Source organism: Pristiophorus japonicus, chromosome 4 (assembly GCF_044704955.1).
Source record: "Pristiophorus japonicus isolate sPriJap1 chromosome 4, sPriJap1.hap1, whole genome shotgun sequence".
NCBI classification, from domain to species: Eukaryota; Metazoa; Chordata; class Chondrichthyes; family Pristiophoridae; genus Pristiophorus; species Pristiophorus japonicus.
The window spans coordinates 25713571-25857749 of record NC_091980.1 but is presented as its reverse complement, the minus strand read 5'-3'; the positions used below and the strand labels follow the sequence as shown (position 1 = coordinate 25857749).

Here is a 144179-nt window from a genome sequence, read left to right as displayed (position 1 = left end):
CTGCCTTTAGTCCCATTATCTTCCTGAGTACCACCACCTCAGTGATTGTGATTGTGTTAAGTTCCTCCTCCCCTACAGCCCCTTGACTATCCACTGTTGGAATATTGTTAGAGTTCTTTACCGTAAAGACTGATACAAAATATTTGTTCAGAGTTTCTGCCATCTCCATGTTCCCCATTACGAATTCCCCAGTCTCGTCCTCTAAGGGACCAACATTTACTTTAGCTACTCTTTTCCTTTATACATATCTATAAAATCTCTTGCTATAAGTTTTTATATTTTGTGCTAGTTTACTTTCAAAGTCTATCTTCCCTTAATCATTTTTTAGTTATTCTTTGTTGGTTTTAAAAGCTTCCCAGTCTTCTCTCCTCCCACTAGTTTTGGCCACATTGTATGGCCTAGTTTTTAATTGGATACCGCCCTTTATTTCTTCAGTAAGCCACGGATGGCTATTTTTTCTCTTACACCCTTTCCTCCTCACTGGAATATATTTTTCTTGAGAGTTGTGAAATAACTCCTTAAAAGTACACCACTGTTCATCAACCGTCCTACACTTTAATCTATTTCCCAGTCCACTTTACCCAACTCTGCCCTCATACCTTTATAGTCTCCTTAATTTAAGATTAGTAAGCGAGTTAGAGATCCAAATTTCTCACCCTCCATCTGAATTTCAAATTCAATCATGCTATGATCTCTCATTCCAAGGGGATCCTTTATTAGGAGATTGTTTACATCACAAAAAAATTTGTCCGATTGTGTCTGTACCAGCATTTTCCGAGAACAACTCAAAAACCAATCCCACTGCCCCACTCACTCTCATAGCCCTAAATCTTACCCTGCTTCAAATATTTATCCACAATTCCCTTAAATATGCATTTGTCTCCACCTCAAACATATCTGTAGCATTTATTTAGTGCCTTCCGCAACCTCTGGACATCCCAGAGCACATTACAATAAAGTAAATACCCTGTGATCCATAACTAACAAAATAAATACCCATAGCCCTCTTTGTTCCAGTGGAAATAGGTCCTGTTTTGCTCTTCATCCCAACAGTTTTCCATTGCTGGCATCATCCTGGTGAATCTATTTTGTGTGCTATCTACAGCTTTTATATCCTTTCTATAATGGGTGCTTCTAACCACATACAGTTCTCGCAGAGTAGCACTGGGGTAAGTGTAAACCACAAGGTGATAGGAAGGGACAATATGTATGAAGATAAAGGGGCTGCAGGAGGGGTCAAAACTAAAAATCATGGTTTAAAAACTAGTATTAAACCACTCTACCGAAACGCACGCAGCATTCGAAATAAAGTAAATGAGTTGACGGCACAAATCATGACAAAATGGGTATGATTTGGTGGCCATTACAGAAACATGGTTGCAGGGTGACCAAGACTGGGAATTAAACATACAGGGGTATCTGACACTTCGAAAAGATAGACAAGAAGGGAAAGGAGGTGGGGTAGCTCTGTTAATAAAGGATGATATCAGGGCAGTTGTGAGAGACGATATTGGCTCTCATGAACAAAATGTTGAATCATTGTGGGTGGAGATTAGAGATAGTAAGGGGAAAAAGTCACTGGTGGGCGTAGTTTATAGGCCCCCAAATAATAACTTCACGGTGGGGCGGGCAATAATCAAGGGAATAATGGAGGCATGTGAAAAAGGAACGGCAGTAATCATGGGGGATTTTAACCTACATATCGATTGGTCAAATCAAATCGCATGGGGTAGCCTGGAGGAGGAATTCATAGAATGCATACGGGATTGTTTCTTAGAACAGCATGTTACAGAACCTACAAGGGAGCAAGCTATCTTAGATCTGGTCCTGTGTAATGAGACAGGAATAATAAAAGATCTCCTAGTAAAAGATCCTTTTGGAATGAGTGATCACAGTATGGTTAAATTTGTAATACAGATTGAGGGTGAGGAAGTAGTGTCTCAAGCGAGTGTACTATGCTTAAACAAAGGGGACTACAGTGGGATGAGGGCAGAGTTGGCTAAAGTAGACTGGAAACACAGACTAAATGGTGGCACAATTGAGGAACAGTGGAGGACTTTTAAGGAGCTCTTTCATAGTGCACAACAAAAATATATTCCAGTGAAAAAGAAGGGCGGTAAGAGAAGGGATAACCAGCCGTGGATAACCAAGGAAATAAAGGAGAGTATCAAATTAAAAACCAAAGCGTATAAGGTGGCCAAGGTTAGTGGGAAAATAGAAGATTGGGAGAATTTTAAACGACAGCAAAGAATGAATAAGAAAGCAATAAAGAAAGGAAAGATAGATTACAAAAGTAAACTTGCGCAAAACATAAAAACAGATAGTAAAAGCTTTTACAGATATATAAAACGGAAAAGAGTGACTAAAGTAAATGTTGGTCCCTTAGAAGATGAGAAGGGGGATTTAATAATGGGAAATGTGGAAATGGCTGAGACCTTAAACAATTATTTTGCTTCGGTCTTCACAGTGGAAGACACAAAAGCCATGCCAAAAATTGCTGGTCACAGGAATGTGGGAAGGGAGGACCTTGAGACAATCACTATCACTAGGGGGGTAGTGCTGGACAGGCTAATGGGGCTCAAGGTAAACAAGTCCCCTGGTCCTGATGAAATGCATCCCAGGGTATTAAAAGAGATGGCGGAAGTTATAGCAAATGCATTCGTTATAATTTACCAAAATTCTCTGGACTCTGGGGAGGTACCAGCGGATTGGAAAGCAGCTAATGTAACGCCTCTGTTTAAAAAAGGGGGCAGACAAAAGGCAGGTAACTATAGGCCAGTTAGTTTAACATCTGTAGTGGGGAAAATGCTTGAAACGATCATTAAGGAAGAAATAGCGGGACATCTAGATAGGAATAATGCAGACGCAACATGGATTCATGAAGGGGAAATCATGTTTAACTAATTTACTGGAATTCTTTGAGGATATAACAAGCACGGTGGATAGAGGTGTACCGATGGATGTGGTGTATTTAGATTTCCAAAAGGCATTCGATAAGGTGCCACACAAAAGGTTGCTGCAGAAGATAAAGGTACGCGGAGTCAGAGGAAATGTATTAGCATGGATAGAGAATGGGCTGGCTAACAGGGAAGGCAGAGAGTTGTGATAAATGGGTCCTTTTCGGGTTGGAAATCGATGGTTAGTGGTGTGCCACAGGGATCGGTGCTGGGACCACAACTGTTTACAATATACATAGATGACCTGGAAGAGGGGACAGAGTGTAGTGTAACAAAATTTGCAGATGACACAAAGATTAGTGGGAAAGCGGGTTGTGTAGAGGACACAGAGAGGCTGCAAAGAGATTTAGATAGGTTAAGCGAATGGGCTAAGGTTTGGCAGATGGAATACAATGTTGGAAAGTGTGAGGTCATCCACCTTGGGAAAAAAAACAGTAAAAGGGAATATTATTTGAATGGGGAGAAATTACAACATACTGCGGTGCAGAGGAACCTGGGGGTCCTTGTGCATGAATCCCAAAAAGTTAGTTTGCAGGTGCAGCAGGTAATCAGGAAGGCGAATGGAATGTTGGCCTTCATTGCAAGAGGGATGGAGTACAAAAGCAGGGAGGTCCTGCTGCAACTGTATAGGGTATTGGTGAGGCCGCACCTGGAGTACTGCGTGCAGTTTTGGTCACCTTACTTAAGGAAGGATATACTAGCTTTGGAGGGGGTACAGAGACGATTCACTAGGCTGATTCCGGAAGTGAGGGAGTTACCTTATGATGATAGATTGAGTAGACTGGGTCTTTACTCGTTGGAGTTCAGAAGGATGAGAGGTGATCTTATAGAAACATTTAAAATAATGAAAGGGATAGACAAGATAGAGGCAGAGAGGTTGTTTCCACTGGTCGGAGAGACTAGAACTAGGGGGCACAGCCTCAAAATACGGGGGAGCCAATTTAATACTGAGTTGAGAAGGAATTTCTTCTCACAGAGGGTTGTGAATCTGTGGAATTCTCTGCCCAAGAAAGCAGTTGAGGCTAGCTCATTGAATGTATTCAAGTCACAGATAGATAGATTTTTAACCAATAAGGGAATTAAGGGTTACGGGGAGCGGGCGGGTAAGTGGAGCTGAGTCCATGGCCAGGTCAGCCATGATCTTGTTGAATGGCGGAGCAGGCTCGAGTGCTAGATGGCCTACTCCTGTTCCTAATTCTTATGTTCTTATGTTCTTCTGCACAACTCATCAACTTAGTGAAGGGTTTAGGACCTTTTCCAAAGAGTTAGAAGGTTGTGGGACTTCATTGCTGATTGTGGGATCTTCCCATGTGTAAAATGGCCACCATGTTCACCTACATAACAGTCGCTGCACTGTAAAGTATTGCCAGAAACGAGACTCCCAAAGCAAGCGCTCTATTCGGAACTCCTTCACAGCAAACGAGCCAAAGTGAGGCAGAGGAAACATTACAAGGACACCCTCAAAGCCTCCCTGATAAAGTGCACCATCCCCACTGACACCTGGACTTTCCTGGCCAAAGACCACGCTAAGTAGAGGAATGGCATCCGGGAGGGCGCTGAGCACCTCGAGTCGAGTACTTAAGGAAGTAGCCCTTGAATGGATGCATTGGTGATCATTTTCCAACAGTCTATCGACTCTGGATCAGTTACTATGGACCGGAGGGTAGCTAATGTAACACCACTTTTTAAGAAAGGAGGGAGAGAGAAAACGGGTAATTATAGACCGGTCAACGTGACATTAGTAGTGGGAAAAATGTTGGAATCAATTATTAAAGATGAAATAGCAGCGCATTTGGAAAGCAGTGACAGGATCGGTCAAAGTCAGCATGGATTTATGAAAAGGAAATCATGCTTGACAAATCTTCTAGAATTTTTTGAGGATGTAGAGTGGACAAGGGGGAACCAGCGGATGTGGTGTATTTGGACTTTCAAAAGGATTTTGACAAGGTCCCACAAGAGATTGGTGTGCAAAATTAAAGCACATGGCATTGGGGATAATGTACTGACGTGGATAGAGAACTGGTTTGTAGACAGGAAGCAGAGAGTCGGGATAAACAGGTCCTTTTCAGAATGGCAGACAGTGACTAGTGGGGTGCCGCAGGGCTCAGTTCTCGGACCCCAGCTATTTACAAGATAAATGAATGATTTGGATGAAGGAATTGAGTGTAATGTCTCCAACTTTGCAGATGACACTAAGCTGGGTAGCGCTGTGAGCTGTGAGGAGGACGCTAATACACTGCAGGGTGACTTGGACAGGTTAGGTGAGTGGGCAAACGCAATGCAGATGCAGTATAATGTGGCAAAATTGGTGGCAAAAACACGAATGCAGAATATTATCTGAATAGCGGCAGATTAGGAAAAGGGGAGGTGCAACGAGACCTGGGTGTCATGGTACATCAGTCATTGAAAGTTGGCATGCAGGTACAGCAGGCAATGAAGAAGGCAAATGGTATGTTGGCCTTCATAGCTAGAGGATTTGAGTATAGAAGTAGGAATGTCTTACAGCAATTGTACAGGGCCTTAGTGAGGCCTCACCTGGAATATTGTGTTCAGTTTTAGTCTCCTAACCTTCGGAAGGACGTTCTTGCTATTGAGGGAATGTAGCGAAGGTTCACCAGACTGATTCACGGGATGGCAGGACTGACGTATGAGGAGAGACTAGATCGACTGGGCCTTTATTCACTGGAGTTTAGAAGGATGAGAGAGGATCTCATAGAAACATATAAAATTCTGATGGGACTGGATAGGTTAGATGTAGGAAGAATGTTCCTGATGTTGGAGAAGTCCAGAACCAGGATAAGGGGTAGGCCATTTAGGACTGAGATGAGGAGAAACTTCTTCACTCAGAGAGTTGTTAACCTGTGGAATTCCCTACCGCTGAGAGTTGTTGATGCCAGTTCATTGGATATATTCAAGAGGGAGTTAGATATGGCCCTTACAACTCAAGTGTTCAAGTGGTATGGAGAGAAAGCAGGAAAGGGGAACTGAGGTGAACGATCAGTCATGATCTTATTGAATGGTGGTGCAGGCTTGAAGGGCCGAATGGCCTACTCCTGCATCTAATTTCTATGTTTCTATGTTTCTGTGTGTCATCGCCGAGAGCATGCAGAAACCAAGCACTGGTAGCATAAAGAGCGTGCTGCAAACCTATCCCGCCCACCCTTTCCCTCAGTGACTATCTGTCCCACGTGTTACAGGGACTGTGGTTCTCGTATTGGACTGTTCACCCACCTAAGGACTCATTTTAAGAATGGAAGCAAGCCTTCCTCAATTCCGAGGAACTGCCTATGATGATGATGATGATGAATATATTGTATGTGAGAGATGTGATAAGTTGCTACATAAACATTACCCTATCTTTCTTACAGAATTTTCCATTTAAAAACAAATGAAATGCATCTTGAAGTCCCAATCCAGCTTTAATATTTAATATTCCAGATTAGCCAAATTTGCAGATGATACCAAACTAGAAGCAGGAGTGGAATCGGAGGAGGCTGCTCAGAAATTATAGATTTAGTTGGACAAAATGTATATGTGGACAGAATAGTGACAGATGAAACTCAATGCTGACAATTGTAAAGTGTTGCTGATAATTAGAGAGATGGGTGGCACACGTATGCCATGAAATAGCTAAGGAAGAGGTGAAGAGAATCGTAGTGGACTCGATCCTCAACATTTTAAACAAGCAGCAATCAACAAGGCCAACAGTTGCTTTTACAACAATAGCCAAAACGGTAAAATATAAGTTAGAGGAAGTCTTGGTCACACTGATCAGTGCTCCAGTCACCAAGAAACAAAGCAGATGTTCAGCCACTCAGAGCAGTGCAGCGAAGTCACGAGGCTGGTTTCTTGTGTCAGAGTTATTAGGAACAAGTGGACAAAATAGGGCTTTACAGCTCTGATAAGAAAGATCTAGCAAGTGATCTTAAAAAGGAATATCAGATGTTTATGAGGACAGCAATCAGAGGGACAAACTGTGTTTGATTTTCCCCTTCCCGAATCAGCCGGCACAGAAGTTAGTTGCAACACCCCGATTCCCAACACAGCTGGGATCAGTGAAAAGAGGAAAGACAGAGACCACAATCTTCCACACATACTCCAGAAACTGAGGTTTCAACTCACACAATTGGCAGTGTGATTTCATAAGCACATACGAAATAGGAGCAGGAGTAGTCCATTTGTCCCTTTGAGCCTGCTCCACCATTCAGTAAGATCATGGCTGATCTTTTACCTCAACTCCACTTTTCTGACCTTTCCCCATATCCTTTGATTCCCTTAGTGTCCAAAAATCTAGAGAATACAAATATTCACAACCCTTTGAGTGATTAAATTTCTCTTCATCTCGGTCCTAAATGGCCGACTCTTTATTCTGAGACTGTGATCACTGGTTCTGGAATCCCCAGCCAGGGAAACCATTTTTTCCAGATATCTCATTCTATAAACTCTGGGGAATATAGAATCTCAATCTTTGCTCATAGAACAATACCCTCATCTCAGGAATCATTCTAGTGAACCATTGTGCAATCCCTTTAAAGCAATTAGATCCTTCCTTTGGTAAGGAGACCGAAACTGTTCACAATACTCCAGGTGTGGTCTCACCAAGGCCCGATATAATTGCAGTAAGACCTTATTTACTCTTCTACTCCAATCCCTTTGTAAGAAAGACTACATACTATTGCTTTCCTAATTGCTAACTTGACTTGCATGTTATCTTTCAGCATTGCTCACGCCCTTACACTATTCAGAACAGCTTTTAGTTTTGGCTCATTGTGAATTCGATCGTTTACACATGGTGAATCTGATAGAAAAAGTGACTTACTGTGTGCCAAAGCAAACTGAAGCAGGAAAACACGGAAACTTAACATCAAACCAATGGACATGTTTCTCCGATGAATACCGCATGCTGAGTTTCTTGGTTCGTTGGTCTGTTACACAAGAAGAGGTGATGGTAAACATTTCCTCAATTTGTTTCTGAGAGCAAACGTAACATTTCTTTACAGTTAATCAATGACTGTTTTATGAGAAATCTATTAGAAGTGAATGATCGCCAGAGCAAAACAACTCGGAGCAGTCCGGCTCCTTGCTCGCACCCACCTCAATCTTACAACTGAAAATAAAACAATTTGAGGTGGGAGGGAAAGCGAATGAATAACAGAAAGTGCATTTGTAAAGGATATTTGACAAAGTTATTTCTCTCTCTCTCTCTGGCCACCTGAGCTTGGTGTCGGAGAGCAGTTGGCATCTGTTGAACTATATACTCGCCTAAGGTGTTTGACAGGAACAGTTATATAGTAGTGATGTTACTGGACTCGTAATCCAGCATTCAAATCCCAACATGGCATCCGGACAATTTCACTTCAATTAATTAAATAAATCTGGAATAAAAAGCGAAACAGTAATGAGCTAATCAGCTAGTATCGTAAAAATGTATTTGGTTCACTAATGTCCTAGGGAAGGAAATCTGCCTTCCTTACACCGTCTGGCCTGTATGTGATTACAGATCCACAGCAATGTGGTCGACTCTGAACAGGCCTCTGAAATGGCCTAGCAAGCCACTCAGCTGTACCAAACCGGCAGCTCATCATCACCTTCTCCAGGGCAATTAGGGAAGTGCAATAAATGCTGGGCTTTCCAGCGACGCACACATCCCATGGATGAATAAAAAAAATCAGCACCTTCTGGAGAGGAGGAAGAAAATTGTGAGGTGGGTGAGGTTTGTATATATTCTCAGCTACAACAACAAAATTGCATTTCTTTAGCAGCTTCAACATAATAAAATGCCACAGGAGCATTATCACAGATAAAATGACATTCTGAGGCTTTTTCTGTCGCATATTGAATCGATTTATTGAATAGCACAAGTTCATACCAGCATTTACAGTTTCTTTGACCAAATTTCCAACCTTTTAGTAAATGCGCAAAATTAAATCAGCCAAACACAGCAGGAAGGCTGACATAACCACTTTGTAATACAAAATGTAACTGTACAGTATTTACAAGAAAACAAATTTATGCAGTGTACACTGGTATTGAAAGTGTGTAAATATTTTACTACAAATTCAACTTCATTACATTTAAAGTTAAGAAAAATTATGAGGAGTTATATTATAAATGATATTTGTGTGCATAGGCTTTACAAATAATAAAAAAGACAATATATATATAGCATACATAGCATGTTTTTACATATTTGACTCACACTTGAACTAGATCATCCATCATTTACAAGGGTATAAACTTTCGACTGGGAAAGTTAGTGCGCAGACACTTTGGTGCAAGTTATTTTTACACAGATGCTGACCTGTATGCACACACAGGAATGTAATGTAAATGCATTAAGCATACATCAGTGAACTTCACCAATGGTGTCTCTGCTCTCGAGGGTGATCTATAAGCACCTCTATCAGTCACCCCAGGTGTAAATGTTGAGTAAACTGTCTGCAAGTGTAAAATGTGGAGCTGAGCCCATGATCAGATCAGCCATGATATTAAATAGTGGAGCAGGCTCGAGGGGCCAAATGGCCTACTCCTGCTCCTATTTCTTATGTTGTTATGTAGATAAAAACTACCCCATGTCCTTGTTAATAAGTCCAAGCTTTACCACAAAGGGGCCAGTTTTGCTCCATTTGATATTTGTGGCCAGGTTGTACTCCCAAGTATAAACGACGTGTTAACCATTTCACTGCAGGTCGGGAAGGCGGCAAAGCTCGGGAGTAGTTACAGATATATTTCTCCTGGCTGGGGAATCTAGAACACGGGGTCACAGTCTCAGAATAAGGGCTTGGCCATTTAGGACTGAGATGAGAGACATTTCTTCTCTCAGAGGGTTGTGAATCTTAGGAATTCTCTACCCAGAGAACCGTGGATACTCAGTCACTGAGTATTTTCAAGACTCAGATCAGTAGATTTTTGGGAACTAAGGGAATCAAGGGATATGGGGATAGTGCGGGAAGGTGTTGAGGTGAAAGATCAGCCATGATCTTGTTGAAGGACGGAGCAGGCTCAAAGGCCATACCGGCCGACTCCTGCTCCTATTCCTTATGTTCTTATGGAGGGGGCAATCTCTCGTGGCCCTGCACCACTGCCAGGGGCCTCGGACGATACAGGAAGCAGCTTATCGTAGAATCACGGGTGCATTTGCCTGGCATTTTCCCACTGTCAATGCCAATGGAGGAAAAGGTCGCAGTTGGTACACCCGCGATATTCTGCCAGACCGAGCCAGCGGTACAAGATCACCGACTCATACAGCACCAAAGGAGGCTATTCAACCCATCGCACCTGTGCCAGCTCTTTGAAAGAACATTCCAATTAGTCCCGCTACCCCCGCTCTTTCCCCATATCCCTGCAAACTTTCACCTGAACTTTGTGAGAAACAGACGACTCTTAAAACGTCTCTTCAGTAAAGTGCACAGACATACGGGTCACTGGTGAGACTGTCTTCTTGATACTTCCTCTCTTGCTCAGTTGCGGGGGAGGCAGAAGACAACAGATACCCTTGCCGAGAAAGGAAGTGCACAGTAAGCCTTGGTACTGGTGCCACCAATAATCTCAAGGTCATTGAAGCCGGTGTTGCCAGCCCCGATGGTTGTAACATCTGCCTGAAAGTGTAGCTATGTGAATGTTAGCTGACAATAGGGTCATGCTCGGCTGTTATACCTCCCTCCCCCCCAAGAATAAATAGCCTGTCGATGTTCACTGTGTATCTCACACATGAGTAGTCACTTGAGTGAGGGTCCAGTGGGCTACCAGCACCAAGGAACGGTACCCCAGCAAGAGTCAGTGCCTCAGGAGAAGAGGCAGACATTTTGAATTGCATTCTTGCTGTAGAGGCCATGATATCTGAGTCTACATGTTCATGGCAACTTTAGTGAGACTGCCAGCTAACAATGTAAATCGAGCTGTTTTTATATTGGTTGGTATTCCCTTGAATAGAGACAATTGAGGGGTGATTGGATCGAGGTGTTTAAAATGTTAAAATTATTTGATAGGGTAGATAGGGGATAAATATTTCCTCTGGTGGGGGAAATCTAGAACAAGGGGACAGAATTTTAAAATTTGAGCTAAGCCATTCAGGAGCGAAATGAGGAAGCACTTTTCAAACACAAAGGGTCGTGAGATATCTGGAATTCTTTTCCCCAAAATTGGAGCTTTCAAGACTGAGGTTGATAGATTGTTGTTAGCTAAGGGTATCTAGGGATTAGGAGGTAACGTGTGTAAATGGAGTTGAGGTGCCGATCAGCCATGATCTAATTGGATGGTGCAGCAGGCTGGAGGGGCTGAATGGCCTACTCCTGTTCCTAATGGGTTTTGTGCTATGCCAGTGCCATCAGCTTCCAACAGTTCGGGTGCAGTCATGGTAACCCCAAAGTAAAGTTGTCAGATTTCCCAAGGCAGACCACTAGAAAGATCTAGTTAAAAAACCTCGGGCATGAAGTTCCCCAGAGCTGTTCCCGCTCCGCCGCCATAACTTTGCCAAAAGTGCACCAGAACCCTTTCCATTCAGTCTACGTCCTTTAGTAAGTATCATGCCTCAAAACTAGCGACAGCATTCGAGTGAGGTCTCACTCAGGGGTACAAATAAAAGCAGTTTCTGTTTAATATTAGAACAGCTTTCCCACAACACAGTCACCCACTTCTCCTCTCGCTCGAGCTGATGGATGAAATAAGGAAACAAGAGAATCCGTTTTTACTCTCTTCAACAGTAGCTTGAAACCAGGGGAATGGAAATGTCATGCTTGTTCAAACATTTTATAGATTTAGATTATGGAATAAAGTATAAATAATGACCAGAACATATGTGGTCTACTGAGATTTGAGATGTGGCCTGGATAAAAGAACAATTAATGCGTTACGTACTGCCGGTTAACGTTCGATTAACCGAGCTGAAGAAAGATGCAGGTTTCATCTGCGCCAAACTAAAAGCGATATTAGAATTTGCCAAAGTCTTATTGAGACTTGATCCTTCTCTGAATGTCAGTACTCAGTTCCAGCAGGTGTTCCTTTCACAAACTGCTGAGGTTACAAGTGAGATCTGTTGACGTGTGTCACTATAATTAGCTCGAGTTTCTTGGTAGCATTGCATTGACCACTGACACTTCCTCATACAACAGGATCATGGTTAACATTGGAATCCTTCTCCTGCTCCCCCACCAACAACTCAGACTGGCTGAGCAGGGCCATGCTATCTATTGTGTATGTAGGCACCTTTTGTAATCACTCCACGAGGCAAGGTATGGTATTTAAATTGTGTAGACAGTAGTCCTTTATTTGCAGCTCCTCGAGTGAGGACACCAAGCTGTGAGCTTCCTTTTTTACTGGGTTATCTGCAGTGTGCAGGTAACCCTTAGGTCTCCAGCAGCCTCTTGTGTACAGGTAAGGTGTGTACAGTGTAACGTACATTCAATGATCCCGACATCATATAACAAAACAAGCATGCATACATAACAACACTCCCCCCTAAACATCTTTCAAGTCCTTATTGTAATGACCTGGGGAGGTGATCAGTATTGGGCTGTGGGAGGTTGTGGTGAGGTTTGTGTGGGTGCCAGGTGTGATCCCTGTACTTGAGGCTAGCCTCATACATTTCCCCTCGCTCCCTCACCCACTGACCATGTGGGTGTCACTGTTGTGGGATCCCTCAGTGGGTAGCCATTGCACCAGTGGGTAGGGTGCATAATCTGTGATGTGGGTAATTGTGTGGTGGTGGGCAGGGCCAAAAGACTGTGTGGGCTCCTTGTACTCCAATTGGGATGAGAGTCTGGTCATCCCAGGGTTTGCCAGGAAAGCTGGAGGGTATTGGCCTATCGCTCCTGGTTTTGGCCCTGGTGGCTAGGGTGAGTAGGGCTGATCTGGGGCAGGTTGCCAGTGGTGAATACTGTGCACCCCATTGACCACTGTCCCTGTAGTGGGTCTGCTCCCACTGGGTGTGTGTGTGTCCTTCCTGGGGCATCACACATGTTCCAAGGTCCAGGCGACAGTGTCTGGAAGCCAGTTGGACCTGGAGGTCTCCCACGGGGGGGCTTCCTCTGTCATTTGCATGGTCCCTGTAGAACCCAGTGTCCTTTAACAGTGTCCTCCTACCTGTATACATGACACCATGGCTCTGATCATACATAGCCGCGTCTACATTATTGACTGCCTTTACATTGTTAATAACAGCATTTGCATCACTTTTTTGTATCATGGTCTCACCAGACATGGTTACATTAGGCATTTCAAATTCTCTGTCATAATCATCACACATAACAAGCTTGTTCTTAACCTTACTTACACAAGTATTCATTTCATTTTTCACATTAGTTACACCAACATCACAATTCATGGTTACATTATCATACTTGCAACCTTTAAACATAGAAACATAGAAACATAGAAAATAGGTGCAGGAGTAGGCCATTCGGCCCTTCGAGCCTGCACCACCATTCAATATGATCATGGCTGATCATGCAACTTCAGTACCCCTTTCTTGCTTTCTTTCCATACCACTTGATCCCTTTAGCAATAAGGGCCATATCAAACTCTCATTTGAATATATCTAATGAACTGGCCTCAACAACTTTCTGCAGAAGAGAATTTCAAAGGTTAACAACTCTCTGAGTGAAGAAGTGGTCCTCATCTCGGTCCTAAATGACTTACCCCTTATCCTTAGACTGTCACCCCTGGTTCTGGACTTCCCCATCATCGGGAACATTCTTCCGCCTCTAATCTGTCCAATCCCGTCAGAATTTTGTATGTTTCTATGAGATCCCCTCTCATTCTTCTAAACTCCAATGAATACAAGCCCAGTCGATCCAGTCTCTCCTCATATGTCAGTCCTGCCATCCCGGGAATCAGTCTGGTGAACCTTCGCTGCACTCCCTCAATAGCAAGAGTGTCCTTCCTCAGATTAGGAGACCAAAACTGAACACAATATTCCTGGTGTGGCCTCACCAAGGCCCTGTACAACTGCAGTAAGACCTCCCTGCTCCGAAACTCAAATCCCCTAGCTATGAAGGCCAACATTCCATTTCCTTCTTTACTGCCTGCTGTACCTGCTCCCCAACTTTCAAAGACTGATGTATCATGACACCTGAAGGGTGCAAAATTCACGGAGAACCCCACCAGTTTTTGGGTTCATTCGAAAGGAAATTTAATTTGGGACTATCTACCGGGAAGTTTGAGATCCCAAAGTGCTTATGGAAGAAATTACGAACTTTAATCGAATTTTGAACTTTTAAAAGACAAATTCAAGTCTGTGGGCAGACCTAAAGTACTAAAGAAGCCCACTTGATTATTGGAACTGTTTGGGTGTTGAGACTAAGTTAACTTGTCTGGAGGAATGGACATTGGAAACCCCTTCTCCACAAGAGACATTTGCATTACAACAATAACTCAGAGATGGCCAGCCATCAAACCAAACTGAGAAAAGCCATCTTCAACATGAATAAGAACAAAGGGCCCACTATAGCCTGTATGCGAAAAACTAAGCACAAAAGGCCATTGCGATTACCAAGCTAATAATTCCATCAGGAAATAGATTTAGAAATGCAACCCACCCAAGACATATTAACTTTTAATGAGCCCACCAAAATATTACAAAGAAAATTCAAGCCCGCCAAATTTAAACAAAGATATCTGGACTGATTTAGTGCGAAGATTCGATCAGCTCAAATCATATAACTGACCCCTGTTTTTAACAGAGGTTGGTTGCTAGGTAGCTACAAGGTTGCTACTACCTCAGGGGAGACTGGATGCCATACTACACTAGGTGCTATACTGCGAGTATGCTATCAAGACAGGGAGAGAAACCAACGCAACAGTTGTAAACTAACTTTTCCCGCCTCGAAGTCCGGAAGTCCTGAAGGAAGGAAGAACATCACTAGCGTGGCAGCAACCGACCAAAGCCAACGTGGTACCAACAAAAAACCATCGCGATCGACCAAACTCGAAACAAAATTCCAACAGGAAGAAACCAAAGAATCGAAAGTTTCCACTCGACAATCTAAGGCCTGACTACCAACAGGTGAAAACATTACTTGAAGAGACTTTCAACCTATTTCTAATGAAGGAAACTGGGAACTTGCCCCATTGATCCAAAACGCACCTTACCTCATTAGCGGACTCAACCCAACTGAAGATTGTGCAGTAAGAAGTCCTCTCCGACATTCGGGGTATGGCAAGAAGAACCTATAGAATACATCGAACCCAGAAATCGTGAACTACCGCTAACTGACCAGAATGGATTGATAAGCATAGTCCCTGCCTTCTCTGGAGTCTAACCTAGCTAGGATTAGGTATTGGGAGGTGGGAGGTGTAATTTTTACTGTAAACCCCCTTTGAATGTGTAATGTATTGTTCTTTATTAGAGTGATTATAAGTCTTACATTGTATTTTCTTGTCTGTAATAAAGTCAAAGTTCTTTTACACCAAACCAGTTGTCCTTCGCACTTTATCACATCTCTCAAATAAATCCAGAGTCTAGAACCCAAGGGAGTGGGAGTGATTCGAACCGCTCAAGTAGATCAGAGGTGAACCTGACCCCTGGGACCACCCCCTTACAAAATGGCGACTGCAGCAGGACTCTGGTACAACGGGTGGGATGTTGAGAGTGCTGGTTTGGGGCAAAGAACCAAGATGGAAGAGAGGATTTCCTCCTATGTGTATAAGAAGGTCAATGTCACTAAAGAATGGGTGCTTGGTTTATTGCGCGTTGAGCGTCCAGCTGATGCTGCGGCCCAGTGGACAGCATGCAAGGATTACAAAGAAGCAGTAGAGAAGGCAATTTGGTTGGTCTGTCTACAGCGCAGGTCCAACTCCTAGATAAAACTAATGAGACACTACAGGCAGAGTTACGGGAATGCGCAGAGAACTATCAGGAAAGGGTTATGGCAGAAGAAAGGTTATGGGGAAAACTCCGTAAGCTAAAACAGGAAAGGACCCAGATAATGGAAAAAGTCAGGACTATTTTCAATATCAGGTTACCGAGATGAAAAATAATGAAAAGTCACTGAGGGAGGAAAGCACTCGCCTCACCCTACAAGTAAAAGAGCTCCAGGAAAAATTAAAAGATGTGCAGGCAGCGAATAAAGTAGCTAGCACTAATGGGTTTTGTGATATATTCACAGAGCACAGCACACAAAGCTTCCTAACATGGCAGGCTGCTCTTCTGGAAAACTCCGGAAGGTGCCTGTTCTTTTTAATCATTACTCTGCAGTTGCAGTACACAATACGTCCATATCCACAGTGTGGAGCTACAAACATTATAAGCTTACAGACATTACACTTCTCCCTCCTTAATGAAGAAGCCATCATAACAAACATCATACATAACTTTCATGTTTATACATAACACAGGATATAAACTTATTTTTTTTCTATATTTACAAATTTAACTTTCCCACTTGTTTTCTGTTTTGACGAGGATACCGTCGCTCTCGAATAGAACCTTCCAAACATGGTCTCGAATCTAAACTCATTCGAGGCTCATCCAGAGGAACATTTTCCTCCATGGAATTTCCTTGATTTTCATTGGAACTCACTCTAACCTCAGGCTCTTTGTTTTCCTTACTCGAACTCAGACTTTCATTCTAATTCTCTCCTGGATTTGTTTCCAGTACATTGGATTTAGGATTTGCAAATGGTATATCAAAACTATCCGATGAGTGAGAAATAATTGAATCATTCCCACCTTCAACTCCTTCTATGTCTGTAGGTAAAATATGATCAATATGAACAAACCTAACCTGTCCATTATCAAACATCTTTACCAAATATGTGCGAGGACCACATATCTTCACCACTCTTCCTGGTAACCACTTTAACCATTATGGTGATGGTTCTTCACTCTGGTTTAATTTCACACTTCTCTCTTTTACTCTACCTTTATCACGATTCTCTTTCTGTCTTAATTGTGTCTCTTCCACAGACTGTGCCAAATTTGGCTTTAACAACGAGAATCTAGTTCGTGGCTGTCGTTTGAGAAACAACTCTGCTGGTGTTCTACCAGTAGTTGTATGAGGAGTATTTCGATATGTAATTAAAAAATTAGCCAATTTGTGATCCAATGACAATTGTCGTTTCCTTGGATTAGGATCTAACATTTGTTTTATGAGGGTACGTTTTATAATTTGTACAGAGCACTCTGCTGCACCATTTGAAGCAGGAAGGTATGGTGGAACCTTGGTATGTTTCACACCATTTTTGCTCATGAATTGTGCAAATTCTTCTGAACAAAATTGTGGTCCATTATCCGAAACAATTTCTTCAGGGAGGTGAAATGCAGAAAATAATTTTCGTAAAATGTCCAATGTTTTACTTGTTTTCTTCCACATTGGAAACACCTCAACACATTTCGAAGGCTATCAATCGCAATGAACAATTGTTGTCCTTCTAACTCAGCAAAATCAATATGTAGCCTTTGCCACACCCTGGGAGGACATTTCCATGGCTGTAATGGTACTGGTGGTGGTTGCTTGCTTGATGATTGACATGTCGTACACGGACTCACGATGTACTCTATATCTTTATCAAAACCTGGCCACCATAAATAACTGCGTGCAAAACTCTTGGTCAAGCACATTCCCAGGTGTTGGTCATGGAGGTCTCCTAATAATTTGGACCTGAATTTATTGGTATTACCATTTTTGCACCCCACATGATGCAATCTTTATTGACTGATAATTCCTTCCTATGAATGAAGAATGGATGTGTATCTTTGTCTGTTACCTGGTTTGGCCATCCATTTGCAATACACTCATACATCTTTGACGTCACTGGGTCATGTTTGGTTGCTCTACCAATCTCTTCAGCTGTGACTGGCAGTTCATCAATGTATGAAAAATAAAACACTTCTTCCCTATCAGGTGTAACTTGTGATGGGGAAGGCAATCTGGACATTGCATCAGCATTACTGTGATCAGCTGATCGTCTGTATTCAATATCATATGTACATGCTGACAAAATCAAAGCCCATCTCTGCATTTGGGCTGCAGCTAAGGTTGGAACTGGGGACTTTGGATGGAGGATTGCTGTTAGGGGCTTATGGTCCATAACGATGGTAAACTTACGACCATACAAGTATTTGTGAAACTTCTTGACCCCAAAAATTATTGGCAAAGCTTCCCTTTCAATTTGCGCATAATTACTCTCACCAGTACTGAGAGTGCGTGATGCAAAAGCAATTGGTCTCTCCTCCCCACTTCATAATACATGAGAGATTACTGCCCCAACTCCATACGGAGAGGTATCACATGCGAGCTTAATCTCCTTAGATATGTCATAGTGAACTAAGATGCTGCTCTCTACCAATTTGCTTTTATAGCCCTTGAATGCTGTATTGCATCCTTTTGACCACTTCCAATGGACCTGTTTTTTCAAAAGTTCATTCAGTGGATGTAATACTGTAGCCAAATTTGGCAGGAACGTCCCATAATAGTTCAAAAGACCCAAGAATGAATGAAGTTCAGTGACATTCCTGGGAGTGGGTGCATTTCTAATTGCATCCAATTTTTCCATGGCTGGATGTAAACCATCTTTGTCTACTCTGTACCCTAAGTACTCCACTGAGTTTTCAAATAACTCACACTTATGAGCAGACACTCGTACTCTGTGTTTCTCTAGCCGTTTGAGGACTTCATTCAAAATGTTATGATGAATTTGCTTATTTGGTGCTGAAATTAATTTCATCCAAATAACATATTACCCCTTCAATACCTTGCAAAATCTGGTTCATCACCCTTGGAATATGGCAGGGGTGGAAGACACTCCAAATGGTAGCCTATTAAATTGATATATGCCTAGATGAGTATTTATAGTCAAACATGACTTGGACTCCTCATCTAGTTCAAGCTGTAAGTACGCATTCGTAAGATCCAGTTTTGAGAAGATCTGACCACCTGTCAGTGTTGTGAATAAATCTTCTATATTCGGCAATGTATTGGGGACATTACCCTCTAGAACCTGGTTTACGGTTACCTTATAATCACCACACAATCTTACCTTATCATCGGACTTAGGTACAAGAACAAGGGGTTTAGCCCAATTACATCGATCTATCTTACAAATAATGTTCTCAGTCTCTCGTCTTTTGAGTTCTTGCTCAACTTTCTCCTTGAATGCATATGGTATGGACCGTGGCTTGTAGTAAACCAATCTAGCGTCCTTCTGTACCCTGACACTCGCCTTGAAGCCTTGGATCGGACTGCCCCTTTCACAGAACACCTTCGGATACTTCTTGATAATCTCATCTGTTGATGAAAATCTCGCTTTCATACAGAAAATCTTACTCCAATCCAGCTTCAGTGAGCTCAACCAATATCTTCCTAGTAAGGCCGGATTGTCTCCTTTCACTACTGTTAGAGGCATGTTCTGAAATTGATCTTTATATTTCACCGGTACGGTGATACGACCTACCACAGGAAGTTTCTCTCCCGAGTAACCTCGCAGCTCTATCTTGGATTTCTCCAGTTGAAAATCACGCAATTTGTCGAGATACAGCGACTCCGATACGACACTCACAGATGCACCCGTGTCAATTTCCATTGGTATCTTGAATCCCGCAACATCTGCGTGGATTTCGATGCTTTCCGAATCGCTGTCCATTAATCTCATGCTCCTGATGACGTGTAACTCTAACATCTCCTCGTCCTGTTGTTGTTCTTCCGTGCTATGTAGTCTCTTGGGATTTCTACTCATAGCTTTGAAAGCTGGACTCATAGCTTTAAAAACTGGTTTACCCTTCAGTCGGCATGCCTTCGCAAGATGCCCAGTCTTTCTGCAGAAGAAACACTCTGCTTTCACGTATGGACAACTTTGAGCAATGTGTTGTCCCAGGCACCTATAGCACGACTTCGACGCTCTGTTAGAATTTCTAGTTTCTGTGACTTTCGGCCCCCACCGTCTTTTACTTTGAACCTGCAGGTGATTTACCTCAGTTGACTGACGATCGTAATTATTATTTAATTCTCGGGAATATTGTTCGGCCATGCTCAGCGACCTCGCTGTCTGACAAGAAATCTCAAAAGTCAAATCAATATGTAGTCACACACCCCGAAGAATTCCCTACCCCATACACGATTTGTTCGGACAGCATGTTCACATGCAATTCGTGTACGGAGTACCTGGCTATCTGGTCCCGCCGCGGATACACATCCGCAGACGCGAGACCCCTGGCGATTAAGCCGCTACTGGAAAAGATCATAAAAGCCATAGGGGAGGAAGGGAATATCTACATACATAAGGTGAAGGCACATTCCACCACTAAACCCCATAGCGAGGAAAACCAGCAGGCTGACATGTTGGCCAAGCAAGATGCCCACACGGGCAAGCTCTGGGATCCATACAACCCAGGACCCATCGCAGCAGTTAGGGGCAGGATGGGGACAGCAGGGAAGGCAGGGATAGCTTTGCCCCCGGACCTAAAAATGGTTCAGACCCAAGACCCCGTCCTCAAAACTGTCCTGAACATGCTAGCTAAAGGGGAAAGGATAGATGGCCCGTAAGACACCACAGCAATTGCCATTAAAGAAGGCATGCTATTCACGGGGGAGCAATGGGTAGTACCGCAACAACACCGGAGAGAATTCCTCCAGCTGGCCCACGAGGGTCCAGGAGCAGGCCACCCCGGACCTGAGACCACTTGGCAATGAGTGGAACAGGCAGGGTGGTGGCCGGGACTCAGGGAAGACGTCCGCGAGTTCTGCACTAGCTGTCTAGTGTGCGCGGCCAACAACGCCGACCCCCGGAAAAGAAAGATGTCCATGGGACATATCAGGAGGGTAGAGGGACCCAGGCAGTCGATCCAAATCGATTACATCGGGCCTCGACCCACTGCCCAGGGAGGCTACAAGTACTGCCTAGTGTTGGTGGATGTGTTCACCAAATGGAAGGAAGCCTTCCCATGCCGAACAGCCACGGCCCTGGGAACAGCTAGGATCCTGGTAAGGGAGGTATTCTCTCGATGGGGACGACCACAATACGTGGAGTCTGACCAAGGGAGTCACTTCACCGGGCAGGTGATGCAGGAGACCTTTAAGGTGCTCGGCATCAAAGGGAAATGGCATGTTGCCCACAACCCGCAGTCATCCGGGCCTGTGGAGCGTTTAAACCACACTATCAAAGAAAGGCTGTGCAAAGAGACAGGGGACTCACCCAAAGGGTGGGTTGAGGTCCTACCACCGGTCCTCATGAGGATCTGGGTCAGCCAGTCAAAGAGCACAGGGTACTCCCCATACGAGCTCATGACCAGCAGAGCCATGCGAACCCCCACCCATGTGTTAGCCCCGGTGCTCATGGAAGGTCAGCTTAGCGAAGCGAACCAGGACAGCTTTGTCAGGAATCTGTTTGAACACCTTAAACAGATTCACTGGCAGACTGCTAACAACATGGGAAAACAGCATCGGAGCAACCGACTGCTGCTAGAACCCCGCAAGCACCACGAGTGGGAGATAGGGGACCAGGTCATAGTAAGGAACTACTTTAGAGTAGGGGTCTTTGAGGCACTGTACATGGGACCGTACCACATTGTCGACAAGGCAAGCCCCATGGTCTATGCCATAAAATTGCCTCATCGGACAAAGTGGTTCAACATAAATCAGTGCAAACTTTCCAACCCAGGGGCAGCAGCTAAACGCAAGGGAGAGCTGAAAACTGTAAACTGCACTAAAGACAGGGACTCCCATCCAGCAGCCCCCGACTGTGGAAATCCCACAGGGGACGTGGCAGACCCACAGACTGCACCTAGAGGGGTGGTGAACTGTGTTACAGGAGGAGCTGTCCCCCCAATCATTTGGGACTCGGACGCAGCTCCAGCAACCTGAGCCTTAAGAAGGACTTCCCGCACACCACGGCCAAAGACACCGTGGTCACCAGTGCTCCAATTTGAATGGTTCAGCCCCGGGAAAGAGACCAGCCGCAAAAGGGTGCCTAAGATCAGAGACCAGCCCATGAGCAGGGACACCCAGCCGGTAGCCTCGGGCAACGAGGTACCCCCAGAAGAGATAGCGGTGGACGAGCCACCAAGTGAGAGTCCCCAGCCCGTAGCCCTCAATCAGGCAGAACTCTCAGGGGAAGAAACGGACCAGGAACAACCCCCAGGGGAAGAAACGAACCATGCAGCCACCTTCAAAGGAGCGGTGTGTTGCAGCATCGGAGGGGATGTTCCCCCGATAGTGTGGGACTCAAACCCACCTCCGGTCAGGACACTCCGAGTCCGGCGGTACAGGCTGACCTATTACCCACCTCGCTGGATACCCAGTGGAAAAGGAAGAAAGAAAGAAGGCAGGAATTAACCTGGCCACCCGGAGAAGGGAGGCAGATGTACATGTATAGTATGATATGAATTTAAGTATGTCTCGTGAGTAATTTAGAGTAGTGTAAGATTATCCGTGTAATGATAAGTATGTATGTATTACTAACTGGGGTAAGGAAAATAATCTACCTGTGCACTGATTAAAAGAGGCATAGGCCGGGCAATACCCGGGAGTAAGAAGAATCTACCAGTATAACTATTAAGGGAAACACCGATGAGATAACAAACAAAATGGCTGTGAGATAAAAGTTAGAAGCAGACATCAGTTCACAAGGAACTGAATAAGACAGCCAGTCGATTAACGACTATACGATGTCTGAAAGGAAGATAGCCCAATTTGGAACTCGGTCATCTTTGTCAAGCCAGAGAGCTTTCTCAGGGCTAGACCATCTGTTTTATGTGCCCCTACAGGAAAGAGGACAACATGAGAAGGATCCTGTTCCTGCTCACCCTGATAAGGATGAGCAGCAGCGACCGAGGAGACGTGGAAGAATCCCTCATTTACGGATGTTCAGGAGAAAGAGCACCGATCATAACCGCCGGGGGAGGCACCCCAGGCGTGGAAGAACTCGCCGTTTATGCTCACGAGAGAAGATGGCCAGGGTGGTTGGGATCTAATTCTACCCGCTACTCCAGCCAGGAAGGTTTTACCTACCTGAGGCATCAGTTCAAGTGGCCCAGGAACGGATTTTCCCCATTCCTGAACCCTCCACTGTCCACCTCACTGTGAAGGAAAACATTACAAACCTGCAGGAGGTTGTACATTTTGGGTATGCAATTCCCCCTCTACCCGAACATCTTCCCGCTCTGCTAAAAGCTGTAATTATCTCACAAAAACACTTCTACACTCCAGAACAGAAACCAATTGAGATAGAGAAAAAGATTCTCGAGATCACCATTCCGCCTTGGTGGGACCTTTTCAGAAATATAGAAGTCCCAGTTTGGATCCGAATCGCTTCCCACACTTTAGTTATCTGTCAACTCGCAATTATTTTTTGCTTATGGTGTCTCACTTGCCGAGTGAAACGCAGAGGCCGTCAGTTCAGGCACCAAAGGGTGCTGTACGGTCCTTGGCCGAACTTGGGAATCGCGCAGGGAGGGGTGCCACCATACTACCATGTTTAATTTTTTATTTGACTTTACCTGCTATAAACCGCAAAATAGCGAGTGTTGTGTTATTAAAATGTGTTTGACTATGGACCTTTATGTTACTTGAGAATGTGTTTGACGATGAGCTTTTATTTTACTTTACTTAAGGTTGTGTTTGACTGTATACCGTTATTTTACTGTGAAACCCGAGTAAAGGAGGGCATCATATCCCCTCTATGCCGTAACCGAATTTAAGTGATTGTATTCGCCTGTATATTGTATTGCATTTCAACGGAGGATGCACGTTAACATTTAGCTAGTTTAAATGCGGGGAAGGTTGACTCTCGGGATCAGGAATTTTGCTTACCTTGTTTGACACTCAAGAGTGTGGAGTGTCAACAGGGGGGACTGAAGGGTGCAAAATTCACGGAGAAGCCCCCCCCCCCGCCAGTGTTTGGGCTCATTCGAAAGGAAATTTAATTTGGGACTATCTGCCGGGAAGTTTGAAATCCCAAAGTGCTTATGGAAGAAACTACAAACTTTAATCGAATTTTGGACTTTTAAAAGACAAATTCAAGTCTGTGGGCGGTCCTAAAGAACTAAAGAAGCCCATTTGATTATTGGAACTGTCTGCGTGTTGAGACTAAGTTGACTTATCTGGAGGAATGGACATTTGAAAACTCTTCTCCACAAGAGACATTTACGTTGCAACAAAAGCAGAGATGGCCAGTCATCAAACCAAACTGAGAAAAGCCATCTTCAACATGAATAAGAATAAAGGGCCCACTATAGCCTGTATGCAAAAAACTAAGCACAAAAGGACATTGTGATTACCAAGCTAATGTTCCATGAGGAAATAGATTTAGAAATGCAACCCATCCAAGACAAATTAACTTTTTACAATTCCGCCAAAATATTACAAAGAAAAGTCAAGCCTGCCAAATTTAAACAAAGAATTCTGAACTGATTTGGTGCGAAGATTAGAACAGCTCAAACTGTATAACTTGCCCCTGTCTTTAACAGAGGTTGGTTGTTAGTAAGCTACAAGGTTGCTACTACCTCAGGAGACACTGAATGCCATACTACACCAGGTGCTATACTGCGACTATGCCATCAAGACAGGGAGAGAAACCAACACGACAGTTGTAAACTAACTTTTCCAGCCTCGAAGTCCTGAAGTCCTGAAGTCCTGAAGGAAGGAAGAACATCACCATCGCAGCAGCAACCAATCACAGCCAACGTGGTACCAATGAAAAACCACTGCGATCGACCAAACTCGAAACAAAACTCCAACAGGAAGAAACCGAAGAATCAGAAGTTTCCACTTGAAGAATTGAAAGGCCTGACTACCAACAGGTGAAAACATTACTGAAAGAGACTTTCAACCTATTTCTAACGAAGGAAACTGGGTACTTACCCCATAAATCCAAAACGCACCTTACCGCATCAGCGGACTCAACCCAACTGAAGATTGCACAGTAAGAAGTCTTCTCTGATGTTCGGGGAATGGCAAGCAGAACCTACAGAATTCAATGAATCCTGAAATTGCGAACTATCGCTAACTGACCAGAAAGGATTGGTAAGCATAGTCCCTGCCTGCCCTGGAGTCTAACCTAGCTAGGATAGGTATTGGGAGGTGGGAGGTGTAATTTTTACTGGAACCCCCTTTGAATGTTTAATGTATTGTTCATTATTAGAGTGATTATAAGTCTGACATTGTATTTTGTTGTCTGTAATAAAGTCAAAGTTCTTTTGCACCAAACCAGTTGTCCTTTGCACTTTATCACATCTCCCAAATAGATCCAGAGTCTAGACCCCAAGGGAGTGGGAGCGATTCGAACCGCTCAAGTAGGTCAGAGGTGAACCTGACCCCCGGAAACAGCCCCTTATACACCCAGGTCTCGTTGCACCCCGTCGTTTCCTAATCTGCCACCATTCAGATAATATTCTGCCTTCGTGTTTTTGCCCCCAAAATGGATAACCTCAAATTTATCCACATTATACTGCATCTGCCATGCATTTGCCCACTCACCTAACCTACCCAAGTCACCCTGCAGCCTCTTGACGTCCTCCTCACAGCTCACACCACCACCCAGTTTAGTGCCATCTGCAAACGTGGAGATATTACACTCAATTCCTTCATCTAAATCATTAATATATATTGTAAAGAGCTGGGGTCCCAGCACTGAGCCCTGCGGAACTCCATGAGTCACTGCCTGCCATTCTGAAAAGGACCCGTTTATCCTGACTCTCTGCTTCCTGTCTGTCAACCAGTTCTCTATCCATGTCAGTACATTACCCCCAATATCATGCGCTTTGATTTTGCACACCAATCTCTTGTGCGGGACCTTGTCAAAAGCCTTTTGAAAGTCCAAATACACCACATCCACTGGTTCTCCCTTGTCCACTCTACTAGTTAAATCCTCAAAAAATTCCAGAAGATTCATCAAGCATGATTTCCCTTTCAATAATTCATGCTGACTTGGACCGATCCTGTCACTGCTTTCCAAAACTTGGACCGATCCTGTCACTGCTTTAATTGATGTAATTGGGATTATGGAGACATGGCTCCAGGGTGACCAAGGCTGGGAACTCAACATCCAGAGGTATTCAATATTCAGGAAGGATAGACAGAAAGGAAAAGTAGGTGGGTAGCATTGCTGGTTAAAGAGGAGATTAACATAATAGTAAGGACGGACATTAGCTTAGATGATGTGGAATCTGTATGGGTAGAGGTGTGGAACACCAAAGGGCAGAAAAAGCTAGTGGGAGTTGTGTACAGACTACCAAACAGTAGTAGTGAGGTTGGGGATGGAATCAAACAGGAAATTAGTGATGCGTACAATAAAGTTACAGCAGTTAACATGGATGACTTTAATCTACATAAAGATTGGGCTAACCAAACTGGTAGCAATACGGTGGAGGACGATTTCCTGGAGTGAATAAGGGATGGTTTTCGAGACGAATATGTCAAGGAACCAGCTAGAGAGCAGGCCATCCTAGACTGGGTCTTGTGTAATGAGAGAAGATTAATTGGCAATTTGTTGTACGAGGCCCCTTGGGGAAGAGTGACCATAATATGGTAGAACTCTTCATTAAGATGGAGAGTGACATAGTTAATTCAGAGACTAGGGTTCTGAACTTAAAGAAAGGTAACTTTGATGGTATGAGACGTGAATTGGCTGGATAGACTGGCAAATGATACTTAAAGGTTGACATTTAAAGATCGCATGGAGGAACTTCAACAATTGTACATCCCTGTCTGGCATAAAAATAAAATGGGGAAGGTGGATAAACCGTGTCTAACAAGGGAAATTAGGGATAGTGTTAAATCCAAAGAAGAGGCATATAAATTGGCCAGAAAAAGCAACAAACCTGAGGACTGGGAGAAATTTTGAATTCAGCAGAGGAGAATAAAGGGTTTAATTAGAAGGGGGAAATAGAGTATGAGAATAAGCTTGCAGGGAACATAAAAACTGACCGCAAAAGCTTCCATCGGTATTTGAAGAGAAAACGATTAGTGAAGACAAATGTAGGTCCCTTGCAGTCAGAATCAGGTGAATTTATAATGGGGAACAAAGAAATGGCAGACCAATTGAACAAATACTTTGGTTCTGTCTTCACTGAGGAAGACACAAATAACCTTCCGGAAATGCTAGGGGACCGAGGGTCTAGCGAGAAGGAGGAACTGAAGGAAATCCATTGTAGTCAGGAAATTGTGTTAGGGAAAGTGATTGGATTGAAGGCTGATAAATCCCCAGGGCCTGATAGTCTGCATCCCAGAGTACTTAAGGAAGTGGCCCGAGAAATAGTGGATGCATTGGTGGTCATGCTCCAACATTCTGTAGACTCTGGATCAGTTCCTATGGATTGGAGGGTAGCTAATGTAACCCCACTTTTTAAAAAAGGAGGGAGAGAGAAAACAGGCAATTATAGACCGGTTAGCCTGACATCGGTAGTGGGGAAAATGGTGGAATCAATTATTAAAGACGGAATAGCAGCGCATTTGGAAAGCAGAAAGTGACAGGATCGGTCCAAGTCAGCATGGATTTACGAAAGGGTTGAAAAATCTTCTCGAATTTTTTGAGAATGTAACTAGTAGAGTGGACAAGGGAGAACGAGTGGATGTGGTGCATTTGGACTTTCAAAAGGCTTTTGACAAGGTCCCACACAAGAGATTATTGTGCAAAATTAAAGCACATGGTACTGAGGGTAATGTATTGATATGGATCGAGAATTGGTTGGCAGACAGGAAGCAAAGAGTAGGAATAAACGGGTTATTTTCAGAATGGCAGGCAGTGACTAGTGGGGTACCGCAAGGTTCAGTGCTGGGCCCTCAGCTATTTACAATATACATTAATGATTTGGACGAAGGAATTGAATGTAATATCTCCAATTTTGCAGGTGATACTAAGCTGGGTGGCAGTGTGAGCTGTGAGGAGGATGCTAAGAGGCTGCAGGGTGATTTGGACAGGTTAGGTGAGTGGGCAAATGCATGGCAGGTGCAGTATAATGTGGATAAATGTGAGGTTATCCACTTTGGTGGGAAAAATGGGAGGCAGAATATTATCTGAATGGTGACAGATTAGGAAAAGAGGAGGTGCAATGAGACCTGGGTGTCATGGTACATCAGTCATTGAAGTTTGGCATGCAGGTACAGCAGGTGGTGAAGAAGGCAAATGGCATGTTGGCCTTCATAGCAAGAGGAATTGAGTATAGGAACAGGGAGGTCTTACTGCAGTTGTACAGGGCGTTGGTGAGGCCACACCTTGAATATTGTGTATAGTTTTGGTCTCCTCATCTGAGGAAAGACATTCTTGCTATTGAGGGAGTGCAGCGAAGGTTCACCAGGGATTCCCGGGATGGCAGGACTGACATATGAAGAAAGACTGGATCGACTATGCTTATATTCACTGGAATTTAGAAGAATGAGAGGGGATCTCATGGAAACATAAAATTCTGATGAGATTGGACAGGTTAAATTCAGGAAGAATGTTACCGTTGTTGGGGAAGTCTAGAACCAGGGGTCACAGTCTAACAATAAGGGGTAAGCCATTTAGGCCCAAGATGAGGCAAAACTTCTTCACTCAGAGAATTGTGAACCTGTGGAATTCTCCACCACAGAAAGTTGTTGAAGCCAATTCGTTAGATATATTCAAAGGGGAGTTAGATGTGGTCCTTACGGCTAAAGGGATCAAAGGGTATGGAGAGAAAGCAGGAATGGGGTACTGAAGTTACATGATCAGCCATGATCATATTGAATGGTGGTGCAGGCTTGAAGGGCGATTTGGCCTAATCATGCACCTATTTTCTATGTTTCTAAATTTCTATGTCTCAAATTGTTGAATTTCATATATTCAGTTTAGAATTTATTTCCAGTAAGACGTACACAGGTTCCCCTTTTTCCTGTACAATCCACATTTCTTTTAAGGCTTGCAATGAAACCTCTTCACTGGGCTGAGCCTGTAATTAGCTTCAAAACAGAATGTCTACCTGCCAGTATCGATCAATGGTATCAGGTCACCAACTTCTTCTCAGAAAGCAATATCAATTCACATGAAACAAATAGAATTCAATAAATGTTCTGTCAAGTGCAAACTACTGAGTAAAACAAACTAGAGCAATATTTGTCAACATTCAAACAGCATCCAGAACACAGGACTTCCACTGAGAACCCCTCAGTGATCCCCAGTAAGTGGACTGCACCTTACTAGGCTCCTCCTTCTTTGGCTAATCTTCCCATTTACTGTGCGAGTAAACACATCGTGAAAAATGAATGGCCTCTCACCATCTCCCACAAATGAACTCCATCTCCCCAAACTGTGACCCAGCCCAAGCTACTCACATCCTTCTACTCCATGGGGCAAATTCTCAGAGGCCTTACCAGAAACTGACTCTTATGCTCGGGTCTGGCCTCAATGTAATGCTCCCCTCATTCTATAGTTAGCAGCCTCTCCTGGTTTCCTTCCATTGCAGACCACCTGTCACCATGAACTGTCTCCACTAGGAAGTCACAATGCTTAATCACAGAGCGTTTCATCTGACCAGTCAATCCTTCTCCCAGATCAGCCATCAAGAGATGCAATTCAATAAGGGTGACTTATTTGTGTTTTTTATTCCCCTCTCTTCTCTCCAATGGAACATTTCTCTATCTCCTGCCACTCAATCTGGGGGCTTGGCTAGAAGCAGGCAAAGCTCAGCCACCTGAGGCTCAACAAATGGAGTGAAGGGCAGCCCTGACACTCGTAAGTTCAAGCCGGGAGTCAAGTCTCCAGCGCGTAGATCTAATAAAGCCATCACAATTCAATAAATGTGGATGTAAAACATTGTGAATTAGTCTTGGATAGGAGAGCAAAGCAGGCATTACACATTGACAGCCCCTTTTACAAGGAACCATTTTCTTAACCATTGACTTCAATGTAAAAGACCAATCGGGCAAAGTGTGAAACGGGCTGTCGATGGGCTATTGCCCGGTATCACACAAGTCAAATTTATACCCCGGTGGATTTAAATGTTCAGTGAAAGCAGGTTGGACTGCAGAAACCAAACTGGCACTTAACACACAGAGAAGATGTTGTTAGATCTCTTAATTCTCAATGAGATGCAAATTCCGGTCGTAGATTTAACGTAACTTTATTCCAGCAGCAGCAACAGAACCTTGGCAGGGTTCCAGCTCTTTGTTCTGAAGCACATGGCTTAAAATTGCTGTACTTATACCCAGATTAATTTACAATTGCGAGCTCGCCCCCTTGACCTCATTGGCTCAATTGGTGTGTTGTTAGCCGATAATTGGCTCCCTGCCCAAAGTCCTGAAATGTCAAGCGTGAATGGTAGCTCAATGCAATGTGCTAGCTCTCACATAGGCAGGGGTCTGTGACTAGGGTCTATATTTTCTCAACTTTGCAGCCTGCTTGAATTCTCTATCAGATGTGATTGCACGAGAGAGTCCAGAGGAGATTTACGAGGATGTTGCTGGACTGGAGAATTTTAGCTATGAGGAAAGATTGGGGTTGTTTGCTTTGGAGCAGAGGAGGCTGAGGGGAGACCCAATTGAAGTATATTAAATTATGAGGGGCCTAGATAGAGTGGATATGAAGGACCTATTTCCCTTAGCAGATGGGGTCAATAACCAGGGGGCATAGATTTAAAGTAAGTGGTAGAAGGATTAGCGAGGATTTGAGGAGATTTTTTTACCCAAAATGTGGTGGGGGTCTGGAACTCATTGCCTGAAAGGGTGGAAGAGGCAGAAACCCTCATAACATTTAAAAAATATATGGATGTGAACTTAAAGTGCTCTTCTCAATCTTTCTTGCCACCATGCTCCACCCCACAGTCAACAAGCTCCCCACTGGAATGAAACTAAACTACAGAACCAGTGGGAACCTGTTCAACCTGCGCCGTCTCCAGGCCAGATCCAAGACCACCCCAACCTGTGTCTTCGAACTACATTACGCGGACGATGCCTGCGCCTCACACATACAGAGGCCGCACTCCAGGACATAGTCGACGTATTTACTGAGGCGTACAAAAGCATGTGCCTTACGCTAAACATCCGTAAGACAAAGGTCCTCCATCAGCCTGTCCTCACCGCACAGCACTACCCCCCAGTCATCAAGAACCACGGCACGGCCCTGGACACCGTGGACCACTTCCCATTTCTGGGGAGCCTCCTGTCAACAAGAGCAGGTATCGACGACGAGATCCAACACCGCCTCCAGTGCGCCAGTGCAGCCTTCGGCCGCCTGAGGAAAAGAGTGTTTGAAAACCAGGCCCTCCAAACTGCCACCAAGCTCATGGTCTACAGGGCTGTAGTAATACCTGCCCTCCTGTATGGCTCAGAGACATGGACCATGTACAGCAGACACCTCAAGTTGCTGAAGAAATATCGGCAAAAATGTCTCCGCAAGATCCTTCAAATCCCCTGGGAGGACAGGCGCACCAACATCAGCATCCTCACTCAGGCTAACATCCCCAGCATTGAAGCACTGACCACACTCGATCAGCTCCGTTGGGCAGTCCACAAAGTTCACATGCCAGACACGAGACTCCCAAAGCAAGTACTCTACTCGGAGCTCCTTCATGACAAACGAGCCAAAGGTGGGCAGCGGAAATGCTACAAAGACACCCTCCAAGATTCCCTGATAAAGTTCAACATCCCCACTGACACCTGGGAGTCCCTGGCCCAAGACCGCCTTAAGTGGAGGAGTGCATCCGAGAGGGTGCTGAGCACCTCGAGTCTCAACACCGAGAGCATACAGAAAGCGCAGACAGCGGAAAGAGTGTGTGGCGAACCAGTCCCACCCACCCCTTCCCTCAACGCCTATCTGTCCCATCTGTGACAGAGTCTGTGGCTCTCGTATTGGACTGTTCAGCCACCAAAGAACTCACTTCAGGAGTGGAAGCTTCCTCGATTCCGAGGGTCTGCCTATGATGATGACGAACCTACAAGGCTAGGGACCAAGAGCTGGAAAGTGGGATTATGCTGGATAGCTCTTTGTCGGCCGTGGTGGCAACAAAAATGTACAACTAGTGTATTCAGGAAGAATAATTTTCCCCGGTGTTACTCTTCGCAGCCTTAGCGGATTTTTGGGTGGCAATCGGGCACTGATGGGCTTTGAGGAAATTCTAGCCCTCAACATTTAATACGTGGCTGAAAGAGTGGTGCGAGAGGCAGGAGTTTCACTTTATGGAGCACCAGCACCAGTACTGGGGAAAGAGGAAGCTGTTCCATTGGGACAGGCTCCACTTAAACTGGGCTGGGATCAGTGTTCTGGCAAATTGCATAACCAGGGCGGTAGATAGGGCTTTAAACTAATGAAGGGGAAGGTGGGAGGATTCAGGAAAGGGTAAAGTCAAAAGCAGTAGGAGAAATGTCAAGATTGCAGAGCAGAGTAACGATTTGACTAAAAATAAGCAGACTGGGTCAGGGTGGGACAGGGATCTTAACAAACTTAATAAAGCAATAACGACTAAAGTGACTTCATGGAAGATAGAAACAAAGTTAAAGCTAAAGGCACTATATCTGAATGTGTGAATGGTGAGGCCACCTCCTGCGTGGCACCAGAACCTCCTCCTGCTCCTTCTCCTCTTGCTTAGTGATGATACCCAGCTCTACCTCACCACCACTTCTCTCGACCCCTCCACTGTCTCTAAATTGTCAGACTGCTTGTCTGACATCCAGTTCTGGATGAACAAAACTTTTCTCCAATTGAATATTGGGAAGACCGAAGCCATTGTTTTCACTCCCTGCCACAAACGCTGTTCCCTAGCCACTGACTCCATCCCTCTCCCTATCTTCTATCTGAGGCTGAACCAGATTGTTAACAATGTTGGTGTCATATTTGACCCTGCAATGAGCTTTTGACCACATATCCGCAGCATAACTAACACTGTCTGTTTCCACCTCAGTAACCTCGCCCATCTCCATCCTTGCCTCAGCTCCTCCGCTGCTAAAGCCCACATCAATGCCTTTGTTACTTCTAGACTTTACTATTGCAACGCACTCCTGGCTGGTCTCTCACATTCTACCCTACATAAACTAGAGGTGATCAAAAACTCAGCTGCCCGTATCCTAACTCGCACCAGGTCCCGCTCATCCATTACCCTCCTACATTGGTTTCCAGTTAAGCAATGCCTCGATTTCAAGATTCTCATCCTCATGTTGAAATCCCTCCATGGTCTCACCCCTCTCTACCTCTGTAATCTCCTCCAGCCCCACAACCCCCCGAGATGTCTGCGTTCCTCTAATTCTGCCCTCCTGAGCATCCCTGATTGCAATCACTCAACCATTGGTGGCCGTGCCTTCTGTTACCTAGGCCCCAAGCTCTGGAACTCCCTGACTAAATCTCTCTGGCTCCCGACCTCTCTTTCTTCTTTAAAGTTTAACACTTTGACCAAGGTCCTGTGCTAATTTCTACTTTCACGGCTCGGTGGCAAATTTTTATTGCATAATACTCCAGTGAAGCGGCTTGGGACACTTCACTACTTTAAAAGCGTTATATAAATACAAGTTGTTGTTGTTGTTGTTGTTGTTGTTGCTCCTCTTCCTCAGTTGCTATGGCTACGTTGTCAGGCAATGCTGTGCCCTCATGATTGCCATGTTGTGAAACATGCAGCAGACGACGACAAATATTTGTAAGTAATTGGGCTACACCCATTGGGCTCAATTTTCCCCGGTCATTTGCGCGTTTTTTGGTGTGCACAGTTTGTTCTGGCGTATTTATTTTTTTCAAACTTTCCCCCTGCGATCTGCGCTGGCGTAACTGACGAAGTTACTATTTTTCGAGGCCAGTTCTTTTTGACGTTCCCTCATGTCTGCGCCGTTTTTTTTAATTGTTCTCAGTTTGGCCAACATTTTTTCTCTTAGGTCGGCGTATCTGGCAAATCCGGAAAAAACTTCTGGTGAGTTAAGAAAACCAGCGCTCATTCACAAATCTGCGCTAAAAGATGCCATTGTTTTTAAATTGAAGATTTTGGAGGGAGTCAAGGACTCTGTCAAAATCGCTAGTAAAGGTCAACTTTTTTTTACCTGTCAACGTAAAAGTGTAAATTTGTTGGATTTCAGAAGTTTTCTCATTTGTTTAATCACTCACACACCACCAGCGAACATCTTGAAGAAGACCTGGAGAGTTGTAGGTTTGGCGGGCAGAATTCGCCTCACGCCCAAACACAGCGGCTCAGGGTTCGGCTACAAAACAAGCCGTGGTGTGATGGGGGTGGGGAGAGAGAGAGAACGAAGTGCCGATCGGAAGGCTTGGAGCCCGGGGAGGAAGAGGGAGAAACATAGAAACATAGAAAATAGGTGCAGGAGTAGACCATTCAGCCCTTCGAGCCTGCACCGCCATTCAATAAGATCATGGCTGATCATTCCTTCAGTACCCCTTTCCTGTTTTTTCTCCATACCCCTTGATTCCCTTAGCTGTAAGGGCCATATCTAACTCCCTCTTAAATATATCCAATGAACTAGCATCAACAACTCTCTGCGGCAGGGAATTCCACAGGTTAACAATTCTCTGAGTGAAGAAGTTTCTCCTCATCACAGTCTTAAGTGGCCTACCCCTTATCCGAAGGCTATGTCCCCTGGTTCTGGACTTCCCCAACATCGGGAACATTCTTCCCACATCTAACCTGTCCAGACCTGTCAGAGACTTATACGTTTCTATGAAATCCCCTCTCATCCTTCTAAACTCCAGTGAATAAAGGCCCAGTTGATTCAGTCCCTCCTCATATGACAGTGCAGCCATCACTGGAATTAGTCTGATGAACCTTCGCTGCAATCCCTCAATAGCAGGAACGTCCTTCCTAAGATTACGAGACCAAAATTGAACACAATATTCCAGGTGAGGCCTCACCAAGGTCCTGTACAATTGCAGTAAGACCTCTCTGCTCCTATACACAAATCCCCTAGCTATGAAGGCCAACATACCATTTGCCTTCTTCACCGGCTGCTGTACCTGCGTGCCCACTTTCAGTGACTGATGAACCATGACACCCAGATCTCGTTGCACCTCCCCTTTTCCTAATCTGCCGCCATTCAGATAATATTCTGCCTTTGTGTTTTTGCCCCCAAAATGGATAAACTCACATTTATCCACATTATACTGCATCTGCAATGCATTTGCCCACTCACCTAACCTATCCAAGTAACCCTGCAGCCTCTTCGCGTCCCCCTCACAGCTCACACCGCCACCCAGTTTAGTGTCATCTGCAAACTTGGAGACATTACACTCAATTCCTTCATCTAAATCGTTACTAAATATTGCAAAGAGCTGGGGTCCCAGCACTGAGCCCTGCGGCACTCCACTAGTCACTGCCTGCCATTCTGAAAAGGACCCGTTTATCCTGACTCTCTGCTTCCTGTCTGCCAACCAGTTCCCTATCCATGTCAGTACATTACCCGCAATACCGTGGTTTGCACACCAATCTCTTGTGCGGGACCTTGTCAAAAGCCTATTGAAAGTTCAGATATACCACATCCACTGATTCTCCCTTGTCCACTCTGCTAGTTACATCCTCAAAAAATTGCAGAAGATTCGTCAAGCATGATTTCCCTTTCATAAATCCATGCTGACTTGGACCGATCCTGTCACCGCTTTCCAAATGTGCTGCTATTTCATCCTTAATGATTGATTGCAACATTTTCCCCACTACTGATGTCAGGTTAACCGGTCTATAATTACCCATTTTCTCTCTTCCTCCTTTTTTAAAAAGGGAGAGAGAGAAGTCATAAACAATTAGTAAAGGCTGGTGGGGGCAGGTGGAGGGTCCGGGGCGGGGTAGAGGAGAGAGAGAGAGAGAGGTGCCGATCGGAACGCTTGGAGCCCGGCGAGTGGGAGGGAGAGAGAGAAGTCACAAGACTCACAAGGAGTGGGGGGGGCGGGGGGGGTGCGGCTGGGGGAGAGAGGAGAAGTCACAAGACCTTTAAGTGTGGTTCATCCGTAGAGACCTGGAGAGATACAACTGCGAACCTGTGCTGCCTGCTTTCCTGCCGTTTTGAACTTCTTTCAAAGGTTAAATTTAAGTCAGCGACAACTTTCCACATGGACATGTTTACTGTTTGGAGTTGTCAGTTTTAATGTAAAACTTACTTTATTTTACAATAACTTAACTTTAATAAAATTATTCTTGTATTAAACTTTACTTTAAGGTCACTCTTTAAATCACTTAAAAACTTTAAGATCACTTATAAGCTTGTAAATTTACATAACTTACAAAAACTTAGTTTGAGAACAGTTACAACAGTAACAATAATAACAACCACAGCAGCAGCAAAGAAAGGCTGCACCATCTCTCATCCCCCTTATTCTAAGACAGCCCGCTGCGCTTGGTCTTGAACACTCCACCACCCAGCCCACAGTGTTTCTGGGCTTGATACCAAGCTTATTCTTTCTAACATCTCGGGTACTGAGGACCTCTTGAGGGTGGGGGGCATCAGCGTCAGGCGGCAAGTTGGAGGACCCAGGTGGCAAGTTGGAGGGCCCGGCCTTGGGCTCTTCAGAGGCTGGTGTGGGGATTGGAGTGGGAGTGGCAGTTGATTCTGTCAATGGGTGCGGGGTCTGGGCGTGTTCCTTTATTGCAGCAGCTAACTCCAACATGCCGTCCCTCATGCACCCTGACAGTGTCTCAATGGCTGCAACATTCCCTCTCTCATGGCCAGTGATGTGTTTAGCACTACCTCTGACATTCCCTCCCTCATGGCCACTATTCCCTCACTGATGATCCCGGATATCATTCCCATTTCTCGTGAGAGTGTTGTTACTTCTCCTGACAATCCAGCTACCTCATCACTCACCCCAGTGATGGTGCAATGGAGTGATCACGTAAGGTCAATGCTCTCGACACTCAATGACATTATCTGAATCATATCTGTTAGATCCTGCATCTCAGGAGAGCGTGGTCGAGCTCTCCTTCCCCTTCTCCCCATGGGTGTGGCTCGCACCACACCACTGGAACCCACAAGCTCGGAAAGTGGGGCCCTGGGTGTGCCTTGCTGACCCCACCACTGGGACCCGCAACCCCGGAAGGTGGGGCCCTGGGTGTGCCTCGCTGACCCCACCACTGGGACCCGCAACCCTGGAAGGTGTGAAACCATGGAATGTCACACCAACACTCAAACCACTAGTTATGGAAGGCGCTATCAACTCCATGAGTGGCACCTCCTCCAAAGTCAGTACAACAGTGGGAGCTTGATCCAGCTCCATCCCCTCACCCTCACCCCCATGGATGGATTGGAAGATGTTCTCCTCTTCTGGCTCGTCCCCGTCTGAATCTTCTTCTGCATCGTCAGGGTTGGCCTCAAATTCTGCAAAATATAACAGAACAGTCAAATGCTTAGCAGCAGAAGAGGGGGTAGGATGCATGGCATGAGTAGGTTCATACATTGCCGGCCAGGCAGCAGGTTAATTTGAAGGGCCACGATGAATTTGCAGGACTTACCCTCTCCCTCAAGTGTGGGCCCAGCTTGTGCTGTACTGATTGCTTTTTTCCAGGCAGGAACCATCAAAGCAGCGACCCTCTCTTCCAAGGGTGTCAGTGGGTGCAGATTTACCGGGCTTCCTCCTGTTCAAGTTCTTTCCCTTTTGCTGTGTGCCATTTTCCTCTGCAAAGATGAAAATGAGAGGGTGTCTTTCTTTTTTTTGTCATTCTCTGCTGGCTTTTAAAATTTACCCAATGCTCTGGCCTCCCACTAGTCTTGGCCACATTGTATGCCTTTGTTTTCAATTTGATACTCTCCCTTATTTCCATCGTTAGCCGTGGATGGTTATCCCTTCTCTTACAGTCTTTCCTTCTCATTGGGATATATTTTTGTTGCAGTCTTGTGCCTAGTGCAGAACCCTTCCGATCGGCACGTCCCTCCCCGGGCTCAGTGCAGAACCCTTCCGATCGGCACGTCCCTCCCCGGGCTCAGTGCAGAACCCTTCCGATCGGCACGTCCCTCCCCGGGCTCAGTGCAGAAGCCTTCCGATCGGCACGTCCCTCCTCGGGCTCAGTGCAGAACCCTTCCGATCGGCACATCCCTCCCCGGGCTCAGTGCAGAACCCTTCCGATCGGCACATCCCTCCCCGGGCTCAGTGCAGAACCCTTCCGATCGGCACATCCCTCCCCGGGCTCAGTGCAGAACCCTTCCGATCGGCACGTCCCTCCCCGGGCTCAGTGCAGAACCCTTCCGATCGGCACGTCCCTCCTCGGGCTCAGTGCAGAAGCCTTCCGATCGCCACCTCCCTCCCCCCACCCCGGGCTTGTTTTCCAGCCAAACTCCGAGCCCCTGTGTACGGGTGCGGGGCCGATTCTGACGGCTGACGCTGTGACCCTCCAGCCCTGCTTGAAGACGTTCGGTGGTGATGTGTGAGTAAAAAAAATGAAAACTTCAGAAATCCAAGAAACTTCCATGCACTTCGTTGAAAGGTGAAAAAAGTTATACTTTATTATGGATATTTAAAGTGTTCTTGTCTCCCTCCAAAAACTTTGATGAAAAAAGATGTCTTCTTTCAGCGCTGATTTCTCAATGTGCGCTGCTTTCTCTTAACTCACCAGAACGTTTTTCGGGAGTGGCCAGGTACGCCGACATAGGATTAAAATTTTGGGGGCAACCTGTGAAAAATGATGAAAACTGGCGCAGACATGAGGGAACGTCATATGACGGCAAAAAAACCTAACCTAGAATAATCGTAACTGAAGCAGTTACGCTGGCACAGATTCCAGAGGGAGACTTTGAATTGAATACTTACCCAGAAAAAACGGCGCACGCCAGAAAAACGGCACAAATGACCCTGGAAAATTGAGCCCAAGATAACCAGATTCAGAAGGACTTAAATCTTATGGGCACAAATCTATAAGACACTGAGTAGAAACCTTTCTACACTTCTGTGCACAGCTTTGGTCAGCCAATTACAGGAAGGATATTATTGTATTTGGAAGATTACAGAGATGAGCAACAATGATGATTCTGGTGATCAGGAATGTAATTTATCTGGAGAAGTTAAGGAAGTCACACCAGGAGGTTGTCAGTTTTTGTGGCTGAGTCAGTTTTTACCAGCCTGCTAGAATAACATGTCCACAGACATGATGGCACTGACCTGGATTTTGGGAACAGACTCTCATCAGAAGTAGCAAACATTCTTGCAGCATTGATGAGAAAGTTTGATTTTACAGCAACCCAAGCCTTGAATGGACCAGAACTTTGAATCTTTCTCATTCCCCTTTGCAATCTTTCTTGTCTTTCTATATTATTCATATTGTTCTTTTAATGCTTCTCTGAGCTTTTCTCTCTTGTTCCTCCGAAGGTACAAATTTGCCATCTGACTCATTCAACCACTTACCCACATCCTCAATGTGTGAATTCAAGACAAAAATACATTGTAACTGACGAAAAGCTGACCAACAGCTTCAAAGAAAATTTGTCACACTACCAGAAAGACCGACAACTTCCAAACCATCCTGATAAAATGATATCCTTTGAGTGTGACAAAGGCAAACTATCCTTCCTTGTCCTTCTTGACTTGTCTGCGGCCGTTGATATGGTTGGCCACTCCATCCTTCTCCAACGCCTCTCCACCGTTGTCCAGCTGGGCGGGACTACCCTCGGCTGGCTCCATTCTTATCGATCTAATCGTAGCCAGAGAATCAGCTGCAACAACTTCTCCTCCTGCTCCCGCAGCGTTACCTCTTGTGCCCCCAGGGCTGCCGACCGGCTGGCAATCTGGTCTATTTTGGCAGAAGACCCGCCTCCAAACCCGCCCTCTCAGCGCTGGCAAAATTACGGCAATAAAACTCCACCATTAGACCCAAGTTAAGTCTGGGTAATGGTTTAATGGTGGAATTTCATTATATCATCTCCAGTGCAACATGAGGAAATTGCTCAGTGACCCGGAATCCACGACACGCGCCAATATGTGCATCAATGCTGTCAATCATTTTCACCCATGGATATGAGCCTGATTCCAAGAGTCATCATTCCAAGTATTTAAGTATCTGTGTTGATCACATTATGGCATTTGTTTTTGTTGAAAAGAATTTGTAGCATTACCAAATATAATGAATAACACAGAGCATGCATGAAGTTGATTTATAATTTGGAGTGTTTAATGCACAGGGACTGATAAATGGCCGTCTAAGATGGAAGTCACACTGGTAACCAAGGAAAAAAATAATGATAAGAAAGATTTGTATTATATAGCGCCTTTCTCATCCATAGGACGTCCCAGGGCACTTTACAGCCAATGAAGCACTGTTGAAGTGTAGTCATCATTGTAATGTAGGAAATGCAGCAACCTATTTGTGCACAGCAAACTCCCACAAACAGCAATTTGATAATGAGCAGGTGATCTGTTTTAGTGACATTGAATGAGGGATAAATATTGGCCAAGGCACCAAGGCCCTGTTCTTTTTGAAATACTGCAACAGGATTTCCTACATCCACCTGAGAGAGCAGACGGGACCTCGGTTTAAAGTCTCATCCAAAAATCAGAACCTCCCACAGTGCAGCACACCCTCAATACTACATGGTAATATCAAATTTCATTTTTGTTATCAAACCTTTGAGGTGGGGTTTGAACCAATAACCCTATAACTCAGAGTCAATAGTTCTACCAACTGAGCCACGGCTGACACAAAGATAACAAGAGCAGTAGGTGTATCACTGAGAGAATTAATTAAATGCTAGTGGCTATTGAGGGACGAATTTACCCAAATTGACCCAGTCGGTGACAGAAAATCTCAAGCTTAAGCGATATGTTGCACAGTTGAATCATCATTGTTGGTTATTACACTTCTGAGATATTAATTAAGTGGGCAACAAAATGACATGTAAAATCCGATTTATTTTTTATAAAATAGCTGATTTTTTTTACATAGCATCTGCAGAAGTTGTGCAAGGATTGTTGAAGCAATATTAAGAGAATCATTTCTATTGCAAGTTATCATTCATAAGTTATTTTCATGTTTGAAAAGCGTGATGCAATGATTGTGTTAAATCAGCAGATTCATAAGATGAAAGCGACATATCTGTTCTTGGGTAAAAATATAAATTATCAAAAATGTTATGTTCCACATATCAAACTCCAAGGTCTTCCTCTCTGTCCTGTGCAGCTCATTTATATTCAGCTTGTGCTATTTGTGCGTAGATGACAGATGAATCATCTTCCTTTGAAGGACCCAGGTTCTGCAAGAGAGAAATTAGCCATTTTTAGTAATGTGATCTATTATTGCAACTCTTTACATCAGATAACAACTTTACAAATTTGTTGCAGATATTAATATTGCAGGTTGCGTGATTTCACCAATAGGATTGGATATACTTACAGTATCTGAAGATTGTTTATTGCACTGCACACTATGTCTGGACCCTGTGATAACTGCAAACATCACAATTAAAGGATAACATTGATGGATTGCATTAACAATAAAACCTGACTGATGGTAAATAAATGTCCTCAACTTACTGCATCTCACTGAGTACAGCCAATGATCAGCAAGACATTGATTGACAGTGAATCCAGTTGTCCTCTGTATGACTCAGATCCACACTGAGCCCTGCATTTACACAGTGAGCCACAGGGATGGTCATACATGAACAAAGCTCCTTACACTACTCTGCAGAGTTTGAGAGTTGCATTGGTTCTGCAGCATCAGAAAGCAAAGAATGGGACTATCAGATTTGATTTTTGTGGTCAAATCTTTGAGACGGGATTTGACCACAACAACCCTGTAACTCAGATTAGATATTTTCAAGAGGGAGTTAGCTATGGCCCTGACAGCTAAAGGGATCAAGGATTATGGAGAGAAAGCAGGAAAGGGATACTGAGGTGATTGATCAGCCATGATCTTATTGAATGGTGGTGTAGGCTCAAAGGGCTGAATGGCCTACTCCTGCACCTATTTTCTATGTTTACAACACAGCAAAAGGCCATTTGGCCCATTGCAGCTCGGCTGTTGCTCGCTGTTCCCCTGCAACTCCCTGTTCTAATCCCATTTCCTGCCTTTTCCACTGATCTTTCATAATCCCCATTTACAATTTATGCTATATTAGATGTGGGGCTTGATTTTCCTGGTCCCTCCTTGCCCGGGTGCTGCACAGGTGGAGCAGACACAAAGTGGGATCTGCCTGTCCAGGCCTCAGAGTGTCTTAATCTGTTAGCCAGATCATCAGCCTGGTCTGACTGAACTACTGTTACAGGCCCAGGTCCTAGAAGACCCGTCCCCTGGGAAACAGACAGAATACAAACCACATCTCAAACCATGGGATGGGCCACAGGTCACGGGGCTTTCTGGCTGTTGACCATCAGTCACAAGGCTTAGTTCTGCCTTCCATAATGTCTGGGAGATTGCATGACCCACTGCTAGTTCATTCAGATGCTGCTGGAAGTGCATGTTCTTCAGATGAAACAACTGTTACAATAAAGTGGCTAACTATCACATCAACTTATTTTCTAGAAAATGTTCCAATTGGAAAGTTTGCAATATCACCAATAGTTACCATGCTTTTTTGTCTGTGAAGGTGAATTTACTGGTTTTAAGGATCTTACACCATCTTACAAGATTTTATATGTTTGTTCTCAGGATGTGGATGACCCTGATCAGAGTCACAGTTATTGCCCATCCCTCGTTGCCCTAAGAAAGCCGTGAACATTCTTGAACCAACTGTATACTTCAGAGAACAGTAAGCATTAACTACATAGTGTGGATTAGAGACCCATTTAAGCCACAAAGCTGGTGACATTCCCTGAGGGGCATTAGTAAACCCAATTACCTAAATTTCCTTGGTACTAGCTGAGAAATTATGAAAATTATTGGATTCAATTTCACAACATACCATGGTAGGATTGGAACTCATGACTTTCCGGTTTTTAGTCCAGCAACATAGTTACCACAATAATGTGTCTGACTGTTGTTACTTTAATATTTGTTGTTTCTAGTTCTGTAATCTCAAATCAGTTCCTACTAGGAACAGACCTACAGCACAATATTTTCTCGAATTCAAAATTATTGGCAATTTCACTCAGAGAGGGCACAAGTTGGATATGAGTGGCAAATGGAAAAATGGCCCACTGGGGCATCAGTGGGTGATCGTCTGAGGTTGGCGATGGGGACTTCGACAGGACAGAATATGAGGATCTTTACCTTCGGAGTGCCCGAGGCTGACATTAGTTGCCTAAATGTAATAAGTTTTATTATCTACCTCTAAAATTCCTTGACTTGAAGAATGCAAAATGAAAAACAGAAATCTTTTTTAGATTTCACTACCTGGTGATTTTTTCTGAAAAACAATAGATCCGTACTGAATATCTTCTCTTTCATTGTCTGCAGAGAATAAGATAGAAATAAAGAATTTGCATCTATGCATATCATGCCTGAACATATCCCAAAGCAAGCAATGAATTACTTTGAAAGTGGAAGTACTGTTATCAGGTAAACAAACACCGTTCAAGGTCCCAAAAGCAGGAATTGAGATAACAACCAGTTAATCTCTTGTGGTGGTGTTGGTTAAGGGAAGAATTTTTGTCAGCACAACTTCCTGCTCTCCTTCAAATGTTACGATGATATTTTTAACATGCACCGAAACATGCCTGAACTGAAAGACAACACTTTTGAAAATGCAGTGCTCTCCGTGAAGTGTCATTCTAGAGTATATGCTCAAGCCTGAAATGGGATTTGAACCCACAACTTTCTGTCTCCGAGTGCTGCCCATTTGACTCATAAATTGGAGAATCAACACTGTAGATCTGTTGGTGCAGATTTACTAAACAATGTAAGTTAAAAATATTGCTTGCGACTCATTATATCTTTTTCAACATTACTCTTTATTCTAATTTCTCCCACCTCTACTGACTCTCACTGGGCTCTGGTTCCACAAGCACTGACAGCCCTCCAGTATATAACTCAAATGCTCATTCTTCATGTGTGAGCCTGGATGTGAAGTGTTGGGAAGCTATAGGATAATGTGGAGTCTCAAAGCCAAACGTGATCCACATTGTTAAAGATTGTTAAAATATCTCAGAATTTATCATTACATATCTGAAGAGCTCCTCGAACCAACATTTTAACTCAATGAAATCTGACAGTTTCTATGTTAACAATACCTACACAGAGAGAGCCACATAATATGATTCATCTACTTACCGTCTTCATTTGCCTTTCTATTGACAGTTGCATATTCAGCAAAACGACTTGTCTCAGGCACCGGCATCTCGTTATCTCCTGGAAAATATATCTTTCTGATTAAGATATTGGCATGGTCGGATTTTCAGAAAGCTGTATCAGGAATTTGTACAAAAACTGCTCCATTGCTAATGAGATATATTGGAATGATCAGGAAAGTGGGATATGTCCTTCAGAGAAAACATCACTGTCTAAAAAGGATATCCATGATATACTGAATATCTGGCATTGTTGTCATGAGTAGGTTTAGGAAAACTAGTGTATTTGTGACATGTGTTGGAGGAATCTAATGGTGGTAGGGTAAAATATCAGGAAATGTATGAGCACTCTTTTAGAGGTGAAGTATTAAGGACTCAAAATGCAGCTATTAATCACACTGTGAATTGGGATCCACAGCAAACTATAACAGGATAAGTGAGATTTAAATGAGCACAGCCTATTGATGTGTGCTGTATTTTATTAATGTTAATGGTTTGAAAGTCTCCAAATGAAGATCAAAATATGTTAAAATTTGCTACATTGGCTCCTGGTTAAGTAATGCATTCATTTTACAATTCTCCTCCTTGTTTCCAATCCCTACATGACCTTGCCCCTCCCTATTTCTGTAATCCCCATAAGCCCTACAACCCTCCGGATCTCTGTGCTCCTCCAATTCTGGGAACTTGAGCATCCCGATTTTAATCACTCTACCATTGGTGGCCAAGCCTTCAGCTGCCAAGGCCTTAAACCCCATAATTCCCTCTCTAATCATCTGCCTCTCTTTCCTTCTTCAAGATGCTCCTTAAGACCTTCCTTTTTGATCAAGCTTTTTGTCATCTACCCTACCTTATGTCACTCGGTTTCAAATTTTGATTGATAACTTTCCTGTGGGGCGTCTGGGGACATTTCACTCCATCAAAAGCGCTATATAAATACATGTTGTTGTTGTAAAATGTCATGATTATGAAATATGATAATAATGGAAATCACAACATGACATAAAATAATTTTGAACGACATTGTAGAAGGTTTCAGTTGCTCTCAATGAATGAGTTTCTACAGGTTTTTGGGTGGGTAACTGTGACTAGTCTCACCAGCAGTAATCTTACTCTGGGTGTTGTTTAGAAAGAGCTGATAATTGTGATCTTTGAGTCATCTGTGTCCCACAGCATCCTAGGATCTAAGCTTAAGAAAGTACACAAATAAAACAAGTCTGTAATGAAGACCTAACAGTTAAAATGGGAAGTGATTATGATAATAAATTGAACTTGCATTCTACAGGATACTTGGATGTAACAGAATAAAACACATTTCTGTGTTTGAGTGTCTTTTAAGTGTAACTGAAATTTACAAAGGGGAATTCATAATTGCCATGAACAAATGGAACACAGCACTTGTAAAACTCCGACTATGTTATTGGTGTTTAAATGTTACCTTGCATTTGCTGCATTTCATTAGCATTTGAATAAAGGTGAGATGCATCTTCTATATTTTCTCCTGGTTGTAGAGGTTTTTGTCTTTGATTTCCCACACCTGTTCATACAGAAATCACCAATAAAATGCATTCAGCTTTCCTTATAAATTTCAGGCATTCTAATAAACAAACTCCATTTTAAAATGGTTCATGAGCACAGTTTTTTATGCATGACAGACATTGTGACAAGATATCATTGATATCTCTGTCGACGCTGATACAAACTTGGTGATACATTGCAGTCCAACGGCATGGGCACGACGGGCCGAATGGCCTTCTTCCATGCTGTAACTGTTGTGTTCTTACACACTACTATAAATTCACACGAGGCACATTCTGCAGACAAAGTCACTCTGTGACCTAACCTTTATTCACAGGACCAAGAAGTTATGAAGGTGGGTGGAGCTTCCCCTTTTATACCTGAAAGACCAGGCTAGGAGTGTCTCCCACAAGTTCACCCCCTGTGGTCAAGGTGTGCATTTCTTAGGTGTATACAGTGTACAGTTTTGTTACATCAAGGTTACAGTTACATGAAGGTTGCATACATGACATCACCTCCCCCCCAATGTCTTTGGGTCAAAGATTGAGTCTCTCGTGGAGCGCCGCAATTGGGGCTCTGGTTGTTGAGCCTTGGCATGCGTCTTTGTCACCTGTGGTGATTCCGGCTCATCCAGGCTGGTCGCAGGGACTGTGCATGCTGCTGAAGGTTCTTGTTGCTCGTTCACTGGCGGTGGTGTGGGCAGCATCTCATGATTTTCCTCAGGTTCCTCAGTGTCCATGCTAAATCTTTTTTTTACTTGGTCCAGATGCTTGCGGCATATCTGTCCATTGTTAAGTCTGACCATTATGACCCTATTCCCCTCTTTACCAATTACAGCACCCTCAAGCCACTTGTGCCCCAAAGCGTGATTAAGAACAAATACAGGGTCCTCGATTTCTATACATCTCCCCTGAGTTACGGTCATGGCACTCATTTTGGGACTGGCGCTTGCCCTTAATAATGTCTGACAGGACTGAGTGAATGAGGGACAGCCGAGTTTTAAGTGTGCGTTTCATGAGTAGTTCTGCGGCGGGACTCCCGTGAGCGAATGCGGTCGGGACCTGTAGGCCAGCAGGAGGCATGATAGACGGTATTGAAGGGAGGGTCTTTGAATCCGGAGCATGCCTTGTTTTATGATTTGGATCGCACATTCCAGCTGGCCATTGGAAGCTGGCTTGAACGGTGCTGTCCTGACATGTTTGATGCCATTACCCGACATGAACTCCCAGAATTCATAGCTAGTGAAGCACGGGCTGTTGTTGCTAACCAGGATGTCCGGCAAGCCATGGGTCACAAAGACTGCATGCAGACTCTCCACAGTGGTGGATGTTGTGCATGAATTCAATATGATGCATTCGATCCATTTCGAGTACGCATCAATAACAATGAGGGACATTTTCCCCATGAACGGGCCCGCGTAGTCTACGTGAATACGTGACCATGGCTTGATGGACCAGGGTCACGGGCTGAGTGGGGCATCCCTGGGGGCATTGCCCAGCTGGGCACACGTCGTGCCCCTGCGAACACAGTGTTCCAGGTCTGCACCAATTCCCGGCCACCATACATGTGACCGGGTAATGCCTGAGTGCTCGCTGTAGAGTTCCCTGATGAATGCTTCCCTTCCCTTCTGGGGCATGACTACCCGGCTGCCCCATAGTAGGCAGTCGGTTTGGATGGAGAGTTCATCCATCCGTCTGTGAAACGGTCTGACCTCTTCAGGGCATGCTCCGTGTGCGGGCGCCCAATCCCCAGTCAGGACACAGTTCTTAATCAAGGATAGGAGGGGATCTTTGTTTGTCCATGTTTTGATCTGGTGGGCTGTGATGAGTAGCCTGCGCTGTCGAAAGCATCGACAGCCATGACCATCTCAACGCTTTACTCCGCTGCCCCCTTAGTGGTGACCAGTGGAAGCCTGCTGAGCGTGTCAGCGCAGTTTTCGGTACCTGGCCGGTGCCGTATGGTGTAGTCACATGCAGCCAGCGTGAGAGCCCATCGCTGTATGCGAGCTGACGCATTGGCATTGACTGTTGGACAGCAAGGATGTTAATGGCTTGTGGTCCATTTCTAACTTGAACCTTCTGACAAAAAGGTAGTGGTGCATCTTTTTCACCCCGTAGACACATGCGAATGCTTCCTTTTCAACCATCCCATCCTCATCGCCAAATGTTGTGTCCTTACACACTACTATAAATTCACACGAGGCACATTCTGCAGACAAAGTCACTCTGTGAGCTAACCTTTATTCACAGGACCAAGAAGTGATGAAGGTAGGTGGCGCTTCCCCTTTTATACCTGAAAGACCAGGCTAGGAGTGTCTCCCACAAGTTCACCCCCTGTGGTCAAGGTGTGCATTTCTTAGGTGTATACAGTGTACAGTGTTGTTACATGAAGGTTACAGTTACATGAAGGTTACATACATGACAGTAACCAGTCTATGATTCTATGAAATGATTCACTTGTTGTTGAAGGTTGTGGTTTCAAGCCCCACTCCAGGACCTGAGCACACAATCTCGGCTGATACTTCGGTGCAATACTGAGGGAGCGCTGCATTGTCAGAGGTGAATGGGATATTAAACCCAGACTCTATCTGCCTGTTCAGTTGGGTGTCAAAGATCAAAGCTCACAGAGTTCTTCCAGTGTCCTGGCCAAAATGTCTGCATCAACCAACAGACTAAGTGACCAAGAAACAGACTAAGTGATCATTCACCTCATTTGCTATAGCAGATTCTTCATTAGATCAATTTGATTGCTATGTTTGCCTCAATAACAACAGCAACTGCACTTCAAAAGCAATGTATTGTCTGTGAAGTATTATAGGACATCTTGATGACCTTAACGTGTCTTTCTGCACTAGTAATCTGAAGGCTTGGACTAGTAATCCAGCGAACACAACTTCAAATCCCACCATGGCAATTTAAGAATTTGAATTTAGTTTAAAAATGAATACTGGAAATAAAAAGATGCTCTCAATAAAAATGACCATAAAGCTAACGGATTGTCATAAAAAGCATTAGCACAGTTTTTTATCTGTATGACAGACATTGTGACAAGATATCATTGATATTTCTATCGACGCTAGTTAAAAACTGGTTTACTGATGTCCTTCAGGGAAGGAAACATGCCATCCTTCCCCAGTCGGGCCTGTGTAACTCCAGACCCCACAGACTTGGTTGACTCTCAACAACCCTCTGAAGTGTCCTAGCAACTGGGGATGGGCAGTAAATGCCCGGGATCTCCACATCCTGAGAATTATTATTTTTAAATATGATGCTATATAAATGGAAGCTCACATTTTCCTTTACTTCATGTGTGATAAGATGTTGTATTTTCCTTCCCCGATTATAGGAGTACAGTTCCATGGGCAGTAACAGACTGTTGCTCCCTCTGTGGGCATGGACGATGTGCATCGTTGGATCACTCTTCTGTGGACAACAGCACAGCTGAGGCTAATTGTTTTCTCATCAAATATTATCATCGACACACATCCACCAATCAGAAGCACTTCTCTTCCCGAGGAGGGCAGGAGATGGGAGGAGACCACTCTGGTGATGCACCCACAGCTTGACATTGCAGAAAACATGTTTCAAAGACAATTGTCAATATTAGAGTAAAAACCGTTCCAGACCAACAGCGTTTATAAACATCATCCTTCACATGTAATTTTTTTTCTGAAAGTGCTTTCTGTTGGTTCCATGGAGGAGATCAGCCCTTCAATACCTGACATAGGAACAGCTGGACTAAAAAAGAACAAACTCCATTCAGATCACCTTCTACCATTCTGGGAGTCAGATGATCCAGCAATGATGGAGTTGTTCAATAATCACAGGAATCAATCTCTATCAATTAGTCTACAACAGACCCAGATATGAGGTGCGGGGAACCCCTGTAGTTGAGAGCTGTGTGAGCCACATTCCCAAGATTAACTGTCCCTCCCAAGGACACTACACTTACCACATGTTATATCCCAAATTACTTATATATTACACCCGGAAATGATATTTTCTGAAAGGTATCTATTTAATTTGCATCTGAATGAATCAACACTATCTGTTTCCACTATCCCTCAAGGAAACCTGTTTACCTAAGGAACCAGGCTTCATGTGGGCATCTCGAGAGTCAAGGTTGGTCGGGGGAATCACAGTTGTGCCCAATCCTCTTCACAACAAATTTACATAGAATCATAGAACCATAGAAATTTACAGCATGGACAGAGGCCACTTCAGTCCATCATGTCAGTGCCAGCCAACAAGAGGCTATCCAGCCAATCCCACTTTCCAACTCTAGGTCTGTAGCCCTGCAGTTTACAGCACTTCAAGTGCACATCCAAGTATTTTTTAAATGTGGTAAGGGTTTCTGCCTCAACCACCCTTTCAGGCAATGAGTTGCAGACTCCCATAATCCTCTGGGTGAAGAAATCCCCCTCAAATCACCTCTACATCTTCTACCAAAGACTTTAAATTTATGCCCCCTGCTTGTTGACCTTCTGCAAAGGGAAATAGGCCCTTTCTGTCCATTATTTCTAGGCCCCTCAGACTGACGTCTCCCCTCAGCCTCCTCTGTTCCAAGGTAAACAAACTCAGCCTATCCAATCTGTCCTCATAGCTAAGATTCTCCACTCCAAGCAACATCCTCGTAAATCTCCTCTGCATCCTCTCCAGTGCAATCACATCCTTCCTGTAATGCGGAGACCAGAATTACATGCAGTACTCTAGCTGTGGCCTAACTAGTGTTTTATACAGTTCAAGCATAACCCCCCTGTTCTTGTATTCTATGCCTCGACTAATAAAGGCAAGCATTCCAGAAGCCTTCTTAACCACCTTACCTACGTGGCCTGTTATCTTAAGGGATCTGTGGACATGCACTCCAAGGTCTCTTTGTTCCTTTGCACAACTCAGTGTCCTACCATTTAATGTGCATTCCCCTTCCTTGTTAGCCCTCCCCAAATGCATGACCTCACACTTCTCCTGATTGAATTATATTTGCCACTGTTCTGCCCACCTGACCAGTTGATTGATATCTTCCTGCAGTCTGCAGCTTTCTTCTTCATTATCAACCACACAGCTGATTTTAGTATCATCTGCAACTTCTTAAACATACCCCCAACATTCAAATCTAGATCATTGATGTATACCACAAAAAGCAAGGGACCTAGTACTAAGCCTTGTGTAATCCCACAGTAAACAGCCTTCACAAAAACACCTATCAACTATTGCCCTCTGCTTGCTGCCTTTGAGCCAAATTTGGATCCAACTTGCCACTTTGCCCTGGATCCCATGAGCTTTTACTTTTGTGATCTATTGCCATACGGGACCTTATCAAAAGCCTTTCTAAAATCCATATACACTACACCAAATGCACTATCCTCATTAGTCTTCCTTGTTACCTCTTCAAAAAATTCAAACTAGTGAGCCAGACACGACTTCCCTAAACAAATCCCTGCTGACTGTCCTTGATGAATCCGTGGCTTTCTAAATGAAGATTTATCCTGTCCTTCAGAATTTTTTCCAATAATTTTCCCACCACCGGGGTTAGGCCGACTGGCCTGCAATTACTCGGCCTATCACTTTCTCCCTTCTTAAACAAAGTCCTCCAGTCCTCTGGCACCACACCTGAAGCCAGAGAGGATTGGAAAATGATGGTCAAATAGCCTCGCTATTTCCTCTTTTGCTTTGCTTAACAGCCTGGGATACATTTCATCCTGGCCTGTCGACTTATCTAAGGATGTCTCAAAACCAATGACATACTTTTTAAATATCAGCACTCTCGTAAAGTAAGAAATGCAGCAAAGCTGCTAAACCCCTTTACACCACCTCTCTCACTATGTTTATTTCATGTAATATTTCACACTCCTCCTCCCTGATAGCAGTGTTTGCATCTCCCCTCTCTTTTGTGAAAACAAACGCAGACATATTTACTAATTTTCCAGCACAGGTTACAAGATAATAAGCAAGGATCGGAACTGCTTCCATCAATACCTCAGGGTTTGGACAAGACTTGAGTACAAAATCTAGGCTGACACTCCAGTGTCGTATTAAGGGAATGCTGCACTGTTGGAGGTACCATCGATTGAATGATATGTTAAATCGAAGCCCCTCCTGCCCTCTTAGATGGACGTAAAAGGTCCCATGGCACCATTTGCAAAAGAGCAGGGCAGTACTTCTGGTACACTGGCCAATATTTATTGCTTAATCAATACTTTGTTTTTTGCAGGAGCTTGATGTGTGTAAATTGGTTGCCGCCTTTCCTACTTTACGACAGTGCTGATATTTAAAAAGTACGTCATGGGCTTTGAGACATCCTTAGATAAGGAATAATAAGGGGAAAAAGTTGCTGATGGGCATAGTCTATAGGCTCCCTAACAGTAGCTGCACTGTTGGATGGAGTATAAATCAAGAAATAATGGAGGCTTGTAAAAAAGGAACGGCAATAATCATAAGAACATAAGAACATAAGAATTAGGAACAGGAGTAGGCCATCTAGCCGCTCGAGCCTGCTCTGCCATTCAACAAGATCATGGCTGACCTGGCTGTGGACTCAGCTCCACTTACCCGCCCGCTCCCCATAACCGTTAATTCCCTTATTGGTTAAAAATCTATCTATCTGTGAATTGAATACATTCAATGAGCTAGCCTCAACTGCTTCCTTGGGCAGAGAATTCCACAGATTCACAACCCTCTGGGAGAAGAAATTCCTTCTCAACTCGGTTTTAAATTGGCTCCCCCATATTTTGAGGCTGTGCCCCCTAGTTCTAGTCTCCCCGACCAGTGGAAACAACCTCTCTGCCTCTATCTTGTTTATCCCTTTCATTATTTTAAATGTTTCGATAAGATCAACCCTCATCCTTCTGAACTCCAATGAGTAAAGACCCAGTCTACTCAATCTATCATCATAAGGTAATCCCCTCATCTCCGGAATCAGCCTAGTGAATCGTCTCTGTACCCCCTTCAAATCTAGTATATCCTTCCTTAAGTAAGGTGACCAAAACTGCACGCAGTACTCCAGGTGTGGCCTCACCAATACCCTGTACAGTTGCAGCAGTACCTCCCTGCTTTTGTACTCCATCCCTCTCGCAATGAAGGCCAACATTCCATTCGCCTTCTTGATTACCTGCTGCACCTGCAAACTAACTTTTTGGGATTCATGCACAAGGACCCCCAGGTCCCTCTGCACCGCAGCATATTGTAATTTCTCCCCATTCAAATAATATTCCCTTTTACTGTTTTTTTTCCCAAGGTGGATGACCTCACATTTTCCGACATTGTATTCAATCTGCCAAACCTCAGCCCATTCGCTTAACCTATCTAAATCTCTTTGCAACCCCTCTATGTCCTCTACACAACCCGCTTTCCCACTAATCTTTGTGTCCTCTGCAAATTTTGTTACACTATACTCTGTCCCCTCTTCCAGGTCATCTATGTATATTGTAACAGTTGTGGTCCCAGCACCGATCCCTGTGGCACACCACTAACCACTGATTTCCAACCCGAAAAGGACCCATTTATCCCGACTCTCTGCTTTCTGTTTGCCAGCCAATTCTCGATCCATGCTAATACATTTCCTCTGACTCCGCAAAGCTTTATCTTCTGGTTGATGTTAACCTTCATATTGATTGGACAAAGCAAATTGGCCAGCGTAGCCTTGAGGAAGAGTTCATAGAGTGTATCCGGGATAGTTTACTTCAACAGTACTTTGCGGAACCAACCAGGGAGCAGGCTATCTTGGATCTGTACTATGTAATGAGACAAGATTAATAAATTATATCCAATAAAGGATCCTCTAGGAATGAGTGACCATAACATGGTTGAGTTTCAAATTCAGCTGGAGGGTGAGAAAGTTGGATCTCTAACCAGTGTCCTAAGCTTAAATAAAGGAGACTACGAAGGTATGAAGGCAGAGTTGGCTAAGGTGAACTGGGATAACAGAGTAAAGAGTGGTACGGTTGATGAGCAGTGGCAGATATTTAAGGAGATATTTCATAACTCTCAACAAAAATATATCCCAGTGTGAAGGAAAGACTGCAAGAGAAGGGATAACCATCCTTGGCTAATTAAGGAAATAAGGGATGGTATCAAATTGAAAACAAGGGCATACAATTTGGCCAAGACTAGTGGGAGGCCAGAAGATTGGGAAAATTTTAAAAGCCAGCAAAGAATGACAAAATAAATAATAAAGAGAGGGAAGATAGGTTAAGGAAGTAAACTAGCACAAAATATAAAAAACAGAGTCAGAGTTTCTACAGATACATAAAAAGGAAGAGTGGCTAAAGTAAATGTTTGTCCCCTAGAAGATGAGACTGGGGAATTAATATTGGAGAATAGGTAAATGGCTCAGACTTGAAACAAATATTTTGTATCGGTCTTCACAGTACAAGACACTAAAAATATCCCACTAGGGAATAATCAAGGGGCTATAGGGAGGGAAGAACTTAATACAATCACTATCACTAAAGAAGTCGTACTCAGTAAAATAATGGGACTAAAAGCAGACAAGTCCCCTGGATCTGATGGCCTGCATCCTAAAGTCCTAAAAGAAGTGGCTGCAGAGATAGTGGATACATTGGTTGTAATCTACCAAAATTCCCTGGATTCTGCAGAGGCCCCAGTGGATTGGAAAACTGCAAATATAATGCCCGTATTTAAAAAAGTAGGCAGACAGAAAGCAGGAAACTATAGAGCAGTTAGTCTAACATCTTCATTGGGAAAATGCTGGAGTCCATTATTAAGGAAACAGTAGCAGGACATTTAGAAAAATATAATTCAATCAAGCTGAGTCAGCGTGGTTTTATTAAAGGGAAATCATGTTTGACAAATTTGCTGAAATTCTTTAGGGATGTAATGAGCAGGGTGAATAAGGGGGAACCAGTGGATGTGGTGTATTTGGATTTTCGGAAGGCATTCAATAAGGTGCCACATAAAAGGTTACTGCACAAGATAAAAGTTCACGGGGTTGGGGGTAATATGTCAGCATGGATTGAGGATTGGCTAACTAACAGAAAACAGAGAGTCGGGATAAATGGATCATTTTCCGGTTGTCAAACTGTATCTAATGGTGTGCTGCAGGGATCGGTGTTTGGGCCTCAACTATTTACAATCTGTATTAATGACTTGGATGAAGGGACTGAATGTAATGTAGCCAAGTTTGCTGATGAAACAAAGATGTGTGGAAAAGCAATTTGTGAGGAGGCCACAAACAATCTGCAAAGGGATATGGACAGGCTAAGTGAGTGGGAAAAAATTTGGAGGATGGAGTATAAGGTAGGAAAATATGAGATTATCCACTTTGGCAGAAAAAATAGAAAAACAGATTATAATTTAAATGGAGATACATTGCAAAGCACTGCAGTACAGAGAGACCTTGGGGTCTTGTACATGTGGCACAAAAAGTTAGTTTACAGGTACAGCAAGTAATCAGGAAGGCAAATGGAGTATTTGCCTTTATTGCAAGGGGGATTGAGTATAAAAGCAGAGAGGTCCTGCTACAATTGTACGGAGTATTGGTGAGTCCACACCTCGAGTACTGCGTGCTGTTTTGATCTCCATATTTAAGGAAGGATATACTTGCATTGGAGGCCGTTCAGAGAAGGTTTACTAGGTTGATTCCGGAGATGAGGGGGTTGACTTATGAAGATAGGTTGAGTAGGTTGGGTCTATACTCATTGGTGTTCAGAAGAATGAGAGGTGATCGCATTGAAACTTATAAGATAATGACAAGTTGGATGCAGAGAGGATATTTCCACATAGGGGAAACTAAAACTTGGTGGCATAGTCTCAGAATAAGGGGCCGCCCATTTAAAACTGATTTGAGGAGGAATTTCTTCTCTCAGAGGGTTATAAATCTGTGGAATTCTCTGCCCCACAGAGCTGTGGAGGCTGGGTCATTGAATATATTTAAGGCAGAGATAGACATATTTTTGAGCGATAATGGAATAAAGGGCTTTGCAGAGCGGGCAGGGAAGTGGAACTGAGTCCATGTTCAGATCAACCATGTTCCTATTAAATGGAGGAGCAGGCTCGAGGGGCCAGGTGGCCTACTCCTGCTCCTAGTTGTTATGTTCTTAGGTCATGAAAGGTGCTTCATAAATGCAAGTCTTTCTTTTTGTACAGCTCAGACAACACAATGAACACACTGAGTCACTGGGTAGATAAAATAATGGCCCGGATTTTGCAGTCAGCGGTGAAGAAATGGCACTCGCAATCCACCTCGAAACTTCTGCCCAGAGAGCTTTTGCGGCGGTGGAGCACAGACTGCCTCCTTTCCAAAGCCAGTTTGAAATCAGCGCCCTCTACTGGGGATCTGAGGTGTCTGTGAGGAGGGAAAGCAGCAGGGGGGGGTTGATCAACCAATCAGATTGAAGAACCCTCATCGACAGCAGAGTAGGAAGTAAAATAAATAAATATAATTTACATTTACATCATTGTACAGAAAGCAAAATAAAGATTGGGACATCCACGTGGGATGAAGGGAGAAACTTGAATAGAAAAACGCAAAAAATGTAAAAAGTATTTTAATTTAAAAATAAATCTGCAACATTAATTTTATTCTCAGGTATGGCACTCTATATTTGTAAAATTGTTTTTTCGGCACCAGAAAGTTTGTTCAGCAATAATTATGACATGCTACGCTATGTTAAAACTCAGTTCATCTGATTAAATAAGGTTGGGGGGAAATTCGGGTAATTTCCGCCTCCCATTGGTGCCCCAGCAGAGGGGCGGGGTGGGGGGCTGCTAGCGGGGCACAAGCGACTTTTTACCCAGACGCCCTGTTCCCTAATGGTCCAGGGATGCACCCGTTACCCACCCGCAGAGACGGCAGCTTGGCATTCCCCTTTAATGATGGAGAGCTCCCTATCTATGCAGCACCACTACATGTCACACCACGTAGCACTGCGACCTTCGCGGAGTCCTTCCGACCCGCTCGTGCCCCATAGCGCAAGTGGAGTGCGATATTTTGCTCTTGGGGGCGGTAACCAAATATAGGTCGTGGGTCACGACTTCTGCGCCTGGCGCAGGAATTCCCACCTCGAGGCTGTTACTGCCCCAGCGGTACGCAATTTCGGCCCATTAATCTTTTCATCAGTCTTCAGTGCGATACTATTGGGTAATTAGCATACGTTCATGCCACGACAGTGACCTTTGTGCAAAGTCCACCGGCGAAGACTGCAACAGCGCACCCTGTGGAGGAGCAGGGTATCTCTGACAGCAACTTTGGATTTCCGTGTTTAACTGTGCATGTGTGGACACCAGAAGTTGCAGTCAGTTTTAACCAGCAATAATGGCGAGCATTGACAGCCTCACCTTTATTAGTGCAGCAAAATCAGGGCCATTAACATTTGTACACAAAGATTTTTAAAACTACAGAAGTCATCTTCATCATCGGCGTTCCCTCGAACGAGGATGACTTGCTTCCACACCAAAAGGGATGAGTTCGCAGATGTTTCAATGAAGGTCCCAATATTCCAGTCCTGAACTCCAGGGGTGGAAGATGTCTGTGAATGAATTTTTTTAACGTGTGATGACTGTTGCACATCAGCCACCACACGAGCTTGACAGAGCTAAGCCTGTATCCAGTGCCATGGGTTAACCAGGACGACTGGAGTCCAGCTCTGCTGCACGGACTTAGTGCAGACACATATCGCAGTGTGGGTGGATCTATGCTGCCGCTGGCCCCTCGGCTCTTCTGGGCCCCATACCCCCATTTGCCGCACCTCTGCACCAAACACTTGCCGTACCTCCGCCACGATCACGATCAGAAGAAGTGGTCATTCAGGGAATCAAGTTACCTCCATTCAATGCTCTATGTACAGGTTGTACTCCCTTGAAAATTCTCAAATTTATTTTGCCTCCCTCTCTCGAGCTCAAGATCAATAACCACAGGTAAATTTCTAAGGAAAGAGAACTGAAATACCTTCAAGGCAATCTGGGGAAAAACTCTACGACATAATCAACATTATTCAACTCAACATCTTACATTTCAAGGTTAGAAACATAGAAACATAAAGACATAGAAAATAGGTGCAGGAGTAGGCCATTCGGCCCTTCTAGCCTGCACCGCCATTCAATGAGTTCATGGCTGAACATGCAACTTCATTACCCTATTCCTGCTTTCTCGCCATACCCCTTGATCCCCCTAGTAGTAAGGACTTCATCTAACTCCTTTTTCAATATATTTAGTGAATTGGCCTCAACAACTTTCTGTGGTAGAGAATTCCACAGGTTCACCACTCTCTGGGTGAAGAAGTTTCTCCTCATCTTGGTCCTAAATGGCTTACCCCTTATCCTCAGACTGTGACCCCTGGTTCTGGACTTCCCCAACATTGGGAACATTCTTCCTGCATCAAACCTGTCTGAACCCATCAGAATTTTAAACGTTTCTATGAGGTCCCCTCTCATTCTTCTGAACTCCAGTGAATACAAGCCCAGTAGATCCAATCTTTCTTGATAGGTCAGTCCCGCCATCCCAGGAATCAGTCTGGTGAACCTTCGCTGCACTCCCGCAATAGCAAGAATGTCCTTCCTCAAATTAGGAGACCAAAACTGTACACAATACTCCAGGTGTAGCCTCACCAAGGCCCTGTACAACTGTAGCAACACCTCCCTGCCCCTGTACTCAAATCCCCTCGCTATGAAGGCCAACATGCCATTTGCTTTCTTAACCGCCTGCTGTACCTGCATGCCAACCTTCAATGACTGACGTATCATGACACCCAGGTCTCATTGCACCTCCCCTTTTCCTAATCTGTCACCATTCAGATAATAGTCTGTCTCTCTGTTTTTACCACCAAAGTGGATAATCTCACATTTATCCTCATTATACTTCATCTGCCATACATTTGCCCACTCACCTAACCTATCCAAGTCACTCTGCAGCCTCATAGCATCCTCCTCGCAGCTCACACTGCCATCCAACTTAGTGTCATCCGCAAAATTGGAGATACTACATTTAATCCCCTCGTCTAAATTATTAATGTATAATGTAAACAGCTGGGGCCCCAGCACAGAACCTTGCGGTACCCCACTACTCACTGCCTGCCATTCTGAAAAGTACCCATTTACTCCTACTCTTTGCTTCCTGTCTGACAACCAGTTCTCAATCCATGTCAGCACACTACCCCCAATCCCATGTGCTTTAACTTTGCACATTAATCTCTTGTGTGGGACCTTGTCGAAAACCTTCTGAAAGTCCAAATATACCATATCAACTGGTTCTCCCTTGTCCACTCTACTGGAAACATCCTCAAAAAATTCCAGAAGATTTGTCAAGCATGACTTCCCTTTCACAAATCCATGCTGACTTGGACCTATCATGTCACCTCTTTCCAAATGCGCTGCTATGACATCCTTAATAATTGATTCCATCATTTTACCCACTACTGAGGTCAGGCTGACCGGTCTATAATTCCCTGTTTTCTCTCTCCCTCCTTTTTTAAAAAGTGGGGTTACATTGGCTACCCTCCACTCCATCGGAACTGATCCAGAGTCTATGGAATGTTGGAAAATGACTGTCAATGCATCCTCTATTTCCAAGGCCACCTCCTTTCGTACTCTAGGATGCAGTCCATCAGGCCCTGGGGATTTATCGGCCTTCAATCCCATCAATTTTCCCAACACAATTTCCCGACTAATAAGGATTTCCCTCAGTTCCTCCTCCTTACTAGACCCTCTGACCCCTTTTATATCCGGAAGTTTGTTTGTGTCCTCCTTAGTGAATACCGAACCAAAGTACTTGTTCAATTGGTCTACCATTTCTTTGTTCCCCGTTATGACTTCCCCTGATTCTGACTGCAGGGGACCTACGTTTGTCTTTACTAACTTTTTCTCTTTACATATCTATAGAAACTTTTGCAATCCGTCTTAATGTTCCCTGCAAGCTTCTTCTCGTACTCCATTTTCCCTGCCCTAATCAAACCCTTTGCTCTCCTCTGCTGAGTTCTAAATTTCTCCCAGTCCCTGGGTTCGCTGCTATTTCTGGCCAATTTGTATGCCACTTCCTTGGCTTTAATACCATCCCTGATTTCCCTTGATAGCCACGGTTGAGCCACCTTCCCTTTTTTATTTTTACGCCAGACAGGAATGTACAATTGTTGTAATTCATCCATGCGGTCTCTAAATGTCTGCCATTGCCCATCCACAGTCAACCCCTTCAGTATCATTCGCCAATCTATCCTAGCCAATTCACGCCTCATACCTTCAAAGTTACCCTTCTTTAAGTTCTGGACCATTGTCTCTGAATTTACTGTTTCATTCTCCATCCTAATCCAGAATTCCACCATATTATGGTCACTCTTCCCCAAGGGGCCTCATACAACGAGATTGCTAATTAATCCTCTCTCATTACACAACACCCAGTCTAAGATGGCCTCCCCCCTAGTTGGTTCCTCAACATATTGGTCGAGAAAACCATCCCTTATGCACTCCAGGAAATGCTCCTCCACTGTATTGCTTCCAGTTTGGTTAGCCCAATCTATGTGCATATTAAAGTCACCCATTATAACTGCTGCACCTTTATTGCATGCACCCCTAATTTCTTGTTGGATGCCCTCCCCAACATCACTACTACTGTTTGGAGGTCTGTACACAACTCCCACTAACGTTTTTTGCCCTTTGGTGTTCTGCAGCTCTACCCATATGGATTCCACATCATCCAAGCTAATGTCCTTCCTAACTATTGCATTAATCTCCTCTTTAACCAGCAATGCTACCCCACCTCCTTTTCCTTTTATTCTATCCTTCCTGAAATTTGAATACCCCTGGATGTTGAGTTCCCAGTCCTGATCATCCTGGAGTCATGTCTCCATAATCCCGATCACATCATATTTGTTAACATCTATTTGCACAGTTAATTCATCCACCTTATTACGGATACTCCTTGCATTAAGACACAGATCCTTCAGGCTTGTTTTTTTAACACCCTTTGTCCTTTTAGAATTTTGCTGTACAGTGACCCTTTTTGTTCTTTGCCTTGGGTTTCTCTGCCCTCCACTTTTCCTCATCTCTTTTCTGTCTTTTGCTTTTGTCTCTTTTTTGTTTCCCTCTGTTAGAACATGAATGGAGCTCTATAGAATATTGTAATATATTGGCTTATCCCTGTGCCCTTCAAATCTTTTCATTACCAGATGTAACCAACACAAGTGCAGAAAGTATGGAATATGTAGATCATTCAGCCCATTGAACCCATCCCTCCTGTAGACCATGTGTTGGCTCTATTGTTTTCATCCACTTACTTACGAAATGTCTCAAATTATGTTTCCCCTTGGTTTCAAAGATAACTGGAAAATATCCAGAACACACATCTAAACTTGTAACCTATATTATGCTCAGTTTTGCAATGCCTCGATTTTAAAATTCTCATCCTGGTTTTCAAATCCCTCCATGGTCTCGTCCCTCTCCATCTCTATAACCTTCACCAGCTCTATAACCTGCCGAGATCTCTGCGCTCCTCCAATTCCGTCCTCTTGCACATCCCAGATTTTCATTGCTCCTTTGGCTGCTAAGACCCTAAGCTGTGGAATTCCCTCCCCAAACCTCTATCTCTCTTTCCCGTTTAAAAGGTTCCTTAAAACCTACCTTTTTCACCTGTTCTAATATCTCCTTCTGTACTCGGCGCTAAATTTTGTTTGGTAACGGTCCTGTTAAATGCCTTGGGAACTTTAACTAGTTTAAAGGTGCTACATCAATGCAGGTTGTTGTTGCTATTGAACTGTGACCCTGTAGCATATGCTAGTATAGCAGGGGTTCTCAACCAGGGGTCCGTGACAAGGTTTCAAGGGGCTTGCCTTAAATAGCCTCCGGGGTTTAAAAACTATCAGGTGTAACGTTCCTGGCCGTCTGTGCGATGACGGGGACAGCTGCTGAGCACCAGGCCCCCACTCACTGAGAAGGGAGAGAGGCTGCAGTCACTGAGTGCAGGTCCCCTGGCTCGAGCTCTCCGCCCTCCTCTCGCCAGCTCCCGCTCTATATTTCATCCCCCACATTTGTCCTAACACCACGCTGTCGCGATTGTCAATCCACTGAAGCAGGGGCAAGGCTCGAGGGGGTCGTTCAGCCCGACTGCCTCCATCTCTTCCACGGTTAAGTTCGAGCCAGGACATCCCTGGAGATGGAGCACGCGATGTCCACCGGTACGCTCGCGAGCTTCCGCGAGAGGTGGGCGCCGGAGGGACTTGAGTGTATCATCACCCCCGGCAAACAAATTTTAATTTGAACCATTTATGTAAAAGTTAATTTGTTTAATTTGTCGGGAAAAAAAAAGAAGGGGCAAGATGCGGCAGCTGCAAGGAGGAAAGGAGCTGGTGGGGTCAAACAGTGAGCCACTGCCTTTGTGGGAGAAGAAGAGTGGAATGTGTCAACATCAGGAAATGTTCCAACCTGAGCGGATTATAGTGTTTAATTTCAAAACATGATATAATTGTCATTCCTAATTTTTGGAATCACGTGCAACATTCACATTTTATAACATGTGTGAAACCTGAAATAGTTTGTAGCAATTTCCATATCTTACCCGCAACCTTGCGCTTTCTCAGACACAGCACCACTGCCAGGATAATGATGGGAAGAAGAACCAGACTCCCGAAAATAACAACATTCGTGTGTTTAAAAGTGTAATCATCTGTCAGAAGAATAAGCATAGATTTAACATTTAGTTTATAGATTATCTTTTTGAAAAAATAAGCTCCGTTAATGACCCAGTGGATAAACCTACTGCCTGATTTACCATTAAGCCATACAGGCCAGAACGTCCCAGGTTTCATTCCTGATCCAAGTTCACTGACCTCACTCAGGAACATTGGAGCTACAACTGTCCTCAGTGCCCTTCAGTTAGGGACAGAGGGGAAATCACACAGAGTTCTAGTTCCTGGTTTCAATCTGGTGATTCCTTCTGGGAAGGAGATGTGGGCAGATGATGGGTAAGTAAAGGATCCGATTCCGCTGTGAAGCTTCCCGCTGTACAATAGGTGAATGATACTGATTGTGTCGGCTTATACTTGAATAACGGTTATTTGAATAAGAACTGCACTCAATGGGGTAGATCCTGACTCAGTGCGATAGTGTAAAATGGATGGGAATAAAAAGAGAGAGATGTAAGACAAGCTGCCGACTCGCTATCACCCGTTTTACACTGTCGCACAAAGTCAGGATCTACCCAACATGGGAGAAGAGGGAAGAGGAGAAAACAGACAGAAAATTTGTACAATATATTCCTGGCCATAATTTTGAGCAAGAATTAATCCATGACAGAGCTTCCTCATTAATGGCCCCACAATGCATATTAGAGCAGCAAGACACGACCATGGAATGAGATTGTGACCATGATGTGCCACAAACCAAATGTACGATCTTTATCCAGGTTTCAGAAGGAGATGGGAAAAGGGTGGATGAGCATTCCCCAAGGAGCATGAAAAGATACAGCGACTACAACGCATCTCACGCACCTCCCTGTGGCAGGTTGGAGGGCACCTTTGTGAGGGTCCTGGAAATAGACTAACTTTACGTACTCACACAGGTAGGACATTGTGCACAAGATGGGATACCAAAAGAAAAATATTTCCAAACATTTAAGGGGTGATTTGACTGCACTTAGCATTGAAATACATAGAACACAAGAAATAGGTCTAGAAGTAGGCCATTTGGCCCCTTGAGCCTGCTCCACCATTCAATAAGATCATGGCTGATCTAATCTTAGCCTCAACTCCACTTAATATGGAAACATAGAAACATAAAAAATAGGTGCAGGAGTAGGCCATTCGGCCCTTCGAGCCTGCACCACTATTCAATAAGATCATGGCTGATCATTCCCTCAGTACTCCTTTCCTGGTTTCTCTCCATACCCCTTGATTCCGCGAGCTGTAAGGGCCATATCTAACTCCCTCTTGAATATATCCAATGAACTGGCATCAACAACCCTCTGCGGCAGGGAATTCCACAGGTTAACAACTCTCTGAATGAATAAGTTTCTCCTTATCTCAGTCCTAAATGGCCTACCCCTTATCCTAAGACTGCGTCCCCTGGTTCTGGACTTCCCCAACATCGGGAACATTCTTCTCACATCTAACCCATTCAGTCCCATCAGAATCTTATATGTTTCTATGAGATCCCCTCTCATCCTTCCAAACCCCAATGTATAAAGACCCAGTTTCTCCTCATATGAGGAGACAAGTGTCTCCTCATATGTCAGTCCAGCCATCCCGGGAATCAGTCTGGTGAACCTTCGCTGCACTCCCTCAATAGCAAGAACATCCTTCCTCAGATTAGGAGACCAAAACTGAACACAATATTCCAGGTGAGGCCTCATCAAGGCCCTGAACAACTGCAGTAAGACCTCCATGCTCCACTCCTATACTCAAATCCCCTAGCTATGAAGGCCAGCATACCATTTGCCTTCTTCACCGCCTGCTGTTCCTGCATGCCAACTTTCAATGACTGATGAACCATGACACCCAGATCTTGTTGCACATCCCCTTTTCCTAATCTGCCGCCATTCAGATAATATTCTGCCTTTGTGTTTTTGCCCCCAAAGTGGATAATCTCACATTTATCCACATTATACTGCATCTGCCATGCATTTGTTCATTCATCTAACCTGTCCAAGTCACCATGTAACCCCTTAGCATCCTCCTCACAGCTCACACCGCCACCCAGTTCAGTGTCATATGCAAACTTGGAGATATTATTCTCAATTCCTTCATCTAAATCATTAATGTATATTGTAAAGAGATGGGGTCCCAGCACTGAGCCCTGCGGCAATCCATGAGTCACTGTTTGCCATTTTGAAAAGGACCCGTTTATCTCGACTCTCTGCTTTCTGACTGCCAATCAGTTCTCTATCCACGTCAGTACATTACCCCCAATACCATGTGCTTTGTTTTTGCACACCAATCTCTTGTGTGGAACCTCGTCAAAAGCCTTTTGAAAGTCCAAATACACCACATCCACTGGTTCTCCCTTGTCCACTCTGCTAGTTACATGTTCAAAAAATTCCAGAAGGTTTGTCAAGCATGATTTCCCTTTCATAAATCCATGCTGACTTGGACCGATCCTGTCACTGCTTTCCAAATGCGCTGCTATTTCATCCTTAATAATTGATTCCAACATTTTCCCCATGACTGATGTCAGGCTAACTGGCCTATAATTACCCGTTTGCTCTCTCCCTCATTTTTAAAAAGTGGTATTACATTAGCTACCCTCCAGTCCATAGCAACTGATCCAGAGTCGATAGACTGTTGGAAAATGATCACCAATGCAACCATTATTTCTAGGGCCACTTCCTTAAGTACTCTGGGATGCAGACTATCAGGTCCCGGGGACTTATCGGCCTTCTATCCCATCAATTTCCCTAACACAATTTCCTGCCTAATAAGGATATCCTTCAGTTAATAAATATGATGTGATTGGGATTACGGAGACGTGGCTCCAGGATGATCAGGGCTGGGAACTCAACATTCAGGGGTATTCAACATTCAGGAAGGATAGAATTAAAGGAAAAGGAGGTGGGGTAGCATTGTTGGTTAAAGAGGAGATTAATGCAATAGTTAGGAAAGACATTAGCTTGGATGATGTGGAATCTATATGGGTAGAGCTGCAGAACACCAAAGGGCAAAAAACGTTAGTAGGAGTTGTGTACAGACCTCCAAACAGTAATAGGGATGTTGGGGAGGGCATCAAACAGGAAATTAGGGGTGCATGCAATAAAGGTGTAGCAGTTATAATGGGTGACTTTAATATGCACATAGATTGGGCTAGCCAAACTGGAAGCAATACGGTGGAGGAGGATTTCCTGGAGTGCATAAGGGATGGTTTTCTAGACCAATATGTTGAGGAACCAACTAGGGGGGAGGCCATCTTAGACTGGGTGTTGTGTAATGAGAGAGGATTAATTAGCAATCTCATTGTGCGAGGCCCCTTGGGGAAGAGTGACCATAATATGGTGGAATTCTGGATTAGGATGGAGAATGAAACAGTAAATTCAGAGACCATGGTCCAGAACTTAAAGAAGGGTAACTTTGAAGGTATGAGGCGTGAATTGGCTAGGATAGATTGGCGAATGATACTTAGGGGGTTGACTGTGGATGGGCAATGGCAGACATTTAGAGACCGCATGGATGAATTACAACAAGTGTACATTCCTGTCTGGCGTAAAAATAAAAAAGGGAAGGTGGCTCAACCGTGGCTATCTAGGGAAATCAGGGATAGTATTAAAGCCAAGGAAGTGGCATACAAATTGGCCAGAAATAGCAGTGAACCTGGGGACCGGGAGAAATTTAGAACTCAGCAGAGGAGGACAAAGGCATTTAATTAGGGCAGGGAAAATGGAGTACGAGAAGAAGCTTGCAGGGAACATTAAGGTGGATTGCAAAAGTTTCTATAGGTATGTAAAGAGAAAAAGGTTAGTAAAGACAAACGTAGGTCCCCTGCAGTCAAAATCAGGGGAAGTCATAACGGGGAACAAAGAAATGGCAGACCAATTGAACAAGTACTTTGGTTCGGTATTCGCTAAGGAGGATACAAACAACCTTCCGGATATAAAAGGGGTCAGAGGGTCTAGTAACGAGGGGGAACTGAGGGAAATCTTTATTAGTCGGGAAATTGTGTTGGGGAAATTGATGGGATTGAAGGCCGATAAATCCCCAGGGCCTGATGGACTGCATCCCAGAGTACTTAAGGAGGTGGCCTTGGAAATAGCGGATGCATTGACAGTCATTTTCCAACATTCCATTGATTCTGGATCAGTATCTATGGAGTGGAGGGTAGCCAATGTAACCCCACTTTTTAAAAAAGGAGGGAGAGAGAAAACAGGGAATTATAGACCGGTCAGCCTGACCTCAGTAGTGGGTAAAATGATGGAATCAATTATTAAGGATATCATAGCAGTGCATCTGGAAAATGGTGACATGATAGGTCCAAGTCAGCATGGATTTGTGAAAGGGAAATCATGCTTGACAAATCTTCTGGAATTTTTTGAGGATGTTTCCAGTAGAGTGGACAAGGGAGAACCAGTTGATATGGTATATTTGGACTTTCAGAAGGTTTTCGACAAGGTCCCACACAAGAGATTAATGTGCAAAGTTAAAGCACATGGGATTGGGGGTAGTGTGCTGACATGGATTGAGAACTGGTTGTCAGACAGGAAGCAAAGAGTAGGAGTAAATGGGTACTTTTCAGAATGGCAGGCAGTGAGTAGTGGGGTACCGCAAGGTTCTGTGCTGGGGTCCCAGCTGTTTACATTATACATTAATAATTTAGACGAGGGGATTAAATGCAGTATCTCCAAATTTGCGGATGACACTAAGTTGGGTGGCAGTGTGAGCTGCGAGGAGGATGCTATTAGGCTGCAGAGTGACTTGGATAGGTTAGGTGAGTGGGCAAATGCATGGCAGATGAAGTATAATGTGGATAAATGTGAGGTTATCCACTTTGGTGGTAAAAACAGAGAGACAGACTATTATCTGAATGGTGACAGATTAGGAAAAGGGAAGGTGCAACGAGACCTGGGTGTCATGGTACATCAGTCATTGAAGGTTAGCATGCAGGTACAGCAGGCGGTTAAGAAAGCAAATGGCATGTTGGCCTTCATAGCGAGGGGATTTGAATACAGGGGCAGGGAGGTGTTGCTACAGTTGTACAGGGCCTTGGTGAGGCCACACCTGGAGTATTGTGTACAGTTTTGGTCTCCTAACTTGAGGAAAGACATTCTTGCTATTGAGGGAGTGCAGCGAAGATTCACCAGACTGATTCCCGGGATGGCGGGACTGACCTATCAAGAAAGACTGGATCAACTGGGCTTGTATTCACTGGAGTTCAGAAGAATGAGAGGGGACCTCATAGAAACGTTTAAAATTCTGACGGGTTTAGAAGGTTAGATGCAGGAAGAATGTTCCCAATGTTGGGGAAGTCCAGAACCAGGGGTCACAGTCTGAGGATAAGGGGTAAGCCATTTAGGACCGAGATGAGGAGAAACTTCTTCACCCAGAGAGTGATGAACCTGTGGAATTCTCTACCACAGAAAGTAGTTGAGGCCAATTCACTAAATATATTCAAAAGGGAGTTAGATGAAGTCCTTACTACTCGGGGGATCAAGGGTTGTGGCGAGAAAGCAGGAAGGGGGTACTGAAGTTTCATGTTCAGCCATGAACTCATTGAATGGCGGTGCAGGCTAGAAGAGCTGAATGGCCTGCTCCTGCACCTATTTTCTATGTTTCTATGTTTTCCATCTTCTCACTCAACCCTCGGTCCCCTAGTACTTCCGGAAGGTTATTTGTGTCTTCCTTCGTGAAGACAGAACCAAAGTATTTGTTCAATTGGTCTGCCATTTCTTGTTCCCCATTATAAATTCACCTGAATCCGACTGCAAGGGACCTATGTTTGTCTTCACTAATCTTTTTCTCTTCACATATCTATAAAAGCTTTTGCAGTAAGTTTTTATGTTCCCGGCAAGCTTCCTCTCGTACTCTATTTTCCCCCTCTTAATTAAACCCTTTGTCCTCCTTTGCTGAATTCTAAATTTCTCCCAGTCCTCAGGTTTGCTGCTTTTTCTGGCCAATTTATACGCCTCTTCCTTGGATTTAACACTATCCTTAATTTCCCTTGTTAGCCACGGTTGAGCCACCTTCCCCGATTTATTTTTACACCAGACAGAGATGTACAATTGTTGAAGTTCATCCATGTGATCTTTAAATGTTTGCCATTGCCTATCCACCGTCAACCCTTTAAGTATCATTTGCCAGTCAATTCTAGCCAATTCACACCGCATACCATCGAAGTTTCCTTTCATTAAGTTCAGGACCCTAGTTTCTGAATTAGCTGTGTCACTCTTCATCTTAATAAAGAATTCTACCATGCTATGGTTACTCTTCCCCAAGGGGCCTTGCACAACAAGATTGCTAATTAGTCCTTTCTCATTACACATCACCCAATCTAGGATGGCCAGTTCTCTAGTTCGTTCCTCAACATATTAGTCGAGAAAACCATCCCCATTACACTCCAGGAAATCCTTCTCCACCATATTGCTACCATTTTGGTTAGCCCAATGAATATTTAGATTAAAGTCACCCATGATATCTGTTGTACCCGTATTGCACGCATCCCTTATTTCTTGCTTGATGCTGTCCCCAACCTCACTACTACTGTTTGGTTGTCTGTACACAACTCCCACTAGCGTTTTTTGCCCCTTGGTACTCCGTACCCTTTGTCTCCCTTCATAGGTTCCCATCCCCCTGCCATATTAGTTTAACTCCTCCACAACAGCACTAGCAAACACTCCCCCTATTACATTGGTTCAAGTCCTGCCCAAGTGCAGACTGTCCACTTTGTACTGGTCCCACCGTCCCCCACAACTGGTTCCAATGTCCCAGGAATTTGAATCCCTCCCTTCTGCACCACTGCTCAATCCACGTATTCATCTGAGCTATCCTGCGATTCCTACTCTGACTCGCATATGGCACTGGTAGCAATCCTGAGATTACTGCTTTTGAGGTCCTACTTTTTAATTTAGTTCCTAGCTCCCTAAATTCGTCTCGAAGGAATGCACCCTGTTTATTACCTAGATCGTTGGTACCTATATGCACCATGACAACTGGCTGTTCACCCTCCCATTTCAAAATGTCCTGCATCAGCTCCGAGTCATCCTTGACTCTTGCACCAGGGAGGCAACATACCATCCTGGAGTCTCGGTTGCGGTCGCAGAAATGTCTATCTATTCTCCTTATAATCGAATCCCCTATCACTATAGCTCTCCCAATCTTTTTCCTGCCCTCCTGTGCAGCAGAGCCATGAACTTGGCTGCTGCTGCTCTCCCCTGTTGAGTCATCCCCCTCAACAGTACACAAAGTGGTGTATCTGTTTTGCAGGGGGATGACCACAGGGGACCCCCTGCGCTTCCTTTCTTGCACTGCTCTTCCTGTTGGTCACCCATTCCCTATCGTGCTGTGTACCCTTTATCTGCTGTAAGATCAACTCACTAAATGTGCTATTCACGTCATTCTCAGCATCATGGATGCTCCAGAGTAAATCCACCCGCAGCTCCAGTGCCGCAATGCGGTCTGTCAGGAGCTGCATGCAGATGCTCTTCCCGCACATGTAGTCGTCACTTCCCTGCCCACTGCCCATAACCCTTGACTCCCTCATCATTCAAAAATCTGTCTATTTCCACCTTAAGTATATTCAATGTCCCAGCCTCCACAGCTCTCTGAGGTTGAGAATTCCATAGATTTACAACCCTCTGAGAGAAGAAATTCCTCCTCATCTCTGTTTTAAAAGGGTGACCTCTTATTCTGAAACTATGCCGCCTCATTTTAGATTACCCCATCAACGGAATCATCTTAACTGGATCTACCCTGTCAAGCCCCCTCAGAATCTTATACATTTCAAAATGATTACCTCTCATTCTTCTAAACTCCAATGAGTATAAAACCAACCTGCTCAACCTTTCTTCATAAGTTATGAAATATCTTCTTATATGTTTGCCACTGCTTATCTACCATCTTACGCTTTAATCTATTTCCCAAATCAACTTTAGCCAACTATGCCTCTATACCTTTATAATTGCCTTTATTTAAGTTCAGGATACTAGGTTGAGACCGAGTTTTCTCACCCTCAAACTGAATTTGAAATTCTACCATGCTATGATCACTCGTCCAAGAGGATCCTTTATTATGAGATCATTAATTAATCCAGTCGCATGACACATTACCAGAAATAGCACCTGAGAAATGGGCACCATGCACAGGAACAATGGATGCAAATCCTGTGCTACTGTTTTGTACCTGAATAGCACTGCATCTGAATTTCCTGAAATAAAAACAGAAATGCTGGAAATACTCAGCAGGTCAGTCAGCATCTGTGGAGAGAGAAACAATGTTAACGTTTCAGGTCAATGACCCTTCGTCAGAACTGGAAAAAGTTAGAGATGTAACAGGTTTTTAAGCAAGTGTAGGCAATTTGTTGTATGGATTTTCAGAGAGTTGTCCCTGAAGGTAGTTGACCAATATAAGTTGCATGCAACTGAGTGTGGGAGTCCGGTGCACTCAGATTCCCGACTCTATTGCTGGGTGCAATTTAGGGCAAATTTACTGCAAAACAAGAAACCTGGAGCTGCAGCTTCCAGAGCTATAAAGTTAAAATTATCAAAGTAAATGGCAAGCAAATTCTTTCTGCTCCCTTCCCAGTCTGATTTCACATGGATCTGGGACAATATGTCAGCTGGACAGCCTTTTCCATCATTCCCCGACCAATCATTCTCTGACTAATGATTCCCATCCTATCATTCCTGTGGAAAATTGCTGCCGCTTCCAGGATTTCGATCCAGAAGTGACATTGGTCAAGTGTGGGTCACATTCAAACAGGTGCCAGGGACAGAGTGACATCATGCATCACATTTTCCATCATCACCCACAATAGCAACACTGGATGTGAAAGAAAACCGCTATGTTACTGGCATCTATCTTAATACAGTGGGCAAATGGGCATTATAGATTTAAAAGGTTCCTAACAGGAGTGGAATGGATCCCAATGAGATTTAGTAAGATATGTTGTCCTCTTCAACTCCTATCCATTGCTTTGAGTTGTATATTCTGACTTTTGTGAACACTTATGATTTTGAACTCTGAGTAACGTGGAGTTCAAAATAGGATATAAAAGTTTATCATAATTAAAGGAGCAGTAAGTGACTTGAGCTTTCTGTGGAGGATACAAAGAGAAAAACCTGAGATACTTACTGTTAATCTTCAGATAATATGGAATTAAAACTTTGGGTGTGTTTTGATAAAACAAAACACATAGCCAGTTCCCTCTGCCTCTGTCAGCTTTCTGAATAATCAGTCGCATTGATTTCTCTTCCCCATTCCGTCCATTCAATTTTTTCTCTCCAACAGTTTTGCCATCACTATTGATCCAAACAAGTCTCATTGATTCAGTGACATCAGAGACAGAGCAGGTCAGGGTAACGGTGTCTCCCTCAGTCACTGCATCAGATGGTTCAGCTGTGACTGTGGAAACAGGAAAATCATTTAGATTTTAAACAATGACTTTATCATTGAAAACAACGGTAACATTCTGTCTCCTACCTTTAACTGTGATTAGTTTAATCATCACAAATTTATTTGATCCCCAAGAACAGGTGTAAACTCCTGCATCATCAAACAGTACAGGGACAATCCTCACACTGAAATTCCTGCCGTTAAGATTTCCCACTGTGGGCACCAATCGACTCCCAAAGTAGCTCTTGTTTACATCGATAGGGTGAGATCTGATAGCAGAAGCTACTTCTTTCTCTTGATTCTGAAATTGACTTGACCTCCAAGTCCATTTAGTTTCAGTGAGCTCAGAAAGAGCTTCACAAATCAGGTCGAGTTCGCTGTGATCTGTGCCTGACCGATAAAGTGTGTATATCTTATTGTGTAAATCTGCGATAGAGAGACAGGAAACAAGGTGTTAGATTTTTATAGCTGCTGAGATACAGATGTTCTGAATTCCCACATGGATAAACATCGCCCTCCTGGCACAAGCTAGCTGGGAGTGCAGCACTGGGACAGGGGAATCGGCTGGGACTGGATACACTGGCTGCCGGCCCAGGCTGTATATTGTTTAAACGCCGGGTTGTGGTACAAAGTCCATCTGCCCCAAACATGGCCCCCATCAAAGTGATGTTGTTTCCCCATGGGATGTAGATAATAACCAATTTTTCAGCAATCGATTATCAATAAATGCCTCAGACCCATTGTGTTGGGCACCTCTGGTTCCCTCGGGTTGTTAACAGACGGAGACATAGGTCAACAGGCAGGTCAATCAAAGGGTGCAACGTCAGTCAGGTTTGAAACAGAAAGCTGCAAAGGCAAGCTTGGCCAGGCTCAAAGGGTTAGTACGCAGGAGGGTAGTTAGGTGTTAATTTGATTTTGTTAAGTAGTTGACCCACTGGTGTGGGAAAGTACAACGTGTTCATTATTTTAACCTTATACACAAAGACAAGTGAGACTGATTGATCTCAGTGAATCCGATCACAACTGTGAACTGTAGTTCACTTGCTGTGAAATAAGCAGTTTAACAATTCATTACTGGCATTGTCTCACCAAGGGGTTTTATGTTCCATCTTCAAAGAGACTGTAGAATTAAACTTGCGATGGACACAAATATCCAGTTCAGATCACAAGGGGGTCTTAGTCTTATACCCTTAGGTTATGCTGTCATATACAACAACATAACTTGTATTTATATAGCACCTTTAACGTGGTAAAATGACCCAAGGCACTTCACAGGTGTGTTGCAAGATAAAAATTTGACACTGAGCTACATAAGAAGAAATTACAGCAGATGACCAAAAGCTTGGTTAAAGTGGTAAGTTTTAAGGAGCGCCTTAAAGGAGGAAAGATAGACAGAGAGGGGGAGAGGATTAGGGAGGGAGTTCCAGAGCATAGGGCCTAGGCAGCTGAATGTATGGACACTGAAGGTTAAATGATTATAATCAGGGATGCTCAACAGGGCAGAATTTGAGGAATGCCGATATCTCGGGATGTTGTGGGTCTGGAGGAGATTATAGAGCTAGTGAGGGGTGAGGACATTGGAGGAATTTGAAAACTATGGTGAAATTTGGAAATTGAGGCATTGTTTAACTGGAGCCAATGTAGGTCAGTGAGCACAGGGGTAATGGGTGACCGGGACTTAATGCGAGTTAGGGCACGACCAGCCGAGTTTTGGATGACCTCAAGTTTACGGAGGGTAGAATGTGGGAGGCCAGCTAGGTGTGCATTGGAGCAGCCAAGTCTAGAGATAACAAAGGCATGGATGAGGGTCTCCACAGCAGATGGTCTGAGGCAGAGGCGGAGAGAGACAATGTTAGGAGGTGGAAATAGACGGTTTTAGTTAAGCTGTGGATATGTGGTCAGAAGCTCATTTCAGGGACAAATCTGATACCAAGATTGTGAACAGTCTGGTTCAGCCTCAGACAGATAGTCAGATATTAGGGAGGATGCAATAGTCAGATATTGGGTAGTGTGAGATCATCCTTAAATGTAAGACACTCAGAGCAGTTTTGTGAGTGAATAGCACCTCTGTACCCTAGAGAATGTCTCAGGAAAGATTCTAGTCATAATACCCATGTTGGGTGTATAGAATTTGTTTGTATTTCTCTATTCCAATATAATCTAGAAATTGCTTTTCTTGATTGATGGATTTTGTTTTTTTTGATTCATACATGTGAATCGAAATGAATCCATTGAGTTCACCTGGTTGGTTACATCAGCTCTTAATGTCACTATTTTATATTTACACCCAGGGCAAAAACAAGGACCACATTCTGCAGTAAAAGCCCACAGTGGTGCCTGTGCTCGCTGTACTTTGTGTGTAACAGTTTTATATCAGTAACTATTTAATACCTACTGCAAGGTAGCTTTGGACTTACTCTGATCCACATCAACATTTGTGTTTCCAGTGAGAACAATGGAGTCATTTTCCTGCACTTCCCATGTATACAAATTCTGATTTTCTGCTCCAACGTGTCTGACGATCAGATACACTGTGTTATTCAGATGGATCTCATCAGTGTTGTTCCTCCTGTCCTGCTGAGATGAGTCTCGTGGTTTCCAGTGAAGACTGACTGTATCTGAGAGTCTGGAGATGGTACAACTGAGGGTGATGTCACTGCCCATTACAGGCTTCTGTGAATCTGTCTCAACTGTAGAAAAAAAAAGACTTGCATTTATATACACCTTTCATGACCACCGGACATCTCAAAGAGCTTTACAGCCAATGAAGTACTTTTGAAGTGTAGTCAGTGTTGTAATGAAACTGAAAACAGATAAATGACATGTAACATAGATTTCTATATGCTTTCTGTACTATTGCATTCAAAATGATCTTTTTGGAATTTTCTATGCCAAAGATGCTCAGTCGTTCAATTTATTTAAGGCAGAGATCGCTACATTTTTGATTTTGAAGGTAACTAAACTGTATAGGGATAGTGCAGGAAGATGGAGTTGAGGTTGAAAATTGTCAATTTTATTGTTGAGTGGTGGGACAGGTTCGAAGGCCCAATGGCCTACTCCTGTGAACCGACAAATGCTAACCAGCCGTGCTTAGTGCTGACTATCTACATTTCCCAGATAATGTTCACTTGTTCCCTTTGATCCCTTCATCTTCCTCACCAACATTCCGTTCCTTGACAGCATCACCAAAGACTTTGGCCGTGATTTTGCTGACCTTGACGGGTCCGTGGCAGGCGACATAGGTGACGTGTCTCGACCCCGCTGCTGGCTTCATCGCACTCTGTAAAAATAATTTCCCTTGATGGGGCTTGCTAAGCCCATCCAGCGCATTTCATGGGCCAAATAGAGGAAGCGTGATGTCATTTGATGATGCGTCATCAGCCGGTTTCCTTAAAGGGGCCATGTACATATTTATTTGGACAGTTGTGCTGTGAGTGTTTTACAGCATTGAGGTGCTGCAAACACTGACAATGATTGCACAAAAGCATAGGGCTGCACCCAGGCTCTCCCATGACTCCCTACATTTGCTTATGCAGGGAGTCATAGTGCACAGGGAGGTCCTTTTCCCTTCCCATGGGTGGAAGACCCCTCCACAGAAGATCAACGCAGCCTGGTTGCACATTGCAGAGGAGGTCACAAGCAGGGATATGGTCAGGAAGACTTGGGTGCAATGCCGCAGATGTTTCAATGATCTTAGTAGATCATAAAACGTTAGTACAAAGCCACACTCAGCCACATCCTGGTGTGCCTCTGATTACATCCCCATCACTCTGCCTTCCCTTAGTGAATTGCAGGGACTGGTGAGACATAACAGTACCCCATGCAATACTGATGAATGTGAAAGGAATGTCTTGGGCATTGTAGGGATGCTTTATGTTGGTGGTATGGGGTGATGCCAACCTGGCACAGTGTCAAGTGAAGTAAATCTGGCCATGGTGAGGCCATCCCTGGTGTCCCAGGAAGCAATGTGCTTGGGTTCTGATGTCCTGTGTCCTGTGCAGCATCAGTTGATTGCTGTTGGTTGGTGTTGTCTTGGTGCTGCTGATGACACTGGTGCTGCTGGTATTGAGGATTCTGAGGACAAAGTTGAGAGAGTATAAAGCACACCCATGCTGATGCAATAGATGGCAGGTGAAGTTGAGATGACAGAAGCAATCTGTTGATGGTGAGAGAGGTTGTTCCAATGAGGTGACACTGGATACAGAGTTTGCTACAAACATTTGCAACCTGCATAAAGCTCAACCTGTCTTCGAAATGCAATAAGCAACAGCTTCTGAGATTTCAAACTGAACAGCTGTGAGGTGGGAGCTTTTGTTACACATTTAAAGCTGTCAGGTAATCAGCTGTTTCAATGGCCATTCATCTCCTGCCTCAACTTAACAGACGTGATCCCCGAGCAGCGAGGACCCCATGGGCAAGCACTTAAAATCAAAAGATGAGCTCAAATGTATTCTCAATGATCTCTAAACAAGATCATAATTGCCTGAATTCTATTCCCCGCTGCTGTGTGTCGGGTCTGCTCAGCGCTGACAGACGCGACATTGGGAAAGGCGCGTGGCGGTGGTTTCACTTTGCCACCTGACCCGCCATCGATCGCGCTCGCTGACCCCACTGAAAATTCCAGCCATTGGGTCAGATACCACGTGTGTATTCAGGACACTCAGCTCTACCACTCCACCACCTCTCTCAAAACCTCCACCGCCTCTGTGCTGTCAGATCGATCATCTAACATCTAGTCTTGGATGAGCAATAATTTCATCCAGTTAACGATTTGGAAGATCGAAGCCATCGTCTTCGGCCCTCGCCATGAATTCCATACCATCAGCGCCAGCTCCATCCTCCAGCATGGCCGTTGTCTCAGGAATTATAGGAGGATGGATGACAAATTTACGAACAAGTGTTAATGCTAACAATCAAAATGACTCGCCCTTAGTGCATCCACTATTTCTAATGCACAGAGGATTTTTACCCACATGGCTGAGTTTAAAGAGAGATTCAGTCTCACTTGGGTGATAGAACTGGAGGATCATGACATCATCTCAACATTTGGTTCAGAATATTTCTGGAATTACTCACAAACAATCATGTTATTCAACCCTTTCCAGTCCTGGTCCTACTTACCTTTGATCCCAAATACTTCATACTGTTTCAGGATTTGCTTACTGGGCTGTGTCTGAGTCCAGGTGAACAATCCCGCAAGTTCAAAGGTGGGGTTTCTGATTCTCAGATTAAGGGTACCCCAGTCCTCACAGATCCTCTGAGAAATGCCTGGTATATTATTGTACTCAGCGCTCCATTTTACGGCCCACCGCTGACCTTCTCTGTGAAAAGTTCCCAATTGCTTTGTAATTTGTTGCCCTGAGTGTGGTCTCCATTGCCAGACAATGGAGCCATTTCCAGGATTGTCTGGCCCTTTCAATACAAAGTTACCTTCCTGATGGAAAAAATAAATATAATTCCGGCTTCCTGCAAGAAAAAGAATAATCACTTTAAAATCAGATAGAAACTTCCCAATCCGATCTGATTTTTTTCAGTAAGTTGTTAGTTATGACTCAGAAGTGACACGGCACATACACACCAGAGTAATATACTGTATAGCTGAAAGACCAAAACTCACTTTTCTATCGATACAATTATTATTCTGAGCCACCAACGATTTAACAAAAAAACGTACATTTATATAGCACTTTTGATGAATAAAACATTCCAAGACACTTTGTAAAGAGTGGAAAAATGCATAAAAGAATTTAAAGGGAACAACAATTTGAATTTATCCCGAGGTGCTTCACAGGAGCATTATCAAAGAGAATTTGACACCAAGCCGGAAAGTAGATATTAGGACAGGTGAGCAAAAGGTTGGTCAAAGAGGTAGGCTTTAAGGAATGTCTCAAAGGAGCAGAAATAGGTAGAGAGGTGGAGAGGTTTAGAGAGGGAATTCCAGAGTTTAAGGCCGAGGCAGCTGAAGGCATGGCCGCCAGTGTTAGAGCGATGAAAATCAGGTGTGCACAAGAGGCCAGAATTGGAGGAGAGCACAGATGTCAGAGGGTCACAACAAGCAATGATGTGTGAGCAAGCCGACTGAATAATCAAAAAATGGCTTTGGAGAAGGCTTTTAAAGCAGCACGGAGAAATGAAAAGGAGGAGAGATTCTGTGGTATTTTCAGACAGTGTCCGAAGGCTTTCCCACCACTGGTAGTGATGGGTTTAATGGATGTAGTGGAGAGGGAGAGCTGGGTGTTCTCAACATAGGCAGTGACCCTATGCATGATGTCACCGAGGAGCAGTGTGTAGATAAGGAAGAGGAAGGAAAAATATATTTGGAAGCAACCAGCAAACTTTTAAAACATAGTCTATTTTTTTGCTTTTCCATAGGGCGCAAAATTCACCACAGCTCCATTTTTTGTGGGCTAAATGTATTTTTTGGAGCTAACTAATTTCAGGCGATTTTGCTAGTTTCGCCAATGGAATAACGTCTTAACAGATAATGGCCGTTTTTTTTAAGTACCATTTTTCTGACATCACTCGGGGTCAAACCCAACCATTATGTCATTTTTGCCCATTTTTTGCAAGTTTTGCTAATAAGGCTTTTTGTAAGGACAGCGCTAAGGACCACTTTTTAAAACCTTGCCTTACCAAGTCGGAGTCCGATCGAAATCGATGTTAACGGGGGGACCTCGGCCATTACCACGGGGCTTAGGATTGATTTGTTGTGTTGATCTGTATTTATTATGTTCCTATTGAATGTAGTGATGCAATATTATCTTTGATTTACTTAATTATAAAAGAAAGTTATTTTATTTTTAGGACTTAATATTTACTGTTATAAAACACTGACACTTCAAAATCATTCTGTATGTAGCTGATGATGTCAGTTGTGCAATGTAATTGTGTTGATACAATATAATTCTTCCTATACCAATTCACATCTTAACAGGGACTGAAGGCAACCGATTCCTCTGACGGCGCGGCCAGGGATAGGTGCGGGTGCGGTGGGCCATTTGGCCAGAGATAGGGGCGACTGCGGTCGGCCACTTGGCCAGGGATAGGGGGCGGGAGAGGTGGGCCATTTGACAGGGATGGGGGCGGGAGAGGTGGGCCATTTGCGAGCCATCGGCAGAGTCTGGGAGCTCGGACGGGCATGAAAACACTCCCAGGGCAGGTATAGCATGGGTTAGATACAGAGTAGAGCTCCCTCTACACAATTATATAAAAGCAGCCCTCAGCCCACATTTCCTTCTTCCCAGAGGGAGACAGCTCATTCCCTCCCATTGTGCCTCGCATTACCCTGGAAAACGAAATACTTGGGCATGCGCAGAAGAGGTGTCATTTTTATGGCAAAAAAAAATTAGCTCAATCCTAAAAAAATAGAGCTATCTCTGTGCTGCTCTAAAATGAAAAATAATTTTGGCAAAACTTCGGCCCTATTTTTTGGCGTTATTTCAGAATAAAAAGACGGCCATTAATCGGAAATAATTCCCAAAAACAGCAATGTGGAATTTTGGGCCCCTAGTTTGTTTATGTAACTAGGGCAAAGGAAAGATCCAGAACTTTAAGTGGACTTTCTTGCCCTTCATTTAGTGAGGATCACATTCTGGACCATTTCCTGACATCGCCCTGTGCCCAAATATCCCGAACACTCCAGGGTCAGGCTGGCCTACTGCAAACTCTCCCCCTCCACCACATACCATCTCTCCAGACCTCTGTTCCCACAGCCTCCATTGTGATCATTGATAACTAATGCTTGGGGACAGAAATTGGTCTTTTGGTGATAGCGATATTTCTTCGGCATTTTTCACCAAAAATACCGCTAATCACACTGCCATTTTTTAAAGGCCTAAAATTGGCAAAATAATTCGCCCAGCGGTAAAAATCAGAAACCGTGATCCTCGCCAAATTTAGTCTGAGGCCGATTACTGCTAAAAAAACAGGCCCTGGGAGGGAGGACAACACAAAAAAAATCGCAAAAAACTATAAAATAAAAAATCACAAAACATTCGCAAGACCCTTAACTAAGTAATTGCTGCAAAAAAATTTTTAAATATAAACGTTAACTTATCTTTTTTGCAGGTCTTCATAATTACCACTGTTTCTGGGGCTGTAATACAGGCTTTTCTCGGGTGTTTATTTCACCCAGAATACGGGTACAGCAACCGCCAATTTAAAGCGACAGCATTTTTTTCCATTGCACAACGCTGGTCCCCTTTTCAGCGATATTCCAAAATCGGCATGCAAGATTTTGGCCAATTTACCTGATCTCCTTTTTCCGTCAAAACAGCAAAATATTGCCAAAAAAATGAGCGCAAGGCTGGCCTATTTCCAGGCCAAAGAGTTCATGGATGTTTTGGTCCAAAATCAAGGCAGCCTCTGGCTCTTCTGCTCTCTCCTACCCCCATCTTACACACTGTTTAGTGATCTTAGGAGGAGATGAGGAAGACACTTGCTGATCGCTCAAGGGTTGCTAAGGTAAGGGAGCTCACAATTTGCCTCCTTTTACAATCTTATCTTCCAACACAGACTATCAGCACTTCATTGCAAGCTCGATGGCACACCAAAGTGGGAAAATGCACAGCTCTCTGGCAACTGTTCACCCACTTTCCCAATACACAGAAACACTGTACAATCTAGCACACTGCCAACACAACATATCTGCATACTGCATGTTTACAGACTCACAAACGGTGGAAGTTAGGCTTGGCTCTAGGTGGCATTGCCGCTGCTTTTCCCAATTCCAGAAAATGTCTCTTCTATATCTGTTTACAGAAGCCTGCACAAGTGAACAGATTTGTTTTTCTTTTCAAATCCACTTCAAAGTTAATCCCCATGAATGCCCTTGATCATTTTTCCCCTTCCCACACTGTGCCTGTGGAGTTCCCAAATGAGCTAATTTACATATATTATAATGAGGGCCAGTGGATTTGCAGCCTCGAGTTTCCTGCTTTTGCACTCACAATGCACTTGGCCTAAGTAAGATTGAATTTTTGAATTTTGTTTATTTAATTTTGATTTAAATTTGACAGCACCTCCCAAACCTGCGACCTCTACCATCTAGAATACAAGGTCAGCAGGCGCTTGGAAATGCCACCACCTCCAAGTTCCCCTCCAAGTCACACACCATTCTGACTTGGAAATCTATCGCCGTTCCTTCATTGTCACTGGGTCAATATCCTGGAACTCCCGCCCTGACAGCACTGTGGGAATACCATCACCACACGGACTGCAGCGATTCAAGAAGGCGGCTCACCATCACCTTCACAAGGGCAATTAGTATTGAACAATAAATGCTGGCCTTGCCAGTGATGGCCACATCCTGTGAATGATTGTAAAAAAAGTGAAGTGACACAGATGTTTCCAGGATCAGTGGAGAGAGACAGAGAAGAAGAGTTTCTCTGAGCCTGAACAATGGAGACTTTCAATTGCAATGTTTGCTGCTGGGAATTATTTTTTGCTGTGATTTTCTGGGTATTCTGTCTTGGCATTCTGATTGATTTTGGGTCGAAAATTAAACAAAACGGCTTCTGTAGCACTTTGTTGTCACAAAAAAAATGGTTTCAGTGTCTCAGTAAATTTGCCAAGAGCGTAGTTGAGACACATAGACCTGGAAAGTTCCAAGCTCGATCCCAGGCTGTGCTGAGTTATCTCAGGGTAGATTTCATGAGGCTCTGCATCACTGTAGAGCCTCACACACAGGATATAAAGGAGGGGTTACTCCTGGCAACAAGTGTAAGGTTGCTAATCTTCAAAAAACACAGACCATTAACTAAAAATTGATTGATACAAGCTTTGGACTTAAACTAGACAATTAAGGACATCCTATAGTCAGAAACCAAAACTGACTTCATGCATAACAACAATGGAGTTGTTACGTGAGGCCCTGAACTTGATTGACCAGGGTGGGGAAAACAAACCCACTGAAGACACCAAGTTTGTAAAAGGACTGGACAACAAGGGATCACATGGAATGCAAATAAGGAAATATCTTTTGCATTGTCGACTCCATGTGCAAATTAGTAACCTTTCAAACCCACCACCACAGCCAGTTAAACAGATCATCACCTTGGTAATCGGATTTTGGAAGCAAAAATCTAATTCTTACTATGGACATAAATATTCGGAAACAGAGACACACAAGCAGAAGCAGGAGGAAGAACACAGGAAGAAACAGCAAGCAGGCATGGAAGGAAAGGAACAGAAGCTGTAGCGAACGGCCAGAAGATGAACCAACAGGTCATGGAATCAATGACCATGAATCTCTGGTGATGGTATGTCTAAAGTCACACTTCTCTCAGCGGTCTAGTCCTGTAGTTTTAGTCAGTTTTTGTTGCGTATAAAATGGACACTGGGTTAAGCCTAAAATTTTGTGCCACATGTTGTCCTTTCCCACTATAAGTTCTGAGGTCTAAGAACCAGAGTAGAGTGAACAAAATAAACACCCTACACAAGATTACAAGATTATTAGTCCGAAATAACGCCAAAAAAATAATAGAAAGAACAAACCCTGAGTCACTTACCACTGGGCTCCAGATAGTACGGGACTAAAACCTGGGGCCGGTTTTGATAAAACAAAGCACATATCCAGTTCCCTCTGCCCCTGTCAGCTTTCTGAATAATCAGTCTCAATGATTTCTCTTCCCCATTCCATCCATTCAATGTTTTCTCTCCAACAGTTTTGCCATCACTATTGATCCAAACAAGTCTCACTGATTCAGGGACATCAGAGACAGAGCAGGTCAGGGTAACGGTGTCTCCCACAGTCACTGCATCAGATGGTTCAGCTGTGACTGTGGAAACAGGAAAATCATTTAGATTTTAAACAATGACTTTATCATTGAAAACAACAGCAACATTCTATCTTGTACCTTTAACTGTGATTAGTTTAATCGTCAAAAGTTTATGTGATCCCAGAGAACATGTGTAAACTCCTGCATCGTCAAACAGTACAGGGACAATCCTCACACTGAAGTTCTTGCCATTATAATTTTCTGCTGTGGTCACCAGTCGATTCCCAAAGTAGGTCCTGTTTACATCGATAGGCTTAGATGTCGAAGCAGAAGCTATTTCTTCCTCCTGACTTTGAAGATGATGTGACCTCCAGGTCCATGCAGCAGTGTTGTAAGTGTGAACATAATTATCATAATAATCATAGCAAATTAGGTGGAGTTCACTGTGATCTGTGCCTGACCGATAAAGTGTGTAACTTTTCTTATATAAATCTGCAATAGAGACAGAGAACAGCATGTTAGAATTTTACGATTGCTGAGGTGCAGAGAAAAGCCAGAATAATTACCGGCCACAATTAGAGAAAAATACTTGTATTTTCATCATCATGACTTCATTTGATCAAGTTTCTCAGGGCAGTGTCTTAGGCCCAACCATCTTCAGCTTTTTTATCAATGACTATCCCTCCATCATGAGGTCATTAGTGGGAATGTTCTCTGGTGATTGCACAGTGTTCAGTTCCACTCGCAACTCCTCAGATAATGAATCAATCTGTACCACATGCAGCAAGACCGGGACAACATTCAAGCTTGGGCTGATAAGTTGTAAGTAACATTTGCACCACATTGTTGCCAATCAATGACTACCTCCGACAAGAGAGAGTCTAACCTCCTCCCCTTAACATTCAATGACATTAGCATAATTGATTCTCCCACCATCAATACCCTGGGGGTCAGCATTGACCAGAAACTGGAACAACCACATAAATACTATGGTTACAAGAGCAGATCACAGGCTAGGTATTCTGCAGCGAGTGAGCACTGAGTAGATATTCTGTGCTGGACTTTAATGCTGTGCCCTTGCAGTGAGTAAAGTGAACCATATTTAGAAAATAATTGTCTCTGTGTTTTAGTAAATGGTGAGCTGTGTGAGAATGTTTCTGTCTACCTTCAACCCTTTAGCTATTTATTGTCCGACCCATCAACACCTGGTTGTTGACATTTGTCCACTGTGTTGCAATGTTATATTTACAGCAATGTTCCAAAGAGAAAATAAGGTCCCAGTCTGTAGTAAAAGAATATGCTGTCTCTGTGCTCCCTGTAACAGTGTGTAACAGTGTTATTTCAGTAACTATTTAATATCTACTGTAAGATAGTTCGGGACTTACACTGATCCACATCAATAGCTTTGATGCTATTTTAATAAGTCCTTTTTCTATACTTCTCACAAATGCAAAATTCTTATCTTCTATTCCAAAGTGCCAGTCTCAGCTTTTCCCTTCTTCCTCCACCAAAGCCCCACTCCCAGCCTCTGTCATTTCCCTCTGCTCACCATCTCTCCTCTACATTCCCATCGTTTCCATCCTTCCCTCTCCCGTTCATGGCCACTAATTCCCTGCCCTTCCATCTCCCCTTAGTCCTGCTCCCGGCTCAATGCTTATTTGAAGCTGAGATTCTCATGTATCCTACATGATTACTGTATGCACTATTAGAAGTTGTGTCACCAGAGGGCACAGCAGTGGGAGACTTACAGGTTACCTGTTCAGGTGTGCTTGGCCTGGTATAAAATGCAGGCTACCATGTGTGATCCTCACTCTGGAGTTATCAATAAAGGACTAAGGTCACTACAGTTCAAGTACAACACATTGCCTCATGGAGTCATTGTCAGAGCATCGTAGGGCATAACAATTGGCGATGAGATTACGGACTTTCACGCAAAAATGGCTACCCTTGATACGTTGCAGCAGTTCGCTGCTGGTGATGATTGGGACGCCATTGGGACTCAACCATTTCTTCACAGCAAACAACCTGGCAGGAGACAATTCGGCCACACTGGCTGGCAAGCGCAGAGCTATTCTACAAACTAGTTGTGGGGCCACTGTCTAAGGCCTGGTCAGGGATTTGCTGGCACCAGCGAAGACAATTACCAAGATATACGAGGAGCTCGTAACATTGATCCATGAACAACTCAAGCCCAAGGAGAGCATCCTCACAGCCAGACACTGGTTCTATACCCAACGACGACCCGAAGGCCAGGAAATCGCAAAATATGCTGCAGACCTCAGGAGGCTGGCGGCACCGTGTGATTTCGGCGACTACCTCACCGAAGCGCTGCGAGATATCTTTTTCATTGGAATCAGCCATGAGGGCCTTCTTCATAAGCTACTATCGGCAGATACCACAGTCACACTGCAGAAGGCCATCTCTGTGAGCCAGGTATTCATGACCTCGACCTGCGGCTCTAGGCAGATGGCTCATCCTCAGGACTCAAGTTTGGCAAGTACTGTGCACAGAGTGGCGCTTTTAGAGGCTGGACTGTAGAACGCGAACCTTCTCAGGGAAGAGAACAGCACCCCAAGTCCCTTAACTCAGAGTCCGCCAAGGTGGGCTAACTGAGTAGCTCCATGCTGGCGTTGCGGAGGGAATCACAGGGCTCACCAGTGCCGCTTTAAAGACGATGCATGTGAAGGCTGCAGCACAAAGGGCCACCTCCAGCGAATGTCTAAGAGAAATATGACTCATTGTGTTGATGAAGAGTCTGCAGATGGCCATGAATCCAGTGCGGATTATGAAACGATAGGCAGAGAGGCAGCTCAGCCCCACGATGAAGTATATAGCATGTTTACCTGCACCACCGAATGTTCCCCGTTGAGGATGAAAGTCGAGATAGATGATGTTCCAGTCTTCATGGAAGTGGACACGGGGGAGAGCCAGTCAGTAATGAATCAAGAAGCCTTTGAGAGGCTATGGGACAATCAAGCTGAATGACCCAAGTTGGTCCCGGTTCAGGCAAATCTGCGCACCTACACCGATGAACTGATATCCCAGTTGTTGTTCGTGCGGATATAAAGGTACTCCATGATAGCCCGATGCACAGGTTACCTCTGTAGTTTGTTGCAGGTGAGGGACCAATGCTACTCGGAAGAAGGTGGATGGTGAAGATCCATTGGAACTAGGAAGACTTCACCCCTCCAGCGATCGACCTCCTCCGCGCTCGGAGGCAAAGCAAGCTCTCACTTGAGGGTGGACCCGGCACTAGAGAGCAGACCAGCACAGCACCTGAGGCACAGACTGCTCACACAACTGCGTGGAGATGATCCAGCTGGGATGACCCGAGCGTACCTTCCAGACTCCAGTGGCAGAATTCCGGAGGAAGAAAATCGGATCCAAAGGCGACTTCCCAGCTTCGGTGGCAGAACCCGGGGAGAAGGGGATCACCGCAGTCAACATCGTGGATGGAGGAAAGATGGCACCCAAACCATGAGGTGAGGCGCTGAAGGAAAAGATGGTCGCGGCCAGACCACAAGGTGCAGCACTGATGGAGCAACACATGGCACCAAACGGAGAAGAGGATTGGGGTAAAGGAAGCAAGGCTCTCTTAAAGGAGGCCTGCAACCCACCACACTTAAAGGGACAGTTCCACATTTTCAAACAATGTAAGAGCAAATGAGTTAGATGTAAATTGTGCACTTGATGATCAAAATTGTGTACATGCAATAAGCAAAGAAGAATCTCAATGTAATAGCAACTGTGAGTTCGATGTAAAATGTGCAGTTGATGATCAGAGTTGTGTACAGGCAATAAGCAAAAAAAAGGCTCGCGATCACGATCGGAGCTACAGGGTAGTTACAATGAGAAATGAAACGATGTGCGATGTAGGATTTCAACTGCACTCAGTCAATGCAGTGGGCAGATACCCATCGGGAGCACACAGGTCCAGCAAGCTACCCAACGTAGTAGCCTGCGTCCCTGGGAACAGCGTTATGCACCATGGAGTGTGGCCACAAGCAGCAAACACATACAAACTGCAGAGCAAGCGATCTCAGGAGGGCAACGGCACCGGTATCGATACCCTGCCCCTGATCGACTCCACCTCTCAGGCACCCTATGGCACCAACCGCCACGAGCCTGAAAGAGCAAACTGTGCTAAGGCACAGCCCCCAGACCCCATCGCCACCAAAGCCATACCTGGGAACGAAGGGTCACCCGCAACAGTTCTCCCAAAGCCATACCTGGGACCAGCCAGGATCCCTAACCAAACAAGGCCCAGGCAAGCGAGTCAGCAGTTTCCTGTGCACTGCTAGACGAGGGCGCAAAGAAAGGACAGGGAGGTCACAGGCATCTGTGAACCTGCCCGATGCTAGGAGCAATGGCAACAGTCCCGCGAGCAGGCAACTTGAGCCAACCGGGTTCCCACTGTCAGCACAGGGCACCTCGCTGCCAACAGCCTGCCTGGACACCATCCAACAGCTCTGGAACTAGCTTGTCCTTACGCACCGGTTACCCATCCCTTATACGAATCAAGAAAGTATCTCACCAGTTGAATGTACTTGCCTCACAACTGAACCACAAATGTAATGCTGAGAATGCAATTTTTTTTTCTGGTCTTGAATGTATATGTATATAATGAGCCTCCAACAATCTATATGTGTGAGGGGTGGGGGAGGGGGACAGAATGGAGTGTCATGGACACACAAACAGAAACCACCAGCACTTTACTGTCAACGAAACACCAAACACTCACCCAAGATAGAAACGGTCCACCAATGGTCAACCAGATATAGCTAAAGCCCAGAGCACACTCAATGCAGAGGCAATTTGCACTAAAGGCTTGGGGGAGAGTGATGCCATGTATCCTACATGGTTACTGTGTGCATTATTACAAGGTGTGCCACCAGAGGGCACAGCAGTGGGAGACTTGCAGGTTAACTTTACAGGTGTGCCAGGCCTAGTATAAAAGGCAGGCCACCAGGTGTGATCCTCACTCTGGAGTTATCAATAAAGGACTAAGGTCACTCAAGTTCAAGTACAAAACATTGCCTCGTGGAGTCATTAGCAGAGCATCCTAGGACATAACAGAGAATTATGCAGGAGCTGGAATCACTTCCAATAGCAGCAGAACTGGGTTAGAAGTGGTATTGAGGGGAGAGAGGCCAGTTTTTTGTTCAATGCTGATATGTGCACCAGGCCCCCACATGCTGACTGTAAGCAGGAAGTGCTGATGATTGACATGTATGACTCCACTTTATATGTAACAGTTTTGTATTAGTAACTCTTTAACATCTACTGTGACGTAACTGTACTTACATTGGGACACATAAAAATCTGCTTTTCCTCTGCGCATAATAGATCCATTTTCCTGCACTTCACATGCGTACAACTCCTGATCCTCTACTGCAACATGTCTGACTATCAGATAGACTGTGTTATTTAGTCGGATCTGATCAATATTCCTCCTGTTCTGCTGAGATGAGTCTCTCTGTTTCCATTGAAGACTGACTGTATCTGAGAGTTTGGAGATGGTACAGCTGAGTGTAACATCACTGCCCACCACAGCACTCTGTGGACTTGTTTTAACTGTGAAAAACAGATCAATAAGTTTTAGTGAAAGCACAAAATCCACATCAAAACTCATTACAGTCCCTGAAGTTATTTAAATGAGTTGGCTCTCAATATGTTCCTGATCAGGGCTCCAATCATTGAGTGCCTTGAGCAATGGAACTTCAGGAGTTCCTTGTCCTAAAAATGCCCACCCTGACTTTCAGTCCCACTTACAACATGACAAGTAAGAATCAAATCGTCAACAGGAACTTTATTTCAAATGTCAGGCTAAAAAACTGGTGGTTTAGTGAGTTGCAGTGGCTGGTGAGACATAACGGCACCCCCCATAATGGTGATGACTTTGAATGGAATGGCTTGGGCATTGCAGGAATGCTTTATGGTGTTGGGTTGGGGTGGCGCCATCTTGTGGCAGCCAGGGTGCACAGCATCAAGAGAAGTAAATCTGGCCATGGTGAGGTCATCCCTGACCTCCCGGGCAGCAATGTGGTCAGGTGCTGATGCCCTGCGTCCTGTGTAGCATCATGTGATTGCGGAGAAGATTGATGTTGTTGTTGGTGATGTTGGTGTGCCTGGTGATGCCGGTGTGCCTCGTGATGCTGGTGTGCCTGGTGATGCTGGTGTGCCTGGTGATGCCGGTGTGCCTCGTGATGCTGGTGTGCCTGGTGATGCTGGTGTGTCTGATGATGCTGGTGAGCCTGGTAATGCTGGTATGTCTGGTGATGCTGGTGTGTCTGGTGCTGCTGGTGTGTCTGGTGCTGCTGGTGTGTCTGGTGATGCTGGTGTGCCTAGTGATGCTGGTGTGTCTGGTGATGCTGGTGTGTCTGGTGATGCTGGTGTGCCTGGTGATGCTGGTGTGTCTGGTGATGTTGGTGTGTCTGGTGATGCTGGTGTGTCTGGTGATGCTGGTGTGCCTGGTGATGCTGGTGTGTCTGATGATGCTGGTGAGCCTGGTAATGCTGCTGTGCCTGGTGATGCTGGTGTGTCTGGTGATGCTGGTGTGTCTGGTGATGTTGGTGTGTCTGCTGATGCTGGTGTGTCTGGTGATGCTGGTGTGCCTGGTAATGCTGGTGTGTCTGGTGATGCTGGTGTGCCTGGTGATGCTGGTGTGTCTGATGATGCTGGTGTGTCTGGTGATGCTGGTATGTCTGGTGATGTTGGTGTGCCTGGTGATGCTGGTGTGTCTGGTGATGTTGGTGTGTCTGGTGATACTGGTGTGCCTGGTGATGTTGGTGTGTCTGGTGATGCTGGTGTGTCTGGTGATGTTGGTGTGTCTGGTGATGTTGGTGTGTCTGGTGATGCTGGTGTGTCTGGTGATGCTGGTGTGCCTGGTGATGTTGGTGTGTCTGGTGATGCTGGTGTGTCTGGTGATTCTGGTGTGTCTGGTGATGCTGGTGTGTCTGGTGATGCGGGTGTGCCTGGTGATGTTGGTGTGCCTGGTGATGCTGGTGTGTCTGGTGATGCTGGTGTGTCTGGTGATGCTGGTGTGCCTGGTGATGCGGGTGTGTCTGGTGATGCGGGTGTGTCTGGTGATGTTGGTGTGCCTGGTGATGCTGGTGTGCCTGGTGATGCCGGTGTGTCTGGTGATGCTGGTGTGTCTGGTGATGCGGGTGTGTCTGGTGATGCTGGTGTGTCTGGTGATGCTGGTGTGTCTGGTGATGTTGGTGTGTCTGGTGATGCTGGTGTGTCTGGTGATGCTGGTGTGTCTGGTGATGCTGGTGTGTCTGGTGATGCTGGAGTGCCTTGTGATGCTGGTGTGTCTGGTGATGCTGGTGTGCCTGGTGATGCTGGTGTGCCTGGTGATGCTGGTGTGCCTGGTGATGCTGGTGTGCCTGGTGATGCTGGTGTGTCTGGTGATGTTGGTGTGTCTGGTGATGCTGGTGTGCCTGGTGATGCTGCTGTGCCTGGTGATGCTGGTGAGCCTGGTAATGCTGGTGTGTCTGGTGATGCTGGTGTGTCTGGTGATGCTGCTGTGCCTGGTGATGCTGGTGTGTCTGGTGATGCTGCTGTGCCTGGTGACGTTGGTGTGTCTGGTGATGTTGGTGTGTCTGGTGATGCTGGTGTGTCTGGTGATGCTGGTGTGCCTGGTGATGCTGGTGTGCCTGGTGATGCTGCTTTGTGTCTGGTGATGCTGGTGTGTCTGGTGATGCTGGTGTGCCTGGTGATGCTGGTGTGTCTGGTGAATCTGGTGTGTCTGGTGATACTGGTGTGCCTGGTGATGCTGGTGTGCCTGGTGATGCTGGTGAGCCTGGTAATGCTGCTGTGCCTGGTGATGCTGGTGTGTCTGGTGATACTGGTGTGTCTGGTGATACTGGTGTGTCTGGTGATGCTGGTGTGCCTGGTGATGCTGGTGTGACTGGTGATGCTGGTGTGTCTGGTGATGCTGGTGTGCCTGGTGATGCTGGTGTGTCTGGTGATGCTGGTGTGTCTGGTGATGCTGGTGTGTCTGGTGATACTGGTGTGTCTGGTGATGCTGGTGTGTCTGGTGATGCTGGTGTGCCTTGTGATGCTGGTGTGCCTGGTGATGCTGGTGTGTATGGTGATGCTGGTATGTCTGGTTCTGTTGGTGTGTCTGGTGATGTTGGTGTGCCTGGTGATGCTGGTGTGCCTGGTGATGCTGGTGTGTCTGGTGATGCTGGTGTGTCTGGTGATGCTGGTGTGCCTGGTGATGCTGGTGTGTCTGGTGATGCTGGTGTGTCTGGTGATGCTGGTGTGCCTGGTGATGCTGGTGTGTCTGGTGATGCTGGTGTGTCTGGTGATGCTGGTGTGTCTGGTGATGCTGGTGTGTCTGGTGATGCTGTCGTGTCTGGTGATGCTGGTGTGTCTGGTGATGCTGGTGTGTCTGGTGATGCTGGTGTGTCTGGTGATGCTGGTATGTCTGGTGATGCTGGGGTTGGGGCTGATCGTGGTGGGATTCTGAGGACCAAGATGAGAGAGTTTCAAGGGCTCCCATGCTGATGGAATAGACGGCAGGTGAAGTATAGATGACAGAAGCGATCTGTCAATGGTGGCAAAGGTAATGAGGCCAGACTGAATGGAGACTTGTGTAAAGATATGAAGCATCCTGAATCTGTCGTGGAAATGCAGTTTAGAGAAGCTCGTGGTTAAGGGAACATTTCTCAATCAGCTGGGAGCTGTGACTTGACATTTGAAGCTGTCAACTCATCATCTGATTCAATGGCCACTGACCTTCTGCCTCAGCTTCACAGACGAGGTCTGGGCACAGCGGGAAACTGGTGGGCAACCTGTCAAATCCAAAATGCTGGGAAAAAACCATTGATAAATAGCTGTGAACAAGTCACTCATGATTTTAATTGCCTCGCTCACCGCTGTGTGTCGAGTCTGCTCAGCACTGACAGACCTGACATTTGGTAAAGGTGTGTGGTGGCGGGCTCACAGCGGGGTCCCGAACCGCTGAGGGAGAAAACCACATTCCTACCGACCCGCCACCGATCGTGCCTGCTGATCCCCGCAATATCCAGCCCTTTACTTCCAATCCTAGGCCAAATAAATGGTGACATACATTTGCTGCTGGCACCCAATACACTGATGCCCGACCCATGTGGCTTTCCCCGTGTATCACGCACTATGTGCCATGAGTGCCACTAAAAATATAGATGAGTTGACTTTTTTTTATGGTCAGCTCATTCTGGTGCAGTTTGGGCCAACACCTCAGGAACATTGGTCCAGGGACAGTCCAGTCACGATCATATTTTTGCCACTGCAATATTTCAGGATTGGATTATATTTTGTTGCAAGTTCATTTGACAGTGACTTTAACGTCATTTTGATGTCAAACACATCAACCAACCAGAAAGTGCAGCAACATCCTTCCTTGGCACAAACTAAAGATTTTGATTTATTTATGCTAAAGGTTTTAAATATTTTGAGTTGACATATTGGCTGGAATTTTAATTTGGAAGTAGGTAGAGAGCATGGGGGATGAATTTAGCGGCAGTGCCCGATTAACATTTTGAATCTCTGTTCCCTGCCCACAGCCAGCCGGAAGGAGGGTCTATCGAGTGTGTAGGCCTGCGGCACCAGGCCACAGAGAGGAGGGAGGGAGGGATCGGTGGGGGCGTCAGAAGGCTGGAGGAGGAGGACAGAAGACTGGAAGGGGCATTGGAAGCCTGGGGCAGTCGGAATGCCAGAGAGGGTATCAGAGTTCGGAGGAGGGTCTGAAGATTGGAAGTGGGATGGGGGGCAAGTCGGAAGCCAGAGTGTGGATTAGAGACCGGAGGGGTGACGGAAGGCCGAAGGGGTGGTCGGAAGGTGGAAGGGGGGCGCGGAGGCCTCCTGGATCCAGCATTTCGCGTCACCCTTTAGCTGGCGGATTCCCTGAGGCCTGGGAAATCCCCCCGCTCACAATGGTGGATCACTGTGAGGCACCCAACCTCATTATCATATTTAAAGTGACAACCCACCACCTGCAAGTGTGTTTTTTTTAATATATTCATTCAAGGGATGTGGACATCTCCCCCATGCTCGACATTTATTGCCCATTCCTAATTGCCCTCAAGAAGGTGGTGGTGAGCTGACATTCTTGAATACAACTGAGAGACTTGCTGGGCCATTTCAGAGGGCAGTTAAGGGTCAACTACATTGCTGTACGTCGGGAGTCACATATAGGTCAGACTGGGTAAGGACGGCAGATTTCCTTCCCTAAAGGAAATTAGTGAACCAGATGGGTTTTTACAACAATCTAGAAGTTTCATGATCACCATTACTGATACGAGCTTTTTATTCCAGATTTATTTAATTATTTTTTACTTAAATTCCCCAGCTGCCGTGGTGGGATTTAAACATTTGTCTCTGGGTCATTCGTCCAGGCCTGTGGATTAATCGTCCAGTAATATAACCATTATATCACTGTATCCAGTTGGCTGCCTGTCCCCCATCCCACCTCCGTTAAAGCCGGAAGGGGGCAGGTTACGGTAGAGGACACAAACAATATTCCAACAGTGGATAGTCAAGGGGCTATAGCGGGGGAGGAACTTAACTCAATCACAATCACTAAGGAGGTTGTACTCAGTAAGATAATGGGACTAAAGGCGGCTAAATTCCCTGGACCTGATGGCTTGCATCCTAGGGTCTTAAGAGAAGTAGCGGCAGGGATAATTTGGTTGTAATTTACCAAAATTCCCTGGAGTCTGGGGAGGTCCCAGCAGATTGGAAAACTGCAAATGTAACGCCCCTATTTAAAAAAGGAGGCAGACAAAATGCAGGAACTGTAGACCAGTTAGCCGAACATCTGTGTTTAGGAAAATGTTGGAGTCCATTATTAAAGAAGAAGTAGCAGGACATTTGGAAAATCAAAATTTGGTCAGGCAGAGTCAGCATAGATTTATGAAGGGGAAGTCATGTTTGACAAATTTGTTAGAATTCTTTGAGGATGCAATGAACAGTTGGATAAGGTGGAACCAGTGGATGCGGAGTATTTGGACTTCCAGAAGGCATTTGACAAGGTGCCACATAAAAGGTTACTGCAAAAGATAAAAGTTCACGGTGTTGGGGGTAATATATTAGCATGGATAGAGGATTGGCTAACTAACAGAAAACAGAGTCGGGCTAAATGGTTCATTCTCGGGTTGGCAATCAGTAACTAGTGGGGTACCGCAGGGATCATTGCTGGGACCCCAACTATTTACAATCTATATTAACGACTTATAAGAAGCGACCAAGTGTAACGTAGCCAAGTTTGCTGACGATACAAAAATGGGAGGAAAAGCAATGTGTGAGGAGGACAGAAAAAATCTGCAAACGGACATAGACAGGTTAAGTGAGTGGGCAAAAATTTGGCAGTTGGAATATAATGTTGGAAAGTGTGAGATCCTGCACTTTGGCAGAAAAATTCAAAGAGTAAGTTATTATTTAAATGGAGAAAAATTGCATTATGCTGCAATACAATGGGATCTGGGGATAGTTAAGTATGATACACAAAAGGTTAATATGCAGGTACAGCACGTGATCAGGGAGGCCAATGGAATCTTGGCCTTTATTGCAAAGGGGATGGAGTATAAAAGCAGGGAAGACTTGTTACAGTTATACAGGGTATTGGTGAGGCCATAGCTGGAACACTGCGAACAATTTTGGTTTCCATATTTACGAAAAGATATACTTGCTTTGGAGGCAGTTCAGAGAAGGTTCACTCGGTTGATTCCGGAGATGAGGGGGTTGACTTATGAGGAAAGGTTGAGGAGGTTGGACCTCTACTCATTGGCATTCAGAAGAATGAGAGGTGATCTTATCGAAACATATAAGATTATGAGGGAGCTTGACAGAGTGGATGCAGAGAGGATGTTTCCACTGATAGGGGAGACAAGGACTAGGGGGCATAATCTTAGAATAAGGGGCCGTCCATTTAAAACTGAGATGAGGAGGAATTTCTTTCTTCAGAGGTTTGTAAATCTGTGGAATTTGCTGCCTCAGAGAGCTGTGGTAGCAGGGACTTTGAATAAATTTAAGACAGAGAGAGACAGCTTCTTAACCGATAAGCGATTAAGGGATTATGGGGAGCGGGAAGACAAGTGGACCTGAGTCCATGATCAGAGCAGATGTCATCGTGTTAAATGGTGGAGGGGCCGTATGGCCTACTCCTGCTCCTATTTCTTATGTTCTTATGTTCTTATCTTAGAGCGGGGTTGAGGTCGGAATTCAGATTTTTAACTCTCTAACGTCCCACCCGACACCCACCCACCTGTTTCATTGGATTAAAATTCCCCAGCATATCTATATTTCTCTGCCATGTTTCTCCCTGTTTTCCAGGAGGTGTTAATTCCTTGGTTTATTTACACTAAAGATTACTAAAGAGCACATGTTCCACAGACACGACATCCTCTGGAATCTGAACCAAGTGACACATCTAACAGGTTCACTGGACAGCAATCAGGAGCAGTGATACTGGCCAATCGTATACCTGTCCCACAGTGCTGAGGCCTGTTACTACAAGTGACCTATTGGTGTGGTAACAGAATTCACTACATCTTACAGAGAGTGCACCAGTGTACAGAACATAATACTCTCTGTGGGGTAGATTCCTCGGGTTGCTATTTTCAGTAGAATTATCAACACATTTTTACTCATGTTGACCATTTCAGAGGAAACAATGAACAAAATCTTTCCCCTGGTTGTTTTAATGAGAGCTGCTCTCTGTACTGGTTGATATAAATCTCACGTGGTACTGGCAATATCTCATCGTTACATATGAAATTATTTACGGAGAATCATTTTATTGAACCTATTCTAAATTTTGTCCCACTCACCTTTGATCCCAAATATTTCATACAGTTTCAGGATTTTATTACTCGGCTGTGCTCGAGTCAAGATGAACGATCCCGCAAGTTTAAATGCTGGATTTCTAATTCTCAGATTAATGGTACCATGATACCGTTCTATCATCCGGAACAAGTCACTTTTTCTATAGTGATCGCTCCATTGTGCGGTCCACCAATCCAACCCCCTCTTGTGAAAAGTGCCCAGCCGCTGCATTGGTTGTCCTGAGTGTGGTTTCCACTCCCAGATAACAGGGCCATTCCCAGGATTGTCTGGTCCTTTTAATGGAATGTCAGCTCCCTCATCCAAAAAATAAATATGATTTGTGTTTCCTGTTAGAAAGAGGAACAATGTAAGCAATTTGATATCAAATTACAAATCCTTCATCCAATATTTGTAATTATTTATATGGTTCATGATTTGCAGTCATATTTTTATATTCAACTGATCATATTGCCTTCGCTGCAGCCACTATTACAGAGGAAAACAGAACAATTCCATTATACATTCAGTGTATCTATAACTAGATTTATCAGAACACACATCATTACTACAAAAAATAATCAAAATAAAATGAGAGGACTTGGTTAATTCCATGTTGCAGGAAATAAAGCTCCAAATCTCCTTACGACTCCTGCGGCGAAAACCTCCATTTTTCTGCTTATCGCCCAAAAATGGGTGTTTTTTTCTGGCATGGGCAGTAAAAAAAGGTTTTCAGATCGCCAGCTTCTCGCCCATTCTCAAAACACCTAGTTTCCATTTTTGAAATTGGGCGTTACCGCGAGCGATATGAAATGGGCGGTAGCGTTAAATCTCGCTGACCTTCTGCCGTAAAGTGTCACCAGCTTTAGCAATGGCATGGCAACGCTCGATTCCCGTGATTCAGGAGGTCAAGGGTCATTATGACATGCGTAGAAGAGGAGACAGAGAGAGAGGGAGCTCAGAGGGACTGAAGGCCTGTCTGGGTGTGGTATGGGTGTGGTATGGGTGCTTTGGGAGGAAGGAGGGAGACTTTAGAGCTTCGGAGAAAGTAGGCAAACAAAAATTAGCTGTTACCAGCCACTTTTGCCTGAATTTGGCCGATAATGGAGAGAGAGGAGGAGGCATCACAGCATGCTGTGGAGACAGATGCAGGAGAGAGCAGTGAGGTGGGAGAGGAGCACATTGGAAGGTGCAAAAGAGCCAGGAGGTTCTTGGACGAGGCAAATGCCTCCCTCCTGCAGGAGTTCGAGTCACGCTGGGGTGATTTGACATAATGAGGATGTGGGAAGCCCACCCCAAGTGCATACCAGAGGATATGGACTGAGATAGCAGAGGTTCGTTAGGGCAAACAATGCCGCAAACGATGGAACAACCTTGTGGGATTCCCAAGAGTAAGTATTACATTGATTTACATGTACTTATGTATTTATATAATTTGATTTGTAACAGTCATGAGTGACTATCAGCAGATGTGAGGTCTTGCACTTTTACCGGGAATGTTTTACTCAAAGCCTACAGTCACGGTGTACGTCTTTAGGTAAAGAATGATAATTTTCATAATAATCATAATAATCATGATTACATCTGTCGGTTACATGTTGTATCAGTCTCTGTGACAGTACCTATCAATAATATCACGCAATGATCTCATGCCATGTCGTTCTGCCACCTTTTACAGAAGAAGCTATCGACGATGAGGTCCGTGCAGAGGCGAACGGGTGGGGACCACCAGGCCCCAGCGACATCACTGAGATGGAGAAGCGGGTGCTCACACGGATGCATCTGCAGACCCTGAAGTGATACCACGTGAGTAAGGCTTACATCATTGCGTGATGTGAAGTCAATAGATGCCACACCCACTCATATCCGAACAATCATATCTGATAGATGAGTTCTAAAATTGTCATAGAAAAAATGCTGGCCTAATGAAAATCATTGCAATGCTAATGTGTTGATGGTCATGAAATGTGATGTCTGCGATGATTGTGAGAGCGGTGGTGCTTTTGTCATGCATATGCTGTGTGTAGTGCTGGACTCACCTTGTGACCCTAGCACCCCCTTCTCCTCTAATAACCTCATTTGTGTTTTGCAGCTCAGCCAGCAGCACGTCCAAAGACAAGACCACAGAGGCCAGAAGGTGGGGGCGCGGGGCCCGACTCTCCGGAGGATCCAACATCAGGTGCTGAGGAGCCCCAATTCTCACCCTCAATTCACTGGGTCTGGTCTCCACAGATGAGAGCGTGGACTTCGAGGAACCTGCATCGCCACGCTCCAGAAGCCATTCCACCCCAAAGCCATCTAGTGCTCCTCCGGTCATTCCCGCCTCCACTCTGGAGGTACCGGCCCTAAGCACCTCGCCACAAGGCGCCCCATTTGTCCCCAGGACGGTGCCGACCTCACGGAGGTCCCGTGGACGTGGCAGGTCTGTTCCACGAGCGCCACATGACAGCAGAGAAATGGTATAGTTGTCCAGGAGGACTGTAGACATTGGTGACCAGCGCATCGAAGCTTTGGGGGGCATATCCCGACACCTGGCCACTATGACCAAGTACGTTCTGTACATGGCGGAGTCCCTGGATGCAATAGCCAGGAACACTGCTGTCACAGGCCTCCCAGTGGTCCCCGAGCATGGCATTCCACCCTTTCGTGCCGCACTACTGCAAACGACAGATGAGAGCAAGGACCAAGATCCTGCTTTTGCATCAGAGAAAATGTTGCCCCCTCAGCAACCCCTGGTGCCGTACCCATGCAACCTCTGAACCTGCCTTCATCCCCCCCAATGAAACTCCTGGCCTGAGGAGCTCGTCAGCCAGGCGCCGTTGAGTGAGGAGGGGAAGGAGTAGAGGTGGGGAGAAGAGGGGGGAAGGAAAATGAGGTGCATGTGTGCAGGTAATGGCTGTGTTATATCTCCATCTGGGTGTATGCAATTTGTTGCAATTAATGGGGGCTGGGGACTATACTCCTGCTTTGCCTTTGTATTCTGTGTTTCTGGACATGTTGAACATGTGATTTATGTCAATGGTGGAAAAGGTGGGGTGTGGGCGGGTTGAGTGTTATTGGCTGTGATATTTATGATTTCAGACCAATGTTGGGATTAAACTTTTGTTATTGAACATAACTTTGTTGCGTATTGTCTCAGATAGCTGGACCATTACACACTGGTGATTCCTTACCATGAAAGGGTTAAATTCAACTTAACATCAATTAACATAAACTTAAAATGGCACCAAGGCGATGGGCACCTTTGATGCCTGAGCTGCACACACACAGCATTGTGTCAGCGTTGTCACTCACATCAGCGCTCTTTCAGGCAAATCTTTCAGATATCTGCTTCTCACGTAAGAGTGGGATGTAACAAATGCCAGTCACACCGCTGCTGTTCGTTCTGGTTAGTTTCAATTGTTGTGGGCGTTTTTTTGAGCGAGCGATATTCTGGGCAATATGAGTGCGAGGTGGTGAAATTGACGAAGAGCGATCTCCATGGCCCCAATTTGGGTAAATATGCTCTGTATTACAAAAAACAGTGGGCGGGCATTCATATTGAATCTCGGCGTTGATTCCGTGCGGAAAGTAACGCTGAGCGATATTATGGGCGTTGATTTTGCCCATTCTGCTGATTCCGCCCAAACAAAGTGGGCGGGCAGTCATATTTTTTCCCGATGTTAAGCACATGGGGAAAATAACGTCTCCTAAAAAAGCCCGTCAGTTTCCATTTTGTGCCAAACTGGGTGCTATATGGGCATTATATATCAGTTCAGTGGTAAAATGGGCATTAAGTGGGCGTTGAGCATGCAAATAAAGTGGAGGTTCTAGCCCCATGAATCTGTGACTAGATTAAATTGCAATTGACATCAGATTTACCAAATAAAAAGACTCCATTTAAAATTGCTCACAGAGCAGGGGATAGAAATTCAGGGCATTAACTTTTAAACTTTGAAAAGTTAGCGACAAGCGCAAAGGTTTCAGAACTTCTTTTAAATTGGACTTTAGCGCCCCAGAAAGGAGGGCATGTTAAATAAAGCACGAATGACCTCAGGGTGCTACAGGGGCACTAACACCAGAAAGCTACCCAATATCAGGTGACTTGCATCCAGCAATCATCCTTCAATCCTTCACACTGGCTCATTCCAGCTCTTTAAGGGGAGTATATATATCAAGCTGCAGCCGCTCATTTTTCAGCAGTGCGACATTTGAAGGAGACTTGAGAGGAACTGAGAGAAGTTTTTGTTATGGCTGCTGCTAATCCAGCTACAAGGCAGAGAGCTCGTCATTTTAATGATGTGGCATTGGAGGCATTGGTGGGGGCAGTCGAGAGAAGGAGGGATGCACACTTCCCAGAAACTGGAAGGAGGCCATTGCCCCAGGTGTTCAGGGCCAAATGGAGGGAAGTGGCAGAGGAGGTCTCGGTCTGCACTGTAGTTCAACAAACCCTCGGCGCGGTCTTGGCCTGCAAGACCATCTGCAGGCCGAGGCCATTGGAGGGAGCAACGTGCGGCAGCATACAACTGCAGGGAGCTGCACATGCTTCTGCATGAGGGCGACGGCTGTGAAGCCAGGTCGCTGATTGCAGTGCAGGTAGGCAGAGCAGGAGGGGAAAAGGAGTGGCAAGAGTTTGCAGAGGGAAGTGACTAGGACCCAGGAGAGGTGTGAGTTTGGGGCCCAGAAGGGGCGAGGGCACTGGGGCAGCACGGGCCAGCCCACACTGCGATACGTGTGTGCGCTAGGTCCGTGCAGCAGAGCAGGTCTCCAGTCGCCTTGGGTAATCCTTGTAACTGGACCAAGAGCTAGCTCTGTCAAGCCCATGTGGTGACTGGTGTGCAATGGCCACCACACGTTAAAAAAATCCACGCACAGGCATCTTCCACCCTTCATCTTCCCGGGATGGTGGGACTGACCTATCAAGAAAGACTGGATCAACTGGGCTTGTATTCACTGGAGTTCAGAAGAATGAGAGGGGACCTCATAGAAACGTTTAAAATTCTGACGGGTTTAGACAGGTTGGATGCAGGAAAAATGTTCCCAATGTTGGGGAAGTCCAGAACCAGGGGTCACAATCTAAGGATAAGGGGTAAGCCATTTAGGACCGAGATGAGGAGAAACTTCTTCACCCAGAGAGTGGTGAACCTGTGGAATTCTCTACCACAGAAAGTAGTTGAGGCCAATTCACTAAATATATTCAAAAGGGAGTTAGATGAAGTCCTTACTACTCGGGGGATCAAGGGGTATGGCGAGAAAGCAGGAATGGGGTACTGAAGTTGCATGTTCAGCCATGAACTCATTGAATGGCGGTGCAGGCTAGAAGGGCCGAATGGCCTACTCCTGCACCTATTTTCTATGTTTCTATGTTTTTATGTTTCAACATGTAGTTCGGGATCTGGAATATTAGGTCCATCATTGAAACACCTGTGAACGCATTACTTTTTGGCGTGGAAGCACGTCATCCTCGCTTCGAGGGACTACATATGATGATGACTCAGTGCCGGACGAAATTCCATGACCACAGTAGGGTGGGCAAAGTGAGTACATGCTTCCACACCTCCTACATACCAGCCTCTGAACCTCTGTCTGTGCGCACTGCGCAAACTATCACTCCCCACAAATCACCGACCAAACATGTACAGCTACGCAAACTCAAATCCTCATCTCATACCTTGTCTACATTCACAGCTATTCAATTTTCATCAAAAGGGTGAACCATTCAAACAGTATGTCATTTCATTAACGGAACTGACTGCTACGTGTAACTTTGGAGCACTGACAGAGGAAATGATCAGGGATCAAATGATTGAGAAAACTGTCATGTATGTATGCTTGGGGTTACTAGCCACCAGGTGGCACCACTGTTGGAGGACATTGGGTTGTCTGCACGTGTGTGCAGTCCAGCTATCAAAGGCAAGGTATCATGTAATGTAATCACTTTGGGCCCTAATAAAGCAGAGCCAGGTTTGTACCTGAGTTACTTTTCAGTATTCAGTTTATTGAGTTATTACATACATAACATTTGGTGATGAGGTAATTTAAGAACCTTTGCAAGCAAAAATGAGCATAATTGGAATTTTGGAGAGATTCGTGGAGGGAGAGGACTGGGCAGATTTTGTAGCTCGTCTGGACCAGTACTTCGTGGCAACAAAATGGAGGAAACCACTGAGGCAGTTAGGTGCAGGGCAGTCTTCCTCACGGTTTGCCGTCCGAAAATCTATGGACTCAAAAAGAATCTTCTCTCGCCTGCAAGTCCAATGGAGAAGGACTATGAGGAATTGTGTGTTCTGGTACATGACCATCTTAATTCAGAAAAAGGCATCAACATCTCACGATATCGATTCTATACGCACATTCGTTCTGAGGGCCAGGATGTGTCGGAATTCGTTGCCGACCTAAGATGTCTGGCTGGACCATGTAAGTTCAAAAACACATTGGGAGACATGCTGCGAGACTTCTTTGTAATAGGAAATCAACCACAAGGTGATCCTGCATAAGCTTCTGGCTATGGAGACACTGGATTTGAGCAAGGCCATCACGATTGCCCAGGCATGCATGATGACGGATAAAAATTTAAAGCAGATATTTTTGAAAAATCGGAACTCGGCAAGTACTGTAAACAAGATTGTATCGTCGTTTGGCAGAGTTGCCTATGGCAGGGCCTACTCAACTGCACATGCAAAACCTGTGGCTGCTCAAAGTCCGCCAACAGGAATGAATCCGATTTCACCGTGTTGATATTGTGGGGACAATCATCGGCCTCATCAGTGTCGGTTTAAACAGTACATTTGTAAAGGCTGTTCGAGACTGGGGCATCTCCAGCACATGTGTCCGCAACTGAGCAAGCGTGCTGCGACACAGCACATGGAGGATGATGACCAGTATAGCGCAGATCCAGACATGCAATCCGAGATACCAGAGGAGGAAGTGCATGGACTGTATTCGTTCCTAACAAAGAGCCAACCGATAATGATTAATGGGAAACTTAATGGTGTGCCGGTACCGATGGAATTGGACACGGGTGCGAGTCAATCAATAATGAGCCAGTGGACATTCGACAAGCTGTGGGATACTAAGGCTGTGAGGCCTAATCTGAGTCCAGTCAATGCCAAGTTGCGTAACTACACTAAAGAACATATAACGGTGATTGGCAGTGCAGTAGTCAAGGTGTCGTATGATGGTGCGGTTCATGATTTACCATTATGGATTGTTCTAGGCAATGGTCCAGCACTGTTCGGCAGGATTTGGCTAGAAAAATTCATATGGAATTGGAATGATATCAAAGCATTGTCATCGGAGGATAATACTCCATGTGTTCAAGTGCTAAGCAAGTTCCCTCGCTGTTTGAACCAGGCATCGGCAATTTCACGGGAGCCAAGGTGCAGATCCACGGATGCAAGCCCCATCCATCATAAAGCTCGGGCAGTTCCGTACATGATGAGGGAGATGGTCGAAATCAAACTGGACAGACTCCAACGTGAAGGGGTCTTATCACCGGTCGAATATAACGAATGGGCCAGCCCCATTGTTCCTGTATTGAAGAGTGATGGCACTGTCAGGATTTGTGGAGACCAAAAGGTTACAATCAACCGAGTTTCGAAACAGGATCAATACCCTTTACGGAAGGCCGATGACCTATTTGCAACACTAGCCGGGGGGAAGTCGTTCACTAAACTGGACCTGGCATCGGCTTACATGACACAGGAGCTGGTCAAGACGTTGAAGAAACTTACGTGCATCAATACTCATAAAGGACGGTTTATCTACAACAGGTGTCCTTTCAGAATTCGCTCGGCTGCAGCCATATTTCAGAGGAACATGGAGAGTCTACTGAAGTCCGTCCCTAGAACCGTCTTGTTCCAAGATGACATCCTGGTCACAGGTCGTGACACTGCCGAACATCTGAACACCCTGGAAGAGGTCCTACATCGTCTGGACAAAGTGGGACTCAGACTGAAATGTTTGAAATGCGTGTTAATGGCTCCAGAAGTCGAATTCCTGGGGAGGAAAATTGCTGCTGATGGCATCAGGCCTACAGACTCAAAAACCAAGGCCATCAAAAGTGCACCCAAGCCTCAGAATGTGACGGAGCTGTGTTCCTTGGTCTACACAACTACTTCGGTAATTTCCTACCTAGATTGAGCACTTTATTAGAGCCACTGCACATGCTGCTAAGAAAAGGCGACAACTGGGTGTGGGGTGCGTCTCAAGATAGAGCTTTTGAGAAAGCTACTAATCTGCTTTGCTCTAACAAGCTGCTGGTACATTATGATCCGTGTAAGCATCTAGTATTGGCCTATGATGCTTCAGCTTATGGAGTTGGTTGCGTGTTCCAACAAGCTAATGAGTCGGCTGTCGCATATGTTTCTAAAAGTTTGTCAAAGGCGGAAAGAGCCTACAGCTTGGTAGAAAAAGAAGCATTAACCTATGTGTATGGGGTTAAAAAGATGCATCAGTATCTGTTTCGTCTTCGGTTTGAACTGGAAACACATCACAATCCACTCATTTCATTGTTTTCAGAAAACAAATGTATAAATACCAATGCATCCCCGCATCCAGAGGTGGACGCTGACATTATCTGCCCATGATTATATTATTCGCCATAGACCTGTCACCAAGAATTGTGCCGATGCACTGAGCCATCTGCCATTGCCCAGACCGGAGGTGGAGACGCCACAACCTGCAGACCTACTGTTAGTTATGGATGCTTTTGAAGGTAAAGGAACCCCTGTCATGGCTCAACAAGTTAAGACAGGACCCGATATTATTGGTTGTGAAATGTTGTGTCCTTAGTGGTGAATGTTCTGCCATACCCAAGCAAATGGATGATGAGAGCAAACCTTACAACTGCCGCAAAGATGAACTATCCATTCAATCAGATTGTTTACTGTGGGGTAATCGTATTGTTATGCCGAAAAAAGGCAGAGAGAAATTTTTACATGATCTACATAGCACTTATCCTGATATTGTCATGATGAAAGCCATTGCCAGGTCTCATATATGGTGGCCTGGAATTGACTCTGATCTGGAATCATGTGTGCATCAGTGCAATACTTGCATGCAGCTAAATAAAGCATCAGCGGAATTGCCGCTGAGTCTGTGGTCATGGCCATCTAAATCATAGTCCAGGATCCACATCGACTTTGCAGGTCCCTTCCTGGGAAAGATGTTTTTAATTGTGGTGGATGCATATTCCAAGTGGATAGAGTGTATAATCATGTCATCCAGTACATCCACAGCTACCATTGAGAGCCTTTGTGACATATTTGCTACTCATGGTTTGCCCGACATCATTGTAAGCGACAACGGACCTTTCTTCATTCGTCTGTGGTTTCAAGAGTTCATGAAACTCAATGGTATCAAATATGTGAGGTCAGCACCATTCAAACTCGCATCTAATGGTCAAGCAGAACGTGTGGTCCAAACCATCAAGCAGAGTGTGAAGCGTGTAACTCAAGGTTCACTGCAGACTCGCTTGTCATGCATATTGTTTAATTACAGGACAAGACCCCACACGCTTAACTATTGATGAAGAGCGAACTCAAGCTCTCTCTTGTCCACCCTGACTTAAACGATCATATTGAATACAGACGTCAAAGGCAGCAGTGGTATCATGATCGCGCTGCTGTGTCACGCGACATTTCTATCAATGATCCTGTGTATGTACTAAATTATGGTCAAGGTCCCAAGTGGATCGTCGGTACTGTTACGGCCAAGGAGGGTAACAGCGTGTTTACCGCCAAGCTCAAGATTGGCAAACATGCAGGAAACATGTTGATCAGATAAAGCTGCGGCACACGGATGAACCGGAACAGTCTAAGGAAGACACAATCAGTGACCGACTAACCTACCCTCAGTCATCAGAGGACTCAGCTGTCATCAATGAATCTGGACTTTCAATCCCTGACATGGTCATTGCCAGTCCCATCAGAACAGCTACCCAACCCCCAGTCATAACTGACTCAGAGCGCTCGCCCAAGGCTGGAGTTGAACTGAGATGATCAACTCGGGAATGGAAAGCCCCGGACTGTCTCAATTTGTAAAAAGACTGTTACTAATATCTTAAAAGGGGATATTGTCATGTATGTATGCTTGGGGTTACTAGCCACCAGGTGGCGCCACTGTCGGAGGTCATTGGGCTGTATGCACTTGTGTGCGGCCCAGGTATAAAAGGCAAGCCATCATGTAATGTCATCATTTTGGGCCCTAATAAAACAGAGCCGGGTTTGTACCTGTGTTAGTTTACAGTATTCAGTCTATCGAGTTATTACATACATAACAAAAACAACGATCCCCACATTCGGGAACGCTTCTAATGGAGGATGACAAGTTGACATTGGACAAAGCAACTAATTTGGCCACCAAATTGAATCAGCACTTTCCGATTCAAAAGCGATTGAATCGTCTGCTCCCCCTGTGCAGCAGACTGCAGCTACAGCCCATGTACAAGGCATTCGTCCAAAGTGGAAATCACAGCAGAGACCTGGGGCTAGTAATAAGCCACCCACTGCGGATCGCGGACTTTACTTCCACTGCTTTAACTGTGGGGACAAATCACATTCGGCAAAGGGTCCTAACTGCCCTGCTAGTGGGAAGAATGCATGTGGTAAAATGAACCATTTTGTTCGTGTCTGTCGCTCATCGCAGCATATTCGACATGTGGACAACCCCGATAGTGATGAACCCAGTATGGTTTACTCCGTTAGTGACATTTCGCACATCGGTTCGGGCAAATTCAAGGACTGTGAGGTAAACATTGACGGCACGCCCTGCTGCCTCCTCATTGAACTAGGAGCCAAAGTTTCATATTGAGCGAGGCTGTGCTCAAACCCCATTTCACGCACTGTTAACTGCAACCCACAACTTCCACTCTAAGTGTGTTCTCCGACTCCAAAATTGGGGAACTTGGGTTCATGTCTATCCTGATGTACTGCAAGGACATAATATTGGAGAACTTTTACTTTTATGTCACAAAGGGATGAAGCCTCATGGGTGTTGACCTGTTTGACAAGCTTAGGTTCAAAGGTAAAACCCACCTGTGTACACAATGGACTTTGACAAGCAGCATCCCTCAATCTTCACAGGGTTTGGAGTGACAACAAAATTCTGCCATCGTCCCCGCGTTGACCCTTCCATCAAACCAGTTACGTAGCAACTTCGCCGTCTCCCATTCGCGCTTCGCAACCAAGTATCCGCAGAATTAACATGATTCGAATCTCAGGGAATCATTGAGAGCATCAACTCCTCATGCTGGATCTCGAACTTAGCCATTGCTTGCTGTAAAAATGGGGAGATCTGCCTGTGCATCAACCTGAAAGAGGTCAACAAGGCCATCATCCCTGACAAGTAGCCTCTTCCTACCGTTGACGAACTGTCTTCAGAATTCCACGGCTCAATAGTCTTTACGAAACACGACATGCGCCGCAGTTACCTGCAAATACCCCTAGTGGAGTAAACCGCTCACGGCATTCACAATGCATGATGTTCTGTATCAGTATCAACGCATTCCCTACGGACTAGCTTCTGTACCAAGTGCATTTCAGAAGATTGTCACGACTATGCTAGCAGGCATAGAGGGAGCCCTCAAATTGCTTGATGATATTGTCGTCCATGGATGGGCAATGGAAGAACATGACCAGTGACTTCACACAGTTATGAATAGACTTACTACACATAACATTACACTTAATGCCAATTAGTGTATATTTGCTGTTGGAGAAATAAACTTTCTGGGCTACAGAGTCACAGCACAAGGTGTCAAGCCGACGCTTGACAACATTGACGCTATCCAGCAAATGCAGGAGGCTATCACCATCAAGGAACATTCATCATTCCTCGGCACTTGCAACTTCTATCTGAAGTTCATCCCGCATTACGCGCACATTGCCGAACCACTTTGCAAGTTGCGGCACAAGGACGTTCCTTGGGAATGGACAGATTCCCAGGCTCAGGTATTCACGACGCTTCAGGAGAAAAACACATCCCCTCCTATCCTCGCGCACTTTGATCCGAATGTCACTACATACGTCACCACGGATGCATCAGTCGCCGCCATAGGTGCTGTGCTCTCGCAAAGGATTGACGGCCTGGAATGCCCAGTAGCCTTCGCCTCTCACGCGCTCTCGTCTGAGGAACGTAAATAATCTACAGGGGAACACTAAGCACTCGCTTGCATCTACGCATGTGAACGCTGGCACATCTACCTCTATGGCAAGAAATTTACCCTCCGTACGGATCACCAAGCACTAACTACGCTACTCGCTACAACTGGATGTTGGCACAGACCACTCCGAATCAGCCGATTGTCAGATCACCTTCATCAGTATAACTTTGATGCACAGTGCATCGCTGGCAGTCGCAACCACGTAGCTGACATGCTCAGCCGCTCGACTCCTGCTTCGGACTCTGGTGCTGACTTGTTCACAGATGACGACATATATGTCATGTCGATCATCACTCCATCCATCAGAAACCTTGTCTCCTGCGAGAACTCAAAACCGAATCACACCGAACTCATGGTGTCACAGCAGGCCACCAATCTGGGCCCCAGCAGATTGGATGGGGATGCTGAGGTGCTGCCCTGAGGGAGTGGCAGTGGGTCAATGGAAAAGGAGCCTGCAGACCTCTCTCAGGATGACATGGTTCCTGAGCCCATCACTGACACTCCGCCATTGCACGTAATCCAACCAGCCCAGCCTGCTGCCACCCAGCCTGAGGTGGTGCAGTCTGCAGCCGGGGTCTTCCAGGCCCAGAGCTGGTCGAGGGCGTCCTGCAAGGCCAGCAGTAGTCTCTGGCCCTGACACTCAGCAGCCTTCCACCAGCCCTGCTGCAGCTACAGGGGACACACTGCGAAGGAACTCTAGATTAGGTAAAGCCACAGTTGCGCGGGGATATAAGGTATTACACAAGGGTGAGTCTTAAATTTCATTGGTGTTTAGAATTCTGGTGAGTGTTATGAGATAAATTTTAATTGGATTGTTGCATATTTGGTGCTGCCTCTCATTTCAGTTTTGGGACTGTGATATGGAAGGGGAAATTGATGTGTTGATGGGGATGTGCAGAGCAACCGGGAAGTGGGATGGGATTCATTGGAAGCGAAGTCTGATGAGGCTGTCACGGATCGTCCTTGCAGAATGCTGATTGAGTGGCTGCCTCCTCAGTCGCTGCTGTTGCTACTCTTCCTCCTCCTGCTCATCCTCCTCCTGCTCCTCTTCCTCCTCCTGCTTTTCCTCCTCCTGCTCCTGCTCTTCCTCCTCCTCCTCCCCCTGAAACTCGTCCTCCTCCTACTTCTCCAGGTGTGGTGCAGCTATGGCTGGTGGCAATAGATGTGCCCTCATGATGGCCAAGTTGTGCAGCATGCCTATAATGACAAAAAGGGACTCCCGCTCAGCCGAGTACTAGAGGACTTCTCCTGAGCGGTCAAGGCAGCAGAACCATTGCTTGAGCGCTCCGATGGTCTGCTCAATGATGTTCCTAGTGGCAGCATGGCTCTCGTTATATGAGTGCTGGGCAGGAGTGTTTGGGTTGCGGAGAGGAGTCATGAGGCAGGTGGAGAGCGGATAGACTTTGTCTCCAAACAGCCAACCGCGAGTTTGATGTGGTGACTAGACGAGAGCCGGCACACAGGTCTGGTCCAGGATGGATGCATCGTGGCTGCTGCCAGGAAAGTGGGCTTTGACGGTGAGGATTCGATGTGTGTGGTCACATACCAACTGCACATTCAGTGAGTGGTAGCCTTTGCAGTTATGGAATACCTCAGGATTGTATGCGGTTCCCACAAAGCAAGGTGGGTACAGTCAATGGTGCTCTGCACCATGGGGATGCCCGCTATCCTGGCTAAGCCACATGCACGATCGAACTGCTTCTCTCTGGTCATGGGGAACGAAGTGTATTCCCTTCTCCTTCTGTAGAGAGCATCTGTGACCTCACTGATGGAACATTGGACGGCAAACTGGGAGATGTTGGAGATGTCTCCTGTTGCACACTGGATGGATCCATTGGCGTAGATATTGAGCACGATGGTGACCTTGACTGCCACTGAGAGAGCCATCATCACCCTGGTCTGGGCTCGAGGTCTGGTTGCAGCAGGTTTCAGAGCTCTGTGACCACGTCCTTGCTGGAGCGCAGCCTTCGAACACACTGCTCCTCAGTGAAATTGATATACGAGAACCGCTGCTGGAATACCCTGGGAGGGTAAGATCTCCCATTGACAGCCCTGTTGGCTCTCCTCCCTCTGGCCACAGTTTGCTGTCTTTTTCTCTGCCTAAAATCTACCCGATCCTGGCGCCTTTAAATAGCACTGCTCCAGCCAACACCCGGCTGAAACACGACAGCTCGTTGTCAACACCAGGTGGTAAAACAGGGGGCGAGGGCCAAGATAACTTCTGGAGTGGTAACGGGGCGCTGCACAGGGTGATGACGTCAGCATCGCCAGGCGCAGCTGAGCGGGACGTAACCTGTCAGCGCTGTCGCAAAACCCCCACCCAATTTAGTGGGAGGTGCTGTTCTTTCCTTGCCCGGGGCAAAAATTCATTTGTGCCCCCCCCCTTAATGGACAGGAGGGCACAAGCAGGGATGTGGTCAGGAGGGGCTGGCTGCAGTGGCACAAACCTTTCAATGATCTCAGTAGATCACAAAATGTTACTGCAAAGCCACACTCAACCTCATCCTGCTGTGCTACTCATCACATCCCCATCACTCTGCCTTCCCTACCCTACTCCTGCACATCCTTACTCACACCAACTTACCTTGCACCTCCACCTATCCCCCTGTCTCTATCTACATTATCACATCCCCATCTCATTAGCCACCCTCGCACACACTCTAATCCTTGGCCAATTGTACCAACTAACAGCACACTATTGTAGGTACTTGGGTCTTTAGCCAATGTTCATGTAGAGTTTCTGCTAATGTGTTGTCAAACATTGAAATATTTATTTTGAACACTTTGCCTTCTTGGACAGATTTGTGTGCACCTTTAGGTGGTTTAATGAATTATAGTGAATGGTGAGACATAATGGTACCCCTGCAAGGGTACTGAGTGTGAAAGGAAAGGCTTGGGCATTGCAGGGATGCTTTATGGTGCTGCTGTGGGGTGGTGCCAACCTGACGCATTATGTGGCAGCCAGGATGTATACAGCCAAGTGAAATAAATCTGGCCATGGTGAGGCCATCTCTAGCCTCCCGGGCAGCAATGTGCTCAGGTGCTGATGCTCTGTGTCCTGAGCAGCATCATGTGATCGCAGAGAATGTTGGTGATATTATTGGTGCTGCTGATGTGCCTGGTGCTGCTGGTGTGCCTGGTGATGCTGGTGTTGGGGCTGATCGTGGTGGGATTCTGAGGACTATTGTGAGGTTTTGTCAAGGGCACCGATGCTGCTGGAGTAGATGGCAGCTGTGGTTGAGATGACAGAAGCGATCTGTCAATGGTGAGAGAGGTTGCTCCACGGAGGTGTCAGAGGTTAGATAATTTACTCCAAACACTTCCAACCTTCCGAAAGCTAAAAAGTGTGTTCCAATCCCTGAAGGCTGCAGCTTCTAAGATTGGAAGTGAACAGCTGGGGAATAGTAGCTTTTATACTACAGGTACTTTTGCAGCTCTCAACTATTCAGAGGGATGTAGAGTCATTGAAAATCTGATCTACTGACCTGACATGATCCCCGAGCGCCATAGATCTCATCTAAAAAGCTGGAAAAATGGGAAGTACATTTTAACTAGTTGTTAACTGTGTCAATTGGCTCGCTCGCCGCTTGGTGTCGGGTCTGTAAAGCACAGACAGACCCCGCACTTGGGAAACTGACGTGGAGGCGGGTTCACAGCGGGACCTCGACCCGCTGACAATCTTTTTTGTATTTTGACAGTGGACCTGCCTCCAAACTCACCCTCTGAGCGCTGGAACAATCCCGGCCTGTGTGTGTGGTTTCATTAAACACTTTGATAAAGTAAAACAATATGACTGTGATTGGTGGAAATAAGGCACTTACTTTGTGTGAGAACAGATGGAAGTAGAAACAGACAGAAACTGAACATCAAAACAGCTGGCATTTTGCAGCAGAAAAATCGTCGACTCATTTCACAGATTCAGTCTCTTTCCCTGTAAGAAATATACACATAGATATACATTTATATATAGTACAACGTGATTAGTTGACGTTAATTTGATAAATTTATAAGTTATATGTGGAATGATTGTTTGTGGTGCCTCTCATTTCAGCTTTATGCCCAGGAGGACTCTGTGATGTTCCGTGAAAGAGGGATGGTAAGATGGGGAAGTGGTGAGCAACGGGGATCTGGGGTTTCATTCATTGGAACCGGAGTCTGAGGAGGTGTTCACGGACAGCCCGCCCGGAACGGGGAACTGCTGCCTGCCCCCTCCCTTCCTCCCCCTCCTCCTCCTCCTCCTCCTCCTCCTCCTCCTCCTCCTCCTCCTCTCCCTTCCATGGTGAAGCCCGCTCTCCTGGCAAAGCCACATGCAAGCACCTCCTGCTTCTCTCTGTTCAGAGAGAATACAATGAAGTCCTTTCTCCTGGAGTACAGCGCCTCAGTGACATCCCGGATTCAGTGATGGATGGCAAACTGGGAGATGATAGCTATATTTCCTGCTCCAGACTGGAAGGATCCGGTAGCAAAAAAATTGAGGGCCGCGGTGACCTTGAGGACCGCTGGCACCGCATTCGTCGGCATGCTCTGAAGCTGCAGGTCTGTTTGCAGGAGGTGGCAGAGATCTGTGACCACCTCCTTGGTGAAGCGGAGGCTCCTAATACACATTTGCCAGCTTCAGCGCAGGTGGGAGAAGTGCTCTCGGAAGACCCGAGGTGGAGAAGGCCTCCTGCTGCGAACCCTCCTGCCTCTCCTCCTCCTCCCTATGTGAGCATCCTGTTCTCTTCTTCGCTGCCTCCTCTCCCTCTCCCTATCATACTCGAGCGCGAGGGGGACTGCAAATAGAGCCCCCATGACTGGGAGCAAGTGGTGTGAGCAGAACCCTTTTAAAGTACTTCATTGGCTGTAAAGCGCATTGGGATGGCTGGTGGACTTGAAAGACGCTATATAAATGCAAGTCTCTCTTTTTTTCAAAATATTCCAAAGTGCTTTTCAACCAGTGAAATATTTTTGTAATGCAGACACTGTTGTCATGTAAGAAACACAGCAGCCAGTTTGCATATAGCACGGTCCCGCAATTTGTAATGAAATTAATGACCAGTTCATCAGTTTTATGAGTACTTTGAGGGATGAATGCTGACCAGGCCTCCAGGATAACTCTGCTGCTCTTCTTTGAATGGTGCCCAGGGATCTTTAATGTTTACCTGAGAGGGCAGAGGGGCTATCAATTCATCTTCTCATCTGAACGAGGGCACCTCCGATAGTGAAGCACTCCCCGAATATTGCACAGAAATAATAGCCTAGATTAGGTGCTCAAGGCTCTGGAGTGGGACTTTAACCCACAATCTTCTGACTCAAAGGCAAGAGTTCTAACACTGAGCCACGGCTGGCACCTTATATTTAGATGCTTTTTTCTGAAAGTTATGTGAAAATAATAATTTTTATATTTGGTATAACAAATTGAATATATCATACCATCTCTGAAACTAAATTAATTTTTTTACTGATCTATAAAATGTTGGACAAAATCTTCATGGGCTTATCTAACTGGTCCTGACTTAGGTCATGTGAGTAAGCCATGGCAATAGGTGGTTATATTAGTGTTGCAGTGTTAGGTTAACCACATTTGGGCCTTGTGGAGATCGTTGAAGGATGTTGGTCTGGTTAATGTAGCACTTCCTCTAAGGACCCCCCCTGCCCTAGCCCTGACCTCACATCTTTCTCCAGTTTCTCTCGGATCTCCCCTCATGATTTTTCCCAGCTCATCCTGTTCATGAGACTCACTTCCTGCTCCTTTGACCCTATTCCCATCAAACTGCTGACCACCCAATTTCTAATTCTGGCTCCCATGTTAGCTGACAATGCTACTGTTTCTCTCTCCTCAGGTACTGTCCCCCTATGCAGTCATCACCTCTCGCCTCAAAAAAAACCGTCGACCCCTCCGTCCTTGCAAACTGCCGCTCCATCTCCAACCTCCCTTTCCTCTCCAAAGTCTTTGAACATGTCGCCTCCCAAATCCGTGCCCATCTTTCCCGCAATTCCATGTTTGAATCCCTCCAATCCGTTTTCCGTGCCTGCCACAGTACCGAAACGGCTCTCATCAAAGTCACAAATGAAATCCTTTGTGACTGTGACAAAGGCAAACTATCGCTCCTATGCCTTCTTCACTTGTCTGCAGCCTTTGACACGGTTGACCACTCCATCCTTCTCCAACGCCTCTCCACTGTCGTGCAGCTGGGTGGGACTGCACTCGCCTGGTTCCATTCTTGGTTATCTAATCGTAGCCAGAGAATCACCTGAAATGGCTTCTCTTCCTGTCCCCGCATCATTACCTCTGATGTCCCCCAAGGATCCATCCTTTGCCCCCTCCTATTTCTCATCTAACATGTTGCCCTTGGCGAAATCATCTGAAAACGCAGCATCAGTTTCCACATGTACGCTGATGATACTCAGCTTTACCTCACGACCACTTCTCTCGACCCCTGCACGGTCTCTAAATTGTCAGACTGCCCACCCATCACCCCTGTGCTCACTGACCAACATTGACTCCCGGGTAAGCAACACCTCGATTTCAAAATTCTCATCCTTGTTTTCAAATCACTCCATGGCCTTGCCCCTCCCTACCTCTGTAAGCTCCTCCAGCCCCAGCACCTCCTGAGATGTCTGCACTCCTCTAAATCTGCCCTCTTGAGCACTTCTGATTATAATCGTTCAACATTCGGTGGCCATGCCTTCTGTTACCTTGGCCCAATGCTTTGGGAATCCCTGCCTAAGCCTCTCTGCCTCTCTACCTATCTTTCCTCCTTCAAGACGCTCCTTAAAATCTACCTCTTTGACTAAGCTTTTTCTCCATATGTGGCTCGATGTAAAATTTTTATCTCATAATATTCCTGTGATTCGCCTTGGGAAATTTCACTACGTTAAGGCGCTTTTTAAATATAAGTTGTTGTTTTGTTATTAAGATTTTTTCAACTAAATTGGGCATCACTGATTCGTTAAACAACTGAATAACCAGCAAAACTTTGAAGGACAATGAAAACCTTCAACAGAACCAGAACATCACTTGCACGACCAAAAAAAACAAATCCAGTTAAAGACAACATTTTAGATATCGACCAGGAAAGCTTAAAATGTGGAAAATAGCAGATGGCCGTCATTGAGTTGCAAGAAACCCTCTTAGAGTAATTTTATGAAAAAGGATGTGAAACCATATTACCATATGCCCTTGTTTAGTCTAAAAGGTGCAACATATTTGAGAATTGCGATCACATTTACATAATTTCTTTAAAAAGAAGTATGATTGCAGTAAGATTGCCTACCTTGTGGGAAGAGGCTCGTGAAGGAGTCCAGAGACTGAGCAGCAAAGCTCCCAGCACAGCGATACACAACACTCTGGGGTTCTCAGTCATTACTCTGCACAAAGTAACTGACGTTACCTCTTGTGAAATCACAGGCAGGCGAGCTTCCTCTTCCCTTTCAGCTCAGGGTTCAGACATCATTGGTGTTGGGCATGTTTGAGTTGAGATAGAAAATTGGCTCAAAATAGGAAACGGACAGTAGCTCAAAATGGGAACTTATCAAGCTCAAAATCATGTCGGGTTGAGTAGCAAACGGCTCAGTCTTGGGAGAAGATAATTTTAAATGTAACTGGATGAGCTCAAATTGCTGAACTGATGGACAATCGGAGAATCTGTTGATTTATAATGAAAGCAGTGTTATACCATGAAGTGCCGGGGGTTGAAATTCTGGGGTTCCAGCTAATTGTGCCCATTTACAGGCCTTCGAGAAGCCTCTTAAAATTAAGCTCGTTATTTAGGTGCAGGGTGTTAAGGCCTGACTCGAATGTACTGACTTATACGAGACACATGCTGAAGTCAAGGTCACTCAGGACCTGCACCTTTAATTCCAGCTCTCCATAAGAACATAAGAACATAAGAATTTGGAACAGGAGTAGGCCATCTAGCCCCTCGAGCCTGCTCTGCCATTCAACAAGATCATGGCTGATCTGGCCGTGGACTCAGCGCCACTGACCCGCCCGCTCCCCATAACCCTTAATTCCCTTATTGGTTAAAAATCTATCTATCTGTGATTTGAATACATTCAATGAGCTAGCCTCAACTGCTTCCTTGGGCAGAGAATTCCACAGATTCACAACCCTCTGGAAGAAGAAATTCCTTCTCAACTCGGTTTTAAATTAGCTCCCCTGTATTTTGTGGCTGTGCCCCCTAGTTCTAGTCTCCCCGACCAGTGGAAACAACCTCTCTGCCTCTATCTTGTTTATCCCTTTCATTATTTTAAATGATTCTAGAAGATCACCCCTCATCCTTCTGAACTCCAAAGAGTAAAGACCCAATCTACTCAATCTATCATCATAAGGTAACCCCCTCATCTCTGGAATCAGCCTCATGAATCGTCTCTGTACCCCCTCCAAGGCTACTATAGCCTTCCTTAAGTAAGGTGACCAAAACTGCACGCAGTACTCCAGGTGCGGCCTCACCAATACCCTGTACAGTTGCAGCAGGACCTCCCTGCTTTTGTACTCCATCCCTCTCGCAATGAAGGCCAACATTCCATTCACCTTCCTGATTACCTGCTGCATCTGCAAACTAACTTTTTGGGATTCATGCACAAGGACCCCCAGGTCCCTCTGCACCACAGCATGTTGTAATTTCTCCCCATTCAAATAATATTCCCTTTTACTGTTTTTTTTCCCAAGGCGGATGACCTCACATTTTCTGACATTGTATTCCATCTGCCAAACCTTAGCCCATTCACTTAACCTGTCTAAATATCTTTGCAGCCTCTCTGTGTCCTCTACACAACCTGCTTTCCCACTAATCTTTGTGTCATCTGCAAATTTTTTTACACTACACTCTGTCCCCTCTTCCAGGTCATCCATGTATATTGTAAACAGTTGTGGTCCCAGCACCGATCCCTGTGGCACACCACTAAGCACCGATTTCTAACCCGAGAAGGACCCATTTATTCTGACACTCTGCTTTCTGTTAGCCAGTGCTGCACTTGCCTGAGACCTCCCTTTATATACCTCAGTGGGACAGGTATGGAGTGTCTCCTGCAAGTGCACCCCTGATGGTAAGGTATGCTTATTGTTACAGTTCTTATCCAGTTACAGTCATGTATAGCATGGTAAGATACAGTTATATAAAGTAATGTGAGATACATGACATCACCCTCCCCCAAGGTCTTATTGCCTTTATAGATTCAGTCTCTCAGGTGGTCTGCGCTCTCACGTGGAGTGTCTTAGTTGTAGTCCAGTTGTTTGATTTGGTGCCTGTTTTTCGTTTGGTGTGATTTCTGCTATCTTGCCTGGGCTGTCTGTTTCATTCAGTGTGATTGCGGTATCTCACCTGGGCTGTTGAGACTGTCCTTTCCTCAGGTTGTTCTGCCCGTCTGTCCACCAGGTGTGGTGTGAGTTCCACATTGCAATCTGCCTCTGGTTGTTCAGTGTTATCAGTGAATCTACTTTTTACTTGGTCTACATGCCTCCGACAGGTTTGGCCATCGTCCATTTGTATAACCAGTAGCCTGTTTCACTCTTTGTCTGTTACTGTCCCTGCAAGCTATTTGGGACCCCGGCCATAGATTAGCACAAATACTTTGTCCCCTATCTCATTCCACCTCCCCATAAATTTTGGTCATGGTACTCAGTTAGCCTCAACAAATTCATGCATGTCTGGGAGGATTAACGAGAGCTTGATCTTTAAAGTTCATTTCATCAATAGTTGCGCGGGGGGAACCCCAGTCACTGAATGCGGAAGAGATCTATATGCCAGCAGCAGTCGCGACAGGTGGCTCTGCAGCGTGGGACCTTGGATTCTGAGCATGCCTTGTTAATGATCTGCACTGCTCGCTCCGCCTGGCATTGGAGGCCGGCTTGAAAGGTGCTGTCTTAACGTGATTTATACAGTGGTCAACTATAAAATCATGAAATTCTGCGCTGTTGAAGCACGGACCATTATCACCGACCAATATGTCAGGAATGCCGTGCGTTGCAAACATGGTTCTAAGGCTCTCCACAGTGGTGGAGGTGGTGCCCGAGACTAAAATGGTGCACTCGATCCATTTTGAAAATGCATCAACGACTACAAGGAACATTTTGCCCATGAATGGGCCTGCATAGTCTACATGCACCCGCGACCACAGTTTGGTGGGCCAGGGCCAGGGGCTTAGGGTGGCCTCCCTGGGGGCATTACTGAGTTGGGCACAAATGGTGCAGAGCTCCAAGTCCGCGTCAATGCCAGGCCACCAGACATGAGATCTGGCTATGGCCTTCATAAGGACGATCCCCGGGTGCTCGCGATGGAACTCCTGGACAAATGTCTCCCTGCCTCGTAAGGGCATAACTACTCGGCTGCCCAACATCAGGCAGTCTGCCTGTAGTGAGAGTTCATGCATGCGCCTATGGAAGGGCTTGACCTCCTCGGGGCAGGTATCGCGAGCCACTGCCCAGTCACCGGTTAAAACGCATCTGTTAACTCGAGATAACGTGGGGTCGCTGGTCATCCAGGCTCTGACTTGGCGAGCCGTCATGGGCGAACCTGTGGATTCAAAGGCATTGATTGCCATGACCATCTCACAGTCCTGTTCGTCGGACCCTTCTGTGGTCGCCAGGGGTAGCCTGCTAAGCGCGTCGGCAGAGTTGTCTGTGCCTGGTCTGTGCCTTATTGTGTAGTCGCAAGCCGCCAGCATGAGTGCCCACTGCTGGATGCGCGCCGAGGCGTTGGCGTTGATTGCCTTGCACTCGGATAGTAGGGACGTGAGGGGTTTGTGGTCGGTTTCTAACGCAATCTTGGCCCCGAAAAGGTATTGGTGCATCTTTTTGACACCGTACACGCACGTGAGCAACTCCTTCTCAACCATACCGTACCCGCACTCCGCCCGTGAAAGTGACCTGGAGGCATAAGCAATGGGCTGCAATTTACCTGCATCATTGACGTGCTGTAAAACGCACCCGACCCCGTACGCTGACGCATCACACGTAAGGACTAACTTCTTACCTGGGTTAAAAAAGGCTAAAACACTCTTGGAACATAGAAGGTTGCGTGCCTTATTGAAGGCGCGTTCTTGGGCGTCCTCCCGAACCAATCACACCCCTTTCTGAGTAGCACGTGGAGAGGCTCCAGCAGCGTGCTCAAGTTCTGCATAAAGTTCCCAAAGTAATTGTGTAGCCCGAGAAAGGCGCGCAGTTCCGAGACATTCCGGGGCCTGGGTGCCAGGCGAATCACTTCGGTTTTGGATTCGGTTGAGCGGATTCCATCAGCGGCAATCCTTCTGCCCAAAAATTCAACCTCAGGCGTGAGAAACAGACACTTGGATTTCTTAACTCAATCCAATCGACTTCGTACTTCCTCAAGATTGCGGAGATGAGAGTCGGTGTCCCTGCCCGTGATGAGTATGTCATCTTGAAACACTACCGTCCTCGGGATGGACTTTGAGCAGACTTTCCATGTTGCACTGGAATATAGCAGCTGCCGACCTGATGCCGAATGGGCATCGATTGTACTCAAAAAAGCCTCGATGTGTGTTGATGGTGGTGAGTAGCTTAGACTCTTCAGTCAGTTCTTGCATCATATACGCAGATGTGAGGTCAAGTTTCGAGAAAAGTTTTCCTCCAGCCAACGTGGCAAATAGGTCCTCCGCTCTGGGCAGCGGGTATTGGTCCTGTAGGGAGACTCTGTTTATGGTAGACTTGTAATCCCCACAGATTCGCATGGATCCATTCGGCTTTGTGACGGGGACGATGGGGCTTGCCCAGTCGCTGAATTCCACAGGAGAAATTATGCCTTCCCGCAGAAGCCGGTCCAGTTTGTTTTCAATCTTTTCCCTCATCACATAAGGCACAGCTCTAACCTTGTGATGGACCGGTGTGGCATTCTGTGTGATGTTTCAGTCATTGAAATTTGGCATGCAGGTACAGCAGGCGGTTAAGAAGGCAAATGGCATGTTGGCCTTCATAGCGAGGGGATTTGAGTACAGGGCCTTGGTGAGGCCACACCTGGAGTATTGTGTACAGTTTTGGTCTCCTAATTTGAGGAAGGACATTCTTGCTATTGAGGGAGTGCAGCGAAGGTTCACCAGACTGATTCCCGGGATGGCGGGACTGACATATCAAGAAAGATTGGATCAACTGGGCTTGTATTCACTGGAGTTCAGAAGAATGAGAGGGGATCTCATAGAAACGTTTAAAATTCTGACGGGTTTAGACAGGTTAAGTTGCAAAGAATGTTCCCACTGTTGGGGAAGTCCAGAACCAAGGGTCACAGTCTAAGGATAAAGGGTAAGCCATTTAGGACCGAGATGAGGAGAAACTTCTTCACCCAGAGAGTGGTGAACCTGTGGAATTCTCTACCACAGAAAGTTGTTGAGGCCAATTCACTAAATATATTCAAAAAGGAGTTAGATGAAGTCCTTACTACTAGGGGGATCAAGGGGTATGGCGAGAAAGCAGGAATGGGGTACTGAAGTTGCATGTTCAGCCATGAACTCATTGAATGGTGGTGCAGGCTCGAAGGACCGAATGGCCTACTCCTGCAGCTATTTTCTATGTTTCTATTTTTCTATGTAGATTCCAACTTTAGCCCCTTTGAAGGTGCCCACACCTGGCTGAAAGAGATATTCAAGTGGTTTAGAACTGTTGAGCAGGAGGTCAGTTCCTCTGACGACATGGCGTGAACATCATCCCATTTCTAATTAAGTTCTGCTAGCCAGCTTCTCCCCAACAGGGCTGGGAGATCCCCGGGGACAATCCACAGGGAAAGTCGGTGCACCATCCCTTTGTGTGTGACTGAGAGCATGGCGCTGCCAAGGACTGGGACGATTTCTTTGGTATTGGTCCTTAGTTTGGTGTCAATCTTTGTGAGTTTTGGTCTGTTGCTTTTGTGCGCCACAGCTGTTCAAATTGTTAAACACTCATGAGGGATTGACTGGCCCCCGTGTCCACTTCCATGTTGACGGTTATCCCGTCGAGTAGAATCCTCATCATAATTGAAGGCATCTTGGTGTAAGAACAGTGGACATTGATCATGTTAACCCGCTGTACCTCGGCGTCCTGTGCACTGTTCCAACCATCTTCCGTCCGCTTTCCGACCCTTCCAATTCGTATACCAGTCGAGCTGCTGTTTTTCTGCACATGCGAGCCAGATGCCCTGTGTCGTTGCAGTTTCTGCAAATGGCATGCTGAAATTGACACTCCCTGGTTGAGTGCCTTCCCCCACATCTCCAACACAGACCGTTTCCATTGTTTCCGATGGATGAGCTGCGTCTGGCTGATCTCTCTTGAGCTTCTCTCAATCTGTTGTTGATTGCTCACATTGTGGGTTGATGAGGTGTGATCGGCCGTTCATGTGGCCCTTGATTTTGATGGCTTCTGGTGCCATTGTCTGCTGTTGAAGGCCTGCTCTCCTGCCTTTGTCTGTGTGTGGGGGCAGCGGTTTCACAATGTAAACCCCTTGTTCCGATGCCTCGTTGGTTGTTGTACCCGAAGTATAGATCAGCCTCGTTTCTTCTTCGCCTGCCAAGAATGTCTGTGCGACCAGTGCTGCTGCCTCTAGAGTCAAGTTCTTAGTCTCTATAAGCTTTTGGAATATGCCTATTCCTTCAATAAAAAAGTCTCTCAGTACTTCTCTCCTTAGTTCATCGGGGAACTCACATGAACTAGCCAGCCTCGGAAGTTCTGCCACAAAGTCGGGTATGCTTTGGCCCAGACAGCGTCTGTAGTTGTAGAACCTGTATCTGGCCATGTGTAAGCTGCTCACTGGCTTCAGGTGGTCTCTCACCAGTGTGCTCAAATCCTCAAACGACTTGCTTTCTGGTTTCTCGGGTGCCAGCAGGTCTTTCATTAAAGTGTATGTTTTCGAGCCACAGCAGGTCAAGAGATGGGCTCTTCTCTTGTCTGCCTTATCATCGCCCAGCCAGTCTTTGGTCACAAAGCTTTGCTGGAGCCTTTCTATAAAGTCATCCCAATTGTCTCCAGCATTGTATTTCTCATCTGAGCTGTTGGTAGCCATTCTGTGGATTCTGTGATCCCGTAACTCGTCGCCACTGTTAAGTCCTGAGTCTAATGTATTGACTTACACGAGACACATGCTGAAGTCAAGGTCACTCAGGACCTGCACCTTTAATTCCAGCTCTCCAGTGCTGCACTTGCCTGAGATCTCCCTTTATATACCACAGTGGGACAGGTATGGAGTGTCTCCTGCAAGTGCACCCCTGGTGGTAAGGTATGCTTATTGTTACAGGTCATATCCAGTTACAGTCATGGTAAGATACAGTTATATACAGTAATGTAAGATACATGACACGGGATACCAATACGTACATTTTAAAATCTTTTGAATATAATTTTTTAAAATTTACTATGAAACTGACTACTGTACACCAATGTAAGTAGAAAGTGGTTCTGTACAGATTTTTAAAGATACTTTCAGCTTTTTAAAATCGGGTTAATTACAGGTGGTGGACAGACACTGATTAAAAATGCTTATTCTCTGTGAGAAACTCATTGTCATCTGTGTTAATAAAACTGCACCAATTACCATTCTTAATTGTATAGTAAGGACATATCATAAATAAAAAGACGAGAGAGGGCAGGGCAGGTTATGTGTCAGGACTGTAGTATTTGGGAGTTTGTGGACAGCGAGACTGTCCCGGATTCCCACATCTGCAGGAAATATCTCTGCCTTCAGTCACAGAGTCATTGAGCTGGAATGCGAGTTAGAGACACTCCAACATATAGGGGCTGAAATTGTCCCTTTTTTAAGGGCCGTTACCGACTGTTTGTGACAGTAACGGGACGGAAATGAGTTCCATTTGGGGCGGCCTCAACGACAATCGGGAGATTACCTTCCTAATTTCTATAAGTGCAAAAGATTACCATCCCACCGAAACCCGTCCCGCTTGTCTGCATATGGCGATAAATATGCCATCACTGTGCGCACTACCGGAACAGACATTGTCCCAAAATCGTCTACCGAAAGCTATGCTGCAAGGCTCTTCCAACAACAGGTTTCCCACATCGACCTCAATGATGACCAGTGTCTGTGGAGATGCGATTCAGGAATGATGTGGTGACGGAGCTGTGCCATCTCCTGCAGCCAGACCTGGAGCCTCAAACAAGGGTGAGGACGGCTCTATCAGTGGCATCCAAGGTCACCATTGCCCTGAATTTTTACACCACTGGATCTTTCCAAGGAGCCACAGCAGATATTTCCAACATATCCCAGTTTGTCACGCATTGCTCCATCCGTCAGATCACAGATGCTGTGTACAAGAGGAGATGGGACCACATCTCATTTCCAATGGAGTGGTCAACTGGCTATTTCAGGATAGTGGGCTTCCCCAGGGTTCAGGGCGCCATAGACTGCACCCACGTCGCATTGAGGGCATCGCTGAACAACCCGGAGATCTTCCGAAACCGGACGGGATACCACTCACTCAATGTGCAGTCGGTGTGCGATAACAGACGGCAAATCATGGCCATTGATGCCTTCATCCTGCGGCAGACCGGTGTGTCAGGTCTGTTTCTGCCTTCAAGTGAAGGTCACGACTGGCTCCTAGGAGACATGCACATGTCTCATTACTCCCTTTCGCAACCCCACCACTCCTGCGCAGCAATCTTACAATGAGTGTCATACATCCACCAGCAGCATCATTGAGCAGACAATCGGAATCAGGAAACAGCGGTTCCACTGTCCTGATCACCAAACAGGAGTGCTGCAGTATTCGCCTGACCGGGTGTACAACAACAATGGGGGTAGCCCAATTACTTAGAAATATTCGTCGTCGTCTACTTCATGCTTCACAACATGGCAATCATGAGGGCACAGCATTGCCTGACGATGTAGCCATAGCCACTGAGAGGAGGAGCAGCAACAACAACAACAACTTGTATTTATATCGTGCCTTTAAAGTAGTGAAATGTCCCAAGGTGCTTCACAGGATTATTATGTGCTATAAATTTGCCACCGAACTGTATAAGTAGAAATTAGTGCAGGACCTTGGTCAAGGAGCGCCTTGATGGAAGAACGAGAGGTCGAGAGGAGGAGAGATTTTGACAGGGAGTTCCAGAGCTTGGGGTCTAGGTAACAGAAGGCACGGCCACCACTGGTTGAGTGATTACAATCAGGGATGTTCAAGAGGGCAGAATTAGAGGATCGCAGACATCTCAGGGGGTTCTGGGGCTGGAGGAAATTACAGAGGTCGGGAGAGGCGAGGCCATGAAGGGATTTGAAAATAAGGATGAGAATCTTAAAATCGAGGCATTGCTTAACCGGGAGCCAATGTAGGTCAGCGTGGACAGGGGTTGCTCTGTTCATAATAAAGGATGAAGCTGACTACTGTGTACAATGAGGAAGTGTGACCTTAACTCCTTTAATAAGACTCCAGAGTGCAGGTATCTCGTGGGTGGCCTGTTTATATACTGTGCTCCCAAGGGATGCTGGGATCCATTGAGACTCCAACAGGTAGGCCCTCTGGTGGTAGTGTAATACAGGTTCCAAGGGGTTAAATACATAACATCACACCCCCATGAAGTTAATAGTGCACATATTTACAAGGTGAGATGATCTGGGGCTTTTCGCTCCCTTGTTGATCGTCTTGGTACAAATACGGATGTGGATGAGTTGGTTAGTTCTTCATTGTGCTGCTGGGCAGCCAGCCTTGCTGGGCTGCTGGGGATGGTGATTTTGACTTCGTGGTCAACCATGATGTCAGTTGCCATTTGTGTGTGTGATGGAGGGTCAAAGTTGGTGGTGTCTTCTTCGGGTTATTCTTAGCTATTGGTGAACCGCAACTTCATTTGGTCCAATTGTTTTCTGCATGTTAGTCCATTGGCCAATTTGACCTGAAACAGCCTACTCCTCTCTTTGGCTATGACCGTGCCAGCGAGCCATTTGCGACCATATCAATAATTGGGTATAAACACAGGATCATTGACCTCAATATCGCGTGACAAATTTGCGCGGTCATGGTACACACTTTGTTGATGCTGCCTGCCCTCAATGTGATCATGGAGATCGACGTGGACAAGAGAGAGCCTTATTTTGAGTGCCCTTTTCACAAGCAGCTCGGCTGGGGGAACTCCGGTGAGTGAGTGGGATTCGGTGCGGTAGCTGAGCAGCACATGGGATAGTCGGGTCTGCAGGGAGCCTTCCGACAAGTGTTTCAGGCTTTGCTTGATGGTTTGAACTGTCCGTTCGGCCTGGCCGTTGGATGCGGGCTTGAACGGGGCAGATGTGACGTGCTTGATCCCATTGCGAGTCATGAATTCCTTGAATTCAGCACTGGTGAAACACGGACCATTGTCGCTGACCAGGACATCAGGCAGGCCGTGCATGGCAAACATGGATCGTAGCTTTTCAATCGTGGCTGTGGACATGCTTACAGGAAGTAGTGTCTCAAACGAGCGTACTATGCTTAAACAAAGGGGACTACAGTGGGATGAGGGAAGAGTTGGCTAAAGTAGACTGGGAACACAGACTAAACAATGGCACAATTGAGGAACAGTGGAGGACTTTTAAGGAGCTCTTTCATATTGCTCAACAAAAATACATTCCAGTGAAAAAGAAGGGCGGTAAGAGAATGGATAACCAGCCGTGGATAACCAAGGAAATAAAGGAGAGTATCAAATTAAAAACCAAAGCGTATAAAGTGGGCAAGGTTAGTGGGAAACTAGAAGATTGAGAAAATTTTAAACGACAGCAAAGAATTACTAAGATAGCAATAAAGAAATGAAAGATAGATTATGAAAGTAAACTTGCGCAAAACATAAAAACAGATAGTAAAAGCTTTTACCGATATATAAAACGGTAAAGAGTGACTAAAGTAAATGTTGGTCCCTTAGAAGATGAGAAGGAGGATTTAATAATGGGAAATGTGGAAATGGCTGAGACCTTAAACAATTATTTTGCTTCGGTCTTCACAGTGGAAGACACAAACACCATGCCAAAAATTGCTGGTCACGGGAATGTGTGAAGGGAGGACCTTGAGATAATCACTATCACTAGTGGGGTAGTGCTGGACAGGCTAATGGGACTCAAGGTAGACAAGTCCCCTGGTCCTGATGAAATGCATCCCAGGGTATTAAAAGAGATGGCGGAAGTTATAGCAGATGCATTCGTTATAATCTACCAAAATTCTCTGGACTCTGGGGAGGTACCAGCAGATTGGAAAGCAGCTAATGTAACGCCTCTGTTTAAAAAAGGGGGGCAGACAAAAGGCAGGTAACTATAGGCCAGTTAGTTTAACATCTGTAGTGGGGAAAATGCTTGAAGCTATCATTAAGGAAGAAATAACGGGACATCTAGATAGGAAGAGTGCAATCAAGCAGACGCAACATGGATTCATGAAGGGGAAATCATGTTTAACTAATTTACTGGAATTCTTTGAGGATATAACGAGCATGGTGGATAGAGGTGTACCGATGGATGTGGTGTATTTAGATTTCCAAAAGACATTCGATAAGGTGCCACACAAAAGGTTACTGCAGAAGATAAAGGTACGTGGAGTCAGAGGAAATGTATTAGCATGGATAGAGAATTGGCTAGCTAACAGAAAGCAGAGAGTCGTGATAAATAGATCCTTTTCGGGTTGGAAATCGGTGGTTAGTGGTGTGCCACAGGGATCGGTGCTGGGACCACAACTGTTTACAATATACATAGATGACCTGGAAGAGGGGACAGAATGTAGTGTAACAAAATTTGCAGATGACACAAAGATTAGTGGGAAAGTGGGTTGTGTAGAGGACACAGAGATTTAGATAGGTTAAGCGAATGGGCTAAGGTTTGGCAGATGGAATGCAATGTCAGAAAATGTGAGGTCATCCACCTTGGAAAAAAAAACAGTAAAAGGGAATATTATTTGAATGGGGAGAAATTACAACATGCTGCGGTGCAGAGGGACCTGGGGGTCCTTGTGCATGAAACTCTTTTTGGAGTTCACCTGCAAAAACATAAAACATTAAACGGTGCCACCCGACCTGGGTGACACTCCAGACATTTACAAGGCACTTTTTTTTTTTCACCCTTTTTTTTTTGTGTTTTTCTTTTTATGATTTTTTTTTATGGGCACTAAAATCACAATTTTCCCCAGTGCCCCCTATAAAAGGGAAGGGGGACACTAAAAGCACCGGCAATTAAAACAAATTAAACTTAAAAACGTAAAATCAAATTAAAATTTGGTTGCCGGGCGTGATGATGCACTCCAGGCCGCGAGCGTACCGGTGGACACCGCGTGCTCCATCTCCAAGGACACCCTGGACCGGATGTAAGAGCGGAAGAGAGGCAGGCAGTCAGGTTGAATGACCCCCTCGACCGCCCGCTGCCTGGACCGGCTGATGGCACCCTTGGCCGTGCCCAGGAGCAGTCCTACGAGGAGGCCTTCGGACCTACCCGCTCCCCTCCGCACAGGGTGCCCAAAGATCAGGAGAGTGGGACTGAAGTGCAGCCAGAATTTCAGGAGCAGCCCCTTCAAATAATAAAACAGGAGCTGCAACCTTGTGCATTCCATAAAAACATGGAACACGGACTCTTCCAGACCGCAGAAATTGCAGGCGGCCTGGGAGTCCGTGAACCGGCTTAAAAATTTGTTGCACGGCACTGCTCCGTGCACCACCCTCCAGGCCAAGTCCCCGATGAATAGTGGGAGGACCCCTGCATAGAGTGTCCTCCATCGGGGACCCCCGCCTCCTCCGGACGGCAAGATGGTACGCCATGGCGTGTCCGGACGGCCGGCGAGGATGGCAAAGTTGAGGGTGTGCAGGAGCAGCCCGTACAGGAAACCCCTCCGCGCGGAACTGAAAGGCACGGAGGGGATTTCCCCGAGGCGGCTCAAGTTGTGAGGCGCCGGCCCCCGAGGGAGGTTCCGGGGTTTGGCGCCGATGAGGAATTCCGTCCGGACGGGGGTCAGTTCGGACGGGATCTCCCCACGTGCTTGAGCCTCCTCGATGCACCTAACGGAGTCAGGGCCCAGAGCTGTTTTTAGCGACTCCTTCTGCATGAATGCCCCCAAGAAAAAGTTAGTTTGCAGGTGCAGCAACTAATCAGGAAGGTGAATGGAATGTTGGCCTTCATTGCGAGAGGGATGGAGTACAAAAGCAGAGAGGTCCTGCTGCAACTGTCCAGGCTATTGGTGAGGCCGCACCTGGAGTACTGCGTGCAGTTCTGGTCACCTACTTAAGGAAGGATATACTAGCTTTGGAGGGGGTACAGAGACGATTCACTAGGCTGATTCCAGAGATGAGGGGGTTACCTTATGATGATAGATTGAGTAGACTGGGTCTTTACTCATTGGAGTTCAGAAGGATGAGGGGTGATCTTATAGAAATATTTAAAATAATGAAAGGGATGGACAAGATAGAGGTAGAGAGGTTGTTTCCACTGGTCGGGGAAACTAGAACTAGGGCACAGCCTCAAAATATGGGGGAGCCAATTTAAAACTGAGTTGAGAAGGAATTTCTTCTCCCAGAGGGTTGTGAATCTGTGGAATTCTCTGCCTAAGGAAGCAGTTAAGGCTAGCTCATTGAATGTATTCAAATCACAGATAGATAGCTTTTTAACCAATAAGGGAATTAAGGGTTATGGGGAGCGGGTGGGTAAGTGGAGCTGAGTCCACGGCCAGATCAGCCATGATCTTGTTGAATGGCGGAGCAGGCTCAAGGGGCTAGATGGCCTACTCCTGTTCCTAATTCTTTTGTTCTTATGTTATGATGATTTACGGGGGAAGATGTGCCCAGTGTGCTATAGGTAACAAAATTGCAAACCTATTTAAAGAGACTGGCTGCCAATTTTGGATACACAGAGTGCACAGAGGAAATCTTATGAGTTTCGACAGGAGACTGTTGCACCCCCTGTGGACTTTCACCCCACAGTGTCTTTTATCCTTGACTTAACTGTTCCACTTTTAACCCACAGTGGGAGATGATGGCGTAAGGTGTCTTTCATTGGATCCTTTTTGTGCTTGGCATCGAATTCTTAAAGCAGATTTGATGCACATTTCATGACCACCTACACTGGGCATTTCAGTAGTTTCCAACCAGATTCCTACAGTACAGTTCCTTGATATCTAGGCACTGTGGGCTGCCAGTAAAGTGCTTTCAGGAGAAAAAGAACCTACTGTATAAAACAAAGCATGCACCTGTTTCATGCCTTATTATTTCAGTCTCCAGAATCCTTAACCAACTCCGTCTTTTTGCTTTCTCCTCATAGCGGCAAGATTGTCACAAATAAGGCTCTCATCTGACATTCTTCAACCTACCTGCTCCCTATAATGACACATTATTGCTCAACAGTAATACAGCGATGCTTTCTTTGGGAAAGGACCCTAATTTCTCAGCTTCCCTTCTACCAACTGCTGACCAAGTGACAGTCCAGCTCCCTCATACTATCTGTCATTTCTCAGCACCTGCAAGTGAGGATGCCAAGCAATATTTAGGTGAAAAAATAATGCAGCTATCTCAAAACCCTACTAAGGTGAAACAGTGGGAGAAAAGACAAGAAATAGTGGTTAGATGAAGCTGAACCTGGGTTTTAAAAGCCCATAGATGGGAAGCTATGCAAATAAGAAGTTTGATGGTTTAGAAATACTGGAAAACAGTGAGTTAGAGTTGGATGTCGTGCAACGAGTCTTGATTTAAACAGAGACTACATGAAGCATGTGTATGGATCACACATTTGTACCTGTGAACGATAGTCCTAAAGCTGGCTGTAGGCATCTAACACTACACCGACCACATAATTGGACAGTTGTAATGTTTTTAAGCTGTGGTGTTTCTATTTTCATTATTTTGGTCTAGTTTTATTGTTGCGAGTACCAGCTCTATGCCTCTCGATCGCCCATGTGGATAGTGTTATGTAAGCATGCTTGTATTGTTATATGATGTCTGTAACACTGAATGTACCTTACACTGTACACACCTTACCTGTACACAAGAGGGTGCTGCTGCTGGAGACCTAAGGGTTGCCTGCACACTGAAGGTAACCCAGTATAAAAGGGAGCTCACAGCTTGGTGTCCTCACTCGAGGAGCTGCAAATAAAGGACGACAGTCTACACAGTTCAAGTACAAGAGTGGACAAGGGAGAACCAGTGGATGTGGTGTATTTGGACTTTCAAAAGGCATTTGACAAGGTCCCACACAAGAGATTGGTGTGCAAAATTAAAACACAAGGTATTGGTGGTAATGTACTGATCTGGAAAGAGAACTGGTTGGCAGACAGGAAGCAGAGAGTCGTGATAAACGTGTCCTTTTCAGAATGGCAGGCAGTGACTAGTGGAGTGATTTAGATGAAGGAATTGAGTGTAATATCTCCAAGTTTGCAGATGATATTAAGCTGGGTGGCGGTGTGAGCTGTGAGGAGGATGTTAAGAGGCTGCAGGTTGATTTGGACAGGTGAGGTGAGTGGGAAAACGCAAGGCAGATGCAGTATAATGTGGATAAATGTGACGTTATCCACTTTTGTGGCAAAAAAACGAAGGCAGAATATTATCTGAATGGTGACAGATTAGGAAAAGGGGAGGTGCAATGCGACCTGGTACATCATGGTACATCAGTCATTGAAAGTTGGCATGCAGGTACAGCAGGCGGTGAAGAAGGCAAATGGTATGTTGGCCTTCGTAGCTAGAGGTTTTGAGTCCATAAGCAGGGAGGTCTTACTGCAGTTGTACAGGGCCTTAATGAGGCCTCACCTGGAATATTGTGTTCTGTTTTGGTCTCCTAATCTGAGGAAGGACGTTCTTGCTATTGAGGGAGTGCAGCGAAGGTTCACCAGACTGATTCCAGGGATGGCTGGACTGACATATGAGGAGAGACTGGATCAACTGGGCCTTTATTCACTGGAGTTTAGAAGGATGAGAGGAGATCGAATATAAGATTCTGATGGGACTGGACATGGTTAGATGCGGGAAGAATGTTCCCGATGTTGGGGAAGTCTAGAACCAGGGGACATAGTTTTAGGATAAGGGGTAGGCCATTTAGGACTGAGATGAACAGAAACTTCTTCACTCAGAGAGTTATTAACCTGTGAAATTTCCTGCCACAAAGAGTTGTTGATGCTAGTTCATTGGTTATATTCAAGAGGGAGTTAGACATGGCCCTAACGGCTAAAGGGGCATGGCGAGAAAGCAGGAAAGGGGTACTGAGGTTAATGATCAGCTATGATTTTATTGAATGGTGGTGCAGGCTCAAAGGGCTGAATGACCTACTCCTGCACCTATTTTCTATGTTTCTATGTTTCTATGTTACCATAACCTGCCTCGTGGAGTCATTACCAAAGGTGCCTACATATACAATAACTGGTGACGAGGTCACGAACTATACGCTCAGCATGTCGAATCTCAGCAACTTTCAGCAATTCACCAATGGGGACAATTGGGATGCCTTTGTAGAAAGATTGGAACATTTCTTCATAGCCAACGCCCTGGATGGGAACACACAGGGTACACGTCTTTAAAAAATGCAGGGCCATCCTGCTTAGCAGTTGTATGGCCACCATCCATTGTCTCGTCAGGGCCTTGCTAGCCCCGGAGAAGACAACCACCAAGAGCTATGAGGAACTTGTAACACTAATACAGGAACAACTAAAACCAAAAGAAAGCATCTTCACAGCCAGTTCTACACTTACCGGTGACCCGAAGTACAAGAAATTGCTAAGTATGCTGCACATTTAAGAAGACTGGCTGCACCATGTGATTTTGGTAACCACCTTAATGAAGCGCTAAGGGACATATTTGTCATCGGAATCGGCCACGAAGGCCTCCTACACAAATTGCTCTCTGCAGACATCACAGTCACCCTGCAGAAAGCATTTCAAGTGAGCCAAGCCTACATGGTTTTGGCCGGTAACTCCAGGCAAATACTGACCCAGGACTCTAAAGCGGTGAATGCAGTGCACCACATGGCTACTTTTAAAGGTAGAAATGCTGCCCCGAGTCCCGCAACCCTGAGTCCGCCACATTGGGCAAACCGGATGGCACCGTGCGGGCGGTGTGGAGGAAACCACAGAGCCATCCAGTGCCGCTACAAAGACTATACATGCAAAGGCTGCAAAGAGAAAGGGCACCTTCAAAGAATGTGCAGAAAAAGCTTCACTCACCGTGTCACCGAAGAGTTGGCTGATCACCTGGGCTCTGACACAGATAAAGATAAAGCTGCTCAACCCCTGGAAGAAGCGTATGGAATTTATACCTGCTCCACCGAAAGTTCTCCGTGGACGATGGAAGTAGACATCGACGGAGTCCCAGTTTCTATGGAGATCGACACAGGGGCGAGCCAGTCTGTGATGAGCCAAACGACCATTGAAAAAATTTGGATAAATCCTGCCAATCGACCAAAACTGTCTACTGTCCAATCGAAGCTGCTCACCTACACCAAAGGTAAAATCCAAATCGTTGGCAGCTTGGACGTTCAAGTCTCCCAGGGCGGCATGTTGAACAAACTCCTCCGGTGGATCATTGCAGGCGATGGTCCCACGCTGCTGGGAAGAAATTGGATGAACCCGGTCCAAGTCGTTTGAAGTGGCGACAGCATCCAGGCTCCAGCAATCAACATCGAACATGGATCCATCGCTGCAGCTAGAGATCCCACTGTCCAACTAGGGTGTAAAATCTGTGTGGTCAAGTGTGGAATTTTAACATGGGAAGATTGTGATTGCACTTATCCAGAAAGAACAGATTTAAGATAATTAGCAAGAATCACAGTGGAGGGAGGGGGGTGCGGGGGGTGAGAAATTTTTTATGATCTGGAATGCACTGTCTAAAAAGGTGGTGGAAGTGGATGAATACTTGAAAAGGATACATTTGCAGGGCTGTAGTGCAAGATCTTGCAGAGGAGTGAGAATAATTGGATAGTTATTTCCTCCTGTGCTGTATGATTCAGTGATTTTATAGTTATAGATTCTCAATTTTTTTTAAATCACAAAGGGCAGTCCTGAATATTGTTGTGTGCAATAATTGCACCAATTGGTGTGTTCAGTTAGTTATAATCGGGTAATGCATGTTACTCCTAAATCAAAGCTGAGCCTTTATTCAAGTTAGTTTCTTAAAACATTAAGGGGTTATGGGGAGCGGGCAGGGAAGTGGAGCTGAGTCCATGATCAGATCAGCCATGATCTAATTGAACAGCGGAGCAGGCTCGAGGGGCTGTATGGCCTACTCCTGTTCCTATTTCTTATGTTCTTATGACTGCGCGGCGACGACTCCACAACACCGCGGCGAAATCTCCAGGACCGAAAACCCAAACTTCTCCTTCTGGGCCGGAGCAGGACTCCAAGAGGCGAAAATCATCGAGGAAGGTGGACTCACGATGTCCCTGGCAGAACCTGAGGAAGAAAAGGCCACCACAGCCTAACTGGAGGAGAGCCAGAAGATGGCGGCCGTACCACGAGGAGAAGAACCCACAATCAAAATGGCTACGACCAGACCACGAGGGGCAGCGTTGGAGGAGCGACATGTGGCAGTGAATCAGATTGGAATGGTCCCTTCAAGGAGACCGTTAAGCAAAAAAATTTAAAGGGACAGTTTCGACTGAAAGATGACTTTAAAGCTAAAAATGCAGCAAACCTGGGACTGGGAGAAATTTAGAATTCAGCAGAGGAGGACAAAAGGTTTAATTAGGAGGGGAAAAATAGAGTATGAGAGGAAGCTTGCTGGGAACATAAAAACTGACTGCAAATGCTTCTATCGATATGTGAAGAGAAAAAGGTTAGTGAAGACAAACGTTGGTCCCTTGCAGTCAGAATCAGATGAATTTATAATGGGGAACAAAGCAATGGCAGACCAATTGAACAAATACTTTGGTTCTGTCTTCACAAAGGAAGACACAAATAACCTTCCGGAAATATTACGGGTCCGAGGGTCTACCGAGAAGGAGGAACTGAAGAGAATTCTTATTAGTCAGGGAATTGTGTTGGGGAAATTGATGGGATTGAAGGCCGATAAATCCCCAGGGCCTGATAGGTTGCATCCCAGAGAATTAAGGAAGTGGCCCTAGATATAATGGATGCATTGGTATTCATTTTCCAACATTCTATTGACTCTGGATCAGTTCCTATGGACTGGAGGGTAGCTAATGTAACACTGTTATATATGTGGACTTGTATTTACTCTGTACAGCCACTAGAGGGCTCATCGCCTGGAGTCAAAAGGGATCCCATAATCCTTGGGAGCACAGGTATTTAAGGGGGCTTCACAGGTTAGAGAGGCACTCTGGAGACCTGCAATAAAAGACTACGGTCACACTTTTTACTTTGTGCTCACAGTGTTCTGTCTGACTCTTTCTCCATACACAACTGGTAACTGAGATACAGATAGCGAACCCAAAGATGCAGAGAACAGTGGGTATCCTGGAGAAATTTTCAGAGAGAGATGATTGGGAAACTTTTGTGGAGCGACTCGACCAATACTTCATGGGCAATGAGCTAGATGGGGAAGAGAGCGCTGCCAAACGAAGGGCGATCCTCCTCATCGTCTGTGGGGCACCAACATATGGCCTCATGAAGAATCTGCTCACTCTAGCGAAACCCACGGAGAAACGTACAACGATTTGTGCACACTGGTCCGAGAGCATTTGAATCCGAAGAAAAGCGTTCTGATGGCGAGTTACATGTTCTACACCTACAAAAGGTCTGAAGGCAGGAAGTGGAGAGTTATGTTGCCGAGCTAAGACGCCTTGCAGGTCATTGCGAATTTGAAGGACATTTGGAGCACATGCTCAGAGACTTTTTCACACTTGATATTGGCCACGAAATGATACTTCGCAAACTTTTGTCTGTAGAGACCCCAACCTTGAGTAAGGCCATAGCGACAGCCCAGGCGTTCATTGCCACCAGTGACCATATGAAGCAAATCTTTCTGCACACAAGTGCTGCTACAAGTACTGTGAACAAAGTGATGTTGTTTCCAAATCGCAACATGCAGGGCAGGTCACACATACCTGCAGCTGCATGTCCGCAGATGTCTCAGAGTCCACCATCAAGGATGATGAATGCAAGGCCATTAATACCTTGTTGGCGCTACGGGGGTGATCATCGTTTCCATTCATGCCGATTCAAAGGTTACGTTTGCAAGGGCTGTAGAACAATGGGACAACTCCAACGAGTGTGCAGGTGAGCTGCTAAGCCTGCAAACTACCATGTTGCAGAGGAAGACAGATCCATGAAGGATCACGATGAACCAGAGCAACAGATAGAGGAGGCAGAGGTACGTGGGGTGCATACATTCACCACGAATTGTCCCCCGATAATGCTGAATGTTGAACTAAATGGACTCTCGGTGTCAATGGAGCTGGACACGGGAGCGAGCCAGTCCATCATGGGCAAAAAGACTTTCAAAAGGTTGTGGTGCAACAAGGCCTCAAGGCCAGTCTTAATTCAAGTTCACACAAAACTAAGGAACTTATATGATAGAACTGATTCCTGTAATCGGCAGTGCTACGTAAAGGTCTCCTATGATGGAGCAGTGCACAAGCTACCACTCTGGCTGGTACCGGGCGATGGTCCCACACTGCTCGGCAGGAGCTGGCTGGGGAAGATACGCTGGAACTGGGATGACGTCTGAGCGTTATCACCCGCGGACGACACTTCGTGTGCCCAGGTATTAAACAAATTTTCTTTACTGTTCGAACCAGGCATCGGGAAATTCCAAGGAGCAAAAGAGCAGATCCATTTTAATCCGGGGGCGCGACCCATCCATCAAAAAGTGAGAGCAGTACCGTACATGATGAGAGAAAGGGTAGCGATCGAGCCAGACTGGCTGCAAAGAGAGGGCATCATTTCACCGATCGAGTTCAGCGAGTGGGTCAGTCCTATTGTCCCAGTCCTCATGGGAGACAGCACCATCAGAATCTGTGGTGATTACAAAGTAACTATCAATTGTTTCTCCCTGCAGGACCAATACCCACTACCAAAGGCCGACGACCTCTTTGCAACACTGGCGGGAGGAAAGACATTCACGAAGCTAGATATGACTTCAGCCTACATGACGCAGGAACTGGAGGAATCATCGAAGGCTCGCACCTGCATCAACATGCACAAGGGCCTTTTTATTTATAACAGATGCCCGTTTGGAATCCGATCAGCGGCGGAAATATTCCAGAGAAAGATAGAAAGTTTACTGAAGTCGGTCCTGCACACCATGGTCTTCCAAGACGACATCTTGGTCACAGGTCGGAACACAGTCGAGCACCTGCAGAACCTGGAGGAGATTCTTAGTCAACTCAACTGCATGGGGCTCAGGTTAAAATGCTCGAAGTGCGTTTTCCTGGCGCCTGAAGTGGAGTTCTTGGGAAGGAGGATTGCAGCGGACGGCATCAGGCCCACCAACGTGAAGACGGAGGCAATCGAGTCCGCATCGAGTCCACAGAATGTGACGGAGCTGCGGTCGTTTCTGGGATTCTTGAACTATTTTGGTAACTTCTTGCTGGTTCTCAGCACACTGCTAGAATCACTACATGTCTTACCATGAAAAGAGGGCGAATGGGTTTGGGGCAAAAGCCAAGAAATGCCTTTGTAAAAACGAGAAAATGGCTATGCTCAAACAAATTGCTTGTGTTGTATGATCTATGTAAGCGTTTGGTACTAGCATGTGATGCGTCATCATATGGCGGTAGGTGTATTGCAACAAGCTAATGATTTCGGGAAACTGCAACCGGTTGCATATGCATCCAGGAGTCTGTCTAACGCCGAGAGAGCCTACAGCATGATTGAAAAAGAAGCGTTAGCGTGTGTCTATGCCTGTTTGGGCTAAAATTCGAATTGGAAACTGACCATAAGCCACTTATATCCCTGTTTTGCGAGAGTAAAGGGATAAATACCAACGCATCGGCCCGCATCCAGAGATGAGCACTCACGTCAGCATACAACTACGCCACCCGCCACAGGCCAGGCATAGAAAATTGCGCGATGCTCTCAGTAGGGTGCCATTGCCCACCAATGGGGTGGAAATGGCGCAGCCCGCAGATCTAGCCATGGTTATGTAAGCATTTGAGAGTGAGCAATCACCCGTCACTGCCCGGCAGATCAAAACCTGGACAAGCCAGGACCCTTTATTATCTCTAGGCAAAAGCTATGTGCTTCACGGGAGCTGGTCCAGAGTCCCAGTGGAAATGCAGGAAGAGATAAAGCCGTTCCAGCGGCAGAAAGATGAAATGTCTATACAGGCACACTACCTTCTGTGGGGCAATCGAGTAGTGGTCTCCAAAAAGGGTAGAGACACCTTCATCAATGACCTCCACAGTACTCACCCAGGCATTGTAATGATGAAAGCGATAGCCAGATCCCACGTGTGGTAGCCCGGTATCGATGTGGACTTCGAGTCCTGTATTCACAGATGTAATACATGCTCACAGTTAAGCAATGTACGTAGGGAGGCACCGCTAAGTTTATGGTCTTGACCCTCCAAACCGTGGCCGAGGGTACACGTCGATTAAGCCGGCCCGTTCTTGGGTAAAATGTTCCTTGTGCTTAGAAACGCCTGCTCCAAGTGGATTGAATGTGAGATAATGTTGGCTAGCACGTCCGCTGCCACTATTGAAAGCCTGCGGGCCATGTTTGCCACACACTGCTTACCCGATGTGCTGGTGAGCGACAGTGGGCTATGTTTTACCAGTGCTGGTTTCAAAGAATTCATGACCTGTAATGGGATCAAACATATCACATCTGCTCCGTTTAAACCAGCGTCCAATGGTCAGGCAGAGAGAGCAGTGCAAACCATCAAGCAAGGCTTGAAGATAGTAACTGAAGGCTCACTGCAGACTCGCCTATCCCGAGTCCTGCTTAGCTACCGCACAAGACCCACTCACTCACTGGGATCCCACCTGCTGAACTGCTCATGAAAAGAGCACTTAAGACAAGGCTCTCGTTAATTCACCCTGATCTACATGAACAGATAGAGAGCAGGCGGCTTCAACAAAGTGAACACCGTGATAGCGCAAATGTGTCACGCGAGATTGAAATCAATGATCCTGTATTTGTATTAAATTATGGACAAGGTCCCAAGTGGCTTCCTGGCACTGTCGTGGCCAAAGAGGGGAGCAGGGTGATTTGGGTCAAACTTTCAAATGTACTCATTCACTGGAAACACTTGGACCAAATCAAACTCAGATTCACGGACTATTCTGAGCAACCCACCTTGGACCCTACCTTTTTCGATCCCCCAACATACACACCAGTGGCAACCGGCACCATGGTTGACCACGAAGCAGAACCCATCATCCACAGCTGCCCAGCAGGGCCCAACACTCCAGGCAGCTCAGCAAGGCCAGCTGCACTTCAGCCCAGCGAGGGTCCAACAAATGATTCAACAACACCAGCTTTCACACCAAAATGATCAACCAGGGCAAGAAGGGCCCCAGTTCGACTCACATTGTAAATAGTTACACGATTGACTTTGGTGGGGGGAGTGTTGTTATATATGGAGACTTGTATTTACATTGTACAGCCACCAAAGGGCTCATCTTCTGGAGTCCCAAAGGATCCCATAATTCATTGGGAGCATAGGTATTTAAGTAGGCTTCACAGGTTGGAGAGGCACTCTGGAGACCTGCAATAAAAGACTAAGGTCACACTTTACTTTGAGCTCACAGTGTTCAGTCTGACTCTTTCTCCATACACAACAAATACCACTTTTTAAAAAAGGAGGGAGAGAGAAAACAGCGAATTATAGATTGGTTAGCCTGACATGTTGGAATCAATTATTAAAGATGAAATCGCTGAGCATTTGGAAAGCAGTGACAGGATCGGTCCAAGTCAGCATGGATTTATGAAAGGGAAATCATGCTTGACAAATCCTCTAGAATTTTTTGAGGATGTAACTAGTAGAGTGGACAAGGGACAACCAGTGGTGTCGTGTATTTGGACTTTCAAAAGACTTTTGACAAGGTCCCACACAAGAAATTAATGTGCAAAATTAAAGCACATAGTATTGGGAGTAATGTATTGACATGGATAGAGAACTGGTTGGCAGACAGGTAGCAGAGAGTCAGAATAAATGGGTCCTTTTCAGAATGATAGGCAGTGACTAGTGGGGTGCCGCAGGGTTCAGTCATTGAAAGTTGGCATGCAGGTACAGCAGGCGGTGAAGAAGGCAAATGGCATGTTGGCCTTCATAGCTAGGGGATTTGAGTATAGGAGCAGGGAGGTCTTACGGCAGTTGTACAGGGCCTTGGTGAGGCCTCACCTGGAATATTGTGTTCAATTTTGGTCTCCTAATCTGAGGAAGGACGTTCTTGTTATTGAGGGAGTGCAGCAAAGGTTCACCAGACTAATTCCCGGGATGACAGGACTGACAAATGAGGAGAGACTGGATCGACGGGGCCTGTATTGACTGGAATTTAGAAGAATGAGAGGGGATCTCATAGAAACATACAAAATTCAGATGGGATTGGACAGATTAGAGGGAGCAAGAATGTTCCCGATGCTGGGGAAGTCCAGATCCAGAGGTCACAGTCTAAAAATAAGGGGTAAGCCATTTAGGACTGTGATGAGGAGAAACTTCTTCACTCAGAGAGTTATTAACCTGTGGAATTCTCTACCACAGAAAGTTGTTGAGGCCAGTTCGTTAGATATATTCAAAAGTGAGTTAGATATGGCCCTTACTGCTAAAGGGATCAAGGGGTATGGAGAGAAAGCAGGAAAGGGGTATTGAGGTTGAATGATCAGCCATGAACATGTTGAATGGTGGTGCCGGCTCGAAGGGCCTAATGGCCTAACCCTGCACCTATTTGCTATGTTTTTATGTTTCTATGTTTAAATATGCAAGTATGATAATGTAACCATGAATTGTGATGCTGGTGTAACTAAAGTGAAAAATGAAATGAATGTGTAAGTAAAGTTAAGAGCAAGCTTGTTTTGTGTGATGATTATGACAGATAGTTTGAAATGCCGAACGAAACCGTGTCTGGTGAGACCATGAGACAAAAAGGTGATGCAAATGCTGTTATTAATGTAGACTTGACTATGTATGATCAGAGCCATCGTGTCATGTATACAGATAGGACACTGTTAAAGGACAATGGGTTCTATAGGGACCATGCAAATGCTAGAGCAATCCCCCCCATGGGAGACACCCAGAACCAGCTGGCTACCAGACCATGCAGCCTGGACCTTTGGAACAAGTGTGATGCCACAGGAAGGACTCACACACACCCAATGGGAGCAGACCCACTACAGGGACAGTGGTTAAAGGGCAGCACAGCCCCTACCACTGGCAACCTGCCCCAGACCAGCCCTACACCCACTAGCCACCAGGGCCAAAACCAGGAGCGAGAGGCCAATACCCTCCAGCTTTCCTGGCAAACCCTGGGATGACCAGACTCTCACCCCAATTGGAGGACAAGAAGCCCACACAGTCCTGTGGCCCTACCCACCACCACACAATTACCCACATCACAGATTATCCACCCTACCCACTAATGCAATGGCTACCCCCCTGAGGGATCCCACAACAGTGACACCCACATGGTCTGTGTGTGAGGGGGGTGGGGAATGTATGAGGCCAGCCTCGTGTACAGGGATCACATCTGGCACCCACACAACCCTCAGCACAACCTCCCATAGCCCACGACTCAGGTCATTACAATAAGGACTTGAAAAATGCTGAGGGGGGAGTGTTGTTTTGTATGCATGCTTGTATTGTTATATGATGTCTGTAAAACTGAATGTATCTTAAACTGTACACACCTTACCTATACACCAGAGGGTGTTGCTGCTGGAGACCGAAGGGTCACCTGCACACTGCAGATAACCCAGTATAAAACGGAGCTCACAGCTTGGTGTCCCCACTCGAGGAGCTGCAAATAAAGGACTACAGTCTACACAGTTTAAGTACCATACCTCTGCCTCGTGGAGTCATTACTAAAGGTGCACATATACACAATAGATAGCATGGCCCTGCTCAGTCAGTCTGAATTGTTGGCAGGGGAGCAGGAGAAGGATTCGAATGTTAACCATGATCCTGTTGTATGAGGAAGTGTCAGTGGTCAATGCAATGCTGCCGAGAAACTCGAGCTAATTATAGTGACACACGTCAACAGATCTCACTTGTAACCTCAGCAGTTTGTGAAATGAACACCTGCTGGAACTGAGTACTGACATTCAGAGAAGGATTGAGTCTCAATAAGACTTTGGCAAATTCTAATATCGCTTTTAGTTTGCCGCAGATGAAACTTGCATCTTTCTTCGGTAAAGCTTCTACTTTCAAATCGAACGTTAACTGGCAGTACGTAAAACATTAATTGTTCTTTTATCCAGACCGCACCTCAAATTTCAGTAGACCACATATGTTCTGGTCATTATTTATACTTTATTCCATAATCTAAATCTATACAATGTTTGAACAAGCATGACATTTCCATTCCCCTGGTTTCAAGCTACTGTTGAATAGAGTAAAAACGGATTCTCTTGTTTCCTTATTTCATCCATCAGCTCAAGCGAGAGGAGAATTGGGTGACTGTGTTGTGGAAAAGCTGTTCTAATATTAAAGGGAAACTGCTTTTATTTGTACCCCTGATTGAGACCTCGCTCGAATGCTGTCGCTAGTTTTGAGGCATAATACTTACTAAAGGACATCGAGTGAATGGAAAGGGTTCCAGCGCACTTTTGGCAAAGTTATGGCGGCAGAGCGGGAACAGCTCTGAGGAACTTCATGGCCGAGGTTTTTTAACCAGTTCTTTCCAGTGGCCTGCCTTGGGAAATCTGACAACTTTACTTTGTGGTTACCATGACTGCACCAGGCCTGTTGGAAGCTGATGGCATGGCACAGCACAAAACCCATTAGGAACAGGAACAGGCCATTCAGCCCCTCCAGCCTGCTGCACCATCCAATTAGACCATGGCTGATCGGCACCTCAACTCCACTTACACACCTTACCTCCTAATCCCTAGATACCCTTAGCTAACAACAACCTATCGACCTCAGTCTTGAAAGCTCCAATAGACCCAGCATCCACTGTCTTTTGGAGTAAGAATTCCAGATTTCTCATGACCCTTTGTATTGGAAAAGTGCTTCCTGATTTTGCTCCTGAACGGCCTGGCTCTAATTTTAAGATTATGTCCCCTTGTTCTAGATTTCCCCCACCAGAGGAAATAGTTCCTCCGTATCTACCCTATTAAATCATTTTAACATTTTAAACACCTCAATCCAATCATCCATCGTCTATGTTCAAGGGAATACCAACCAATATAAAAACAGCTCGATTTACATTGTTAGTTGGCAGTCTCACGAAAGTTGCCATGAACATGTAGACTCAGATATCATGCCCTCTACAGCAAGAATGCAATTCAAAATGTCTGCAGGTTTCTCCCCTCCTCTCCTGAGGCACTGACTCTTGCTGGGGTACTGTTCCTTGGTGCTGGTAGCCCACTGGACCCTCACTCAAGTGACTACTCACGTGTGAGATACACAGTGAACATCGACAGGCTTTTTATTCTGGGGAGGAGGAAATTATAACTGCCGAGCGTGACCCTATCGTCACCTGATGTTCACACAGCTACACTTTCAGGCAGATGTTACAACCATCGGGGCTGGCAACGCCGGCATCAATGACCTTGAGATTACTGGTGGCACCAGTACCAAGGCTTACTGTGCACTTCCTTTCTCGACAAGGGTGTCTGTTGTCATCTGCCTCCCCCACAACTGAGCAAGAGAGAAAGTATCAAGAAGACAGTCTCGCCAGTGACCCGTATGTCTGAGCACTTTACTTAAGTATTGTTTTAAAAAAGTCAGTTTCTCACAAAGTTTAGGTGAACGTTTGCAGGGATAGAGGGAAAAAGCAGAGGGAGTAGGACAAATTGGATTGTTCTTTCAAAGAGCCGTCACAGGTGTGATGGGCTGAATGGCCTCCTTTGGTGCTGTATGAGTCTGTGATCTTGTACCACCAGCTTGGTCTGGCAGAATATCGCGGGTGTACCAACTGCTACCTTTTCCTCCATTGGCATTGACAGTGGGAAAATGGCAGGCAAATGCACCCGTGATTTTCCGATAAGCTGCTTCCTGTATCCTCCGAGGCCCTTGGCAGGGGTGCAGGGCCACGAGAGATTCCTCCCCCATAAGAACATAAGGAATAGGAGCAGGAGTTGGCCAGTTGGGCCTTCGAGCCTGCTCCGTCATTCAGCAAGATCATGGCTGATCTTCTACCTCAACACCTTCCCGCATTATCCTCATATCCCTTGAATCTCTTAATTCCCTAAAATCTATCGATCTGTGCCTTGAAAATACTCAATGATTGAGTATCCACGGCTCTCTGGGTAGAGAATTCCTAAGATTCACAACCCTCTGAGAGAAATTTTTTTTCTCATCTCAGTGCTAAATGGCCAACCCCTTATTCTGAGACTGTGACCCCGTTTTCTAGATTCCCCAGCCAGGAGAAATATATCTGTAACTACTCCCGAGCTTTGCTGCCTTCCCGACCTGCAGTGAAATGGTTAACACGTCCTTTATACTTGGGAGTGCAATTTGGCCACAAATATCAAATGGAGCAAAATTGGCCCCTTTGTGGTAAAGCTTGGAGTTATTAACAAGCGCATGGGGTAGCTTTCATGCACATAAGAACATAAGAAATAGGAGCAGGAGTAGACCATTTGGTCCCTCGAGCCTGGTCCACTATTTAATATCATGGCTGATCTGATCATGGGCTCAGCTCCACATTTTATGCTTGCAGACAGTTTACTCAACATCTACACCTGGGGTGACTGATAGAGGTGCTTATAGATCGCCCTCTAGAGCAGAGACACCAATTGGCGAAGTTCAATGATGTATGTTAATGCATTTACATTACATTCCTGTGTGTGCGAACAGGTCAGCGTCTGTGTAAAAGTAACCTGCACCAAAGTGTTTGTGCACCAACTTTTCCAGACGGCAGTTTTTACCCTTGTAAATGATGGATGATCTCATTCAAGTGTGAGTCAAATATCTAAAAACATACTATGTATGCTAGATATATCTTGTCTTTTTTATTATTTGTAAAGGCTATGCACAGTGTTTACGCAAACAAATAATATTTATAATATAGCTCCTCATAACTTTTCTTAACTTTAAATGTAATGAAGGTGAATTTGCAGTAAAATATTTAGACTTTTTCAACCCCAGTGTACACGCCATGATTTTGTTTTCTTGTAAATACTGTACAGTTACATTTTGTATTACAAAGTGGTTATGTCAGCCTTCCTGCTGTGTTTGGCTGATTTAATTTTGCGCATTTACTAAAAGGTTGGAAATGTCGTCAAAGAAACTGTAAATGCTGGTATGAACTTGTGCTATTCAATAAATCGATTCAATATGCGACAAAAAAACGCCTCATAATGTCATTTTATCTGTGCTAATGCTTCTGTGGCCTTTTCCCAAGTTGATGGCGCTATATAAATGCAATTTTGTTGTTGTAGCTTAGAATATATACAAATTTCTGATAATTCACACACCTCACAATCTTCCTCCTCCTCTCCAGAAAGTGCTAGTTTTATTTATTCATCCATGGGATGTGTGCGTCGCTGGAAAGCCCAGCATTTATTGCCCTAAAGAAGGTGATGATGAGCTGCCGGTTTGGTACAGCTGAGTGGCTTGCTAGGCCATTTCAGAGGCCTGTTCAGCGTCGACCACATTGCTGTGGGTCTGGAATCACATATAGGCCAGACCGGGTAAGGAAGGCAGATTTCCTTCCCGAGGACATTAGGGAACCAGATACATTTTTACGATACTAGCTGATTAGCTCATTATTGGCTCGCTTTTAATTCCAGATTTATTTAATGAATTGAATTGAAATTGTCCGGATGCCATGTTGGGATTTGAACGCTGGATTACGAGTCCAGTAACATCACTACTATGTAACTGTTCCCGTCAAACACCTTAGGCGAGTATATAGTTAAACAGATGCCAACTGCTCTCCAACACCAAGACCAGGTGGCCAGAGATGGAGAGAGAAATAACTTTGTCAAATATCCTTTACAATGCACTTTCTATTATTTATTTGCTTTTCCTCCCGCCTCAAATGATTTTATTTTCAGTTGTAAGATTGAGGTGGATGCGAGCAAGGAGGCAGACTGCTCCGAGTTGTTTTGTTCTGGCGAACATTCACTTCTAATAGATTTCACATGAAACAGTCATTGACTTAACTGCTCTGAAATTCCGG

General features: G+C 45.4%; 1 protein-coding gene across 4 annotated transcripts; it reads right to left on the bottom strand.

Annotated features, from left to right (window-relative positions):
* Nucleotides 1–40668: 40668 nt before the first annotated feature.
* LOC139262847 (uncharacterized) lies at nucleotides 40669–114401 on the bottom strand. 4 transcript variants are annotated; one of them, XM_070878036.1, is made up of 16 exons: nucleotides 114372–114401; nucleotides 110937–111046; nucleotides 94982–95323; nucleotides 87468–87737; nucleotides 82302–82655; nucleotides 81954–82223; nucleotides 76567–76911; nucleotides 73863–74135; nucleotides 71533–71871; nucleotides 71185–71454; nucleotides 61977–62084; nucleotides 45400–45498; nucleotides 43948–44025; nucleotides 43072–43128; nucleotides 41131–41183; nucleotides 40669–40990 (listed from the first exon to the last, which is right to left on the bottom strand). In XM_070878036.1, the coding sequence occupies exons 2-16, from the start codon at nucleotides 111022–111024 to the stop codon at nucleotides 40919–40921; spliced, it is 3018 nt and encodes a 1005-aa protein (XP_070734137.1). In that variant the 5' UTR covers nucleotides 111025–111046; nucleotides 114372–114401; the 3' UTR covers nucleotides 40669–40918. The 4 variants fall into 4 exon arrangements, with proteins under 4 accessions (XP_070734137.1, XP_070734138.1, XP_070734139.1 ...); XM_070878037.1 differs by having other exon boundaries at nucleotides 41131–41174; XM_070878038.1 differs by lacking the exon at nucleotides 71533–71871.
* Nucleotides 114402–144179: the final 29778 nt, after the last annotated feature.

What these genes read in the sequence shown, in the direction of transcription:
- LOC139262847 (XM_070878036.1), bottom strand. Translation starts at nt 111,024, where the DNA reads ATGAGTCGACGATTTTTCTGCTGCAAAATGCCAGCTGTTTTGATGTTC. An exon ending in GAGAAAGCGCAAGGTTGCGG is followed by an intron (nt 45,499 to 61,976) that starts GTAAGATATGGA and finishes CTGTATGAACAG; the next exon opens with GTGTGGGAAATCAAAGACAA. An exon ending in TGAAATGCAGCAAATGCAAG is followed by an intron (nt 44,026 to 45,399) that starts GTAACATTTAAA and finishes TATATTTTCCAG; the next exon opens with GAGATAACGAGATGCCGGTG.